General features: G+C 54.2%; 2 protein-coding genes across 2 annotated transcripts; one reads left to right on the top strand and one right to left on the bottom strand.

The window, feature by feature from the left end:
- The first annotated feature begins 21,355 nt into the window (after positions 1–21,355).
- On the top strand, positions 21,356–43,400 carry LOC140404098 (protein phosphatase 1 regulatory subunit 15B-like). The gene is made up of 3 exons (XM_072492500.1): positions 21,356–21,403; positions 40,996–41,855; positions 42,991–43,400. Exons 2-3 carry the CDS (start codon positions 41,016–41,018, stop codon positions 43,192–43,194), a joined length of 1,044 nt encoding a protein of 347 aa, XP_072348601.1. The 5' UTR covers positions 21,356–21,403; positions 40,996–41,015; the 3' UTR covers positions 43,195–43,400.
- Positions 43,401–43,549: 149 nt separating this feature from the next.
- On the bottom strand, positions 43,550–110,240 carry LOC140404155 (nucleobindin-1-like). Its single transcript, XM_072492571.1, has 12 exons — positions 110,219–110,240; positions 109,568–109,755; positions 108,837–108,969; positions 105,223–105,326; positions 102,571–102,756; positions 95,475–95,565; positions 93,284–93,342; positions 92,248–92,340; positions 90,584–90,673; positions 89,155–89,325; positions 45,978–46,080; positions 43,550–44,249 (listed from the first exon to the last, which is right to left on the bottom strand). Exons 1-12 carry the CDS (start codon positions 110,238–110,240, stop codon positions 44,098–44,100), a joined length of 1,392 nt encoding a protein of 463 aa, XP_072348672.1. The 3' UTR covers positions 43,550–44,097.
- Positions 110,241–126,886: the final 16,646 nt, after the last annotated feature.

Below are 126,886 nucleotides of genomic sequence, written 5' to 3' on the forward strand. Positions count from 1 at the left end.
AAGCCCCTCCACTCCAACCTCCCCCCTCCATTCCCTCCCCCCTCCCCTCCCCTCCCACCCCCTTCCCTCCCCTCCCACCCCCCTCCCCTCCCACCCCCTCCCCTCACGGGTAGGACAAACAGGGAACACTTAAGGAACTTGGAGGAAGTGCTCAGGCGTTTCGCAAAGGCAGGCGTACGGCTGAAAAGAGAAAAATGTGTTTTTCTGGCCCCACAAGTGACGTACCTGGGATATAAAGTAGACGGGCCGGGCTTACACCCATTGGAAGACCGAGTAAGGGCAATAAAAGAAGCCCCAGCTCCCACCACGGTCCAGGAGCTACGATCATTTCTAGGGTTGGTGACCTATTATGGCAAATTTATTGAAAATCGGGCGTCCATCCTAGAACCCCCTCCACCAGCTACTAAAAAAAGGGACAAGAATGGAAATGGTCCGCCCGCCAAAACCGAGCATTTAGGGACATTAAGGAACAGCTGTCATCAGAAAATGTCCTCGAGCATTATGACCCAAGGAAGGAGTTGGTGGTCACGTGTGACGCATCACCTTACGGGGTAGGAGCCGTCTTAGCCCATAGAGGAAGGAATGGGGAACGGCCAATAGCCTATGCTTCAAGGACCCTTGGCGATGGCTGAGAGAAAATACGCCCAAATCGAGAAGGAAGGACTGGCGGTGATATTTGCAGTAAAAAAATGTCACCAGTATCTGTACGGGCGGAAATTCACCATAGTGACGGACCGTAAGCCGTTATTCGGGTTATTAAAAGAAGACAAGTCAATACCCCCGATCCCAGCTAGAATCCAACGCTGGGCGTTGCTACTGGCGGCGTATAGATACGTTCTGGAGCACAGACCGGGAACGCGAGTAGCAAATGCAGATGCTTTGAGCAGACTTCCCCTCCCCGACACCCCACCGCTAATACCGAGAGTAGAGGAGACATTAATGACTCTAAATTTTTTGGGACACCCTACCAGTGGACGCACAGCATATTCGGTTGTGGACGCAAAAAGACCCAGTTTTAGCCAAGGTGAAGCATTTACTGCTAACAGGGGAACTGGAGAGACCAGTGTAGCCCCAGATGCACCCATACTGCAGCAGAAGGGACCAAATAACCGTAGAAGACGGGTATCCTATTATGGGGAGTCCGGGTAATAGTCCCAGCTCAGGGCCGTCGGGCAATCTGAACCGAGTTACATCACGGACACCCAGGGGTGTCTAAAATGAAGATGCTGGCTCGAAGCTACGTTTGGTGGCCAGGATTGGACACAGACATAGCAGCCTTGGTACGTCGGTGCCAGGAGTGCCAACGGGCAAAGAGTGCACCAGCTGTGCCATTGCACCCGTGGGAATGGCCAGGCAGACCGTGGACCCGCCTGCATATTGACCACGCCGGCCCTTTCATGGGCTCAATGTTTTGGGTGATAGTGGACGCCCACTCCAAATGGTTGGACGTCCACGGCAAGCACAGCATCGACAATTGAAAAGCTCAGGGCCTCTTTTGCAACACATGGACTTCCGGAGGTATTGGGGTCCGACAACGGAACGGCATTCACAAGTGGGGAATTTGGAAAATTCCTAAAGGGAAACGGAGTCCGCCACATCAAAACGGCCCCTTACCATCCCAGCGTCCAACGGCCCAGCAGAGAGAGCGGTCCAGACACTAAAAGTGGGACTCAAGAAGCAGCCGGCAGCGTCAATGGACACAAAGCTCTCCCGCTGGCTGTTTGATTACAGGACCACACCGCATTCCACAACGGGCATACCGCCAGCTGAACTCTTAATGGGAAGGCGGCTGCGAACGAGGCTGAGTCTCCTTTTCCCAAATTTAACGGGGAAAGTGGAGAAACAACAGGAGGTCCAACGCAGGGGGGCATGATAATAGTCGGCAGCAGAGACATTTCCAGGTGGGAGCACCGGTTTGGGTCAAGAATTATGGGAATGGACCAACGTGGTTCAAAGGTACGGTAGAGTCCCAAACAGGGCCCATATCATATAAAGTTTCGATAGGAGGTAAGGTGCTGAAGAAACACCGAGACCAAATAAGGGCAGCGGAACCACACCTGGAGGCAGTCGAAGCAGGACCGCCTCAAGCTGGGATGGCTCAGACGGGAAAGATCCCCACACCCCAGCCCCGAGCAATTTCTCCAGACCCCGTCATCCAGTCGTCAGAGTCGGAGATGGACACGTTCGACGAGGCCGCCGTGACACCTCACCCCGAGGAGGAGGAAGAACAACTTCCAAGGAGGTCGTCAAGGAAAAGACGGGCACCTATAAGGTACACCCCACCCACGTCGGAGAACGACCCGGCGCACGACACAGAGGTGACAGAGCCGGACAGGAGGAGCAGGAAGAAGCTCAGAGGAATGCCAGCTGGCAGGAATTCCTCGGACCGGGGGGGGGGGGGGGGGGGGGGGGGGTGTAATGACCTCCAATTAGCATTATTGGTTGGCCAATTGGAGTATGAGCTCCCTCAATGATAGCTCATTGAGGGCCCCATATCAGCACCTGTGTCGGCTTTGTGAGGCAGTCTTAAGTTGACTGGAATGCTAGCAGCACTGTTTGGAGCTTCTCTTGTATGTAAGTTATTGCAAATAAATACTGGAGTAGTGACGGTACCCCTGCCTCCTGTGGATTATTACACCAGGTTAAAGTCCAACAGGTTTATATCGAATCACAGTCAGCCCCGCCATCCCAGGAATCAGTCTGGTAAACCTTCGCGTCTCTCCCTCTAGAGCAAGAACATCCTTCCTCAGATAAGGAGACGAAAACTGCTCTCAATATTCCAGGTGTGGCCTCACCAAGGCCCTGTGTAATTGCAGCAAGACATCCCTGCTCCTGTACTCGAATCCTCTCGCGATGAAGGCCAACATACCATTAGCCTTCTTTATCGCCTGCTGCACCTGCGCGCTTACTTTCAGCGACTGGTGTACGAGGACATCGCACATTCGCCTCTCCCAATCTATAGCCATTCAGATAATAATCTGCCGTCTCGTTTTTGCTGCCAAAGTGGATAATCTCGCATTTCTCCAAATTATACTGCATCTGCCATTCATTTACTCACTCAACTTGTCCAAATCCTGCTGAAGGATCTCTGCATCCTCCTCACAGCTCACCCTCCCCACACAGCATTGTGTCATCTGCAAATTTGGAGATTGTGGTAGTATGTATTAGGGGTCATGTGGGACTGGAAGCCCTAATGTCATTGGCTGACAGATCCTGGTCCTGGTTGGCCGTTGACCTCTAGCTCCGCCCTGAAGGCGGAGTATAAGAAGCCGGAGTCCTCCCCCGCAGGCCATTCTACTATCGAACTGCGGGGGAACAGACACGCTTAATAAAGCCTCATCGACTTCACTCTATTCGTCTCACGGAGTCTTTGTGCGCTACAATTTATTAAGCGTGCCTAAAAAGGACCATGGAGCTCAGGATCATTCCGGAATGCCTGAGGATCAGCCCCCACGCAGTGAACACGGCAGCAGCCTTCAAGCACTGGCAGACTTGTTTCGAGGCCTACCTCAGAACGGCCACCGGCCGGGTCACAGAAGTCCAAAAACTACAGGTCCTGCACTCGAGGGTAAGCACGGAGATCTTCTCCCTCATCGAAGACTCGGAGGATTTCCAGACGGCGTTCGCAGCACTGAAAAGTCTCTATGTCCGCCCAGTTAACCAAATCTATGCTCGCTACCAGCTCGCGACGAGGCGGCAAGGTCCCGGAGAATCGATGGACGAATTCTACGCCGCGCTGCTGAGTTTGGGACGAGCCTGCAGCTGCCCTTCGGTGAACGCAAATGAACACACAGACATGTTAATGCGCGATGCTTTTGTGGCAGGTATGAATTCCTCCCAAATCCGCCAAAGACTTCTAGAAAGAGAGTCGCTAGGACTCTCAGAGGCCCGGGCCCTAGCAGCCTCCCTAGACGTGGCTGCGTGTAATACCCGCGCCTACGGCCCCGACCGCGCGGCCAGCCCATTGGGCTCCGTACGTACCCATCGCGACAAACCCCCCCCCCCCCCCCCCCGGACACCCCCACAGGCTTTGCGCGGTCCAAATTGCCAAGTCGCACCGGGGGCGCCCGCTGCTATTTCTGCGGCCAGGCGAAACACCCCCCGACAGCGCTGCCCGGCCCGCGCAGCGATCTGCAAGAGCCGGGGTGAAAAAGGGCCATTTCACGGTTGTGTGCCGGTCCCGCAAGGTCGCCGCTGTCCCGGGAGAACAGGGAGCCCTGCACGCCGTTTACGCTCCCCAACCCCCCCAGCGCCCCATGTACGACCCGCAGGCGCAGCCGCTCTGGGTCCCGATCACCGCGGTCCCGGGAGAACAGGGAGCCCTGTACGCTCGCTCAACGCTCCCCAACCCCCCCCCCCCCCCCCCCCCCCGCGCCCCACGTCTGACCCGCCGGCGCTACCAACTTGGGTCCCGACCACCGCTGTCCCCGGAGATGAGGGAGCCCCGCGCGGGTCCTAACGCTCCCCAACCCCCCCCAGCGCCCCATGTGCGACCTGCAGACGCCGCCATTTTGGGTCCCGGCCGCCATGAGGGGAGGAAGGGGGCCGCCATCTTGGACCACCCCAAACCTCTACGACGCGTGGGGGCGGCCATTTTGTCCAACCCCGCCGCCATCTTGTGACCCCCCAACCATGTGCGATGTATGGGGGCGGCCATTTTGTTCAACCCCGACGCCATCTTGAACGGCAACAACGGACCCCACTCCGCTACTACAACCACGTCTCGCTTCAATTACGCTCGATCAAGCTCGACCCCGGACACTCCAGACGACGACGACAACGGTGCTAATAAACGGCCACGAGACACCATGCCAAGTCGACTCCGGGAGCACGGAGAGCTTTATCCACCCCGACACAGTAAGACGCTGTTCCTTGACCACCTATCCCAGCGCACAAAAGATTTCCCTAGCTGCAGGATCCCACTCCGTACAGATCCAAGGATTCTGCATAGTTACCCTAACGGTGCAGGGGAGGGAGTTCAAAAACTACAAACTAAATGTCCTTCCCCAACTCTGCGCCCCCACCTTACTGGGATTAGATTTCCAATGCAATCTACAGAGCCTTACGTTCAAATTCGGCGGCCCAATACCCCCACTCAACTATCTGCGGCCTCGCAACCCTCAAGGTGCAACCCCCGTCCTTGTTTGCGAACCTCACCCCCGGATTGCAAACCCGTCGCCACTAGGAGCAGACGGTACAGCGCCCAGGACCGGACCTTCATTCGGTCCGAAGTCCAGCGGCTACTAAAGGAAGGCATAATCCAGGCCAGCAATAGTCCCTGGAGAGCGCAGGTGGTAGTAGTGAAGACAGGGGAGTAACAAACGATGGTCATAGACTATAGCCAGACCATCAACAGGTACACTCAACTAGACACGTACCCTCTCCCCCGCATATCCGACATGGTCAATCGGATTGCCCAATATAAAGTCTTCTCCACCGTGGACCTCAAGTCCGCCTACCATCAGCTCCCCATCCGCCCAAGTGACCGCAAGTACACAGCCTTCGAGGCAGACGGGCGATTATACCATTTCCTAAGGGTCCCATTTGGCGTCACAAACGGGGTCTCGGTCTTCCAACGGGAGATGGTCTGAATGGTTGATCAACATGGGTTGCGGGGCCACGTTCCCGTATCTCGACAATGTAACCATCTGCGGCCACGACCAGCAGGACCACGACGCCAACCTCCAAAATTCCTCCAGACCGCCAAAGCCTTGAACCTCACGTACAACGAGGACAAGTGCGTTTTTAGCACCAATCGGCTAGCCATTCTGGGCTACGTGGTGCGCAATGGGATAATAGGCCCCGACCCCCGAACGTATGCGCGCCCTCATGGAATTTCCCCTCCCCCACTGCTCCAAAGCCCTGAAACGCTGCCTGGGGTTTTTTTCATACTACGCCCAGTGGGTCCCCCATTACGCAGACAAGGCCCGCCCCCTAATACAGACCACGACCTTCCCTCTGTCGACAGAGGCTTGCCAGGCCTTCAGCCGCATCAAAGTGGATATCGCAAAGGCCACGATGCGCGCCATCGACGAGTCCCTCCCCTTCCAAATCGAGAGCGACGCCTCAGACGTAGCTCTAGCGGCCACCCTTAACCAAGCGGGAAGACCCGTGGCCTTTTTCTCACGGACCCTCCACGCCTCAGAAATCCGCCACTCCTCAGTGGAAAAGGAAGCCCAAGCCATAGTGGAAGCTGTGCGACATTGGAGGCATTACCTGGCCGGCAGGAGATTCACTCTCCTCACTGACCAACGGTCGGTAGCCTTCATGTTCGATAATGCACTGCGGGGCAAAATCAAAAACGACAAGATCTTAAGGTGGAGGATCGAGCTCTCCACCTTCAACTACGAGATTTTGTATCGTCCCGGAAAGCTGAACGAGCCGTCCGATGCCCTATCCCGCGGCACATGTGCCAACGCACAAATTAACCGCCTCCAAACCCTCCACGAGGACCTCTGCCACCCGGGGGTCACTCGGTTTTTCCACTTTATCAAGTCCCGCAACCTCCCATACTCTTTAGAGGAGGTCCGTACAGTCACAAGGGACTGCCACATCTGCGCGGAATGCAAACCGCATTTTTTCAGGCCGGATGGTGCGCACCTGATCAAGGCTTCCCGCCCCTTTGAACGCCTTAGTCTCGATTTCAAAGGGCCCCTCCCCTCCACCGACCGCAACACATACTTTCTTAATGTGGTGGACGAATACTCCCGCTTCCCATTCGCCATTCCCTGCTCTGACATGACCGCGGCCACAGTCATTAAAGCCCTGAACAGCATCTTCACACTGTTCGGTTACCCAGCATACGTCCACAGCGACGGGGGGTCCTCTTTCATGAGTGACGAGCTGCGCCAGTTCCTGCTCAGCAAGGGCATAGCCTCGAGCAGGACGACCAGCTACAACCCCCGGGGGAACGGGCAAGTAGAGAGGGAGAACGGCACGGTCTGGAAGACCGTCCTACTGGCCCTACGGTCCAGGGACCTCCCAGTTTCACGGTGGCAGGAGGTCCTCCCGGACGCTCTCCACTCCATCTGGTCGTTATTATGTACGAGCACTAATCAAACGCCTCATGAGCGTCTCCTTGTCTTCCCTAGGAGGTCCTCCTCTGGAACGTCGCTGCTGACCTGGCTGGCGGCCCCAGGACCCATCTTGCTCCGAAAGCATGTGCGGGCACATAAGGCAGACCCGTTGGTCGAAAGGGTTCACCTCCTCCACGCGAACCCCCAGTACGCCTACGTGGAGTACCCCGACGGCCGACAGGACACGGTCTCCCTGCGGGATCTGGCGCCCGCCAGCATCACACACACCCCCCCGACACCATTCACCCAATCCCCCCCCTTCCTGCCACCGCCGCACCCCGCGACCGCCCCCTTCCCAGGAGGATCGGTTCCCCTCCCCTCAGGCCCGACCAAGAATAAAGCCCAAGCGGAAACCGTAAGGCTCCCGGAGACGACAACACCGGTACAAGCACCACCACCACCACCACCGGGGCCGAGGCGATCGACACGGACGACCAGACCGCCCGACCGACTCGTGGCGTCGATCTAAATCAAAATATGGACTTTTCACAAGAACATTTTGCTTTTCTCCCGATACCTTCTGTAAATAGTTGAAACAGGACAAAATTGTACAATACTGTATTGCCATGTGAATGTTTTCCTCCCAGGACCAGCCCTGTAAACCCTTACCACCATACGAAGCATCACCCCGCCGGGTTCATTTTTGACAAGGGGTGAATGTGGTAGTATGTATTAGGGGTCATGTGGGACTGGAAGCCCTAATGTCATTGGCTGACAGATCCCGGGTCCTGGTTGGCCGTTGACCTCTAGCTCCGCCCTGAAGGCGGAGTATAAGAAGCCGGAGTCCTCCCCCGCAGGCCATTCTACTATCGAGCTGCGGGGGAACAGACACGCTTAATAAAGCCTCATCGACTTCACTCTATTCGTCTCACGGAGTCTTTGTGCGCTACAGAGATATTACATTTTGTTCCCTCATCTAAATCATTAATATATACTGTGAATAGCTGGGGTCCCAGCACCGATCCCTGCGGTACCCCACTAGCCACTGCCTGCCTATTCGGAAAAAGACCCATCAATTTCTACTCTTTGTTTCCAGTTTTCTGTCCACCTCAATACACTACCCCTAATCCCGTGTTCTTTAATTTTACATCCTAATCTATTATGCGGGACTTTGTCAAAAGCCTTCTGAAAGTCCAAATCAACCACATCCACTGGCTACCCCTCATCAACTCTCCTAGTTACATCCAAATAAACACTGCCCAAATAAACACTGCCCAAATAAACACTACCCAAATAAACACTGCCCAAATAAACACTGCCCAAATAAACACTACCCAAATAAACACTACCCAAATAAACACTGCCCAAATAAACACTGCCCAAATAAACACTGCCCAAATAAACACTACCCAAATAAACACTACCCAAATAAACGCTGACCAAATAAACACTGCCCAAATAAACACTGCCCAAATAAACACTACCCAAATAAACACTACCCAAATAAACACTGCCCAAATAAACACTGCCCAAATAAACGCTGCCCAAACAAACGCTACCCAAACAAACGCTACCCAAATAAACACTGCCCAAATAAACGCTGCCCAAATAAACACTGCCCAAATAAACACTACCCAAATAAACACTACCCAAATAAACACTGCCCAAATAAACACTGCCCAAACAAACGCTACCCAAATAAACACTGCCCAAATAAACACTGCCCAAATAAACACTGCCCAAATAAACACTGCCCAAACAAACGCTACCCAAATAAACACTGCCCAAATAAACACTGCCCAAATAAACACTGCCCAAATAAACACTGCCCAAATAAACACTACCCAAATAAACACTACCCAAATAAACGCTGACCAAATAAACACTGCCCAAATAAACACTGCCCAAATAAACACTACCCAAATAAACACTACCCAAATAAACACTGCCCAAATAAACACTGCCCAAATAAACGCTGCCCAAACAAACGCTACCCAAACAAACGCTGACCAAATAAACACTGCCCAAACAAACGCTGACCAAATAAACACTGCCCAAATAAATAACCTCCCGGAATAAACACCTGCCGGAATAAGCACCCTCCCAAATAAACACCCGCCCACATAAGCACTGTCCAAATAAACATGTCCTTTTAAACTATGATGCTATTCATGTGTGGGTTTGTATTCGGGACTGTGTTCAGGGTGGGTCTTGCTTCCCAAAACGTCTATCCTCGTCGTGCCCTTTGCCTCAGGACCTGAGTGTTACTGTCAGCAAGCTGGAATTCTGGAGATTCTCCGAGGCCTGTGCAACAATTCCAACTATCCATGTCCAATATCCGTGAGATTTCAGAACAGGTTCAAATTCCCAGGAGAATATCATCACCAGTCCAGCATTCCCAGACTGCCTGAAATTACTCAGCCTGATTCTCCCAACTGTGCAACAGATTCCCGAACATCTGCACAGGAACCGAGCATTTGTCTGTTCTTGTCTAAGGTGCTGTTGGACCGGACTGCACATCTGCTCCCTCTGGTACTGCCCCTCTATTCCTGGATTCCGCTCTCTCCTACACGGGTCAATAATTCATCACATCTCCTGCTTCATGTGACAGTGACTCCCACATTTTCCTTTCTCTGCTAGAAACCCCATGCACAGTTTGGATCTGGAATGTTAACAACTATTTCCTATGAATGTCCCTTTGTTCTGAACTCACCCCCCACAAGTGATGACCGTGAAACCATTGCGATTGGCATAAAAACCCGCCTGGTTCACGAGGGCCACACAGCAATCGGTTGACCAGTTCAAGGGCAGTTAGGGATGGGAAATAAACTCTGCCCCACCAGCGATGTTTACATCCCATGAATTAATTTGTCATAAACCCCCACGAGGAGCACGGGGAAACCGTCATTGATTTTCCTGTGGGTCTGGCAAAGGACGAACTTCCCAGGTAGGGGGGGGGAGGCCACCCGCCGGGGGCTCATTGTGAGGCAACATAAAAGCCGGCCCAAAGCAGGGCCGGGATAGTCAGTCCTGTCAGAGCCAGTGACCCCTGTCAGAGCCAGTGATTCCCTCTCAGAGCCAGTGACCCCTGTCAGAGCCAGTGATTCGCTGTCAGAGCCAGTGACTCCCTGTCAGTGCCAGTGACTCCCTGTCAGAGCCAGTGATTCGCTGTCAGAGCCAGTGACTCCCTGTCAGTGCCAGTGACTCCCTGTCAGAGCCAGTGACTCCTGTCAGAGCCAGTGATTCGCTGTCAGAGCCAGTGACCCCTGTCAGAGCCAGTGACTCCCTGTCAGAGCCAGTGATTCGCTGTCAGAGCCAGTGACTCCCTGTCAGTGCCAGTGACTCCCTGTCAGAGCCAGTGACTCCTGTCAGAGCCAGTGATTCGCTGTCAGAGCCAGTGACCCCTGTCAGAGCCAGTGACCCCTGTCAGAGCCAGTGATTCGCTGTCAGAGCCAGTGACCCCTGTCAGAGCCAGTGACTCCTGTCAGAGCCAGTGATTCGCTGTCAGAGCCAGTGACTCCTGTCAGAGCCAGTGATTCGCTGTCAGAGCCAGTGACCCCTGTCAGAGCCAGTGACTCCTGTCAGAGCCAGTGATTCGCTGTCAGAGCCAGTGACCCCTGTCAGAGCCAGTGACACCCTCCCAGAGCCAGTGATTCGCAGTCAGAGCCAGTGACCCCTCCCAGAGCCAATGACACCCTCTCAGAGCCAGTGATTCGCTGTCAGAGCCAGTGACCCCTGTCAGTGCCAGTGACCCCTGTCAGAGCCAGTGACCCCTATCAGAGCCAGTGACCCCTGTCAGAGCCAGTGGCCACTCTCAGAGCCAGTGACACCCTCCCAGAGCCAGTGATTCGCTGTCAGAGCCAGTGACAGCTGTCAGAGCCAGTGATTCGCTGTCAGAGCCAGTGACCCCTGTCAGAGCCAGTGATTCGCTGTCAGAGCCAGTGATTCGCTGTCAGAGCCAGTGACCCCTGTCAGAGCCAGTGACCCCTGTCAGAACCAGTGATTCCCTGGCCTTGTTAACAACAGTCGTCTTTTCCGCATTCCAGTGACAGCATTTCACCAGTGAAGGAAAGATTTTGCACACTGCAGAGTGTTTGAATATATAAACACAAACCGTACAAGGCACAGACAGAGTAGCTTCCTTGTTCTCATTCTGAGTCAGATTAGATACAGAGTAAAGCTCCCTCTACACTGTCCCCATCAAACACTCCCAGGACAGGTACAGCACGAGGTTAGATACAGAGTAAAGCTCCCTCTACACTGTCCCCATTAAACACTCCCAAGACAGGTACCGCACAGGGTTAGATACTAAGTAAAGCTCCCTCTACACAGTCCCCATCAAACACTCCCAGGACAGGTACAGCACGGGGTTAGATACAGAGTAAAGCTCCCCCTACACTGTCCACATCAAACACTCCCAGGACAGGTACAGCACGGGGTTAGATACAGAGTAAAGCTCCCGCTACACTGTCCCCATCAAACACTCCCAGGACAGGTACAGCACGGGGTTAGATACAGAGTAAAGCTCCCTCTATACTGTCCCCATCAAACACTCCCAGGACAGGTACAGCACGGGGTTAGATACAGAGTAAAGCTCCCTCTACACTGTCCCCATCAAACACTCCCAGGACAGGTACAAAGAACAAGAACAAAGAACAAAGAAATGTACAGCACAGGAACAGGCCCTTCGGCCCTCCAGGCCCGTGCTTACCATGCTGCCCGACTAAACTACAATCTTCTACATTTCCGGGGTCCATATCCCTCTATTCCCATCCTATTGATGTATTTGTCAAGATGCCCCTTAAATGTCCCTATCGTCCCTGCTTCCACCACCTCCTCCGGTAGCGATTTCCAGGCACCCACTACCCTCTGTGTAAAAAACATGCCTCGTACATCTTCTCTAAACCTTGCCCCTCTCACCTTAAACCTATGCCCCCTAGTAATTGACCCCTCTACCCTGGGGAAAGGCCTCTGACTATCCACTCTGTCTGTGCCCCTCAGAATTTTGTAGACCTCTATCAGGTCGCCCCTCAACCTCCGTCGTTCCAGTGAGAACAAACCAAGTTTATTCAACCGCTCCTCATAGCTAATGCCCTCCATACCAGGCAACATTCTGGTAAATCTCTTCTGCACCCTCTCTAAAGCCTCCACATCCTTCTGGTAGTGTGGCGACCAGAATTGAACACAATACTCCAAGTGTGGCCTAACTAAGGTTCAATACAGCTGCAACATGCCTTGCCAATTCTTATACTCAATGCCCCGACCAATGAAGGCAAGCATGCCGTATGCCTTCCTGACTACCTTCTCCACCTGTGTTGCCCCTTTCAGTGACCTGTGGACCTGTACACCTCGATCTCGCTGACTTTCAATACTTTTGAGGGTTCTACCATTCACTGTATATTCCCTACCTGCATTAGACCTTCCAAAATGCATTACCTCACATTTGTCCGGATTAAACTACATCTGCCATCTCTCCGCCCAAGTCTCCAAACAATCTAAATCCTGCTGTATCCTCTTGACAGTCCTCATCGCTATCCGTAATTCCACTAACCTTTGTGTCATCTGCAAACTTACTAATCAGACCAGTTACATTTTCCTCCAAATCATTTATATATACTACAAACAGCAAAGGTCCCAGCACTGATCCCTGCGGAACACCACTGGTCACAGCCCTCCAATTAGAAAAGCATCCTTCCATTGCTACTCTCTGCCTTCTATGACCTAGCCAGTTCTGTATCCACCTTGCCAGCTCACCCCTGATCCCGTGTGACGTCACCTTTTGTACTAGTCTACCATGAGGGACTTTGTCAAAGGCCTTACTGAAGTCCATATAGACAACATTCACTGCCCTACCTGCATCAATCATCTTTGTGACCTCCTCGAAAAACTCTATCAAGTTAGTGAGACACGACCTCCCCTTCACAAAACCATGCTGCCTCTCACTAATACGTCCATTTGCTTCCAAATGGGAGTCAAACCTGCCTCGAAGAATTCTCTCCAGTAATTTCCCTACCACTGAAGTAAGGCTCACCGGCCTTTAGTTCCCTGGATTATCCTTGCTACCCTTCTTAAACAGAGGAACAACATTGGCTATTCTCCAGTCCTCCGGGACATCACCTGAAGACAGTGAGGATCCAAAGATTTCTGTCAAGCCCTCAGCAATTTCCTCTCCAGCCTCCTTCAGTATTCTGGGGTAGATCCCATCAGGCCCTGGGGACTTATCTACCTTAATATTTTTTAAGACGCCCAACACCTCGTCTTTTTGGATCTCAATGTGACCCAGGCTATCTACACACCCTTCTCCAGACTCAACATCTACCAATTCCTTCTCTTTGGTGAATACTGATGCAAAGTATTCATTTAGTACCTCGCCCATTTCCTCTGGCTCCACACATAGATTCCCTTGCCTATCCTTCAGTGGGCCAACCCTTTCCCTGGCTACCCTCTTGCTTTTTATATACGTGTCCTTGAGGATTTTCCTTAAACCTATTTGCCAATGACTTTTCGTGACCCCTTCTAGCCCTCCTGACTCCTTGCTTAAGTTCCTTCCTACTTTCCTTATATTCCACACAGGCTTCGTCTGTTCCCAGCCTTTTAGCCCTGACAAATGCCTCATTTTTCTTTTTGACGAGGCCTACAATATCTCTCGTTATCCAAGGTTCCCGAAAATTGCCGTATTTATCCTTCTTCCTCACAGGAACATGCCGGTCCTGAATTCCTTTCAACTGACACTTGAAAGCCTCCCACATGTCAGATGTTGATTTGCCCTCAAACATCCACCCCCAATCTAGGTTCTTCAGTTCCCGCCTAATATTGTTATAATTAGCCTTCCTCCAATTTAGCACATTCACCCTAGGACCACTCTTATCCTTGTCCACCAGCAATTTAAAACTTACTGAATTGTGGTCAGTGTTCCCGAAATGCTCCCCTACTGAAACTTCTACCACCTGGCCGGGCTCATTCCCCAATACCAGGTCCAGTACCGCCCCTTCCCTAGTTGGATTGTCTACATATTGTTTTAAGAAGCCCTCTTGGATGCTCCTTACAAACTCTGCCCCGTCTAAGCCCCTGGCACTAAGTGAGTCCCAGTCAATATTGGGGAAGTTGAAGTCTCCCATCACCACAACCCTGTTGTTTTTACTCTTTTCCAAAATCTGTCTACCTATCTGCTCCTCTATTTCCCGCTGGCTGTTGGGAGGCCTCTAGTAAACCCACAACATTGTGACTGCACCCTTTTTATTCCTGATCTCTACCCATATAGCCTCACTGCCCCCTGAGGTGTCCTCCCGTAGTACAGCTGTGATATCCTCCCTAACCAGTAGCGCAACTCCGCCACCCCTTTTACATCCCCCTCTATCCCGCCTGAAACATCTAAATCCTGGAACGTTTAGCTGCCAATCCTGCCCTTCCCTCAACCAGGTCTCTGTAATGGCAACAACATCATAGTTCCAAGTACTAATCCAAGCTCTAAGTTCATCTGCCTTACCCGTAATACTTCTTGCATTAAAACATATGCACTTCAGGCCACCAGACCCGCTGTGTTCAGCAACTTCTCCCTGTCTGCTCTGCCTCAGAGCCACACTGTCCCTATTCCCTAGTTCTCCCTCAATGCTCTCACCTTCTGACCTATTGTTCCCGTGCCCACCCCCCGCCATACTAGTTTAAACCCACCCGTGTGACACTAGCAAACCTCGTGGCCAGGATATTTATGCCCCTCCAGTTTAGATGCAACCCATCCTTCTTATATAGGTCACACCTGCCCCGGAAGAGCTCCCAGTGGTCCAGATAACGGAAACCCTCCCTCCCACACCAGCTGTTTAGCCACGTGTTTAGCTGCTCTATCTTCCTATTTCTAGCCTCACTGGCACGTGGCACAGGGAGTAATCCCGAGATTACAACCCTCGAGGTCCTGTCTTTTAACTTTCTGCCTAGCTCCCTGAACTCCTGCTGCAGGACCTCATGACCCTTCCTGCCTATGTCGTCAGTACCAATATGTACAACGACCTCTGCCTGTTTGCCCTCCCCCTTCAGGATGCCCTCTACCCGTTCGGAGACATGCGTGACCCTGGCACCAGGGAGGCAACATACCATCCTGGAGTCTCTTTTACGTCCACAGAAGCGCCTATCTGTGCCCCTGACTATAGAGTCCCCTATTACTATTGCTCTTCTGCGCTTTGACCCTCCCTTCTGGACATCAGAGCCAGCCGTGGTGCCACTGCTCTGGCTGCTGCTGTTTTCCCTGATAGGCTATCCCCCCCGACAGTATCCAAAGGGGTATACCTGTTCGAGAGGGGGACAACCACAGGGGATTCCTGCACTGACTGCCTGCCCTTTCTGGTGGTCACCCATTTCTCTGCCTGCACCTTGGGTGTGACCACATTTATATAACTGCGATCTATGACGCTTTCCGCCACCTGCATGCTCCTAAGTGCATCCAACTGCTGCTCCAACTGAACCATGCGGTCTGTGAGGACCTCCAGTTGGGTGCACTTTCTGCAGATGAAGTCATCCGGGACGCTGGAAGCCTTCCGGACCTGCCACATCTCACAGTCAGAGCACAGCACCCCTCTAACTGACATTGCGTCAATTAATTAGTAAATTAAAGTTAAAAGTTAAAAAAAAAAATTTAAGTTACTGTTAACTATCTGTTTCCTAGCACTAGATTTCTACTATAAATGCGAAAGCTAAATATAGTACTCTCCGATCTCTGGCTTAGATACCCCTCTAAATTATAATTAAGTAATTATGTTTAATTAGTTACCAATGCTTACTTTTTTAAATTTAGTGTAGATTCCCAACCAGCCACTCAGGTCACAACTTTTCTGTGATGTCACTTCAGTTCCCCCCCCCCCCCCCCCACACACACAATTTGAAACGGTAATAAAAGTAAAAATGAGTAAAATTCATTTACTTACCTTCTGAGGGTCTCAGATGTCCTCAGGTTCTCTCCCTGCTGATTAAAAGTTACAGGCCAGAAGAAAGAGAGAGAACAAAACAGTAGGGAAAAAGCACCTTCTCCCACTCTTCACCGAATTACTTCACTGCACCAAATTACCACGTTTCAAATTCTCACTCTGTCTGTGTCTCCTCAACCAGCGCAACGCTTACTAAGTGCGCTTTCCGTCTGTCTTTTATACAGACTTTAGGATGACTCACACTACTTAAACTTCAAAGAGAAGAATACAATGTGTACCTTTGTGCCCCTAAACAGGCCTCAGGTGACTGCCAGATAACTGCCTCTCAGCAATTAGGGTGGGGGCAGCTTCAGCCAATCAGACACTAATCTACACTGCACTTTTAACTGAAAAACAACAGAATTAGATTTATCACTTACCTTTCCTGGTTACCTTTGATAAAATATTAAAACATGCTGCTGTGCAGAGAGACCTGGGTGTGCTAGTGCATGAGTCGCAAAAAGTTGGTTTTCAGGTGCAACAGGTGATTAAGAAGGCAAATGGAATTTTGTCCTTCATTGCTAGAGGGATGGAGTTTAAGACTAGGGAGGTTCTGCTGCAATTGTATAAGGTGTTAGTGAGGCCACACCTGGAGTATTGTGTTCAGTTTTGGTCTCCTTACTTGAGAAAGGACGTACTGGCACTGGAGGGTGTGCAGAGGAGATTCACTAGGTTAATCCCAGAGCTGAAGGGGTTGGATTACGAGGAGAGGTTGAGTAGACTGGGACTGTACTCGTTGGAATTTAGAAGGATGAGGGGGGATCTTATAGAAACATATAAGATTATGAAGGGAATAGATAGGATAGATGCGGGCAGGTTGTTTCCACCGGCGGGTGAAAGCAGAACTAGGGGGCATAGCCTCAAAATAAGGGGAAGTAGATTTAGGACTGAGTTTAGGAGGAACTTCTTCAACCAAAGGGTTGTGAATCTCTGGAATTCCTTGCCCAGTGAAGCAGTAGAGGCTCCTTCATTAAATGTTTTTAAGATCAAAATAGATAGTTTTTTGAAGAATAAAGGGATTAAGGGTTATGGTGTTCGGGCCGGAAAGTGGAGCTGAGTCCACAAAAGATCAGCCATGATCTCATTGAATGGTGGAGCAGGCTTGAGGGACCAGATGGCCTACTCCTGCTCCTAGTTCTTATGTTCTTATGTTACCTCACTGCACCAAATTACCAAGTTTCAAATTCTCACTCTGTCTGTGTCTCACTCACTCAGGCTGTGTCTCCTTGACCAGCGCAACGCACAGCACAGCACAGAACAGGCCCTTCAGCCCTCGATGTTGCGCCGAGCTTTGTCCGAAACCAAGATCAAGCTATCCCACTCCCTGTCATTCTGGTGTGCTCCATGTGCCTATCCAATAACCGCTTGAAAGTTCCTAAAGTGTCTGACTCCACTATCACAACAGGCAGTCCATTCCACACCCTAACCACTCTCTGAGTAAAGAATCTACCTCGGTCATCCCTCCTATATCTCCCACCCTGAATCTTATAGTTATGCTCCCTTGTTACAGCTACATCCACCCGAGGAAATAGTCTCTGAACGTCCACTCTATCTATCCCCCTCATTATCTTATAAACTTCTATTAAGTCGCCTCTCATCCTCCTCCGCTCCAAAGAGAAAAGCCCACCTCCCTCAACCTTGCCTCATAAGACCTATCCTGCAAACCAAGCAGCATCCTGGTAAATCTCCTTTGCACCCTTTCCAATGCTTCCACATCCTTCCTACAATGAGGTGACCAGAACTGCACACAATACTCCAAATGTGGTCTCACCAGGGTCATGTATAGTTGCAGCATAACCCCGCGGCTCTTAAACTCAAGCCCCCTGTTAATAAACGCTAACACACTATAAGCCTTCTTCACGGCTCTATCCACTTGAGCGGCAACCTTCAGAGATCTGTGGACATGAACCCCAAGATCTCTCTGTTCCTCCACATTCCTCAGAACCCTGCCGTTGACCCTGTAATCCGCATTCAAATTTTTTCTACCAAAATGAATCACCTCGCACTTATCAGGGTTAAACTCCATCTGCCATTTTTCGGCCCAGCTCTGCATCCTATCAATGTCTCTTTGCAGCCTACAACAGCCCTCCACCTCATCCACTGCTCCACCAATCTTGGTGTCATCAGCAAATGTACTGACCCACCCTTCAGCCTCCTCCTCCAAGTCATTGATAAAAATCACAAATAGCAGAGGACCCAGCACTGATCCCTGTGGTACACCGCTGGTAACTGGGCTCCAGTCTGAAAATTTTCCATCCACCACCACCCTCTGTCTTCTATGTGATAGCCAGTTACTTATCCAATTGGCCAAATTTCCCTCTAACCCACACCTCCTTACTTTCTTCATGAGCTGACCACGGGGAACCTTATCAAACGCCTTACTAAAATCCATGTATACGACATCAACTGCTCTACCTTCATCTACACACTTAGTTACCTCCTCAAAGAATTCAATCAAATTTGTGATGCAAGACCTACCCTTCACGAATCCGTGTTGACTATCCCAGATTAAGCTGCATCTTTCCAAATGGTCATAAATCCTATCCTTCAGGACCTTTTCCATTATCGTCCCGACCACCGAAGTAAGACTATCTGGCCTATAATTACCAGGGTCATTCCTATTCCCTTTCTTGAACAGAGGACAACATTCACCACTCTCCAGTCCTCTGGCATTATCCTCGTGGACAGCGAGGACCCAAAGATCAAAGCCAAAGGCTCTGCAATCTCACCCCTTGCCTCCCAAAGAATCCTTGGGTATATCCCATCTGGCCCAGGGGACTTATCGACCCTCGGGTTTTTCAAAATTGCTAATATATCCTTCCTCAGAACATCTACTTCCTCCAGCCTACCCGCCTCAATCACACTCTCATCCTCAAAAACATGGCCCCTCTCCTTTGTGAACACTGAAGAAAAGTATTCATTCAACGCCTCTCCTATTTCTTCTGACTCCATGCACAAGTTCCCACTACTGTCCTTCACCGGCCCTACCCTCACCCTGGTCATTCTTTTATTTCTCACATAAGAGTAAAAAGCCTTGGGGTTTTCTTTGACCCACCAAGGACTTCTCATGCCCCCTCCTAGCTCTCCTAAGCCCTTTTTTCAGCTCATTCCTTGCTACCTTGTAACCCTCAAGCGACCTGACTGAACCTTGTTTTCTCATCCTTACAAACGCTTCCTTTTTCCTCTTGACAAGACATTCAACCTCTTTTGTGAACCATGGTTCCCTCACACGGCCATTTCCTCCCTGCCTGACAGGGACATGCCTATCAAGGACACGCAGTATTTGTCCCTTGAACAAGCTCCACTTTTCATTTGTGCCTTTCCCTGACAGTTTCTGTTCCCATCTTATGCTCCCTAATTCTTGCCTAATCGCATCATAATTACCCCTCCCACAATTATAAACCTTGCCCTGCCGTATGGCCCTATCCCTCTCCATTGCAATAGTGAAAGACTCCAAAGTGCTCTCCCACAAACAAATCTAACACTTGGCCCGGTTCATTACCCAGTACCAAATCCAATGTGGCACCCCCCCCCCCTCTTGTCGGCCTATCCACATATTGTGTCAGGAAACCCTCCTGCACACACTGTACAAAAACTGCCCCATCCGAACTGTTCGACCTATAGAGGTTCCAATCAATATTTGGAAAGTTAAAGTCACTCATGACAAGTACCTGAGACCTCCACACCTATCCATAATCTGTTTTGCAATTCCTTCCTCCACATCTCTATTACTATTTGGGGGCCTATAGAAAACTCCTAACAATGTGACTGCTCCTTTCCTATTTCTAACTTCGGCCCATATTACCTCAGTAGGCAGATCCCCTTCAAACTGCCTTTCTGCAGCTGTTAAACTATCCTTGATTAACAATGCTACTCCTCCACCTCTTTTACCATCTTCCCTACTCTTATTGAAACACTATAGCCCAAAACTTCCAACAACCATTCCTGTCCCTGTTCTAACCATGTCTCCGTAATGGCCACAACATCGTAGTCCCAAGTACCAATCCACGCTCCAAGTTCACCTACCTTATTCCGGATGCTCCTTGCATTGAAGTAGACACACTTCAACCCACCTTTCTGTCTGCCGGTACACTCCTGCGACCTTGATACCTTCCTCAGTACCTCACTCCTCTCAACACTGGCTTCTGGACTACAGCTCGTTTTCCCAGCCCCCTGACAAATTAGTTTAACCACCTCCCCCCCCTCCCGAAGAGCCGTAGCAAATTTCCCTCCCAGGATATTGGTGCCCCTCTGGTTCAGGTGCAAACCGTCCTGTCTGTACAGGTCCCACCTTCCTCAGAATGGGCTCCAATTATCCACGTACCTGAAACCCTCCCTCCTACACCATCCCTGCAGCCACGTGTTTATCTGCACTCGCTCCCTGTTCCTCACCTCACTAGCACGTGGCACGGGTAACAAACCAGAGATGACAACATGGTTTGACCTGGCTCTCAGCTTCCACCCTAGCTCCCTAAATTCCTGTTTTAAATCCCCGTCCCTTCTCTTACCTATGTCGTTGGTACCGATGTGCACCACGACGTGTGACTGCTCCCCCTCCCTTTAAGGATTCTGAAAACATGGTCCGAGACGTCACGGACCCTGGCACCCGGGAGGCACCATATCATCCGTGAGTCTCTTTCGCTGCCACAGAACAGTCTGTCTGTCCCTCTAACTATCGAATCCCCAATAACTATTGCTCTCCTGCTCCCCCTCCTTCCCTTCTGAGCCACAGGGATGGACTCAGTGCTGGAGATCCGTTCACCGTGGCTTACCCCTGGTAGGCCGTCCCCCTCAACAGTATCCAAAACGGTATACTTGTTACTGAGGGGAACGACCACAGAGGATCCCTGCACTGACTGCTTCCTCCCAGCCCATCTCACCGTCACCCATCTACCTTGATTGTTCGGAGTAACTACAGGCCGAAGGGCCTGTTTCCATGCTGTAAACTTCTATGATTCTATGATTCTATCCCTGAAGCTACTATCTATGACTACCTCTGCCTCCCGAATGATCTGAAGTTCATCCAGCTCCAGTTCCCTAACGCGGTTTCTGAGGAGCTGGAGATGGGTGCACTTCCCACAGGTGAAATCAGCAGGGACACTGACGGCGTCCCTCACCTCAAACATTCTGCAGGAGGAACATTGAACTGCCTTCCCTGCCATCCCCTCTAGATAAAAAAGAAAGAAAGAGCTACCTGTTATTCACTTATGTTAAAGGAGGTGGAAGGGTGGGGGACACTACAGGTGTAGTGTCTACCGTTTAGAAACTGCCCAACTTAAATACAGGTAAAAATAAAACACTTAACCAGCAACCACTGCGCCCCACATGAGAACAGCAATCAGCTGCTATGGTCCTGCGCAAACAATTTAAATCTTTACTACTTACCCAGCAATCACTCTGTCCTCACTCCGATTCAGCTGGAAACTCCCAAGAGTAAGTTAAAAAATTTTTTTACTCCCCTTCTGAGCAGCACTGCGCCCCGCACGAGAACACCTCAGGGAAAGGGTACAGCTCAGTATTTATTGAGAGTGAAGCTTCCTCTGATGGATTGCCTGTATATTCAGACCAAGGTTGGTGTATTGACGCTCCCTCGCTCTGTAACTGCCTGTTTTTGGCTGGTGTAACTCTGCCAGGTGAATGGATTAGTGATGTTGGGGAATTAGTGATTTCAGTCTCAGCTGGTCCAGCAGCAGAAAACACTGACCCCTGCTGTTCAAATTGTGATCCTGCTTCCAACAGCCCAGTGAGCAGAGAGAGGCGAGAGGGGGGAGAGAGGGGAGGGAGGGGAGGGAGGGGGGGGGAGGGGAGGGGAGGGGGGGGAGGGGGGGAGGGGGGAGGGAGGGGAGGGGAGGGAGGGGGGGAGGGAGGGGAGGGGAGGGGAGGGGAGGGGAGGGGAGGGGGGGAAGGGGGGGAGGGGGGGAAGGGGGAGGGAGGGGAGGGGAGGGGGGGAGGGGGGGAAGGGGGAGGGAGGGGAGGGGAGGGGAGGGGGGGAGGAGAAGAGGAGAGGGGGAGGGGAGGGGAGGGGGGAGGGGAGGAGGGGGGAGGAGGAGGGGGAGAGGAGGGGGGAGGGGAGGAGGGGGGGAGGGGAGGAGGAGGGGAGGAGGGGGGAGGGGAGGAGGGGAGGAGGGGGGGAGGGGAGGAGGGGAGGAGGGGGGAGGGGGGAGGGGGAGGGGGGAGGGGGAGGGGGGAGGGGGGAGGGGGGAGGGGGAGGAGGGGGGAGGGGGGAGGGGGAGGAGGGGAGAGGGGGGAGGGGGGGGAGAGGGGGGAGGGGGAGGAGGGGGGAGAGGGAGGAGGGGGGAGAGGTAGGAGGGGGAGAGGGGGGAGGAGAGGGGAGAGGAGGGGGGAGGAGAGGGGAGAGGGGGAGGGGAGGGGAGAGGGGGAGGAGAGGGGAGGAGGGTAGAGGGGGAGGAGAGGGGAGGAGGGTAGAGGGGGAGGAGAGGGGAGGAGGGTAGAGGGGGAGGAGAGGGGAGGAGGGTAGAGGGGGAGGAGAGGGGGGAGGGGAGGGGAGGAGGAGAGGGGGAGGGGGGGGAGGGGGAGGAGAGGGGGAGGGGGAGGAGAGGGGGAGGGGGAGGAGAGGGGGAGGAGAGGGGGAGGAGAGGGGGAGGGGGAGGAGAGGGGGAGGAGAGGGGGAGGAGAGGGGGAGGGGGAGGAGAGGGGGAGGGGGAGGAGAGCGGGAGGGGGAGGGGGAGGAGAGGGGGAGGGGGAGGAGAGGGGGGGAGGGGGAGGAGGGGGGAGGGGGAGGAGAGGGGGGGAGGGGGAGGAGGGGGGAGGGGGAGGAGAGGGGGGAGGGAGGGGAGGGGGAGGAGAGGGGGAGGGAGGGGAGGGGAGGAGAGGGGGGAGGGAGGGGAAGGGGAGGAGAGGGGGGAGGGAGGGGAGGGGGAGGGGGAGGAGAGGGGGAGGAGAGGGGGAGGGGGGGAGGGGGGGAGGGGGGAGGAGAGGGGGAGGGGGGGAGGGGGGAGGGGCAGGAGAGGGGGGAGGGGGAGGAGAGGGGGAGGGGGGGAGGGGGGAGGGGCAGGAGAGGGGGGAGGGGGAGGAGAGGGGGAGGGGGAGGAGGGGGAGGCGAGGGGGGAGGGGGAGGCGAGGGGGGAGGGGGAGGGGAGGGAGGAGGAGAGGGAGGAGAGGGGGGAGGGAGGAGAGGGGGAGGAGAGGGGGAGGGGGGAGGGAGGGGGAGGGGGGGAGGGAGGGGGAGGGAGGAGGAGAGGGGGGAGGGAGGGGAGGAGAGGGGGGAGGGAGGGGAGGAGAGGGGGGAGGGAGGGGAGGAGAGGGGGAGGGAGGGGAGGAGGAGGAGAGGGGGAGGGAGGGGGGAGGGAGGAGGGGAGGGGAGGAGGAGGAGAGGGGGAGGGGAGGGGGAGGGGGAGGGGAGGGGGAGGGGGAGGGGAGGGGGAGGAGAGGGGGAGGGGGAGGGGAGGGGGAGGGGAGAGGGAGGGGGGAGGAGAGGGGGAGGGGGAGGAGAGGGGGAGGGGGAGAGGGAGGGGGAGGGGGGAAGGGGGAGGGGGGAAGGGGGAGGGTGGGGGGGAGGGTAAGGGGGAGGGTGGGGGAGGGGGAGGGAAGGAGAGGGGGAGGAGGGGGAGGGGAGGAGAGGGGGAGGGGAGGAGAGGGGGAGGGAGGGGAGGGGGAGGGTGAGGGGAAGGGGAGGGGGAGGGGAAGGGGAGGGGGAGGGGAGGGGGAGGGGAAGGGAGGGGGAGGAGAGGGAGAAGGGGAGGGAGGGGAGGGGGAGGAGAGGGGGAGGGAGGATAGGGGGAGGGGGAGGGGGAGGGGGAGGAGAGGGGAGGGAGGATAGGGGGTGGGGGAGGGGGAAGGGGAGGGGAGGGGGAGGGGAGGGGGAGGGGAGGGGGAGGGGGGAGGGGAGGGGGGAGGGGAGGGGGAGGGGGAGGGGGAGGAGACGGGGAGGGGGAGGAGAGTGAGAGGGGGAGGGGGAGGGGGGAGGGTAGGGGGGAGGTGGGGGAGGGAGGAGGTGGGGGGGAGGGTGGGGGAGGGGAGTGGGGGGAGGGTAGGGGGAGGTGGGGGAGGGAGGAGGTGGGGGGAGGGTGGGGGAGGGGAGTGGAGGGAGGGGAGGGGAGGAGAGGGGAGGGAGGAGAGGGGGAGGGAGGAGAGGGGGAGGGAGGAGAGGGGGAGGGAGGAGGGGGAGGGGGGGAGGGGGGAGGGGGAGGGGAGGGGGGGAGGGGGTGGGGGGAGGGGAGGGGGGGAGGGGGTGGGGGGAGGGGGTGGGGGGAGGGGGGAGGGGGTGGGGGGAGGGGGTGGGGGGAGGGGGAGGGGGTGGGGGGAGGGGGAGGGGGGAAGGGGAGGGGGGAGGGGGAGAGGGGGAGGGGAGAGGGGGGTGGGGGGAGGGGGAGGGGGAGAGGGGAGGGGGAGGGGGGAGGGGGAGGGGGAGGGGGGAGAGGGGAGGGGGAGGAGAGGGGAGGGGGGCAGGAGAGGGGGAGGAGAGGGGGAGGAGAGGGGAGGAGGGGGGGGAGGAGAGAGGGGAGGAGAGAGGGGAGGAGAGAGGGGGAGGGTGGGGCGGGGAGGAAAGAGGGGGAGGGTGGGGGGGGAGGAGCAAGGGGGGGATCCTGGGGTAGGGGAAGCGAGAGGTGGGATCCTGGGGTAGGGGAAGCAGGGGGAGGGTCCTGGGATGGGGGAAGGCAGGGTGGGGGGGTGATCCTGGGGTGGGGGTGGGGGGGTCATGAGGTTGGGGAGGCAGGGGGGGAGGGTCCTGGTGTGGGGAAGGCGGGGTGGGGGGAGGAGGAGGACCCGGGGTGGGGGAAGGCAGGGTGAGGGGAGTCCTGCGATGGGGGAGGCAGGGGGGAGGGTCCCGGTGTAGGGGAGTGGGGGGGGGCGGGTTGAGGCAGGGGGCCGGGGGTAGTCCCGGGGTGGGGGTCCCGGGGTGGGGGACGCAGGGTAACGGAATAATGTAACGGGAGTGACAATGTGTAACTGGAATTCAGCAACATTGAGAACTGAGGTTGAAATTATAAAACTGACTTTGCACCAATCCTGTGGTTTCGGTGTGAGTTGAAAATGAAAGTGAAACGAAACCACAGAGCCTGAAAGTAACAGAGAGCTGCATTATATCTCAGATATTTGTCAGAGGGATGGCCAGTGATACAGATGCACCATAGAAAGCATTCTTTCCGGTTGTATCACAGCTTGGTATGGAGCCTGCTCTGCCCAAGACCGCAGGAAACTACAAAAGGTGGTGAATGTAGCCCAGTCCATCATGCAAACCAGCCTCCCATCCATTGACTCTGTCTATAATTCCCGCTGCCTCAGAAAGGCAGCCAGCATAATTAAGGTCCCCACGCACCCCGGATATACTCTCTTCCACCTTCTTCCGTCAGGAAAAAGATACCAAAGTTTGAGGTCACGTACCAACCGACTCAAGAACAGCTTCTTCCCGACTGCCATCAGACTCTTGAATGGACCTACCTCGTATTCAGTTGATCTTTTCTCTACACCTTGCTATAACTGTAACATTATATTCTGCAGTCTCTCCTTCCTTCCCTATGTACGGTATGCATTGTCTGTACAGCATGCAAGAAACAATACTTTTAACTGTATACTAATACATGTGACAATAATAAATCAAATCAATATCAAAACAGGGAGAGAGCAGGAATGGACCCAGTAACTGCCCACAGCTCAGAGTGGGCAGGGGGAAGGTGGACAATCTCCATGAGGGTGGTCAAGCTGCAAACTGGGTACTAGTGTGTCGAGGCAATGAGAATCCGTGTCAGGCTGCAGGCTCTCAGTAAAATTCCAGTAAACACTTGACATTTCGTAGGAAACCCTTGATGGCTTCCCCTCAGTGACCCTGTGTGACCCCTGAACATTGTCCCAGTTGTGGTTTTGCTCTGGGTAAATTGAAATAAAAATACTGACAGGCAAATCTAAAATAGAGCGGGCCCAGGTGCAGTCAGGGTACATTTCCACAAGGCCTCAGGCAGGACAGCCACAGACAGCTCCCTGGGTGATGAAAGAGGTTGAGAGTACGATGAAGCAGGTAAAAGATGTGGATGAAAAATGTCAGCTTGATAATTGAGAAGCAGAGTGACACAGAAAGATCAGAGAGGGAGAAACAAACACCAAACAAAGGGGGAAAGGAGCTGTGCTCCGAAAGCTAGTGATTCGAAACAAACCTGTTGGACTTTAACCTGGTGTTCTAAGACTTCTTACTGCGACCAAAGAAAGTGTATGAGGGGAGACTGCCAGCTGACATAAAGGATGATCCAACAGTGTCTGAAACCAACAGAGAAAATGCTGGAAAATCTCAGCAGGTCTGGCAGCATCTGTAGGGAGAGAAAAGAGCGAATGACTCGAGTCCAGATGACCCTATGTCAAAGCTAAAAGACATAGAAAGTGGGAGATATTTATACTCCCACTTATAAATATATTTATAAATATATAAATATCTCCCACTTTCTATGTCTTTTAGCTTTGACATAGGGTCATCTGGACTCGAATCATTTGCTCTTTTCTGGAGTACTCCTGTACCCAAAGCCCCGGCTGATGAAGGTGAGCGTGCCATCTGCCTTCTTAACACCTTGGCCACCTGTGTTGCCACTTTTAGGGAACTGTGGACCTGCACGCCCAGATCCCTCTGTATGCCAATGTTCCCAGGGGTTCTGCCATTTACAATATAATTTAAACCTAGATTTGATCCTCCAAAATGCATCACCTCGCATTTGTCCGGATTAAACTCCATCTGCCATTTCTGTGCCCAAGTCTCCAATCTGTCGATATCCTGTTGTATCCTCTGACAATCCTTGGCACTCTCAGCAACTCCCGCCAATCTTCATGTCATCCATAAACTTACTGATCAGACCGCCCATATTTTCCTCCAGATCATTTATAAATACTATAAACAACAGCGGTCGCAGCACTGATCCCTGCGGAACACAACTAGCTACAGATCTCATTCAGAAAAACACTCTTCCACCGCTACTCTCTGTCTTCTATAACCGAGCCAGTTCTGTATCCATCCAGCCAGCCCACCCCGAATCCCGCGTGATTGTAGTTTTTGTACCAGTGCATATATGTGGATAAATCACTGAGGAGGGCAGGGCAGTTTGAGAAAGCCGTCAATAATGTATTTGGGATCCTGGGCTTTACAAATGGCGGGAGTGAGATCACAAGGGAGATATGATGACCCTTCATAAAACATTGGGTCGGTCTGAGCTGGGGTATTGCGACCAGTTCAGGGCACTATGCATTACCAAGGACATGAAGGCATCAGCGAGGATGCAGAAAAGATGGATGAGAATGATCACGGGATGTGGAACTTCAGCTATGTAGCTAGGTTGAAGAAGTGGTGACTGTATTCTTTGGAACAGGTTCCAAGGAGATTTGATGGAGATATTCACAATCGCCAGGGATCTGGACAGAGTATGTTGGGAAAAACTGTACCCATTGGTGCAAGGTCCGAGAATGAGAAGGCACAGATTGGAAGTAATTGGTAAAAGTGGTGATGGCGACAGGAGGAAAGATGTTTTTCACACAGGGAGTGTTTGGGATCCGGAATGTGCTGCTGGAGAATGTGGGCAGCACGGTAGCACAGTGGTTAGCACTGTGGCTTCACAGCACCAGGGTCCCAGGTTCGATTCCCCGCTGGGTCACTGTCTGTGCGGAGTCTGCACATTCTCCCCGTGTCACGTTTAGCGAGTTGGTCACATCGCAGGTGAAAGGTACTGATGGAGATAGAAAATGGGTGACCAAAAGACAGAGCAAGAGTAGGAAGGCAGTGCAGGTGTCCTCTGCGGTCATCTCCCTGCAAAACTGATATACCGCTTTGGATACTGTTGGGGGAGATGGCTCATCAGGGGAAGGCAGCAGCAGCCAGGTTCATGGCACCGTGGCTGGCTCTGCTGCGCAGCTGGGCAGGAAGAAGAATGGCAGGGCTATAGTGATAGGGGACTCAATTGTAAGGGGAATAGACAGGCGGTTCGGCGGACGCAATCAAGACTCCAGGATGGTATGTTGCCTCCCTGGAAGGGTCAAGGATGTCTCGGAGCGGTTGCAGGACATTCTGGGGGGGGAGGGTGAACAGCCAGCTGTCGTGGTGCACAAAGGCACCAACGATATAGGTAAAAAACGGGACGAGGTCCTACAAGCTGAATTTAGGGAGTTAGGAGTTAAACTAAAAAGTAGGACCTCAAAGGTAGTAACCTCAGTATTGCTACCTGTGCCACGAGCTAGTCAGAGTAGGACTGTCAGGATAGATAGGATGAATGCGTGGCTCGAGAGATGGTGCAAGAGGGAGGGATTCAAATTCCTGGGACATTGGAACCGGTTCTGGGGGAGGTGGGACCAGTACAAACCGGACGGTCTGCACCTGGGCAGGACTGGAACCGATGTCCTAGGGGGGGTGTTTGCTAGAGCTGTTGGGGAGAGTTTAAACTAATGTGGCAGGGGGATGGGAACCGATGCAGGAAGTTGGAAGGTAGTAAAACAGGGACAGAAACAAAAGGCAGTAAGGGGGAAAGTGTAAGGCAGAGAAGCCATAGTCAAAAATCAAAAAGGGCGACAGTACAAGGTACAGTGACTGAGGGGAGCTCAGTGAATAGGACCAGGAATACTAAAAGGAATAAAACGGGAAGTGAAAACATTAATGGTAAGCGACGCGGCAGGTTGTTACAGGAAGATATGGGTTCGACGACAAGGAAAATTAGGAGAAAGGTTAAGAGGAAATATAACTTAGGCGAAGTTACTGATCGAGGTGTTAAGGTTCAGAACAGAGGTAAAAAAGCCAACATAAGTGTACTTTACCTGAATAAGGTAAATGAGTTGATGGCGCAAATCATCGTGAATGACTATGATTTAGTGGCCATTACTGAAACATGGTTAAAGGATGGTCACGACTGGGAGTTAAATATCCGAGGGTATCAAACCTTTCGGAAGGACAGAGTGGATGGTAAGGGAGGTGGTGTAGCTCTGTTATTTAAGGAAGACATCCGGGCAACAGTAAGGGATGACATCGGTGCTATGGAGGATAAGGTTGAATCCATTTGGGTGGAAATCAGGAATAGTAAGGTGAAAAAGTCACCGATAGGAGTAGTCTATAGGCCACCAAATAGTAACATTATGGTGGGGCAGGCAATAAACAAAGAAATAACTGATGCATGTAGAAATGGTACAGCAGTTATCATGGGGGATTTTAATCTACATGTCGATTGGTTTAACCAGGTCGGTCAAGGCAGCCTTGAGGAGGAGTTTATAGAATGTATCCGCGATAGTTTCCTAGAACAGTATGTAATGGAACCTACGAGGGAACAAGCGGTCCTAGATCTGGTCCTGTGTAATGAGACAGGATTGATTCAGGATCTCATAGTTAGGGATCCTCTCGGAAGGAGCGATCACAATATGGTGGAATTTAAAATACAGATGGAGGGTGAGAAGGTAAAATCAAACACTAGTGTTTAGTGCTTAAACAAAGGAGATTACAATGGGATGAGAGAAGAACTAGCTAAGGTAGACTGGGAGCAAAGACTTTATGGTGAAACAGTTGAGGACCAGTGGAGAACCTTCCAAATGATTTTTCACAGTGCTCAGCAAAGGTTTATACCAACAAAAAGGAAGGACGGTCGAAAGAGGGAAAATCGACCGTGGATATCTGAGGAAATAAGGGAGAGTATCAAATTGAAGGAAAAAGCATACAAAGTGGCAAAGATCAGTGGGAGACTAGAGGACTGGGAAATCTTTAGGGGGCAACAGAAAGCTACTAAAAAGCAATAAAGAAGAGTAAGATAGATTATGAGAGTAAACTTGCTCAGAATATCAAAACAGATAGTAAATGTTTCTACAAATATATAAAACAAAAAAGAGTGGCTAAGGTAAATATTGGTCCTTTAGAGGATGAGAAGGGAGATTTAATAATGGGAGATGAGGAAATGGCTGAGGAACTGAACAGGTTTTTTGGGTCGGTCTTCACAGTGGAAGACACAAATAACATGCCAGTGACTGATGGAAATGAGGCTATGACAGGTGAGGACCTTGAGAGGATTGTTATCACCAAGGAAGTAGTGATGGGCAAGCTAATGGGGCTAAAGGTAGACAAGTCTCCTGGCCCTGATGGAATGCATCCCAGAGTGCTAAAAGAGATGGCTAGGGAAATTGCAAATGCACTAGTGATAATTTACCAAAATTCACTAGACTCTGGGGTGGTCCCGGTGGATTGGAAATTAGCAAACTTGACACCACTGTTTGAAACAGGAGGTAGGCAGAAAGCGGGTAATTATAGGCCAGTGAGCTTAACTTCGGTAGTAGGGAAGATGCTGTTGCCCGGATGTCTTCCTTAAATAGCAGAGCTACACCACCTCCCTTACCATCCACTCTGTCCTTCCGAAAGGTTTGATACCCTCGGATATTTAACTCCCAGTCGTGACCATCTGGATGGAAATTGTCCCATTGGGCAGACGCAGCATGGGTTCATAAAGGGCAGGTCGTGCCTAACTAATTTAGTGGAATTTTTTGAGGACATTAACAGTGCGGTAGATAACGGGGAGCCAATGGATGTGGTATATCTGGATTTCCAGAAAGCCTTTGACAAGGTGCCACACAAAAGGTTTTTCTGGTTGGCAATCAGTAGCTAGTGGTGTCCCTCAGGGATCAGTGTTGGGCCCACAATTGTTCACAATTTACATAGATGATTTGGAGTTACAAAGAACAAACAACAAAGAAATGTACAGCACAGGAACAGGCCCTTCGGCCCTCCAAGCCCGTGCCGACCATACTGCCCGACTAAACTACAATCTTCTACACTTCCTGGGTCCGTATCCTTCTATTCCCATCCTATTCATATATTTGTCAAGATGCCCCTTAAATGTCCCTATCGTCCCTGCTTCCACTACCTCCTCCGGTAGTGAGTTCCAGGCACCCACTACCCTCTGCGTAAAAAACTTGCCTCGTACATCTACTCTAAACTTTGCCCCTCTCACCTTAAACCTATGCCCCCTAGTAATTGACCCCTCTACCCTGGGGAAAAGCCTCTGACTATCCACTCTGTCTATGCCCCTCATAATTTTGTATACCTCTATCAGGTCGCCCCTCAACCTCCTTCGTTCCAGTGAGAACAAACCGAGTTTATTCAATCGCTCCTCATAGCTTATGCCCTCCATACCAGGCAACATTCTGGTAAATCTCTTCTGCACCCTCTCTAAAGCCTCCACATCCTTCTGGTAGTGTGGCGACCAGAATTGAACACTATACTCCAAGTGTGGCCTAACTAAGGTTCTATACAGCTGCAACATGACTTGCCAATTCTTATACTCAATGCCCCGGCCAATGAAGGCAAGCATGCCGTATGCCTTCTTGACTACCTTCTCCACCTGTGTAGCCCCTTTCAGTGATCTGTGGACCTGTACTCCTAGATCTCTTTGACTTTCAATACTCTTGAGGGTTCTACCATTCACTGTATAAGAGTTGGGGACCAAGGGCAATGTGTCCAAGTTTGCAGACGACACTAAGATAAGTGGTAAAGCAAAAAGTGCAGAGGATACCGGAAGTCTGCAGAGGGATTTGGATAGGTTAAGTGAATGGGCTAGGGTCTGGCAGATGGAATACAATGTTGACAAATGTGAGGTTATCCATCTTGGTATGAATAACAGCAAAAGGGATTATTTAAATGATAAAATATTAAAACATGATGCTGTGCAGAGAGACCTGGGTGTGCTAGTGCATGAGTCGCAAAAGGTTGGTTTACAGGTGCAACAGGTGATTAAGAAGGCAAATGGAATTTTGTCCTTCATTGCTAGAGGGATGGAGTTTAAGACGAGGGAGGTTATGCTGCAATTGTATAAGGTGTTAGTGAGGCCACACCTGGAGTATTGTGTTCAGTTTTGGTCTCCTTACTTGAGAAAGGACGTACTGGCACTGGAGGGTGTGCAGAGGAGATTCTCTTTGCAGGGGCAGGCCAGTCGATTTCGGCGGCGTGAGAGCAGCTGGTTAGTCAGTTTCAGCGGGAGCATTGCGGAAGGAGGGTGCTGGGAGGTAAGTCAACCTTTAAAAGCACTTCTCTTTGCAGGGGCAGGCCAGTCGATTTCGGCGGCGTGAGAGCAGCTGGTTAGTCAGTTTCAGCGGGAGCATTGCGGAAGGAGGGTGCTGGGAGGTAAGTCAACCTTTAAAAGCACTTCTCTTTGCAGGGGCAGGCCAGTCGATTTCGGCGGCGTGAGAGCAGCTGGTTAGTCAGTTTCAGCGGGAGCATTGCGGAAGGAGGTTGCTGGGAGGTAAGTCAACCTTTAAAAGCACTTCTCTTTGCAGGGGCAGGCCAGTCGATTTCGGCGGCGTGAGAGCAGCTGGTTAGTCAGTTTCAGCGGGAGCATTGCGGAAGGAGGGTGCTGGGAGGCAAGTCAACCTTTAAAAGCACTTCTCTTTGCAGGGGCAGGCCAGTCGACTTCGGCGGCGTGAGAGCAGCTGGTTAGTCAGTTTCAGCGGGAGCATTGCGGAAGGAGGGTGCTGGGAGGTAAGTCAACCTTTAAAAGCACTTCTCTTTGCAGGGGCAGGCCAGTCGATTTCGGCGGCGTGAGAGCAGCTGGTGAGTGGTGAGTCAGTTTCAGCAGGAGCTGAGACTTTTTCTCTTTTCTTTAAATTAGTTTTTTAGGCGGGATCAGGAAGTCGACCCGCGGACGTCTGGGAAGACCCTCACCAATAAATTCTGGTGGAGAGGAAACCCGAGACACTACACGTGTAGTGTCTCCCACCCGCCCTCCTCCTCTAACCTAATAATAAAACCCATTGGTCTGAGGTAAGTACCATATTTTTATTATATTATTATTATTTTTTATAAAAATTTAATTTAGTTGTTAGCTAGATCTTGGTAGAAAGTTAGAGGAATGGCAGGGAAGGGAGTACAATGTTCCTCCTGCAGGATGTTTGAGGTGAGGGATGCAGTTAGTGTCCCTGCTGATTTTACCTGCAGGAAGTGCTGCCATCTCCAGCTCCTCCAAGACCGAGTTAGGGAACTGGAGCTGGAGTTGGAAGAACTTCGGATCATTCGGGAGGCAGAAGGGGTCATAGATAGCAGCTTCAGGGAATTAGTTACACCAAAGATTGGAGATAGGTGGGTAACTGTAAGAGGGACTGGGAAAAAACAGTCAGTGCAGGGATCCCCTGCGGTCGTTCCCCTGAGAAACAAGTATACCGCTTTGGATACTTGTGGGGGGGGGGGCTTACCAGGGGTAAGCCATGGGGTACGGGCCTCTGGCACGGAGTCTGTCCCTGTTGCTCAGAAGGGAAGGGGGAGAGGAGCAGAGCATTAGTAATTGGGGACTCTATAGTCAGGGGCACAGATAGGAGATTTTGTGGGAGCGTGAGAGACTCACGTTTGGTATGTTGCCTCCCAGGTGCAAGGGTACGTGATGTCTCGGATCGTGTTTTCCGGGTCCTTAGGGGGGAGGGGGAGCAGCCCCAAGTCGTAGTCCACATTGGCACCAACGACATAGGTAGGAAAGGGGACAAGGATGTCAGGCAGGCTTTCAGGGAGCTAGGATGGAAGCTCAGAACTAGAACAAACAGAGTTGTTATCTCTGGGTTGTTGCCCGTGCCACGTGATAGTGAGATGAGGAATAGGGAGAGAGAGCATTTAAACACGTGGCTACAGGGATGGTGCGGGCGGGAGGGTTTCAGATTTTTGGATAACTGGGGCTCTTTCTGGGGAAGGTGGGACCTCTACAGACAGGATGGTCTACATCTGAACCTGAGGGGCACAAATATCCTGGGGGGGAGATTTGTTAGTGCTCTTTGGGGGGGTTTAAACTAATGCAGCAGGGGCATGGGAACCTGGATTGTAGTTTTAGGGTAAGGGAGAATGAGAGTATAGAGGTCAGGAGCACAGATTTGACGTCGCAGGAGGGGGCCAGCGTTCAGGTAGGTGGTTTGAAGTGTGTCTACTTCAATGCCAGGAGTATACGAAACAAGGTAGGGGAACTGGCAGCGTGGGTTGGTACCTGGGACTTCGATGTTGTGGCCATTTCGGAGACATGGATAGAGCAGGGACAGGAATGGATGTTGCAGGTTCCGGGGTTTAGGTGTTTTAGTAAGCTCAGAGAAGGAGGCAAAAGAGGGGGAGGTGTGGCGCTGCTAGTCAAGAGCAGTATTACGGTGGCGGAGAGGATGCTAGATGGGGACTCTTCTTCCGAGGTAGTATTGGCTGAAGTTAGAAACAGGAAAGAAGAGGTCACCCTGTTGGGAGTTTTTTATAGGCCTCCTAATAGTTCTAGGGATGTAGAGGAAAGGATGGCGAAGATGATTCTGGATATGAGCGAAAGTAACAGGGTAGTTATTATGGGAGACTTTAACTTTCCAAATATTGACTGGAAAAGATATAGTTCGAGTACAATAGATGGGTCGTTTTTTGTACAGTGTGTGCAGGAGGGTTTCCTGAAACAATATGTTGACAGGCCAACAAGAGGCGAGGCCACGTTGGATTTGGTTTTGGGTAATGAACCAGGCCAGGTGTTGGATTTGGAGGTAGGAGAGCACTTTGGGGACAGTGACCACAATTCGGTGACATTTACGTTAATGATGGAAAGGGATAAGTATACACCGCAGGGCAAGAGTTATAGCTGGGGGAAGGGCAATTATGATGCCATTAGACGTGACTTGGGGGGGATAAGGTGGAGAAGTAGGCTGCAAGTGTTGGGCACACTGGATAAGTGGGGCTTGTTCAAGGATCAGCTACTGCGTGTTCTTGATAAGTATGTACCGGTCAGACAGGGAGGAAGGCGTCGAGCGAGGGAACCGTGGTTTACCAGGGAAGTGGAATCTCTTGTTAAGAGGAAGAAGGAGGCCTATGTGAAGATGAAGTGTGAAGTTTCGGTTGGGGCGATGGATAGTTACAAGGTAGCGAGGAAGGATCTAAAGAGAGAGCTAAGACGAGCAAGGAGGGGACATGAGAAGTATTTGGCAGGAAGGATCAAGGAAAACCCAAAAGCTTTCTATAGGTATGTCAGGAATAAGCGAATGACTAGGGAAAGAGTAGGACCAGTCAAGGACAGGGATGGGAAATTGTGTGTGGAGTCTGAAGAGATAGGCGAGATACTAAATGAATATTTTTCGTCAGTATTCACTCAGGAAAAAGATAATGTTGTGGAGGAGAATGCTGAGCCCCAGGCTAATAGAATAGATGGCATTGAGGTACGTAGGGAAGAGGTGTTGGCAATTCTGGACAGGCTGAAAATAGATAAGTCCCCGGGACCTGATGGGATTTATCCTAGGATTCTATGGGAGGCCAGGGAAGAGATTGCTGGACCTTTGGCTTTGATTTTTATGTCATCATTGGCTACAGGAATAGTGCCAGAGGACTGGAGGACAGCAAATGTGGTCCCTTTGTTCAAAAAGGGGAGCAGAGACAACCCCGGCAACTATAGACCGGTGAGCCTCACGTCTGTAGTGGGTAAAGTCTTGGAGGGGATTATAAGGGACAAGATTTATAATCATCTAGATAGGAATGATATGATCAGGGATAGTCAGCATGGCTTTGTGAAGGGTAGGTCATGCCTCACAAACCTTATTGAGTTCTTTGAGAAGGTGACTGAACAGGTAGACGAGGGTAGAGCAGTTGATGTGGTGTATATGGATTTCAGCAAAGCGTTTGATAAGGTTCCCCACGGTAGGCTATTGCAAAAAATACGGAGGCTGGGGATTAAGGGTGATTTAGAGATGTGGATCAGAAATTGGCTAGCTGAAAGAAGACAGAGGGTGGTGGTTGATGGGAAATGTTCAGAATGGAGTACAGTCACAAGTGGAGTACCACAAGGATCTGTTCTGGGGCCGTTGCTGTTTGTCATTTTTATCAATGACCTAGAGGAAGGCACAGAAGGGTGGGTGAGTAAATTTGCAGATGATACTAAAGTCGGTGGTGTTGTCGATCGTGTGGAAGGATGTAGCAGGTTACAGAGGGATATAGATAAGCTGCAGAGCTGGGCTGAGAGGTGGCAAATGGAGTTTAATGTAGAGAAGTGTGAGGTGATTCACTTTGGAAGGAATAACAGGAATGCGGAATATTTGGCTAATGGTAAAGTTCTTGAAAGTGTGGCTGAGCAGAGGGATCTAGGTGTCCATGTACATAGATCCCTGAAAGTTGCCACCCAGGTTGATAGGGTTGTGAAGAAGGCCTATGGAGTGTTGGCCTTTATTGGTAGAGGGATTGAGTTCCGGAGTCGGGAGGTCATGTTGCAGCTGTACAGAACTCTGGTCCGGCCGCATTTGGAGTATTGCGTACAGTTCTGGTCACCGCATTATAGGAAGGACGTGGAGGCTTTGGAGCGGGTGCAGAGGAGATTTACCAGGATGTTGCCTGGTATGGAGGGAAAATCTTATGAGGAAAGGCTGACGGACTTGAGGTTGTTTTCGTTGGAGAGAAGAAGGTTAAGAGGAGACTTAATAGAGGCATACAAAATGATCAGGGGGTTGGATAGGGTGGACAGTGAGAGCCTTCTCCCGCGGATGGATATGGCTGGCACGAGGGGACATAACTTTAAACTGAGGGGTAATAGATATAGGACAGAGGTCAGAGGTAGGTTCTTTACGCAAAGAGTAGTGAGGCCGTGGAATGCCCTACCTGCTACAGTAGTGAACTCGCCAACATTGAGGGCATTTAAAAGTTTATTGGATAAACATATGGATGATAATGGCATAGTGTAGGTTAGATGGCTTTTGTTTCGGTGCAACATCGTGGGCCGAAGGGCCTGTACAGCGCTGTATTGTTCTATGTTCTATGTTCTATTCACTAGGTCAATCCCAGAGTTGAGGGGTTGGATTACGAGGAGAGGTTGAGTAGACTGGGACTGTACTCGTTGGAATTTGAAGGATGAGGGGGGATCTTTTAGAAACATATAAGATTATGAAGGGAATAGATAGGATAGATGCGGGCAGGTTGTTTCCACTGGCGGGTGAAAGCAGAACTAGGGGGCATAGCCTCAAAATAAGGGGAAGTAGATTTAGGACTGAGTTTAGGAGGAACTTCTTCACCCAAAGGGTTGTGAATCTATGGAATTCCTTGCCCAGTGAAGCAGTAGAGGCTCCTTCATTAAATGTTTTTAAGATAAAGATAGATAGTTTTTTGCAGAATAAAGGGATTAAGGGTTATGGTGTTCAGGCCGGAAAGTGGAGCTGAGTCCACAAAAGATCAGCCATGATCTCATTGAATGGTGGAGCAGGCTCGAGGGGACAGATGGCCGACTCCTGCTCCTAGTTCTTATGTTCTTATGTCGGCGTGGGTTTCCTCCCACACGTCCCGAAAGACGTGCTGTTAGGTGAATTGGACATTCTGAATTCTCCCTCTGTGTACCCGAACAGGCGCCGGAGTGTGGCGACTAGGGGCTTTTCACAGTAACTTCATTGCAGTGTTTGTAAGCCTACTTAACCGCAGATTGCACCACTTCACAGGCCCGAGACCTGACACTTTTGCGGCCTGGTGGAGACCGTGGAGCACAATTATGTTGTCTGTCCGAGGCTGCACTCCCTTTTTGATTTCTTGACAACGTTGTTGTTGAGGTTTTCGTTGCATTTCAGCCCCACGCTCCTGATCTACGGACATCCGGTGCGGAGGGGGGCGGGGAAGGTGGAGGACCTCCTTGTGAACTTGCTCCTGGGACTGGCCGAACTTGCCATTTCTAGGTCCAGGCAGCGGGCGACCGAGGGGGTCATCCAGTCTGACTGGCTGCCCATCTTCCGCAGCCTCGTTTGCTGCCGGGTGTCCCTGGAGCGGGAGCATCCACGGGCGCACTCGAGGCCTCCTGCGCTCGGTGGGCTTCTCGACCCCAATTCTCACGCTTTGATTTAACGGGTTTGGCTAAGTTTTTGTTTTCCTTCTTGTTCTTTTTGGGCCGTGCTCTGCTCGTTGTTTTGTAGCACCTCCCTTTTAAATTTTTTTCCATCAGTTACTTTTACTTAGTTTACACACCGAACATTACGCCAGCCAGTATAAGTGGTGGATGCCGGATTAACTCCTGCTGCATATAAATAAATGTAGCAGGTCTTCAACCAAAAACCAAAACACACATGAAAAAAACAAAGAACTCACAAAAACAGAAAAAACAAACTCTTTCTTTTTGCCTTTTCGGCCCTAAATTATAGTTTAGGATGAATGTGCTAAATTGGGGGAAGGCTAATTATAACAATATTAGGCGGGAACTGAAGAACCTAGATTGGGGGCGGATGTTTGAGGGCAAATCAACATCTGACATGTGGGAGGCTTTCAAGTGGCAGTTGAAAGGAATTCAGGACCGGCATGTTCCTGTGAGGAAGAAGGATAAATATGGCAATTTTCGGGAACCTTGGATGACGAGTGATATTGTAGGCCTCGTCAAAAAGAAAAAGGAAGCATTTGTCAGGGCTAAAAGGCTGGGAACAGACGAAGCCTGCGAGGAATATAAGGAAAGTGGGAAGAAACTTAAGCAAGGAGTCAGGAGGGCTAGAAGGGGTCACGAAAAGTCATTGGCAAATAGGTTTAAGGAAAATCCCAAGGCTTTTTACACGTACATAAAAAGCAAGAGGGTAGCCAGGGAAAGGGTTGGCCCACTGAAGGATAGGCAAGGGAATCTATGTGTGGAGCCAGAGGAAATGGGCGAGGTACTAAATGAATACTTTGCATCAGTATTCACCAAAGAGAAGGAATTGGTAGATGTTGAGTCTGGAGAAGGGGGTGTAGATAGCCTGGGTCACATTGTGATCCAAAAAGACGAGGTGTTGGGTGTCTTAAAAAATATTAAGGTAGATAAGTCCCCAGGGCCTGATGGGATCTACCCCAGAATACTGAAGGAGGCTGGAGAGGAAATTGCTGAGGCCTTGACAGAAATCTTTGGATCCTCGCTGTCTTCAGGGGATGTCCCGGAGGACTGGAGAATAGCCAATGTTGTTCCTCTGTTTAAGAAGGGTAGCAAGGATAATCCCGGGAACTACAGGCCGGTGAGCCTTACTTCAGTGGTAGGGAAATTACTGGAGAGAATTCTTCGAGACAGGATCTACTCCCATTTGGAAGCAAATGGACGTATTAGTGAGAGGCAGCACGGTTTTGTGAAAGGGAGGTCGTATCTCACTAACTTGATAGAGTTTTTCGAGGAGGTCACTAAGATGATTGATGCAGGTAGGGCAGTGGATGTTGTCTATATGGACTTCAGTAAGGCCTTTGACAAGGTCCCTCATGGTAGACTAGTACAAAAGGTGAAGTCACACGGGATCAGGGGTGAGCTGGCAAGGTGGATACAGAACTGGCTAGGCCATAGAAGGCAGAGAGTAGCAATGGAAGGATGCTTTTCTCATTGGAGGGCTGTGACCTGTGGTGTTCCACAGGGATCAGTGCTGGGACCTTTGCTCTTTGTAGTATATATAAATGATTTGGAGTAAAATGTAACTGGTCTGATTAGTAAGTTTGCAGACGACACAAAGGTTGGTGGAATTGCGGATATCGATGAGGAGTGTCGGAGGATACAGCAGGATTTAGATTGTTTGGAGACTTGGGCGGAGAGATGGCAGATGTAGTTTAATCCGGACAAATGTGAGGTAATGCATTTTGGAAGGTCTAATGCAGGTAGGGAATATACAGTGATTGGTAGAACCCTCAAGAGTATTGAAAGTCAAAGAGGTCTAGGAGTACAGGTCCACAGGTCATTGAAAGGGGCAACACAGGTGGAGAAGGTAGTCAAGAAGGCATACGGCATGCTTGACTTCATTGGCCGGGGCATTGAGTATAAGAATTGGCAAGTCATGTTGCAGCTGTATAGAACCTTAGTTAGGCCACACTTGGAGTATAGTGTTCAATTCTGGTCGCCACACTACCAGAAGGATGTGGAGGCTTTAGAGAGGGTGCAGAAGAGATTTATCAGAATGTTGCCTGGTATGGAGGGCATTAGCTATGAGGAGCGGTTGAATAAACTTGGTTTGTTCTCACTGGAATGAAGGAGGTTGAGGGGAGACCTGATAGAGGTCTGCAAAATTATGAGGGGCATAGACAGAGTGGATAGTCAGAGGCTTTTCCCCGGGGTAGAGGGGTCAATTACTAGGGGGCATAGGTTTAAGGTGAGAGGGACAAGGTTTAGAGTAGATGTACGAGGCAAGTTTTTTATGCAGAGGGTAGTGGGTGCCTGGAACTCGCTACCGGAGGAGGTGGTGGAAGCAGGGACGATAGGGACATTTAAGAGGCATCTTGACAAATACATGAATAGGATGGGAATAGAAGGATACGGACCCAGGAAGTGTAGAAGATTGTAGTTTAGTCGGGCAGCATGGTCGGCACGGGCTTGGAGGGCCGAAGGGCCTGTTCCTGTGCTGTACATTTCTTTGTTCTTTTGTATAGTAGTTAGACTTTGTTAATGTAAGCCTACTTGTGACAATAATAAAGATTACAGGTTAGGCAGGTTCAATCCAGGCTTTCCAAAGGGAATTGGATTATTATTGGAAAGGAGAATGCACAGAGTGGTGATTTACAGAAAGGGCCAGCAGGGTGACAATGGGCTGAATGGCCTCCTCCTGTACCCAATCAGAATGGAGGACATGCGGGACATTCCGGGCGGAATGCGGGCTGCTCTCCCGGAGATTCCCAGGTGTTGCCATTTCTTTTTCCGGTGACGTCGAGAAAGGGGCCGGTTCGTGATTGGCTGTCGGTGACGTCAGGGCCGGCTATAAAGGCGGGGCTCCGGGGCCGGAGCAGCATTTCACCGAGAGACACACCGAGAACACACCAGAGACAGAGACAGAGAGAGAGAGACAGACAGAGCCGCACCGAGAGCCCGAGAGCGGAGCCCGAGAGCGGAGAGAGAGCCCGAGAGCGGAGCCCGAGAGCGGAGCCCGAGAGCGGAGAGAGAGGCACCGAGAGCAGAGCCGCAGAGAGACGGAGATGCGCCGCACCCACACCTCCCACCCCGGCAGCACAACCTTCTGGAATTGGCTTCCACCGGCTGACAAGAAGCAGCAACAGGTACGCGGGGGAGGGGACCGCTCGTCTCTTCTAGCACAGGCTGGATGGGCCGAATGACCTCTTGCTGAGCTGTGATTCTGTCTGAAGATAGAGGGTCTGGGTTGATTGTTAAAAATAATCGATTTGCCTCTTTCTGCTCCAGATCAGTCTCGAGTTCCTGCCATGGCCCCAGGTGTGGCAGCAGTGATGGTGGGCAACCTGCTGGATCCTGACTGCCGTAAACCACACCTGGCACAGGTAGAGCAGAAGAGCGGCTTCAGCCACCATCCGTCTAGTCCGAGCAGCAATGGCATGGCAGCTGTGGGAAGCAGACAGACTAACGGTCACCTCCAGAAGGATCATCTTGACCCCTTGCCTGGGGGCGGAGGAGTTGCTCTCCTTAACCTGCTGATCCTACCTGGTGACTCCTGGACGGTGGGTGAAGGAGACCAGATGGAGTCTGACCATCAGAAAGACGTTCCATCCATTTGCACAAATCCATTCATTCTGTCCATCACCATGGAGCAGACGGGCTGGTCCCGAGACCGGTCATTGGATCAGGAAGATGAGCAGTCTCTTTCTGATTGGCTCAGTGACCCTGAGGAGAGTGATTGGTCTGTCCAAAGTGAAGATGATTCATCAGGTGATGAACAGGAGAATGATGAAAATGAAGCCAATGACCTTTGGGACTCTTTTTTTGACCATGATCCCTACAATCTTATGAACTTTTCCTCCTCCACTGGGCACCAGTCTATGGACCACAAGAAACCTGCTGTAGACTCTGAAAATGATAAACTGAGGGATTCATATTTTCAAAACACTGATCCTTGTAACCCACTGAATACCTCTGTCCACACTGTGACTAACGGAGCCACTGACAACAGAATAATGGATGGTGTCCAGAACACTGAGATGTTGGAGGAGGCGACAGCAGCCAGTCCCAGCCTCTGTGAAACCAAAGACTGCTCAACACCAACCGTGAAACAAGGAGCCTGTCCACTGCAGGAAAAAACTCTCAAAAAGGTGGGTTTCTGTGATCCGAGAGGCACTTAATTCGCCCTCATGAGTTACCATCCAGGCTTTAAAACTGATTGGGAGATGCTACAGCATCTGGCTGACTTGTTTCTATGCAAGTAATGATAACAATCTTTATTATTGTCACAAGTAGGCTTACATTAACACTGCAATGAAGTTACTGTGACAATCCCTGAGTTGCCACATTCTGGCACCTGTTCGGGTACACTTGAGGGAGAATTCAGAATGTCCAATTCACTTAACAGCACGTCTTTCGGGACTTGTGGGAGGAAACCCACGCAGACACGGGGAAAATGTGCAGACTCCACACAGACAGTGACCCAAGCCTGGTATCTAATCTGGGTCCCTGGAGCTGTGAAGTGGGAAAATTCTGTGGCAATTCATTAAAATGTATTCCTGTCCTGGCCAGCATGGTGGCACAGTGGTTAGCACTGCTGCCTCATGGCACTGAGGACCCGGGTTCGATCCCAGCCCCGGGTCATTGTGGAGTTTGCACATCCTCCCCGTGTCTCGGTGGGTCTCACCTTCAGAACCCAAAGATGTGCAGGGTAGGTGGATTGACCACGCTAAATTGCACCTTAATTGGAAAAAAATAATTGGGCACTCTAAATTATATATTTTTAAATGTATTGCTGTCCTATCACTGAGGAAGGAGCTGTGCTCCGAAAGCTAGTGATTCCAAACACACCTGTTGGACTTTAACCTGGTGTTGTAAGACTTCTATCAGCTGAGGACTGCCTGTGGAAAAGGCTATCCAGCCCTACCCCAAAGAACAGGGGCTGGTACAGAGGGAAATACTTGTAGTAATTTTTTGGCTGACTCAATGGTGTTGGAATGAGTGACTCGGCTGATGTAATGTTGTGGTAACGTAACCTGCTAGTGACTCAGACTGCATGACCTCATTCTGATTCTCACGTTGAACACTTCCTGCCTTGATAGAACCAGCATCAGAAGCAGGTCTCTTTCTCTTTTTTCCCCCCCCCCCCCGCCTGCCTTTCCAGCACAGCCTATGGTTGGGGTTTGGTCCTGGCTGGGCTAACATGCAAGCAGTCAAATCCTGTCTCATGCAGCCACTAGATTGAGAGATGATTCATATTAAAAAGTGACCATTTATCTCCTCCAGGTCCGATTCTCTCCTGTGGTCACTGTGCACCGGATGATAGTGTGGGGTTTTGCCTATCGAGCAGCACGGAAGGGTTCGTGGGAACAGTGTGCACGGGATCGAAGTAGGTTCCAGCGCCGCATCGTGGAGACTGAAGCGGTGATTGCCTCGTGTTTTGAACGTGACCATAGGGAAGCTGTGTGGAGAAAACTTTCTGCTGTTTAAACCATAAACCAAACTGGCCAGACCTGTGGATGTAGAAACCAGGGAGGAAGACCGTCGATGTAAAGGCTAATTAATTATCATGCTAAGGTGGCAAAAGTCTTCACAATGCAAACATTTTTGGTAATTGTGGTTTTATTTGATTGTTCAGTCCAGTTGTGTGGACAATATGAAGGTTTGAATAATTGTCAATAAATTCTTTGACTGATTTTGTTCTGGTCCTTGTCACGAGGGAATCTGTACCTGGGGTGGGAATGATGCCATAAGTAGTCTTCCAACAGCTCCAGGTAAGCTCCACTCATTTGCTGCTCAGGAGTGGATATTACAGTGTGGTGTGTTTGACTTATATAATCAGTAATAACCCAGTCTCTTTATTTTACAAATGTTCATTAATCAAAATACACAATTCTCTCAGCTTTGCAATAAAATGCTCAAAATAAGGTGATTTTCAGATTCTGCAGGGCCCGGTTGAGGAGAGCGAGACATTCAATCTCCTTCAGCAGAAACTTCTACATTTCCATAATTTATCTACAGGTTAAATTAATTTGTAAAATATTACAATATCCTAGTAGTGAGTAAAGCAGACAAGCCCAATCATTCCTGACCATCATGCTGAGTCAGAGCTGTTTACACTGATCACGCACCAACTCGGACAATCTTTACATGCAATATAAACAAGGACACCCAGGTACTTTAGCCGAGTTGGGTATCACAGCAGCCCCTTGCTCACATGAACATCATGGGTTTGAACCCAAGGATGGAGAACAATTGCACTGCTATCCATTCCCTATTTCATATATTCATAGGTAGTTTATAAAGCTAAACACTGAACTCAAAGGGTGTGAGGAGTTCTGGCTCTCAATCTGAATTAATCCTTTGGAAAGGATGATGACTCCAATCCTCTGATTATTGGGAGAGTCTGGCTGCATCTGGCTGCTTCTCTCCACGGTTTGGATCATGGCTGAGTGACTCTGTCTGGTCACCTTGGTGGGGTGCATGTTCCAGTGTCTCCACCTCTGGCTGCACCTGGGCTGGTTCATTCACCGGAGCTCGTACGTCTGGAAAAACAGAAAATTAACAATTTACCAAAGACTCAGAAAATCACTCCTCATTCCCACCAAAGAAATTAGACGCAGGAAACCTGGCCCAGCGGTGTCAACATTATCATCGTCCTCCAAGGCCATCCCTCACTATCAAGGAGGGGGGGGGGGGAGAAAGAGAGGAGAGAAAAGAGTCCGGTGGATGATGTGGGGGGGTGGGGCGGGGAAAGAGAGTCCGGTGGACGACTCTTCGGTTTCACTTCTGCACTTGCCCAATGAAGGCTCTCGATGAATTGGCTGCCTTCCCGAAATCAACCTTCTCTACTTTGGACAGACACAAGCCAGGGTCTCCCATGAATCTGTGGCATGTTCAATCTCTTCCGGGAAGCTTTGAGGACAACGTTTTTCCGTCGTCCTGGGAATTTGCAGTTCTGGAGTCTGGAGAATGTCGGCGGCCCAGCAGAGCTGGTTTTCAGCGAGTGGAACCTCAATGTCGGGTAAGTTAGCTTAGGAGAGGATGCTGCTCTCTGGCCTTCTTGCCACCGATGTTACTATAAAACCTCCAGAACTACCCCTCCTCTGATGCCAAGGCTAAACCAACCCACTATTAACCTAAACCACAATGGTTTCTCCGTTGTGGCAGTCTTACCCAGTAGAGAAGGAATCTGCAATCCTTTCCTGCCCTCCGTGACTGAGGGGCGAAAGGAATTGAAGAGGGTAGAGATGAAGAGGGGGGGGAAGAAGGGAGATGAAGAGGGGGGGGGGGGGGAGAGAGAGATGAAGAGGGGGGGGAGAGAGATGAAGAGGGGGGGGAGAGAGATGAAGAGCGGGGGGGAGAGAGATGAAGAGGGGGGGGAGAGATGAAGAGGGGGGGAGAGAGATGAAGAGGGGGGGAGAGAGATGAAGAGGGGGGGAGAGAGATGAAGAGGGGGGGAGAGAGATGAAGAGGGGGGGAGAGATGAAGAGGGGGGAAGAGAGATGAAGAGGGGGAAGAGAGATGAAGAGGGGGGAAGAGAGATGAAGAGGGGGGGAGAGAGATGAAGAGGGGGGGAGAGAGATGAAGAGGGGGAGAGATGAAGAGGGGGGAGAGATGAAGAGGGGGGGAGAGATGAAGAGGGGGGAGAGATGAAGAGGGGGGGGAGAGATGAAGAGGGGGGAGAGATGAAGAGGGAAGAGATGAAGAGGGGGGGAGAGATGAAGAGGGGGGGAGAGATGAAGAGGGGGGGAGAGATGAAGAGGGGGGAGAGAGATGAAGGGGGGAGAGAGATGAAGAGGGGGAGAGAGATGAAGAGGGGGGGAGAGAGATGAAGAGGGGGGAGAGAGATGAAGAGGGGGGAGAGAGATGAAGAGGGGGGAGAGAGATGAAGAGGGGGGGGAGAGAGATGAAGAGGGGGGGCAGAGAGATGAAGAGGGGGGGCAGAGAGATGAAGAGGGGGGGCAGAGAGATGAAGAGGGGGGGCAGAGAGATGAAGAGGGGGGGGGGAAGAGAGAGACGAAGAGGCAAATGGCTGATCAGTTTAGGTTTCGAATTCCACATTAAATCCCCACGCCCCCAATAGCCCTTGATTCCCCAGCCTAACAACTGACCCACATCCAGCTCCTCCTGTACGCACTGCCCTCACTCGCACCTTTTTCTTACATGTGCCCGGGATGCCCTCAGTCTCATCCCCATCCCCACCCTCCGCCTGACCCGGAGCCTTGCCCCCACCCTCAGCCTCACCCGCCGCCTCACTCACACAGCCGTACCTGCAGGTGCCTCTGGTGGTTGGAACTTCAGTTTGCCTCCAGGTCCCTCTGGGGGGGCTTCAACTTTCTGCTGGGATTTTTTCTGTTCCATCTGCAACAAGGCCTAGAGTCACAAACAGTGAGAACAACTCAGTAAACCCCGATCCCAACACCAACACCGCGCAGAGTAACTCAGTAAACCCCGATCCCAACACCGACACTGCGCAGAGTAACTCAGTAAACCCCGATCCCAACACCGACACGGCGCAGAGTAACTCAGTAAACCCAGATCCCAACACCACGCAGAGTAACTCAGTAAACCCCGATCCCAACACCAACACCGCGCAGAGTGACTCAGTAAACCCCGATCCCAACACCGACACCGCGCAGAGTAACTCAGTAAACCCCGATCCCAACACCGACACGGCGCAGAGTAACTCAGTAAACCCCGATCCCAACACCGACACTGCGCAGAGTAACTCAGTAAACCCCGATCCCAACACCGACACGGCGCAGAGTAACTCAGTAAACCCCGATCCCAACACCGACACCGCGCAGAGTAACTCAGTAAACCCAGATCCCAACACCGCGCAGAGTAACTCAGTAAACCCAGATCCCAACACCGACACCGCGCAGAGTAACTCAGTAAACCCCGATCCCAACACCAACACCGCGCACAGTAACTCAGTAAACCCCGATCCCAACACCGACACCGCGCAGAGTAACTCAGTAAACCCCGATCCCAACACCGACACCGCGCAGAGTAACTCAGTAAACCCAGATCCCAACACCGCGCAGAGTAACTCAGTAAACCCCGATCCCAACACCGCGCAGAGTAACTCAGTAAACCCAGATCCCAACACCGACACCGCGCAGAGTAACTCAGTAAACCCCGATCCCAACACCAACACCGCGCACAGTAACTCAGTAAACCCCGATCCCAACACCGACACCGCGCAGAGTAACTCAGTAAACCCCGATCCCAACACCAACACCGCGCACAGTAACTCAGTAAACCCCGATCCCAACACCGACACCGCGCAGAGTAACTCAGTAAACCCCGATCCCAACACCGACACGGCGCAGAGTAACTCAGTAAACCCCGATCCCAACACCGACACCGCGCAGAGTAACTCAGTAAACCCAGATCCCAACACCGACACCGCGCAGAGTAACTCAGTAAACCCCGATCCCAACACCAACACCGCGCACAGTAACTCAGTAAACCCCGATCCCAACACCGACACCGCGCAGAGTAACTCAGTAAACCCCGATCCCAACACCGACACCGCGCAGAGTAACTCAGTAAACCCAGATCCCAACACCGACACCGCGCAGAGTAACTCAGTAAACCCCGATCCCAACACCGACACGGCGCAGAGTAACTCAGTAAACCCCGATCCCAACACCGACACTGCGCAGAGTAACTCAGTAAACCCCGATCCCAACACCGACACGGCGCAGAGTAACTCAGTAAACCCCGATCCCAACACCGACACCGCGCAGAGTAACTCAGTAAACCCCGATCCCAACACCGACACCGCGCAGAGTAACTCAGTAAACCCAGATCCCAACACCACGCAGAGTAACTCAGTAAACCCCGATCCCAACACCGACACCGCGCAGAGTAACTCAGTAAACCCCGATCCCAACACCGACACCGCGCAGAGTAACTCAGTAAACCCCGATCCCAACACCGACACGGCGCAGAGTAACTCAGTAAACCCCGATCCCAACACCGACACCGCGCACAGTAACTCAGTAAACCCAGATCCCAACACCGACACCGCGCACAGTAACTCAGTAAACCCCGATCCCAACACCGACACCGCGCAGAGTAACTCAGTAAACCCCGATCCCAACACCAACACCGCGCAGAGTAACTCAGTAAACCCCGATCCCAACACCGACACCGCGCAGAGTAACTCAGTAAACCCAGATCCCAACACCGACACCGCGCAGAGTAACTCAGTAAACCCCGATCCCAACACCGACACGGCGCAGAGTAACTCAGTAAACCCCGATCCCAACACCGCGCAAAGTAACTCAGTAAACCCCGATCCCAACACCGACACCGCGCAGAGTAACTCAGTAAACCCCGATCCCAACACCGACACCGCGCAGAGTAACTCAGTAAACCCCGATCCCAACACCGACACCGCGCAGAGTAACTCAGTAAACCCCGATCCCGACACCGACACCGCGCAGAGTAACTCAGTAAACCCCGATCCCAACACCGACACGGCGCAGAGTAACTCAGTAAACCCCGATCCCAACACCGCGCAAAGTAACTCAGTAAACCCCGATCCCAACACCGACACCGCGCAGAGTAACTCAGTAAACCCCGATCCCAACACCGACACCGCGCAGAGTAACTCAGTAAACCCCGATCCCAACACCGACACGGCGCAGAGTAACTCAGTAAACCCCGATCCCAACACCGCGCAAAGTAACTCAGTAAACCCCGATCCCAACACCGACACCGCGCAGAGTAACTCAGTAAACCCCGATCCCAACACCGACACCGCGCAGAGTAACTCAGTAAACCCAGATCCCAACACCGACACGGCGCAGAGTAACTCAGTAAACCCCGATCCCAACACCGACACCGCGCAAAGTAACTCAGTAAACCCCGATCCCAACACCGACACCGCGCAGAGTAACTCAGTAAACCCCGATCCCAACACCGCGCAGAGTAACTCAGTAAACCCCGATCCCAACACCGACACCGCGCAAAGTAACTCAGTAAACCCCGATCCCAACACCGACACCGCGCAGAGTAACTCAGTAAACCCCGATCCCAACACCGCGCAGAGTAACTCAGTAAACCCCGATCCCAACACCGACACCGCGCAGAGTAACTCAGTAAACCCCGATCCCGACACCGCGCAGAGTAACTCAGTAAACCCCGATCCCAACACCGACACGGCGCAGAGTAACTCAGTAAACCCCGATCCCAACACCGACACGGCGCAGAGTAACTCAGTAAACCCCGATCCCAACACCGCGCAGAGTAACTCAGTAAACCCCGATCCCAACACCGACACTGCGCAGAGTAACTCAGTAAACCCCGATCCCAACACCGACACCGCGCAAAGTAACTCAGTAAACCCCGATCCCAACACCGACACCGCGCAGAGTAACTCAGTAAACCCCGATCCCAACACCGACACCGCGCAGAGTAACTCAGTAAACCCCGATCCCAACACCGACACCGCGCAGAGTGACTCAGTAAACCCAGATCCCAACACCGACACCGCGCAGAGTAACTCAGTAAACCCCGATCCCAACACCGACACTGCGCAGAGTAACTCAGTAAACCCCGATCCCAACACCGACACGGCGCAGAGTAACTCAGTAAACCCAGATCCCAACACCACGCAGAGTAACTCAGTAAACCCAGATCCCAACACCGACACTGCGCAGAGTAACTCAGTAAACCCCGATCCCAACACCAACACCGCGCAGAGTGACTCAGTAAACCCCGATCCCAACACCGACACCGCGCAGAGTAACTCAGTAAACCCCGATCCCAACACCGACACGGCGCAGAGTAACTCAGTAAACCCCGATCCCAACACCGACACTGCGCAGAGTAACTCAGTAAACCCCGATCCCAACACCGACACGGCGCAGAGTAACTCAGTAAACCCCGATCCCAACACCGACACCGCGCAGAGTAACTCAGTAAACCCAGATCCCAACACCGACACCGCGCAGAGTAACTCAGTAAACCCCGATCCCAACACCAACACCGCGCACAGTAACTCAGTAAACCCCGATCCCAACACCGACACCGCGCAGAGTAACTCAGTAAACCCCGATCCCAACACCAACACCGCGCACAGTAACTCAGTAAACCCCGATCCCAACACCGACACCGCGCAGAGTAACTCAGTAAACCCCGATCCCAACACCGACACGGCGCAGAGTAACTCAGTAAACCCCGATCCCAACACCGACACCGCGCAGAGTAACTCAGTAAACCCAGATCCCAACACCGACACCGCGCAGAGTAACTCAGTAAACCCCGATCCCAACACCAACACCGCGCACAGTAACTCAGTAAACCCCGATCCCAACACCGACACCGCGCAGAGTAACTCAGTAAACCCCGATCCCAACACCGACACCGCGCAGAGTAACTCAGTAAACCCAGATCCCAACACCGACACCGCGCAGAGTAACTCAGTAAACCCCGATCCCAACACCGACACGGCGCAGAGTAACTCAGTAAACCCCGATCCCAACACCGACACTGCGCAGAGTAACTCAGTAAACCCCGATCCCAACACCGACACGGCGCAGAGTAACTCAGTAAACCCCGATCCCAACACCGACACCGCGCAGAGTAACTCAGTAAACCCAGATCCCAACACCGACACCGCGCAGAGTAACTCAGTAAACCCCGATCCCAACACCAACACCGCGCACAGTAACTCAGTAAACCCCGATCCCAACACCGACACCGCGCAGAGTAACTCAGTAAACCCCGATCCCAACACCGACACCGCGCAGAGTAACTCAGTAAACCCAGATCCCAACACCGACACCGCGCAGAGTAACTCAGTAAACCCAGATCCCAACACCGACACCGCGCAGAGTAACTCAGTAAACCCAGATCCCAACACCGACACCGCGCAGAGTAACTCAGTAAACCCCGATCCCAACACCGACACCGCGCAGAGTAACTCAGTAAACCCCGATCCCAACACCACGCAGAGTAACTCAGTAAACCCCGATCCCAACACCGACACCGCGCAGAGTAACTCAGTAAACCCCGATCCCAACACCGACACCGCGCAGAGTAACTCAGTAAACCCCGATACCAACACCGACACCGCGCAGAGTAACTCAGTAAACCCCGATCCCAACACCGACACGGCGCAGAGTAACTCAGTAAACCCCGATCCCAACACCGCGCAGAGTAACTCAGTAAACCCCGATCCCAACACCGACACCGCGCAGAGTAACTCAGTAAACCCCGATCCCAACACCGCGCAGAGTAACTCAGTAAACCCCGATCCCAACACCGACACCGCGCAGAGTAACTCAGTAAACCCCGATCCCAACACCGACACCGCGCAGAGTAACTCAGTAAACCCCGATACCAACACCGACACTGCGCAGAGTAACTCAGTAAACCCCGATCCCAACACCACGCAGAGTAACTCAGTAAACCCTGATCCCAACACCGACACGGCGCAGAGTAACTCAGTAAACCCAGATCCCAACACCGACACTGCGCAGAGTAACTCAGTGAACCCCGATCCCAACACCACGCAGAGTAACTCAGTAAACCCCGATCCCAACACCGCGCAGAGTAACTCAGTAAACCCCGATACCAACACCGACACCGCGCAGAGTAACTCAGTAAACCCCGATCCCAACACCGACACCGCGCAGAGTAACTCAGTAAACCCAGATCCCAACACCGACACCGCGCAGAGTAACTCAGTAAACCCCGATCCCAACACCGACACTGCGCAGAGTAACTCAGTAAACCCAGATCCCAACACCGACACCGCGCAGAGTAACTCAGTAAACCCCGATCCCAACACCGACACGGCGCAGAGTAACTCAGTAAACCCCGATCCCAACACCGCGCAGAGTAACTCAGTAAACCCCGATCCCAACACCGACACCGCGCAGAGTAACTCAGTAAACCCCGATACCAACACCGACACCGCGCAGAGTAACTCAGTAAACCCCGATCCCAACACCGCGCAGAGTAACTCAGTAAACCCCGATCCCAACACCGACACCGCGCAGAGTAACTCAGTAAACCCCGATCCCAACACCGCGCAGAGTAACTCAGTAAACCCCGATCCCAACACCAACACCGCGCAGAGTAACTCAGTAAACCCCGATACCAACACCGACACTGCGCAGAGTAACTCAGTAAACCCCGATCCCAACACCGACACCGCGCACAGTAACTCAGTAAACCCCGATCCCAACACCGACACCGCGCAGAGTAACTCAGTAAACCCCGATCCCAACACCGACACTGCGCAGAGTAACTCAGTAAACCCCGATCCCAACACCGACACGGCGCAGAGTAACTCAGTAAACCCCGATCCCGACACCGCGCAGAGTAACTCAGTAAACCCCGATCCCAACACCGCGCAGAGTAACTCAGTAAACCCAGATCCCAACACCAACACCGCGCAGAGTAACTCAGTAAACCCCGATCCCAACACCGACACCGCGCAGAGTAACTCAGTAAACCCCGATCCCAACACCGCGCAGAGTAACTCAGTAAACCCCGATCCCAACACCGCGCAGAGTAACTCAGTAAACCCCGATCCCAACACCGACACCGCGCAGAGTAACTCAGTAAACCCCGATCCCAACACCGACACCGCGCAGAGTAACTCAGTAAACCCCGATCCCAACACCGACACCGCGCAGAGTAACTCAGTAAACCCCGATCCCAACACCAACACCGCGCAGAGTAACTCAGTAAACCCCGATCCCAACACCGCGCAGAGTAACTCAGTAAACCCAGATCCCAACACCGACACCGCGCAGAGTAACTCAGTAAACCCCGATCCCAACACCGACACCGCGCAGAGTAACTCAGTAAACCCCGATCCCAACACCGACACCGCGCAGAGTGACTCAGTAAACCCCGATCCCAACACCGCGCAGAGTAACTCAGTAAACCCCGATCCCAACACCAACACCGCGCAGAGTAACTCAGTAAACCCCGATACCAACACCGACACTGCGCAGAGTAACTCAGTAAACCCCGATCCCGACACCGCGCAGAGTAACTCAGTAAACCCAGATCCCAACACCAACACCGCGCAGAGTAACTCAGTAAACCCCGATCCCAACACCGACACCGCGCAGAGTAACTCAGTAAACCCCGATCCCAACACCGCGCAGAGTAACTCAGTAAACCCCGATCCCAACACCGCGCAGAGTAACTCAGTAAACCCCGATCCCAACACCGACACCGCGCAGAGTAACTCAGTAAACCCCGATCCCAACACCGACACCGCGCAGAGTGACTCAGTAAACCCCGATCCCAACACCAACACCGCGCAGAGTAACTCAGTAAACCCCGATCCCAACACCGACACCGCGCAGAGTAACTCAGTAAACCCCGATCCCAACACCGACACTGCGCAGAGTAACTCAGTAAACCCCGATCCCAACACCGACACCGCGCAGAGTAACTCAGTAAACCCAGATCCCAACACCGACACCGCGCAGAGTAACTCAGTAAACCCCGATCCCAACACCGACACCGCGCAGAGTAACTCAGTAAACCCCGATACCAACACCGACACCGCGCAGAGTAACTCAGTAAACCCCGATCCCAACACCGCGCAGAGTAACTCAGTAAACCCCGATCCCAACACCGACACCGCGCAGAGTAACTCAGTAAACCCCGATCCCAACACCAACACCGCGCAGAGTAACTCAGTAAACCCCGATCCCAACACCGACACCGCGCAGAGTAACTCAGTAAACCCAGATCCCAACACCGACACCGCGCAGAGTAACTCAGTAAACCCCGATCCCAACACCGACACCGCGCAGAGTAACTCAGTAAACCCCGATCCCAACACCGACACGGCGCAGAGTAACTCAGTAAACCCCGATCCCAACACCGCGCAGAGTAACTCAGTAAACCCCGATCCCAACACCAACACCGCGCAGAGTAACTCAGTAAACCCCGATACCAACACCGACACTGCGCAGAGTAACTCAGTAAACCCCGATCCCGACACCGCGCAGAGTAACTCAGTAAACCCAGATCCCAACACCAACACCGCGCAGAGTAACTCAGTAAACCCCGATCCCAACACCGACACCGCGCAGAGTAACTCAGTAAACCCCGATCCCAACACCGCGCAGAGTAACTCAGTAAACCCCGATCCCAACACCGCGCAGAGTAACTCAGTAAACCCCGATCCCAACACCGACACCGCGCAGAGTAACTCAGTAAACCCCGATCCCAACACCGACACCGCGCAGAGTGACTCAGTAAACCCCGATCCCAACACCAACACCGCGCAGAGTAACTCAGTAAACCCCGATCCCAACACCGACACCGCGCAGAGTAACTCAGTAAACCCCGATCCCAACACCGACACTGCGCAGAGTAACTCAGTAAACCCCGATCCCAACACCGACACCGCGCAGAGTAACTCAGTAAACCCAGATCCCAACACCGACACCGCGCAGAGTAACTCAGTAAACCCCGATCCCAACACCGACACCGCGCAGAGTAACTCAGTAAACCCCGATCCCAACACCGCGCAGAGTAACTCAGTAAACCCCGATCCCAACACCGACACCGCGCAGAGTAACTCAGTAAACCCAGATCCCAACACCGACACCGCGCAGAGTAACTCAGTAAACCCCGATCCCAACACCGACACCGCGCAGAGTAACTCAGTAAACCCCGATCCCAACACCAACACCGCGCAGAGTAACTCAGTAAACCCCGATCCCAACACCGACACCGCGCAGAGTAACTCAGTAAACCCCGATCCCAACACCGACACTGCGCAGAGTAACTCAGTAAACCCCGATCCCAACACCGACACCGCGCAGAGTAACTCAGTAAACCCCGATCCCAACACCGACACCGCGCAGAGTAACTCAGTAAACCCCGATCCCAACACCGACACGGCGCAGAGTAACTCAGTAAACCCCGATCCCAACACCGACACCGCGCAGAGTAACTCAGTAAACCCCGATCCCAACACTGACACCGCGCAGAGTAACTCAGTAAACCCCGATCCCAACATCGACACCGCGCAGAGTAACTCAGTAAACCCCGATCCCAACACCGACACCGCGCAGAGTAACTCAGTAAACCCCGATCCCAACACTGCGCAGAGTAACTCAGTAAACCCCGATCCCAACACCGACACGGCGCAGAGTAACTCAGTAAACCCCGATCCCAACACCGACACCGCGCAGAGTAACTCAGTAAACCCCGATCCCAACACCGACACCGCGCAGAGTAACTCAGTAAACCCCGATCCCAACACCGACACCGCGCAGAGTAACTCAGTAAACCCCGATCCCAACACCGACACGGCGCAGAGTAACTCAGTAAACCCCGATCCCAACACCGACACCGCGCAGAGTAACTCAGTAAACCCCGATCCCAACACCGACACCACGCAGAGTAACTCAGTAAACCCCGATCCCAACACCGACACTGCGCAGAGTAACTCAGTAAACCCCGATCCGAACACCAACACCGCGCAGAGTAACTCAGTAAACCCCGATCCCAACACCGACACCGCGCAGAGTAACTCAGTAAACCCCGATCCCAACACCGACACTGCGCAGAGTAACTCAGTAAACCCCGATCCCAACACCAACACCGCGCAGAGTAACTCAGTAAACCCCGATCCCAACACCGCGCAGAGTAACTCAGTAAACCCCGATCCCAACACCGACACCGCGCAGAGTAACTCAGTAAACCCCGATCCCAACACCAACACCGCGCAGAGTAACTCAGTAAACCCCGATCCCAACACCGACACCGCGCAGAGTAACTCAGTAAACCCCGATCCCAACACCGACACCGCGCAGAGTAACTCAGTAAACCCCGATCCCAACACCGACACCACGCAGAGTAACTCAGTAAACCCCGATCCCAACACCGACACTGCGCAGAGTAACTCAGTAAACCCCGATCCCAACACCAACACCGCGCAGAGTAACTCAGTAAACCCCGATCCCAACACCGACACCGCGCAGAGTAACTCAGTAAACCCCGATCCCAACACCGACACTGCGCAGAGTAACTCAGTAAACCCCGATCCCAACACCGACACCGCGCAGAGTAACTCAGTAAACCCCGATCCCAACACCGACACCGCGCAGAGTAACTCAGTAAACCCCGATCCCAACACCGCGCAGAGTAACTCAGTAAACCCCGATCCCAACACCGACACCGCGCAGAGTAACTCAGTAAACCCCGATCCCAACACCAACACCGCGCAGAGTAACTCAGTAAACCCAGATCCCAACCCCGACACCGCGCAGAGTAACTCAGTAAACCCCGATCCCAACACCGACACCGCGCAGAGTAACTCAGTAAACCCCGATCCCAACACCGACACCGCGCAGAGTAACTCAGTAAACCCCGATCCCAACACCAACACCGCGCACAGTAACTCAGTAAACCCCGATCCCAACACCAACACCGCGCAGAGTAACTCCGTAAACCCCGATCCCAACACCGACACCGCGCAGAGTAACTCAGTAAACCCCGATCCCAACACCGCGCAGAGTAACTCAGTAAACCCCGATCCCAACACCGACACCGCGCAGAGTAACTCAGTAAACCCCGATCCCAACACCGACACCGCGCAGAGTAACTCAGTAAACCCCGATCCCAACACCGCGCAGAGTAACTCAGTAAACCCCGATCCCAACACCGACACGGCGCAGAGTAACTCAGTAAACCCCGATCCCAACACCGACACCGCGCAGAGTAACTCAGTAAACCCCGATCCCAACACCGACACCGCGCAGAGTAACTCAGTAAACCCAGATCCCAACACCGACACCGCGCAGAGTAACTCAGTAAACCCCGATCCCAACACCGACACCGCGCAGAGTAACTCAGTAAACCCCGATCCCAACACCGACACCGCGCAGAGTGACTCAGTAAACCCCGATCCCAACACCGACACCGCGCAGAGTAACTCAGTAAACCCCGATCCCAACACCGCGCAGAGTAACTCAGTAAACCCCGATCCCAACACTGCGCAGAGTAACTCAGTAAACCCAGATCCCAACACCGACACTGCGCAGAGTGACTCAGTAAACCCCGATCCCAACACCGACACCGCGCAGAGTAACTCAGTAAACCCCGATCCCAACACCGACACTGCGCAGAGTAACTCAGTAAACCCCGATCCCAACACCGCGCAGAGTAACTCAGTAAACCCCGATCCCAACACCAACACCGCGCAGAGTAACTCAGTAAACCCCGATCCCAACACCGACACCGCGCAGAGTAACTCAGTAAACCCCGATCCCAACACCGACACCGCGCAGAGTAACTCAGTAAACCCCGATCCCAACACCGACACCGCGCAGAGTAACTCAGTAAACCGCGATCCCAACACCACGCAGAGTAACTCAGTAAACCCCGATCCCAACACCGACACCGCGCAGAGTAACTCAGTAAACCCCGATCCCAACACCGACACCGCGCAGAGTAACTCAGTAAACCCCGATCCCAACACCAACACCGCGCACAGTAACTCAGTAAACCCCGATCCCAACACCAACACCGCGCAGAGTAACTCAGTAAACCCCGATCCCAACACCGCGCAGAGTAACTCAGTAAACCCCGATCCCAACACCGACACCGCGCAGAGTAACTCAGTAAACCCCGATCCCAACACCGACACCGCGCAGAGTAACTCAGTAAACCCCGATCCCAACACCGACACCGCGCAGAGTAACTCAGTAAACCCCGATCCCAACACCGACACCGCGCAGAGTAACTCAGTAAACCCCGATCCCAACACCGACACCGCGCACAGTAACTCAGTAAACCCCGATCCCAACACCGACACCGCGCAGAGTAACTCAGTAAACCCCGATCCCAACACCGACACCGCGCAGAGTAACTCAGTAAACCCCGATCCCAACACCGACACCGCGCACAGTAACTCAGTAAACCCCGATCCCAACACCGACACCGCGCAGAGTAACTCAGTAAACCCCGATCCCAACACCGACACCGCGCAGAGTAACTCAGTAAACCCCGATCCCAACACTGACACCGCGCAGAGTAACTCAGTAAACCCCGATCCCAACACCGACACCGCGCACAGTAACTCAGTAAACCCCGATCCCAACACCGACACCGCGCAGAGTAACTCAGTAAACCCCGATCCCAACACCGACACCGCGCACAGTAACTCAGTAAACCCCGATCCCAACACCGACACCGCGCAGAGTAACTCAGTAAACCCCGATCCCAACACCGACACCGCGCAGAGTAACTCAGTAAACCCCGATCCCAACACCGACACCGCGCAGAGTAACTCAGTAAACCCCGATCCCAACACCACGCAGAGTAACTCAGTAAACCCCGATCCCAACACCGACACCGCGCAGAGTAACTCAGTAAACCCCGATCCCAACACCGACACCGCGCAGAGTAACTCAGTAAACCCCGATCCCAACACCGACACCGCGCAGAGTAACTCAGTAAACCCCGATCCCAACACCACGCAGAGTAACTCAGTAAACCCCGATCCCAACACCGACACCGCGCAGAGTAACTCAGTAAACCCCGATCCCAACACCGACACCGCGCAGAGTAACTCAGTAAACCCCGATCCCAACACCGCGCAGAGTAACTCAGTAAACCCCGATCCCAACACCGACACCGCGCAGAGTAACTCAGTAAACCCCGATCCCAACACCACGCAGAGTAACTCAGCAAACCCCGATCCCAACACCGACACCGCGCAGAGTAACTCAGTAAACCCCGATCCCAACACCGACACCGCGCAGAGTAACTCAGTAAACCCCGATCCCAACACCGACACCGCGCAGAGTAACTCAGTAAACCCCGATCCCAACACCGACACTGCGCAGAGTAACTCAGTAAACCCCGATCCCAACACCGACACCGCGCAGAGTAACTCAGTAAACCCCGATCCCAACACCGACACCGCGCAGAGTAACTCAGTAAACCCCGATCCCAACACCGACACCGCGCAGAGTAACTCAGTAAACCCCGATCCCAACACCGACACCGCGCAGAGTAACTCAGTAAACCCCGATCCCAACACCGACACCGCGCAGAGTAACTCAGTAAACCCCGATCACAACACCGACACCGCGCAGAGTAACTCAGTAAACCCAGATCCCGACACCGACACCGCGCAGAGTAACTCAGTAAACCCCGATCCCAACACCGCGCAGAGTAACTCAGTAAACCCCGATCCCAACACCGACACCGCGCAGAGTAACTCAGTAAACCCAGATCCCGACACCGACACCGCGCAGAGTAACTCAGTAAACCCAGATCCCAACACCGCGCAGAGTAACTCAGTAAACCCCGATCCCAACACCGCGCAGAGTAACTCAGTAAACCCCGATCCCAACACCGACACCGCGCAGAGTAACTCAGTAAACCCCGATCCCAACACCGACACCGCGCAGAGTAACTCAGTAAACCCAGATCCCGACACCGACACCGCGCAGAGTAACTCAGTAAACCCCGATCCCAACACCGCGCAGAGTAACTCAGTAAACCCCGATCCCAACACCGACACCGCGCAGAGTAACTCAGTAAACCCCGATCCCAACACCGACACCGCGCAGAGTAACTCAGTAAACCCCGATCCCAACACCGCGCAGAGTAACTCAGTAAACCCCGATCCCAACACCGCGCAGAGTAACTCAGTAAACCCCGATCCCGACACCGACACCGCGCAGAGTAACTCAGTAAACCCCGATCCCAACACCGCGCAGAGTAACTCAGTAAACCCCGATCCCAACACCGCGCAGAGTAACTCAGTAAACCCCGATCCCAACACCGACACCGCGCACAGTAACTCAGTAAACCCCGATCCCAACACCGACACCGCGCAGAGTAACTCAGTAAACCCCGATCCCAACACCGACACCGCGCACAGTAACTCAGTAAACCCCGATCCCAACACCGACACCGCGCAGAGTAACTCAGTAAACCCCGATCCCAACACCGACACCGCGCAGAGTAACTCAGTAAACCCCGATCCCAACACCGACACCGCGCACAGTAACTCAGTAAACCCCGATCCCAACACCGACACCGCGCAGAGTAACTCAGTAAACCCCGATCCCAACACCAACACCGCGCAGAGTAACTCAGTAAACCCCGATCCCAACACCACGCAGAGTAACTCAGTAAACCCCGATCCCAACACCGACACCGCGCAGAGTAACTCAGTAAACCCCGATCCCAACACCGACACCGCGCAGAGTAACTCAGTAAACCCCGATCCCGACACCGACACCGCGCAGAGTAACTCAGTAAACCCCGATCCCAACACCGACACCGCGCAGAGTAACTCAGTAAACCCCGATCCCAACACCGACACCGCGCAGAGTAACTCAGTAAACCCCGATCCCAACACCGACACCGCGCAGAGTAACTCAGTAAACCCCGATCCCAACACCGACACCGCGCAGAGTAACTCAGTAAACCCCGATCCCAACACCGCGCAGAGTAACTCAGTAAACCCCGATCCCAACACCGCGCAGAGTAACTCAGTAAACCCCGATCCCAACACCGACACCGCGCAGAGTAACTCAGTAAACCCCGATCCCAACACCGCGCAGAGTAACTCAGTAAACCCCGATCCCAACACCGCGCAGAGTAACTCAGTAAACCCCGATCCCAACACCGACACCGCGCACAGTAACTCAGTAAACCCCGATCCCAACACCGACACCGCGCACAGTAACTCAGTAAACCCCGATCCCAACACCGACACCGCGCACAGTAACTCAGTAAACCCCGATCCCAACACCGACACCGCGCAGAGTAACTCAGTAAACCCCGATCCCAACACCGACACCGCGCAGAGTAACTCAGTAAACCCCGATCCCAACACCGACACCGCGCACAGTAACTCAGTAAACCCCGATCCCAACACCGACACCGCGCAGAGTAACTCAGTAAACCCCGATCCCAACACCAACACCGCGCAGAGTAACTCAGTAAACCCCGATCCCAACACCACGCAGAGTAACTCAGTAAACCCCGATCCCAACACCGACACCGCGCAGAGTAACTCAGTAAACCCCGATCCCAACACCGACACCGCGCAGAGTAACTCAGTAAACCCCGATCCCGACACCGACACCGCGCAGAGTAACTCAGTAAACCCCGATCCCAACACCGACACCGCGCAGAGTAACTCAGTAAACCCCGATCCCAACACCGACACCGCGCAGAGTAACTCAGTAAACCCCGATCCCAACACCAACACCGCGCAGAGTAACTCAGTAAACCCCGATCCCAACACCGACACCGCGCAGAGTAACTCAGTAAACCCAGATCCCAACACCAACACCGCGCAGAGTAACTCAGTAAACCCCGATCCCAACACCGCGCAGAGTAACTCAGTAAACCCCGATCCCGACACCGACACCGCGCAGAGTAACTCAGTAAACCCCGATCCCAACACCAACACCGCGCAGAGTAACTCAGTAAACCCCGATCCCAACACCGACACCGCGCAGAGTAACTCAGTAAACCCAGATCCCAACACCGACACCGCGCAGAGTAACTCAGTAAACCCCGATCCCAACACCGACACCGCGCAGAGTAACTCAGTAAACCCAGATCCCAACACCGACACCGCGCAGAGTAACTCAGTAAACCCCGATCCCAACACCGACACCGCGCAGAGTAACTCAGTAAACCCCGATCCCAACACCGACACCGCGCAGAGTAACTCAGTAAACCCAGATCCCAACACCGACACTGCGCAGAGTAACTCAGTAAACCCAGATCCCAACACCGACACCGCGCAGAGTAACTCAGTAAACCCCGATCCCAACACCGCGCAGAGTAACTCAGTAAACCCCGATCCCAACACCGCGCAGAGTAACTCAGTAAACCCCGATCCCAACACCGCGCAGAGTGACTCAGTAAACCCCGATCCCAACACCGCGCAGAGTGACTCAGTAAACCCCGATCCCAACACCGACACTGCGCAGAGTAACTCAGTAAACCCCGATCCCAACACCAACACCGCGCAGAGTAACTCAGTAAACCCCGATCCCGACACCGCGCAGAGTAACTCAGTAAACCCCGATCCCAACACCGACACCGCGCAGAGTAACTCAGTAAACCCCGATCCCAACACCGACACTGCGCAGAGTAACTCAGTAAACCCCGATCCCAACACCGACACCGCGCAGAGTAACTCAGTAAACCCCGATCCCAACACCGACACCGCGCAGAGTAACTCAGTAAACCCCGATCCCAACACCGACACGGCGCAGAGTAACTCAGTAAACCCCGATCCCAACACCGACACCGCGCAGAGTAACTCAGTAAACCCCGATCCCAACACCGACACCGCGCAGAGTAACTCAGTAAACCCCGATCCCAACACCGACACTGCGCAGAGTAACTCAGTAAACCCCGATCCCGACACCGACACCGCGCAGAGTAACTCAGTAAACCCCGATCCCAACACCGACACCGCGCAGAGTAACTCAGTAAACCCCGATCCCAACACCGACACCGCGCAGAGTAACTCAGTAAACCCCGATCCCAACACCGACACGGCGCAGAGTAACTCAGTAAACCCCGATCCCAACACCAACACCGCGCAGAGTAACTCAGTAAACCCCGATCCCAACACCGACACTGCGCAGAGTAACTCAGTAAACCCCGATCCCAACACCGACACGGCGCAGAGTAACTCAGTAAACCCCGATCCCAACACCGCGCAGAGTAACTCAGTAAACCCCGATCCCAACACCGACACGGCGCAGAGTAACTCAGTAAACCCCGATCCCAACACCGACACCGCGCAGAGTAACTCAGTAAACCCCGATCCCAACACCGACACCGCGCACAGTAACTCAGTAAACCCCGATACCAACACCGACACTGCGCAGAGTAACTCAGTAAACCCCGATCCCAACACCGCGCAGAGTAACTCAGTAAACCCCGATCCCAACACCGACACCGCGCAGAGTAACTCAGTAAACCCCGATCCCAACACCGACACCGCGCAGAGTAACTCAGTAAACCCCGATCCCAACACCGACACTGCGCAGAGTAACTCAGTAAACCCCGATCCCAACACCGACACCGCGCAGAGTAACTCAGTAAACCCAGATCCCAACACCGACACCGCGCAGAGTAACTCAGTAAACCCAGATCCCAACACCGACACCGCGCAGAGTAACTCAGTAAACCCCGATCCCAACACCGACACCGCGCAGAGTAACTCAGTAAACCCCGATCCCAACACCGACACCGCGCAGAGTAACTCAGTAAACCCCGATCCCAACACCGACACTGCGCAGAGTAACTCAGTAAACCCCGATCCCAACACCGACACCGCGCAGAGTAACTCAGTAAACCCCGATCCCAACACCGACACCGCGCAGAGTAACTCAGTAAACCCCGATCCCAACACCGACACTGCGCAGAGTAACTCAGTAAACCCCGATCCCAACACCGACACCGCGCAGAGTAACTCAGTAAACCCCGATCCCAACACCGACACCGCGCAGAGTGACTCAGTAAACCCAGATCCCAACACCGACACCGCGCAGAGTAACTCAGTAAACCCCGATCCCAACACCGACACCGCGCAGAGTAACTCAGTAAACCCCGATCCCAACACCGCGCAGAGTAACTCAGTAAACCCCGATCCCAACACCGACACCGCGCAGAGTAACTCAGTAAACCCCGATCCCAACACCGACACTGCGCAGAGTAACTCAGTAAACCCCGATCCCAACACCGACACCGCGCAGAGTAACTCAGTAAACCCCGATCCCAACACCGACACCGCGCAGAGTGACTCAGTAAACCCCGATCCCAACACCGACACCGCGCAGAGTAACTCAGTAAACCCCGATCCCAACACCGACACCGCGCAGAGTAACTCAGTAAACCCCGATCCCAACACCGACACCGCGCAGAGTGACTCAGTAAACCCCGATCCCAACACCGACACCGCGCAGAGTAACTCAGTAAACCCCGATACCAACACCGACACCGCGCAGAGTAACTCAGTAAACCCCGATCCCAACACCGACACCGCGCAGAGTGACTCAGTAAACCCAGATCCCAACACCGACACCGCGCAGAGTAACTCAGTAAACCCCGATCCCAACACCGACACTGCGCAGAGTAACTCAGTAAACCCCGATCCCAACACCGACACCGCGCAGAGTAACTCAGTAAACCCCGATCCCAACACCGACACCGCGCAGAGTAACTCAGTAAACCCCGATCCCAACCCCGACACCGCGCAGAGTAACTCAGTAAACCCCGATCCCAACACCGACACTGCGCAGAGTAACTCAGTAAACCCCGATCCCAACATCGACACCGCGCAGAGTAACTCAGTAAACCCAGATCCCAACACCGACACCGCGCAGAGTAACTCAGTAAACCCGATCCCAACACCGACACCGCGCAGAGTAACTCAGTAAACCCCGATCCCAACACCGACACCGCGCAGAGTAACTCAGTAAACCCAGATCCCAACACCGACACCGCGCAGAGTAACTCAGTAAACCCCGATCCCAACACCGACACCGCGCAGAGTAACTCAGTAAACCCCGATCCCAACACCGACACCGCGCAGAGTAACTCAGTAAACCCCGATCCCAACACCGCGCAGAGTAACTCAGTAAACCCCGATCCCAACACCGCGCAGAGTAACTCAGTAAACCCCGATCCCAACACCAACACCGCGCAGAGTAACTCAGTAAACCCCGATCCCAACACCGCGCAGAGTAACTCAGTAAACCCCGATCCCAACACCGACACCGCGCAGAGTAACTCAGTAAACCCCGATCCCAACACCGCGCAGAGTAACTCAGTAAACCCCGATCCCAACACCAACACCGCGCAGAGTAACTCAGTAAACCCCGATCCCAACACCGACACGGCGCAGAGTAACTCAGTAAACCCCGATCCCAACACCGACACCGCGCAGAGTAACTCAGTAAACCCCGATCCCAACACCGACACCGCGCAGAGTAACTCAGTAAACCCCGATCCCAACACCGACACGGCGCAGAGTAACTCAGTAAACCCCGATCCCAACACCGACACCGCGCAGAGTAACTCAGTAAACCCCGATCCCAACACCGACACCGCGCAGAGTAACTCAGTAAACCCCGATCCCAACACCGACACCGCGCAGAGTAACTCAGTAAACCCCGATCCCAACACCGACACCGCGCAGAGTAACTCAGTAAACCCCGATCCCAACACCAACACCGCGCAGAGTAACTCAGTAAACCCCGATCCCAACACCGCGCAGAGTAACTCAGTAAACCCCGATCCCAACACCGACACCGCGCAGAGTAACTCAGTAAACCCCGATCCCAACACCAACACCGCGCAGAGTAACTCAGTAAACCCCGATCCCAACACCGCGCAGAGTAACTCAGTAAACCCCGATCCCAACACCAACACCGCGCAGAGTAACTCAGTAAACCCCGATCCCAACACCGCGCAGAGTAACTCAGTAAACCCCGATCCCAACACCGACACGGGGCAGAGTAACTCAGTAAACCCCGATCCCAACACCGACACCGCGCAGAGTAACTCAGTAAACCCCGATCCCAACACCGACACGGCGCAGAGTAACTCAGTAAACCCCGATCCCAACACCGACACCGCGCAGAGTAACTCAGTAAACCCCGATCCCAACACCGACACCGCGCAGAGTAACTCAGTAAACCCCGATCCCAACACCGCGCAGAGTAACTCAGTAAACCCCGATCCCAACACCGCGCAGAGTAACTCAGTAAACCCCGATCCCAACACCAACACCGCGCAGAGTAACTCAGTAAACCCCGATCCCAACACCGCGCAGAGTAACTCAGTAAACCCCGATCCCAACACCAACACCGCGCAGAGTAACTCAGTAAACCCCGATCCCAACACCGACACCGCGCAGAGTAACTCAGTAAACCCCGATCCCAACACCGCGCAGAGTAACTCAGTAAACCCCGATCCCAACACCGACACGGCGCAGAGTAACTCAGTAAACCCCGATCCCAACACCGACACCGCGCAGAGTAACTCAGTAAACCCCGATCCCAACACCGACACCGCGCAGAGTAACTCAGTAAACCCCGATCCCAACACCGACACGGCGCAGAGTAACTCAGTAAACCCCGATCCCAACACCGACACCGCGCAGAGTAACTCAGTAAACCCCGATCCCAACACCGACACCGCGCAGAGTAACTCAGTAAACCCCGATCCCAACACCGACACCGCGCAGAGTAACTCAGTAAACCCCGATCCCAACACCGACACCGCGCAGAGTAACTCAGTAAACCCCGATCCCAACACCGACACCGCGCAGAGTAACTCAGTAAACCCCGATCCCAACACCAACACCGCGCAGAGTAACTCAGTAAACCCCGATCCCAACACCGCGCAGAGTAACTCAGTAAACCCCGATCCCAACACCGACACCGCGCAGAGTAACTCAGTAAACCCCGATCCCAACACCAACACCGCGCAGAGTAACTCAGTAAACCCCGATCCCAACACCGCGCAGAGTAACTCAGTAAACCCCGATCCCAACACCAACACCGCGCAGAGTAACTCAGTAAACCCCGATCCCAACACCGCGCAGAGTAACTCAGTAAACCCCGATCCCAACACCGACACGGGGCAGAGTAACTCAGTAAACCCCGATCCCAACACCGACACCGCGCAGAGTAACTCAGTAAACCCCGATCCCAACACCGACACGGCGCAGAGTAACTCAGTAAACCCCGATCCCAACACCGACACGGCGCAGAGTAACTCAGTAAACCCCGATCCCAACACCGACACCGCGCAGAGTAACTCAGTAAACCCCGATCCCAACACCGACACCGCGCAGAGTAACTCAGTAAACCCCGATCCCAACACCGACACCGCGCAGAGTAACTCAGTAAACCCCGATCCCAACACCGACACCGCGCAGAGTAACTCAGTAAACCCCGATCCCAACACCGCGCAGAGTAACTCAGTAAACCCCGATCCCAACACCGACACCGCGCAGAGTGACTCAGTAAACCCCGATCCCAACACCGACACGGCGCAGAGTAACTCAGTAAACCCCGATCCCAACACCGACACGGCGCAGAGTAACTCAGTAAACCCCGATCCCAACACCGACACCGCGCAGAGTAACTCAGTAAACCCCGATCCCAACACCGACACGGCGCAGAGTAACTCAGTAAACCCCGATCCCAACACCGACACCGCGCAGAGTAACTCAGTAAACCCCGATCCCAACACCGACACCGCGCACAGTAACTCAGTAAACCCCGATCCCAACCCCGACACCGCGCAGAGTAACTCAGTAAACCCCGATCCCAACACCGACACCGCGCAGAGTAACTCAGTAAACCCCGATCCCAACACCGACACTGCGCAGAGTAACTCAGTAAACCCCGATCCCAACACCGACACCGCGCAGAGTGACTCAGTAAACCCCGATCCCAACCCCGACACCGCGCAGAGTAACTCAGTAAACCCCGATCCCAACACCGACACCGCGCAGAGTAACTCAGTAAACCCCGATCCCAACACCGACACCGCGCAGAGTAACTCAGTAAACCCCGATCCCAACACCGACACTGCGCAGAGTAACTCAGTAAACCCCGATCCCAACCCCGACACCGCGCAGAGTAACTCAGTAAACCCAGATCCCAACACCGACACCGCGCAGAGTAACTCAGTAAACCCAGATCCCAACACCGACACCGCGCAGAGTAACTCAGTAAACCCCGATCCCAACACCGACACGGCGCAGAGTAACTCAGTAAACCCCGATCCCAACACCGACACGGCGCAGAGTAACTCAGTAAACCCAGATCCCAACACCGACACCGCGCAGAGTAACTCAGTAAACCCCGATCCCAACACCGACACCGCGCAGAGTAACTCAGTAAACCCAGATCCCAACACCGCGCACAGTAACTCAGTAAACCCCGATCCCAACACCAACACCGCGCAGAGTAACTCAGTAAACCCAGATCCCGACACCGACACCGCGCAGAGTAACTCAGTAAACCCCGATCCCAACACCGACACCGCGCAGAGTAACTCAGTAAACCCCGATCCCAACACCGACACCGCGCAGAGTAACTCAGTAAACCCAGATCCCAACACCGCGCAGAGTAACTCAGTAAACCCCGATCCCAACACCGACACCGCGCAGAGTAACTCAGTAATCCCCGATCCCAACACCGACACCGCGCAGAGTAACTCAGTAAACCCAGATCCCAACACCGACACCGCGCAGAGTAACTCAGTAAACCCCGATCCCAACACCGACACCGCGCAGAGTAACTCAGTAAACCCCGATCCCAACACCGACACCGCGCAGAGTAACTCAGTAAACCCCGATCCCAACACCGACACCGCGCAGAGTAACTCAGTAAACCCCGATCCCAACACCGACACCGCGCAGAGTGACTCAGTAAACCCCGATCCCAACACCGACACCGCGCACAGTGACTCAGTAAACCCCGATCCCAACACCGCGCAGAGTAACTCAGTAAACCCCGATCCCAACACCGCGCACAGTAACTCAGTAAACCCCGATCCCAACACCGACACCGCGCAGAGTAACTCAGTAAACCCCGATCCCAACACCGCGCAGAGTAACTCAGTAAACCCCGATCCCAACACCGACACCGCGCAGAGTAACTCAGTAAACCCCGATCCCAACACCGACACCGCGCAGAGTAACTCAGTAAACCCCGATCCCAACACCGACACCGCGCAGAGTAACTCAGTAAACCCCGATCCCAACACCACGCAGAGTAACTCAGTAAACCCCGATCCCAACACCGACACCGCGCAGAGTAACTCAGTAAACCCCGATCCCAACACCGACACCGCGCAGAGTAACTCAGTAAACCCCGATACCAACACCGACACCGCGCAGAGTAACTCAGTAAACCCCGATCCCAACACCGACACCGCGCAGAGTAACTCAGTAAACCCCGATCCCAACACCGACACCGCGCAGAGTAACTCAGTAAACCCCGATCCCAACACCGACACTGCGCAGAGTAACTAGGTAAACCCCGATCCCAACACCGACACCGCGCAGAGTAACTCAGTAAACCCCGATCCCAACACCACGCAGAGTAACTCAGTAAACCGCGATCCCAACACCGACACCGCGCAGAGTAACTCAGTAAACCCCGATCCCAACACCGACACCGCGCAGAGTAACTCAGTAAACCCCGATCCCAACACCGACACCGCGCAGAGTAACTCAGTAAACCCAGATCCCAACACCGACACCGCGCAGAGTAACTCAGTAAACCCCGATCCCAACACCGACACCGCGCAGAGTAACTCAGTAAACCCCGATCCCAACACCGACACCGCGCAGAGTAACTCAGTAAACCCCGATCCCAACACCAACACCGCGCAGAGTAACTCAGTAAACCCCGATCCCAACACCGACACCGCGCAGAGTAACTCAGTAAACCCCGATCCCAACACCGACACCGCGCAGAGTAACTCAGTAAACCCTGATCCCAACACCGACACCGCGCAGAGTAACTCAGTAAACCCCGATCCCAACACCGACATCGCGCAGAGTAACTCAGTAAACCCAGATCCCAACACCACGCAGAGTAACTCAGTAAACCCCGATCCCGACACCGCGCAGAGTAACTCAGTAAACCCCGATCCCAACACCGACACCGCGCAGAGTAACTCAGTAAACCCAGATCCCAACACCGACACCGCGCAGAGTAACTCAGTAAACCCCGATCCCAACACCAACACCGCGCAGAGTAACTCAGTAAACCCCGATCCCAATACCGACACCGCGCAGAGTAACTCAGTAAACCCCGATCCCAACACCGACACTGCGCAGAGTAACTCAGTAAACCCAGATCCCAACACCGACACCGCGCAGAGTAACTCAGTAAACCCCGATCCCAACACCGCGCAGAGTGACTCAGTAAACCCCGATCCCAACACCGACACCGCGCAGAGTAACTCAGTAAACCCCGATCCCAACACCGACACTGCGCAGAGTAACTCAGTAAACCCAGATCCCAACACCGACACCGCGCAGAGTAACTCAGTAAACCCCGATCCCAACACCAACACCGCGCAGAGTAACTCAGTAAACCCCGATCCCAACACCGACACCGCGCAGAGTAACTCAGTAAACCCCGATCCCAACACCGACACGGCGCAGAGTAACTCAGTAAACCCCGATCCCAACACCGACACCGCGCAGAGTAACTCAGTAAACCCCGATCCCAACACCGACACCGCGCAGAGTAACTCAGTAAACCCCGATCCCAACACCGACACCGCGCAGAGTAACTCAGTAAACCCCGATCCCAACACCGACACCGCGCAGAGTAACTCAGTAAACCCCGATCCCAACACCGACACCGCGCAGAGTAACTCAGTAAACCCCGATCCCAACACCGACACTGCGCAGAGTAACTCAGTAAACCCCGATCCCAACACCGACACGGCGCAGAGTAACTCAGTAAACCCCGATCCCAACACTGCGCACAGTAACTCAGTAAACCCCGATCCCAACACCGACACTGCGCAGAGTAACTCAGTAAACCCCGATCCCAACACCGACACCGCGCAGAGTAACTCAGTAAACCCCGATCCCAACACCGACACCGCGCAGAGTAACTCAGTAAACCCCGATCCCAACACCGACACCGCGCAGAGTAACTCAGTAAACCCCGATCCCAACACCGACACCGCGCAGAGTAACTCAGTAAACCCCGATCCCAACACCGACACCGCGCAGAGTAACTCAGTAAACCCCGATCCCAACACCGACACCGCGCACAGTAACTCAGTAAACCCCGATCCCAACACCGACACCGCGCAGAGTAACTCAGTAAACCCCGATCCCAACACCGACACCGCGCAGAGTAACTCAGTAAACCCCGATCCCAACACCGACACCGCGCAGAGAAACTCAGTAAACCCCGATCCCAACACCGACACCGCGCAGAGTGACTCAGTAAACCCAGATCCCAACACCGACACCGCGCAGAGTAACTCAGTAAACCCCGATCCCAACACCGACACTGCGCAGAGTAACTCAGTAAACCCAGATCCCAACACCGACACCGCGCAGAGTAACTCAGTAAACCCCGATCCCAACACCGACACCGCGCAGAGAAACTCAGTAAACCCCGATCCCAACACCGCGCAGAGTAACTCAGTAAACCCCGATCCCAACACCGCGCAGAGTAACTCAGTAAACCCCGATCCCAACACCGACACCGCGCAGAGTAACTCAGTAAACCCCGATCCCAACACCGACACCGCGCAGAGTAACTCAGTAAACCCCGATCCCAACACCGCGCAGAGTAACTCAGTAAACCCCGATCCCAACACCGACACCGCGCAGAGTAACTCAGTAAACCCCGATCCCAACACCGACACCGCGCAGAGTAACTCAGTAAACCCCGATCCCAACACCGCGCAGAGTAACTCAGTAAACCCCGATCCCAACACCGACACCGCGCAGAGTAACTCAGTAAACCCCGATCCCAACACCGACATCGCGCAGAGTAACTCAGTAAACCCCGATCCCAACACCGACACCGCGCAGAGTAACTCAGTAAACCCCGATCCCAACACCGACACTGCGCAGAGTAACTCAGTAAACCCAGATCCCAACACCGACACCGCGCAGAGTAACTCAGTAAACCCCGATCCCAACACCGACACTGCGCAGAGTAACTCAGTAAACCCCGATCCCAACACCGACACCGCGCAGAGTAACTCAGTAAACCCAGATCCCAACACCGACACCGCGCAGAGTAACTCAGTAAACCCCGATCCCAACACCGACACCGCGCAGAGTAACTCAGTAAACCCCGATCCCAACACCGACACCGCGCAGAGTAACTCAGTAAACCCCGATCCCAACACCGACACCGCGCAGAGTAACTCAGTAAACCCCGATCCCGACACCGACACCACGCAGAGTAACTCAGTAAACCCCGATCCCAACACCGACACCGCGCAGAGTAACTCAGTAAACCCAGATCCCAACACCGACACCGCGCAGAGTAACTCAGTAAACCCCGATCCCAACACCGACACGGCGCAGAGTAACTCAGTAAACCCCGATCCCAACACCGACACGGCGCAGAGTAACTCAGTAAACCCCGATCCCAACACCGACACCGCGCAGAGTAACTCAGTAAACCCCGATCCCAACACCAACACCGCGCAGAGTAACTCAGTAAACCCCGATCCCAACACCAACACCGCGCACAGTAACTCAGTAAACCCCGATCCCAACACCGACACCGCGCAGAGTAACTCAGTAAACCCCGATCCCAACACCGACACGGCGCAGAGTAACTCAGTAAACCCCGATCCCAACACCGCGCAGAGTAACTCAGTAAACCCCGATCCCAACACCGACACCGCGCAGAGTAACTCAGTAAACCCCGATCCCAACACCGACACGGCGCAGAGTAACTCAGTAAACCCCGATCCCAACACCGACACGGCGCAGAGTAACTCAGTAAACCCCGATCCCAACACCGCGCAGAGTAACTCAGTAAACCCCGATCCCAACACCGACACCGCGCAGAGTAACTCAGTAAACCCCGATCCCAACACCGCGCAGAGTAACTCAGTAAACCCCGATCCCAACACCGACACCGCGCAGAGTAACTCAGTAAACCCCGATCCCAACACCGACACGGCGCAGAGTAATTCAGTAAACCCCGATCCCAACACCGACACCGCGCAGAGTAACTCAGTAAACCCCGATCCCAACACCGACACCACGCAGAGTAACTCAGTAAACCCCGATCCCAACACCGACACCGCGCAGAGTAACTCAGTAAACCCCGATCCCAACACCGACACCGCGCAGAGTAACTCAGTAAACCCCGATCCCAACACCGCGCAGAGTAACTCAGTAAACCCCGATCCCAACACCGCGCAGAGTAACTCAGTAAACCCCGATCCCAACACCGACACCGCGCAGAGTAACTCAGTAAACCCCGATCCCAACACCGACACCGCGCAGAGTAACTCAGTAAACCCCGATCCCAACACCGACACCGCGCAGAGTAACTCAGTAAACCCCGATCCCAACACCGACACTGCGCAGAGTAACTCAGTAAACCCAGATCCCAACACCGACACCGCGCAGAGTAACTCAGTAAACCCCGATCCCAACACCGACACTGCGCAGAGTAACTCAGTAAACCCCGATCCCAACACCGACACCGCGCAGAGTAACTCAGTAAACCCAGATCCCAACACCGCGCAGAGTAACTCAGTAAACCCCGATCCCAACACCGCGCAGAGTAACTCAGTAAACCCCGATCCCAACACCGACACCGCGCAGAGTAACTCAGTAAACCCCGATCCCAACACCGACACCGCGCAGAGTAACTCAGTAAACCCCGATCCCAACACCGACACCGCGCAGAGTAACTCAGTAAACCCCGATCCCAACACCGACACTGCGCAGAGTAACTCAGTAAACCCAGATCCCAACACCGACACCGCGCAGAGTAACTCAGTAAACCCCGATCCCAACACCGACACTGCGCAGAGTAACTCAGTAAACCCCGATCCCAACACCGACACCGCGCAGAGTAACTCAGTAAACCCAGATCCCAACACCGACACCGCGCAGAGTAACTCAGTAAACCCCGATCCCAACACCGACACCGCGCAGAGTAACTCAGTAAACCCCGATCCCAACACCGACACTGCGCAGAGTAACTCAGTAAACCCAGATCCCAACACCGACACCGCGCAGAGTAACTCAGTAAACCCCGATCCCAACACCGACACCGCGCAGAGTAACTCAGTAAACCCCGATCCCAACACCGACACCGCGCAGAGTAACTCAGTAAACCCCGATCCCAACACCGACACCGCGCAGAGTAACTCAGTAAACCCCGATCCCGACACCGCGCAGAGTAACTCAGTAAACCCCGATCCCAACACCGACACCACGCAGAGTAACTCAGTAAACCCCGATCCCAACACCGACACCGCGCAGAGTAACTCAGTAAACCCAGATCCCAACACCGACACCGCGCAGAGTAACTCAGTAAACCCCGATCCCAACACCGACACGGCGCAGAGTAACTCAGTAAACCCCGATCCCAACACCGACACCGCGCAGAGTAACTCAGTAAACCCCGATCCCAACACCAACACCGCGCAGAGTAACTCAGTAAACCCCGATCCCAACACCGACACCGCGCAGAGTAACTCAGTAAACCCCGATCCCAACACCGACACGGCGCAGAGTAACTCAGTAAACCCCGATCCCAACACCGACACGGCGCAGAGTAACTCAGTAAACCCCGATCCCAACACCGCGCAGAGTAACTCAGTAAACCCCGATCCCAACACCGACACCGCGCAGAGTAACTCAGTAAACCCCGATCCCAACACCGACACGGCGCAGAGTAACTCAGTAAACCCCGATCCCAACACCGACACGGCGCAGAGTAACTCAGTAAACCCCGATCCCAACACCGACACCGCGCAGAGTAACTCAGTAAACCCCGATCCCAACACCGCGCAGAGTAACTCAGTAAACCCCGATCCCAACACCGACACCGCGCAGAGTAACTCAGTAAACCCCGATCCCAACACCGCGCAGAGTAACTCAGTAAACCCCGATCCCAACACCGACACTGCGCAGAGTAACTCAGTAAACCCCGATCCCAACACCGACACGGCGCAGAGTAACTCAGTAAACCCCGATCCCAACACCGACACCGCGCAGAGTAACTCAGTAAACCCCGATCCCAACACCGACACCGCGCAGAGTAACTCAGTAAACCCCGATCCCAACACCGACACGGCGCAGAGTAATTCAGTAAACCCCGATCCCAACACCGACACCACGCAGAGTAACTCAGTAAACCCCGATCCCAACACCGACACCGCGCAGAGTAACTCAGTAAACCCCGATCCCAACACCGACACCGCGCAGAGTAACTCAGTAAACCCAGATCCCAACACCGCGCAGAGTAACTCAGTAAACCCCGATCCCAACACCGCGCAGAGTAACTCAGTAAACCCCGATCCCAACACCGACACCGCGCAGAGTAACTCAGTAAACCCCGATCCCAACACCGCGCAGAGTAACTCAGTAAACCCCGATCCCAACACCGACACCGCGCAGAGTAACTCAGTAAACCCCGATCCCAACACCGACACCGCGCAGAGTAACTCAGTAAACCCCGATCCCAACACCGACACCGCGCAGAGTAACTCAGTAAACCCCGATCCCAACACCAACACCGCGCAGAGTAACTCAGTAAACCCCGATCCCAACACCGACACCGCGCAGAGTAACTCAGTAAACCCCGATCCCAACACTGACACCGCGCAGAGTAACTCAGTAAACCCCGATCCCAACACCGACACCGCGCAGAGTAACTCAGTAAACCCCGATCCCAACACCGACACCGCGCAGAGTAACTCAGTAAACCCCGATCCCAACACCGACACCGCGCAGAGTAACTCAGTAAACCCCGATCCCAACACCACGCAGAGTAACTCAGTAAACCAAGATCCCAACACCGACACCGCGCAGAGTAACTCAGTAAACCCCGATCCCGACACCGACACGGCGCAGAGTAACTCAGTAAACCCCGATCCCAACACCGCGCAGAGTAACTCAGTAAACCCCGATCCCAACACCGACACCGCGCAGAGTAACTCAGTAAACCCCGATCCCAACACCGACACCGCGCAGAGTAACTCAGTAAACCCCGATCCCAACACCACGCAGAGTAACTCAGTAAACCCAGATCCCAACACCGACACCGCGCAGAGTAACTCAGTAAACCCCGATCCCAACACCGACACGGCGCAGAGTAACTCAGTAAACCCCGATCCCAACACCGACACGGCGCAGAGTAACTCAGTAAACCCCGATCCCAACACCGACACCGCGCAGAGTAACTCAGTAAACCCCGATCCCAACACCAACACCGCGCAGAGTAACTCAGTAAACCCCGATCCCAACACCGACACCGCGCAGAGTAACCCAGTAAACCCCGATCCCAACACCGCGCAGAGTAACTCAGTAAACCCCGATCCCAACACCGACACCGCGCAGAGTAACTCAGTAAACCCCGATCCCAACACCGACACGGCGCAGAGTAACTCAGTAAACCCCGATCCCAACACCGACACGGCGCAGAGTAACTCAGTAAACCCCGATCCCAACACCGCGCAGAGTAACTCAGTAAACCCCGATCCCAACACCGACACCGCGCAGAGTAACTCAGTAAACCCCGATCCCAACACCGCGCAGAGTAACTCAGTAAACCCCGATCCCAACACCGACACCGCGCAGAGTAACTCAGTAAACCCCGATCCCAACACCGACACGGCGCAGAGTAATTCAGTAAACCCCGATCCCAACACCGACACCGCGCAGAGTAACTCAGTAAACCCCGATCCCAACACCGACACCACGCAGAGTAACTCAGTAAACCCCGATCCCAACACCGACACCGCGCAGAGTAACTCAGTAAACCCCGATCCCAACACCGACACCGCGCAGAGTAACTCAGTAAACCCAGATCCCAACACCGCGCAGAGTAACTCAGTAAACCCCGATCCCAACACCGCGCAGAGTAACTCAGTAAACCCCGATCCCAACACCGCGCAGAGTAACTCAGTAAACCCCGATCCCAACACCGACACCGCGCAGAGTAACTCAGTAAACCCCGATCCCAACACCGACACCGCGCAGAGTAACTCAGTAAACCCCGATCCCAACACCGACACCGCGCAGAGTAACTCAGTAAACCCCGATCCCAACACCGACACTGCGCAGAGTAACTCAGTAAACCCCGATCCCAACACCGACACCGCGCAGAGTAACTCAGTAAACCCCGATCCCAACACCGACACCGCGCAGAGTAACTCAGTAAACCCCGATCCCAACACCGACACTGCGCAGAGTAACTCAGTAAACCCCGATCCCAACACCGACACCGCGCAGAGTAACTCAGTAAACCCAGATCCCAACACCGACACCGCGCAGAGTAACTCAGTAAACCCCGATCCCAACACCGACACCGCGCAGAGTAACTCAGTAAACCCCGATCCCAACACCGACACTGCGCAGAGTAACTCAGTAAACCCAGATCCCAACACCGACACCGCGCAGAGTAACTCAGTAAACCCCGATCCCAACACCGACACCGCGCAGAGTAACTCAGTAAACCCCGATCCCAACACCGACACCGCGCAGAGTAACTCAGTAAACCCCGATCCCAACACCGACACCGCGCAGAGTAACTCAGTAAACCCCGATCCCGACACCGCGCAGAGTAACTCAGTAAACCCCGATCCCAACACCGACACCACGCAGAGTAACTCAGTAAACCCCGATCCCAACACCGACACCGCGCAGAGTAACTCAGTAAACCCAGATCCCAACACCGACACCGCGCAGAGTAACTCAGTAAACCCCGATCCCAACACCGACACGGCGCAGAGTAACTCAGTAAACCCCGATCCCAACACCGACACCGCGCAGAGTAACTCAGTAAACCCCGATCCCAACACCAACACCGCGCAGAGTAACTCAGTAAACCCCGATCCCAACACCGACACCGCGCAGAGTAACTCAGTAAACCCCGATCCCAACACCGACACGGCGCAGAGTAACTCAGTAAACCCCGATCCCAACACCGACACGGCGCAGAGTAACTCAGTAAACCCCGATCCCAACACCGCGCAGAGTAACTCAGTAAACCCCGATCCCAACACCGACACCGCGCAGAGTAACTCAGTAAACCCCGATCCCAACACCGACACGGCGCAGAGTAACTCAGTAAACCCCGATCCCAACACCGACACGGCGCAGAGTAACTCAGTAAACCCCGATCCCAACACCGCGCAGAGTAACTCAGTAAACCCCGATCCCAACACCGACACCGCGCAGAGTAACTCAGTAAACCCCGATCCCAACACCGACACCGCGCAGAGTAACTCAGTAAACCCAGATCCCAACACCGCGCAGAGTAACTCAGTAAACCCCGATCCCAACACCGCGCAGAGTAACTCAGTAAACCCCGATCCCAACACCGACACCGCGCAGAGTAACTCAGTAAACCCCGATCCCAACACCGCGCAGAGTAACTCAGTAAACCCCGATCCCAACACCGACACCGCGCAGAGTAACTCAGTAAACCCCGATCCCAACACCGACACCGCGCAGAGTAACTCAGTAAACCCCGATCCCAACACCGACACCGCGCAGAGTAACTCAGTAAACCCCGATCCCAACACCGACACCGCGCAGAGTAACTCAGTAAACCCCGATCCCAACACCGACACCGCGCAGAGTAACTCAGTAAACCCCGATCCCAACACTGACACCGCGCAGAGTAACTCAGTAAACCCCGATCCCAACACCGACACCGCGCAGAGTAACTCAGTAAACCCCGATCCCAACACCGACACCGCGCAGAGTAACTCAGTAAACCCCGATCCCAACACCGACACCGCGCAGAGTAACTCAGTAAACCCCGATCCCAACACCACGCAGAGTAACTCAGTAAACCCCGATCCCAACACCGACACCGCGCAGAGTAACTCAGTAAACCCCGATCCCAACACCGCGCAGAGTAACTCAGTAAACCCCGATCCCAACACCAACACCGCGCAGAGTAACTCAGTAAACCCCGATCCCAACACCGACACGGCGCAGAGTAACTCAGTAAACCCCGATCCCAACACCGCGCAGAGTAACTCAGTAAACCCCGATCCCAACACCGACACCGCGCAGAGTAACTCAGTAAACCCAGATCCCAACACCACGCAGAGTAACTCAGTAAACCCCGATCCCAACACCACGCAGAGTAACTCAGTAAACCCAGATCCCAACACCGACACCGCGCAGAGTAACTCAGTAAACCCCGATCCCAACACCAACACCGCGCAGAGTAACTCAGTAAACCCCGATCCCAACACCGACACCGCGCAGAGTAACTCAGTAAACCCCGATCCCGACACCGACACCGCGCAGAGTAACTCAGTAAACCCCGATCCCAACACCGACACCGCGCAGAGTAACTCAGTAAACCCCGATCCCAACACCGACACCGCGCAGAGTAACTCAGTAAACCCCGATCCCAATACCGACACCGCGCAGAGTAACTCAGTAAACCCAGATCCCAACACCGACACTGCGCAGAGTAACTCAGTAAACCCAGATCCCAACACCGACACTGCGCAGAGTAACTCAGTAAACCCCGATCCCAACACCAACACCGCGCACAGTAACTCAGTAAACCCCGATCCCGACACCGACACCGCGCAGAGTAACTCAGTAAACCCCGATCCCAACACCGACACCGCGCAGAGTAACTCAGTAAACCCCGATCCCAATACCGACACCGCGCAGAGTAACTCAGTAAACCCCGATCCCAACACCGACACTGCGCAGAGTAACTCAGTAAACCCCGATCCCAACACCGCGCAGAGTAACTCAGTAAACCCAGATCCCAACACCGACACCGCGCAGAGTAACTCAGTAAACCCCGATCCCAACACCGACACCGCGCAGAGTAACTCAGTAAACCCCGATCCCAACACCGACACCGCGCAGAGTAACTCAGTAAACCCCGATCCCAACACCGACACCGCGCAGAGTGACTCAGTAAACCCCGATCCCAACACCGACACTGCGCAGAGTAACTCAGTAAACCCCGATCCCAACACCGACACCGCGCAGAGTAACTCAGTAAACCCCGATCCCAACACCGACACCGCGCAGAGTAACTCAGTAAACCCCGATCCCAACACCGCGCAGAGTAACTCAGTAAACCCCGATCCCAACACCGACACCGCGCAGAGTAACTCAGTAAACCCCGATCCCAACACCGACACCGCGCAGAGTAACTCAGTAAACCCCGATCCCAACACCGACACCGCGCAGAGTAACTCAGTAAACCCCGATCCCAACACCGACACCGCGCAGAGTAACTCAGTAAACCCCGATCCCAACACCGACACCGCGCAGAGTAACTCAGTAAACCCCGATCCCAACACCGACACCGCGCAGAGTAACTCAGTAAACCCAGATCCCAACACCGCGCAGAGTAACTCAGTAAACCCCGATCCCAACACCGACACCGCGCAGAGTAACTCAGTAAACCCCGATCCCAACACCGACACCGCGCAGAGTAACTCAGTAAACCCAGATCCCAACACCAACACCGCGCAGAGTAACTCAGTAAACCCCGATCCCAACACCGACACCGCGCAGAGTAACTCAGTAAACCCCGATCCCAACACCGACACCGCGCAGAGTAACTCAGTAAACCCCGATCCCAACACCGACACCGCGCAGAGTAACTCAGTAAACCCAGATCCCAACACCAACACCGCGCAGAGTAACTCAGTAAACCCCGATCCCAACACCGACACCGCGCAGAGTAACTCAGTAAACCCCGATCCCAACACCGACACCGCGCAGAGTAACTCAGTAAACCCAGATCCCAACACCGCGCAGAGTAACTCAGTAAACCCAGATCCCGACACCGCGCAGAGTAACTCAGTAAACCCAGATCCCAACACCGACACCGCGCAGAGTAACTCAGTAAACCCAGATCCCAACACCGACACCGCGCAGAGTAACTCAGTAAACCCCGATCCCAACACCGCGCAGAGTAACTCAGTAAACCCCGATCCCAACACCGACACCGCGCAGAGTAACTCAGTAAACCCAGATCCCAACACCGCGCAGAGTAACTCAGTAAACCCCGATCCCAACACCGACACCGCGCAGAGTGACTCAGTAAACCCCGATCCCAACACCGCGCAGAGTAACTCAGTAAACCCCGATCCCAACACCGACACCGCGCAGAGTAACTCAGTAAACCCCGATCCCAACACCGACACCGCGCAGAGTAACTCAGTAAACCCAGATCCCAACACCGCGCAGAGTAACTCAGTAAACCCCGATCCCAACACCGACACCGCGCAGAGTAACTCAGTAAACCCCGATCCCAACACCGACACCGCGCAGAGTAACTCAGTAAACCCCGATCCCAACACCGACACTGCGCACAGTAACTCAGTAAACCCAGATCCCAACACCAACACCGCGCAGAGTAACTCAGTAAACCCCGATCCCAACACCGACACCGCGCAGAGTAACTCAGTAAACCCAGATCCCAACACCAACACCGCGCAGAGTAACTCAGTAAACCCCGATCCCAACACCGACACCGCGCAGAGTAACTCAGTAAACCCCGATCCCAACACCGACACCGCGCAGAGTAACTCAGTAAACCCCGATCCCAACACCGACACCGCGCAGAGTAACTCAGTAAACCCAGATCCCAACACCGACACCGCGCAGAGTAACTCAGTAAACCCCGATCCCGACACCGACACCGCGCAGAGTAACTCAGTAAACCCAGATCCCAACACCGACACCGCGCAGAGTAACTCAGTAAACCCAGATCCCAACACCGACACTGCGCAGAGTAACTCAGTAAACCCCGATCCCAACACCGACACCGCGCAGAGTAACTCAGTAAACCCCGATCCCAACACCGACACCGCGCAGAGTAACTCAGTAAACCCCGATCCCAACACCGACACCGCGCAGAGTAACTCAGTAAACCCAGATCCCAACACCGACACTGCGCAGAGTAACTCAGTAAACCCCGATCCCAACACCGACACTGCGCAGAGTAACTCAGTAAACCCCGATCCCAACACCGACACCGCGCAGAGTAACTCAGTAAACCCCGATCCCGACACCGACACCGCGCAGAGTAACTCAGTAAACCCCGATCCCAACACCGACACCGCGCAGAGTAACTCAGTAAACCCCGATCCCAACACCGACACCGCGCAGAGTGACTCAGTAAACCCCGATCCCAACACCGCGCAGAGTAACTCAGTAAACCCCGATCCCAACGCCAACACCGCGCAGAGTAACTCAGTAAACCCCGATACCAACACCGACACCGCGCAGAGTAACTCAGTAAACCCCGATCCCAACACCGCGCAGAGTAACTCAGTAAACCCCGATCCCAACACCGCGCAGAGTAACTCAGTAAACCCCGATCCCAACACCAACACCGCGCAGAGTAACTCAGTAAACCCCGATCCCAACACCGACACCGCGCAGAGTAACTCAGTAAACCCCGATCCCAACACCGACACCGCGCAGAGTAACTCAGTAAACCCCGATCCCAACACCGACACCGCGCAGAGTAACTCAGTAAACCCCGATCCCAACACCGACACCAAAGAACAAAGAACAAAGAACAAAGAAATGTACAGCACAGGAACAGGCCCTTCGGCCCTCCAAGCCCGTGCCGACCATACTGCCCGACTAAACTACAATCTTCTACACTTCCTGGGTCCGTATCCTTCTATTCCCATCCTATTCATATATTTGTCAAGATGCCCCTTAAATGTCCCTATCGTCCCTGCCTCCACTACCACCTCCGGTAGTGAGTTCCAGGCACCCACTACCCTCTGCGTAAAAAACTTGCCTCGTACATCTACTCTAAACTTTGCCCCTCTCACCTTAAACCTATGCCCCCTAGTAATTGACCCCTCTACCCTGGGGAAAAGCCTCTGACTATCCACTCTGTCTATGCCCCTCATAATTTTGTATACCTCTATCAGGTCGCCCCTCAACCTCCTTCGTTCCAGTGAGAACAAACCGAGTTTATTCAATCGCTCCTCATAGCTTATGCCCTCCATACCAGGCAACATTCTGGTAAATCTCTTCTGCACCCTCTCTAAAGCCTCCACATCCTTCTGGTAGTGTGGCGACCAGAATTGAACACTATACTCCAAGTGTGGCCTAACTAAGGTTCTATACAGCTGCAACATGACTTGCCAATTCTTATACTCAATGCCCCGGCCAATGAAGGCAAGCATGCCGTATGCCTTCTTGACTACCTTCTCCACCTGTGTAGCCCCTTTCAGTGATCTGTGGACCTGTACTCCTAGATCTCTTTGACTTTCAATACTCGAGGGTTCTACCATTCACTGTATATTCCCTACCTGCATTAGCCCTTCCAAAATGCATTACCTCACATTTGTCCAGGTTAAACTCCATCTGCCATCTCTCCGCCCAAGTCTCCAGACAATCTAAATCCTGCTGTATCCTCAGACAGTCCTCATCGCTATCCGCAATTCCACCAACCTTTGTGTCGTCTGCAAACTTACTAATCAGACCAGTTACATTTTCCTCCAAATCATTTATATATACTACAAAGAGCAAAGGTCCCAGCACTGATCCCTGTGGAACACCACTGGTCACAGCCCTCCAATTAGAAAAGCATCCCTCCATTGCTACCCTCTGCCTTCTATGGCCTAGCCAGTTCTGTATCCACCTTGCCAGTTCACCCCTGATGCCGTGTGACTTCACCTTTTGTACTAGTCTACCATGAGGGACCTTGTCAAAGGCCTTACTGAAGTCCATATAGACAACATCTACTGCCCTACCTGCATCAATCATCTTAGTGACCTCCTCGAAAAACTCTATCAAGTTAGTGAGACACGACCTCCCCTTCACAAAACCGTGCTGCCTCTCACTAATACGTCCATTTGCTTCCAAATGGGAGTAGATCCTGTCTCGAAGAATTCTCTCCAGTAATTTCCCTACCACTGAAGTAAGGCTCACCGGCCTGTAGTTCCCGGGATTATCCCTGCCACCCTTCTTAAACAGAGGAACAACATTGGCTATTCTCCAGTCCTCCGGGACATCCCCTGAAGACAGCGAGGATCCAAAGATTTCTGTCAAGGCCTCAGCAATTTCCTCTCCAGCCTCCTTCAGTATTCTGGGGTAGATCCCATCCGGCCCTGGGGACTTATCTACCTTAATATTTTTTAAGACACCCAACACCTCGTCTTTTTGGATCACAATGTGACCCAGGCTATCTACACCCCCTTCTCCAGACTCAACATCTACCAATTCCTTCTCTTTGGTGAATACTGATGCAAAGTATTCATTTAGTACCTCGCCCATTTCCTCTGGCTCCACACATAGATTCCCTTGCCTATCCTTCAGTGGGCCAACCCTTTCCCTGGCTACCCTCTTACTTTTTATGTAAGTGTAAAAAGCCTTGGGATTTTCCTTAACCCTATTTGCCAATGCCTTTTCATGACCCCTTCTAGCCCTCCTGACTCCTTGCTTAAGTTCCTTCCTACTTTCCTTATATGCCACACAGGCTTCGTCTGTTCCCAGCCTTTTAGCCCTGACAAATGCCTCCTTTTTCTTTTTGACGAGGCCTACAATATCACTCGTCATCCAAGGTTCCCGAAAATTGCCGTATTTATCTTTCTTCCTCACAGGAACATGCCTGTCCTGTATTCCTTTCAACTGACACTTGAAAGCCTCCCACATGTCAGATGTTGATTTGCCCTCAAACATCCGCCCCCAATCTATGTTCTTCAGTTCCCGCCTAATATTGTTATAATTAGCCTTCCCCCAATTTAGCACATTCATCCTCGGACCACTCTTATCCTTGTCCACCAGTACTTTAAAACTTACTGAATTGTGGTCACTGTTACCGAAATGCTCCCCTACTGAAACATCTACCACCTGGCCGGGCTCATTCCCCAATACCAGGTCCAGTACCGCCCCTTCCCTAGTTGGACTGTTTACATATTGTTTTAAGAAGCCCTCCTGGATGCTCCTTACAAACTCTGCCCCGTCTAAGCCCCTGGCACTAAGTGAGTCCCAGTCAATATTGGGGAAGTTGAAGTCTCCCATCACCACAACCCTGTTGTTTTTACTCTTTTCCAAAATCTGTCTACCTATCTGCTCCTCTATCTCCCGCTGGCTGTTGGGAGGCCTGTAGTATACCCCCAACATTGTGACTGCACCCTTCTTATTCCTGATCTCTACCCATATAGCCTCACTGCCCTCTGAGGTGTCCTCTCGCTGTATAGCTGTGATACTCTCCTGAACAAGTAGCGCAACTCCGCCTCCCCTTTTACATCCCCCTCTATCCCGCCTGAAACATCTAAATCCTGGAACGTTTAGCTGCCAATCCTGCCCTTCCCTCAACCAGGTCTCTGTAATGGCAACAACATCATAGTTCCAAGTAGTAATCCAAGCTCTAAGTTCATCTGCCTTACCCGTAATGCTCCTTGCATTAAAACATATGCACTTCAGGCCACCAGACCCGCTGTGTTCAGCAACTTCTCCCCGTCTGCGCTGCCTCAGAGCCACACTGTCCCTATTCCCTAGTTCTCCCTCAATGCTCTCACCTTCTGACCTATTGCTCCCGTGCCCACCCCCCTGCCATACTAGTTTAAACCCTCCCGTGTGACACTAGCAAACCTCGCGGCCAGGATATTTATGCCTCTCCGGTTTAGATGCAACCCGTCCATCTTATACAGGTCACACCTGCCCCGGAAGAGCTCCCAGTGGTCCAGATAACAGAAACCCTCCCTCCTACACCAGCTGTTTAGCCACGTGTTTGTCTGCTCTATCTTCCTATTTCTAGCCTCACTGGCACGTGGCACAGGGAGTAATCCCGAGATTACAACCCTCGAGGTCCTGTCTTTTAACTTTCTGCCTAGCTCCCTGAACTCCTGCTGCAGGACCTCATGCCCCTTCCTGCCTATGTCGTTAGTACCAATATGTACAACGACCTCTGCCTGTTTGCCCTCCCCCTTCAGGATTCCCTCTACCCGTTCGGAGACATCCTGGACCCTGGCACCAGGGAGGCAACATACCATCCTGGAGTCTCTTTCACGTCCACAGAAGCGCCTATCTGTGCCCCTGACTATAGAGTCCCCTATAACTATTACTCTTCTGCGCTTTGACCCTCCCTTCTGAACATCAGAGCCAGCCGTGGTGCCACTGCTCTGGCTGCTGCTGTTTTCCCCTGATAGGCTATCCCCCCCGACAGTATCCAAAGGGGTATATCTGTTCGAGAGGGAGACAACCACAGGGGATTCCTGCACTGACTGCCTGCCCTTTCTGGTGGTCACCCATTTCTCTGCCTGCACCTTGGGTGTGACCACACTTACATAACTGCGATCTATGACGCTTTCCGCCACCTGCATGCTCCTAAGTGCATCCAATTGCTGCTCCAACCGAACCATGCGGTCTGTGAGGAGCTGCAGTTGGGTGCACTTTCTGCAGATGAAGCCATCCGGGACACTGGAAGCCTCCCGGACCTGCCACATCTCACAGTCAGAGCACAGCACCCCTCTAACTGACATTGCGTCAATTAATTAAAATTAAAATTTGTCTTTTTTTTTTTAATACTTTTTTTAAATTTCAAAGTTACTGTCAACTATCTGTTTCCTAGCACTAGATTTCTAATAGAAATGCGATAGCTAACTATAATATTCTCCGATCTCTGGCTTAGATATCCTCTAAATTATAATTAAGTTATTATGTTTAATTAGATCCCAAATACTCAAAAAAATTTAGGTTAGAATCCCAACCAGCCACTCAGGTCACAGCTTTTCTGTGATGTCACTTCAGTTTCCCCCCGACACACACAATTTGAAAAACAGGTATAAAAGTAAAAATCACTTGCTTACCTTCTGAGATGTTCTCAGGTTCCCTCGCTGACAGAGACTGCTCCTCCACCTCCAATCCTTGACCTGCACAATGCTAATAATATAATAATATAATATGGCACTTACCTTACACCAATGGGTCTTATTATTAGGTTAGAGGAGGAGGGCGGGTGGGAGACACTACACGTGTAGTGTCTCGGGTTTCCTCTCCACCAGAATTTATTGGGGGGGGGGGCACTTGCCAGAGGTCGAACTTCCGGTTCCCGCCGAAATCCAAAGGGCTGCTCCTGCAAAGGTAAGTGCTTTTAAACTAACTACTCACCTCCCAGAAGGCCCCTGCGCACCGCTGCCGCCGAAATCCAAAGGGCTGCTCCTGCAAAGGTAAGTGCTTTTAAACTAACTACTCACCTCCCAGAAGGCCCCTGCGCACCGCTGCCGCCGAAATCCAAAGGGCTGCTCCTGCAAAGGTAAGTGCTTTTAAATTCACTACTCACCTCCCAGAAGGCCCCTGCGCACCGCTGCCGCCGAAATCCAAAGGGCTGCTCCTGCAAAGGTAAGTGCTTTTAAATTCACTACTCACCTCCAAGAAGGCCCCTGCGCACCGCTGCCACCGCGCAGAGTAACTCAGTAAACCCCGATCCCAACACCGACACCGCGCAGAGTAACTCAGTAAACCCCGATCCCAACACCGCGCAGAGTAACTCAGTAAACCCCGATCCCAACACCGACACCGCGCAGAGTAACTCAGTAAACCCCGATCCCAACACCGACACCGCGCAGAGTAACTCAGTAAACCCCGATCCCAACACCGACACCGCGCAGAGTAACTCAGTAAACCCCGATCCCAACACCGACACGGCGCAGATTAACTCAGTAAACCCCGATCCCAACACTGACACCGCGCAGAGAAACTCAGTAAACCCCGATCCCAACACCGACACTGCGCAGAGTAACTCAGTAAACCCCGATCCCAACACCGACACCGCGCAGAGTAACTCAGTAAACCCCGATACCAACACCGACACCGCGCAGAGTAACTCAGTAAACCCCGATCCCAACACCGACACCGCGCAGAGTAACTCAGTAAACCCCGATCCCAACACCGACACTGCGCAGAGTAACTCAGTAAACCCCGATCCCAACACCGACACCGCGCAGAGTAACTCAGTAAACCCCGATCCCAACACCGACACCGCGCAGAGTAACTCAGTAAACCCCGATCCCAACATCGCGCAGAGTAACTCAGTAAACCCCGATACCAACACCAACACCGCGCAGAGTAACTCAGTAAACCCCGATCCCAACACCGACACCGCGCAGAGTAACTCAGTAAACCCCGATCCCAACACCGACACCGCGCAGAGTAACTCAGTAAACCCCGATCCCAACACCGCGCAGAGTAACTCAGTAAACCCCGATCCCAACACCGACACCGCGCAGAGTAACTCAGTAAACCCCGATCCCGACACCACGCAGAGTAACTCAGTAAACCCAGATCCCAACACCGCGCAGAGTAACTCAGTAAACCCCGATCCCAACACCACGCAGAGTAACTCAGTAAACCCCGATCCCAACACCGACACCGCGCAGAGTAACTCAGTAAACCCCGATCCCAACACCGCGCAGAGTAACTCAGTAAACCCAGATCCCAACACCGACACCGCGCAGAGTAACTCAGTAAACCCCGATCCCAACACCGCGCAGAGTAACTCAGTAAACCCAGATCCCAACACCGACACCGCGCAGAGTAACTCAGTAAACCCAGATCCCAACACCGACACCGCGCAGAGTAACTCAGTAAACCCCGATCCCAACACCGACACCGCGCAGAGTAACTCAGTAAACCCCGATCCCAACACTGACACCGCGCAGAGTAACTCAGTAAACCCCGATCCCAACACTGACACCGCGCAGAGTAACTCAGTAAACCCCGATCCCAACACCGACACCGCGCAGAGTAACTCAGTAAACCCCGATCCCAACACCGCGCAGAGTAACTCAGTAAACCCCGATCCCAACACCGACACCGCGCAGAGTAACTCAGTAAACCCCGATCCCAACACCGCGCAGAGTAACTCAGTAAACCCCGATCCCAACACCGACACCGCGCAGAGTAACTCAGTAAACCCCGATCCCAACACCGCGCAGAGTAACTCAGTAAACCCCGATACCAACACCGACACCGCGCAGAGTAACTCAGTAAACCCCGATCCCAACACCGACACCGCGCAGAGTAACTCAGTAAACCCCGATCCCAACACCGCGCAGAGTAACTCAGTAAACCCCGATCCCAACACCGACACTGCGCAGAGTAACTCAGTAAACCCCGATCCCAACACCGACACCGCGCAGAGTAACTCAGTAAACCCCGATCCCAACACCGACACCGCGCAGAGTAACTCAGTAAACCCCGATCCCAACACCGACACCGCGCAGAGTAACTCAGTAAACCCCGATCCCAACACCGCGCAGAGTAACTCAGTAAACCCCGATCCCAACACCGACATCGCGCAGAGTAACTCAGTAAACCCCGATCCCAACACCGACACCGCGCAGAGTAACTCAGTAAACCCCGATCCCAACACCGACACCGCGCAGAGTGACTCAGTAAACCCCGATCCCAACACCGACACTGCGCAGAGTAACTCAGTAAACCCCGATCCCAACACCGACACCGCGCACAGTAACTCAGTAAACCCCGATCCCAACACCGACACCGCGCAGAGTAACTCAGTAAACCCCGATCCCAACACCGACACCGCGCAGAGTGACTCAGTAAACCCCGATCCCAACACCGCGCAGAGTGACTCAGTAAACCCCGATCCCAACACCGACACCGCGCAGAGTAACTCAGTAAACCCAGATCACCCCAGCCCCTCCCTCGCCCCAGCCCCTAACTCGTCATTCCACCCGTACCTGTTGATATTCTTTCTTTTGTGCATCCAATTCGTTTTGCCTGCGCTGCAAATCTTCGTGTTCCCGCTTCAGCTGCTCGACTTTCTGGTTGAGTTGTGCCTCCTGCTCGGTCAGTTCGTGCTCGTACTGTCGCAGCTCCTCCTCGGTGTAAATCTGAGTCTCATCCAGTGTCTGCACCAGCACAGAACAGGAGGAGAATCACGGGACAGGCAGAGGATAAACTAAATTAATACTTTCCCTCAACCCAATGATGACAAACTCCCCAAACCCAGGCCAATCACTGACCCTTCCGACCAGCCGGACACTGACCTCCCCGTGCCTCCGACCAGCCGGACACTGACCTCCCCGTGTCTCCGGCCAGCCGGACACTGACCTCCCCGTGCCTCTGGCCAGCCGGACACTGACCTCCCCGTGCCTCCGGCCAGACGGACACTGACCTCCCCGTGCCTCTGACCAGCCGGACACTGACCTCCCCGTGCCTCTGACCAGCTGGACCCTGACCTCCCCGTGTCTCCGGCCAGCCGGACACTGACCTCCCCGTGCCTCTGGCCAGCCGGACACTGGCCTCCCCGTGCCTCCGGCCAGACGGACACGGACCTCCCCGTGCCTCTGACCAGCCGGACACTGACCTCCCCGTGCCTCTGACCAGCTGGACCCTGACCTCCCCGTGCCTCTGACCAGCTGGACCCTGACCTCCCCGGGTTTCCGGCCAGCCGGACACTGACCTCCCCGTGCCTCTGACCAGCCAGACAGTGACCTCCCTGTGCCTCTGACCAGCCGGACTCTGACCTCCCCGTGCCTCTGACCAGCCGGACAGTGACCTTCCCGTGCCTCTGACCAGCCGGACACTGACCTCCCCGTGCCTCTGACCAGCCAGACAGTGACCTCCCCGTGCCTCTGACCAGCCGGACACCGACCTCCCCGTGCCTCTGACCAGCCGGACTCTGACCTCCCCGTGCCTCTGACCAGCCGGACAGTGACCTTCCCGTGCCTCTGACCAGCCGGACACTGACCTCCCCGTGCCTCTGACCAGCCAGACAGTGACCTCCCCGTGCCTCTGACCAGCCGGACACTGACCTCCCCGTGCCTCTGACCAGCCGGACACTGACCTCCCTGTGCCTCTGACCAGCCAGACAGTGACCTCCCCGTGCTTCTGACCAGCCAGACAGTGACCTCCCCGTGCCTCTGACCAGCCGGACTCTGACCTCCCCGTGCCTCTGACCAGCCGGACAGTGACCTTCCCGTGCCTCTGACCAGCCGGACACTGACCTCCCCGTGCCTCGGACCAGCCAGACAGTGACCTCCCCGTGCCTCTGACCAGCCAGACAGTGACCTCCCCGTGCCTCTGACCAACCGGACAGTGACCTCCCCGTGCCTCTGGCCAGCCGGATACTGACCTCCCCGTGCCTCTGACCAGCCGGATACTGACCTCCCACTCCTCTGGCTCCAAGAATTCCTTCTTCTCTGTGGATTTCAGAAACTCTCCTAAGCTGACCAGCCGATCCTTGTTTGTATCAACCTATCAAACACCAAGAAGTGTTATCACATAATCTGAAAGAAAAGCAATTCTCGGCTTAATGGGAATCCCTGTGGCGCAGTGAGCAGTGGTCACTGTCTGTGCGGAGTCTGCACATCCTCCCCGTGTCTGCGTGGGTTTCCTCCGGGTGCTCCGGTTTCCTCCCAGTCCAAAGATGTGCGGGTTAAATTGCCCTTAGTGTCTCCTAAAAGGCCAAAAAGGTTAGGAGGGGTTATTGGGTTACAGGGATAGGGTGGCTTAAGTGGGTCGGTGCAGACTCGATGGGCTGAATGGCCTCCTTCTGCCCTGTATGTTCTATGTATCTATGTACTATGAATGGAGTTTCATAATGTGGTTCAAAGGACTGAAATCAGGTCAGGAATCCTTCCATTACTCCCCCACTATTCCCCAAAGGGAAAAACAGTACGCGTGTGAGGATTCGCTAAAAATAATTGTCTTGCTAATCTCCCTGTTGTCATCACAGGGCTGGCAAGGTAGCACAGTGGTTAGCACTGCTGCATCACAGCTCCAGGGTCCCAGGTTCGATTCCCGGCTTGGGTCACTGTCTGTGCGGAGTCTGCACGTTCTCCCCGTGTCTGCGTGGGTTTCCTCCGGGTGCTCCGGTTTCCTCCCACAGTCCAAAGATGTGCAGGTTAGATGAATTGGACATTCTGAATTTGCCCCTTAGTGTCCAAAAGGGTTAGGAGGGGTTATGGGGATAGGGTGGGTGTGTGGGCTTATCTAGGGTGCTCTTTCCAAGGGCCGGTACAGACTCGATGGGCCGAATGACCTCCTTCTGCACTGTAAATTCTATGATTGTGTTCCATGATCACAGTGTGATACACTGGAGCTCCCAGGATCACAACGTCTGGTTAACCCCAGTATTCTCCTCTGTCCGATTTAAGATATGGAATTTTCCATCAGGAAGTGTGCTGGAAGCAGCAACTGTGATTTCACAACAGACTGAAAAAGATTTTTTTATTGTGGAGGGAATAAAAAAAAAAAATCTTTATTGTCACAAGTAGGCTTACATTAACACCGCAATGAAGTTACTGTGAAAAGCCCCTAGTCGCCACATTCCGGCGCCTGTTCGGGTACACGGAGGGAGAATTCGGAATGTCCAATTCACCTAACAGCTCATCTTTCGGGACTTGTGGGAGGAAACCGGAGCACCCGGAGGAAACCCACGCAGACACGGGGGGAACGTGCAGACTCCGCACAGACAGTGACCCAAGCCGGGAATCGAACCTGGGACCCTGGAGCTGTGAAGCCACAGTGCTAACCACTGTGCTACCGTGCTGTAATAGTACGGAAAACTGGAACCAATGCCAAATCCACCAGGATACATAGAGGGATGGAGCAGTTAAATTCCAATCTATTAAACTCTGTCAGAGTAAGATTCTGCAACTGAATCTTTCCTGGAGTCAGCCGGCATTGGCATGGTAACTGCTACACATTACACCCGAAAGGGTTCAACACCTGCACTTTGGTAAAGTGACAGTCACGTTTTACACAACCTAATCTCCTTTCTAAATGTTCCGTTTGCAGAGCAACAGGATTTTCCATTTTCTCCTCACCTCACTCATCACGTGCTCCCTCATCCTCAGCCGCTCCTCCTCCATCTCCATCATATCATCTTCTTCATTTTTTGGATCATAAACTTTCTCCAGCTTGATAGGGGAGAGAGACATGGCCCAATTTATCAATGAACAAAACATTGTCCTTCATGTTCTGAGGGATACACATCTGAACGTGCAGCTCAGGATTAACTCTAGTTAATGAGTAAGCGGAGGGTATATTCTGTGCTCAGAAGCACTGGCTTCGGGAGTTCATGCTGTCACTGGGGCACCGACACTGTGTCTGACCGTCTGACACTAACTTACCAGTTGCAGTATCTTCCAGTCTGAGCGGTGATAAGGCGTGACCCATGGATTCGGGTGAGAAACTGTGTGAGAGTCGGAGGAAGGACTGATCCACTCCACTTCCCTGCACCCTCCCGAAGGCGTAATAGGAGGTGAAGTCTAATCGGACTGACACACGGTCACTGTCACACCTCAGCTCGGAGCCCAGGGAATGTGTTCGCTTGTTCAACAGGGGCAATAGAGCAGAGGGTAGGGAGTCTGCTCGGCTCCCCACAGACCCCCTACCCTCCGCTCCAGCAGCTCCCCACAGACCCCCTACCCTCCGCTCCAGCAGCTCCCCACAGAGCCCCTACCCTCTGCTCCAGCAGCTCCCCACAGACCCCCTACCCTCTGCTCCAGCAGCTCCCCACAGACCCCCTACCCTCCGCTCCAGCAGCTCCCCACAGACCCCCTACCCTCCGCTCCAGCAGCTCCCCACAGACCCCCTACCCTCCGCTCCAGCAGCTCCCCACAGAGCCCCTACCCTCCGCTCCAGCAGCTCCCCACAGACCCCCTACCCTCCTCTCCAGCAGCTCCCCACAGACCCCCTACCCTCCGCTCCAGCAGCTCCCCACAGACCCCCTACCCTCCGCTCCTGTTCCAGCCGCTCCCCAGGCTCTCGACCCTCCGTTCCTGCTCTCAGAGAATGATCAGACTCCACCAGGCTGACTCAGATCAAGACTGGATACTGTGGCTAAACTCAGTCACTCACCTCTTTGGTAAACAAAGCTTCCAGTTCTTGTTCATCTAACACACCATCATTGTTAGTATCTGCAAAAAGAACCCGGTTTCAATGAGGGGATCACGGAGATTCCGAATACAGTTTATAGTTAATACAGCAGCACGGCGACAGGGGTTACGGGCAGCACGGCGACAGGGGTTACGGGCAGCACGGCGACAGGGGTTACGGGCAGCACGGCGACAGGGGTTACGGGCAGCACAGGAAGGGCCCTTCGGCCCATTGCTTCTGCGCCAGTCAGAAACCACGACCTAACCATTCTCATCCTGTTTTCCAGCACTGCCCTGGGATCGCAAGCGAACATCTCAATACTTCTGAAATGTTCTGAGGGTCTCAGCCTCCACCCCCCTCTCCGGCAGCGAGTTACAGACTCCCACCCCCCTCTGGGGGAAAAGGTTTCTCCTCACATCCTCTCTAACCCTCCTGCCCCTTAACCTTAAATCTCTGCCCCCTGGCCATTGGCCCCTCCACCAAGGGTGAAAGTTTCCTCCTGTCTTCGCTATCATACCCCTCAATTTTATACATAATAATAATAATCACTTATGGTCACACGTAGGCTTCAATGAAGTTACTGTGAAAAGCCCCTAGTTGCCACATTCCGGCGCCTGTTCAGGGAGGCCAGTGCGGGAACGTCCCCCCTCAGTCTCCTCTGCTGCAAGGAAAACAATCCCAGTCTATCCAATCTCTCTTCATAGCTGAAACTCTCCAGCCCAGGCACCATCCTGGTAAATCTCCTCTGCCCCCTTCCCAGTGACTATCACATCCCTCCTGTAATGTGGATTCCAGAACTGCTCACAATACTCTAGCTGTGGCCTGACCAACGTTTTATACAGTTCCAGCATAACCTCCCTGCTCTGAAACTCTCCGCCTCGGCTAATGAAGGCAAGAATACCAATTGTCTTCTTAACCACTGTACCCACCTGCTCTGCTACCTTAAGGGACGGGTGTACATGCAGACCAAGGTCCCTCTGATCCTCGCTGCTTCCCAGGGTCCTGCCGTTTATCCTGTATTCCTTTGCCCTGTTTGTCCGGCCCAAGTGCCTCACCTCCCACTTACCCAGACTCAATTCCATTTGCCTCTGACCAGCCCCTCGGACCAGCCCGTCTGTATCCTCCTGTAATCGGAGGCTATCCTCCTCACTATTTACCACCCACCGATTTTCATATCATCCTCAAACTTACTGATCAACCCTCCTACATTCATGTCTAAATCATTTATATAAACCACAACAGCAAGGGCCCCTCACCGATCCCTGCGGGACCCCACTGGACACAGGCTTCCTGTCAGAAACACCCCTCGCCCATCACCCTCTGCTTCCTGCCTCTCAGCCAATTCTGGATCCAATTTGCCAAATTTCCTTGGATTCCGTGGGCTCTTACCTCCGCTGTCAGCCTCCCGTGTGGAACCTTATCAAAAGCCTTGCTGAAGCCCAAGCAGACTTCGTCAAATACGTTTCCCTCATCTACACTCCTGGTCACCTCTTTGGAAAATTCAATGAAGTTGGTCAGACATGACCTCCCCTTAACCAAACCACGCTGACTGTTCCTGATTAATCCCCGCCTCTCCAAATGCTGATTCATTCTGTCTCTCAGATTTGCTGCCAATAGATTCCCCACCGCTGAGGTTAGACTGACTGGTCTGCAGTTTCCTGCTTTATCCCTTCTCCCTGCTTGAATACCGGAACCACAGTGGTGATCCCCCAGTCCCCCAGCACCTCTCCTGTGGCCAGAGAGGAATTGCAAATTTATGTGGAGTCTGCACGTTCTCCCCGTGTCTGCGTGGGTTTCCTCCGGGTGCTCCGGTTTCCTCCCACAGTCCAAAGATGTGCATGTTCGGTGGATTGGCCGTGATAAACCTGCCTCATGGCGTTGAGGGATATACAGGTTAAGTGGAGTTAGAGGAAAGGGTGGGGGAAATGTGCCGAGGCAGGTTGCTCTTTCGGAGGGTCAGCACACACTCGAGGGGCCAAAATGCTGCCTTCTGCACTGTAGAGATTCTAATGTCACTGCATTCACACTCAGGGAAGTAGGGTCAGTCAGGGAGGATCTGTGGGGGAGACACAAGCTGGTTGGTGAGTGAATCCTTGCAATGCTAAGTGGGCGTGAGACATGCAGGTGGACACTGGTTACTGTGCTCCCAGGGGTGTTGAACTGAGCTCTTTACCATGTAATCTGAAGAAGGTTTTTGGATTGAACTCGTTAGGGTCCAGCCCATCGGTTTCCTCCCACACTTCCTTCAGCTGATCCCGGCTTCCCTGTCACAATCACAAACAAGCAGCAATCAGATTAATCCTCCCTACATTCCAATTGGTGCCCCAGGCTGTAACCCCAGGATCTCCACTCTCACCGACACGTTCACTGACCCCAGGAGCTCCACTCTCACCGACACGTTCACTAACCCCAGGAGCTCCACTCTCACCGACACGTTCACTAACCCCAGGAGCTCCACTCTCACCGACACGTTCACTAACCCCAGGAGCTCCGCTCTCACCAACACGTTCACTACCCCCAGGAGCTCCACTCTCACCGACACGTTCACTAACCCCAGGAGCTCCACTCACCGACACGTTCACTAACCCCAGGAGCTCCACTCACCGACACGTTCACTAATCCCAGGAGCTCCGCTCTCACCAACACGTTCACTACCCCCAGGAGCTCCACTCTCACCGACACGTTCACTAATCCCGGGAGCTCCACTCTCACCGACACGTTCACTAATCCCGGGAGCTCCGCTCTCACCAACACGTTCACTAATCCCAGGAGCTCCACTCACCGACACGTTCACTAATCCCAGGAGCTCCGCTCTCACCGACACGTTCACTAACCCCAGGAGCTCCACTCACCGACACGTTCACTAATCCCAGGAGCTCCGCTCTCACCAACACGTTCACTACCCCCAGGAGCTCCACTCTCACCAACACGTTCACTACCCCCAGGAGCTCCACTCTCACCAACACGTTCACTAACCCCAGGAGCTCCGCTCTCACCAACACGTTCACTAATCCCGGGAGCTCCGCTCTCACCGACACGTTCACTAACCCCAGGAGCTCCACTCTCACCGACACGTTCACTATCCCCAGGAGCTCCGCTCTCACCAACACGTTCACTATCCCCAGGAGCTCCGCTCTCACCGACACGTTCACTAACCCCAGGAGCTCCACTCTCACCAACACGTTCACTATCCCCAGGAGCTCCACTCTCACCGACACGTTCACTAATCCCGGGAGCTCCACTCTCACCGACACGTTCACTAATCCCGGGAGCTCCGCTCTCACCAACACGTTCACTAATCCCGGGAGCTCCGCTCTCACCGACACGTTCACTAATCCCGGGAGCTCCGCTCTCACCAACACGTTCACTAATCCCGGGAGCTCCACTCTCACCGACACGTTCACTATCCCCAGGAGCTCCGCTCTCACCGACACGTTCACTAACCCCAGGAGCTCCGCTCTCACCAACACGTTCACTAATCCCGGGAGCTCCACTCTCACCAACACGTTCACTATCCCCAGGAGCTCCGCTCTCACCGACACGTTCACTAACCCCAGGAGCTCCACTCTCACCAACACGTTCACTATCCCCAGGAGCTCCACTCTCACCGACACGTTCACTAATCCCGGGAGCTCCACTCTCACCGACACGTTCACTAATCCCGGGAGCTCCGCTCTCACCAACACGTTCACTAATCCCGGGAGCTCCACTCTCACCGACACGTTCACTAATCCCGGGAGCTCCGCTCTCACCAACACGTTCACTAATCCCGGGAGCTCCGCTCTCACCAACACGTTCACTAATCCCGGGAGCTCCACTCTCACCGACACGTTCACTAATCCCGGGAGCTCCACTCTCACCGACACGTTCACTAATCCCGGGAGCTCCACTCTCACCGACACGTTCACTATCCCCAGGAGCTCCGCTCTCACCAACACGTTCACTAACCCCAGGAGCTCCACTCACCGACACGTTCACTAACCCCAGGAGCTCCACTCACCGACACGTTCACTAATCCCAGGAGCTCCACTCTCACCGACACGTTCACTAATCCCGGGAGCTCCACTCTCACCGACACGTTCACTAACCCCAGGAGCTCCACTCTCACCGACACGTTCACTAATCCCAGGAGCTCCGCTCTCACCGACACGTTCACTAATCCCAGGAGCTCCACTCTCACCGACACGTTCACTAACCCCAGGAGCTCCGCTCTCACCAACACGTTCACTAACCCCAGGAGCTCCACTCTCACCGACACGTTCACTAACCCCAGGAGCTCCACTCACCGACACGTTCACTAATCCCAGGAGCTCCACTCTCACCGACACGTTCACTAATCCCGGGAGCTCCACTCTCACCGACACGTTCACTAACCCCAGGAGCTCCACTCTCACCGACACGTTCACTAATCCCAGGAGCTCCGCTCTCACCAACACGTTCACTAATCCCGGGAGCTCCGCTCTCACCAACACGTTCACTCATCCCGGGAGCTCCGCTCTCACCAACACGTTCACTAATCCCGGGAGCTCCGCTCTCACCGACACGTTCACTAATCCCAGGAGCTCCGCTCTCACCGACACGTTCACTAATCCCAGGAGCTCCACTCTCACCGACACGTTCACTAATCCCGGGAGCTCCGCTCTCACCGACACGTTCACTAACGCCACGAGCTCCACTCTCACCGACACGTTCACTAACCCCAGGAGCTCCGCTCTCACCGACACGTTCACTAATCCCAGGAGCTCCGCTCTCACCAACACGTTCACTAACCCCAGGAGCTCCACTCACCGACACGTTCACTAATCCCAGGAGCTCCACTCACCGACACGTTCACTAATCCCAGGAGCTCCACTCTCACCGACACGTTCACTAATCCCAGGAGCTCCGCTCTCACCGACACGTTCACTAATCCCAGGAGCTCCACTCTCACCGACACGTTCACTAATCCCGGGAGCTCCACTCTCACCGACACGTTCACTAATCCCGGGAGCTCCACTCTCACCGACACGTTCACTAATCCCAGGAGCTCCGCTCTCACCAACACGTTCACTAACCCCAGGAGCTCCGCTCTCACCGACACGTTCACTAACCCCAGGAGCTCCACTCACCGACACGTTCACTAATCCCAGGAGCTCCACTCTCACCGACACGTTCACTAATCCCAGGAGCTCCACTCTCACCAACACGTTCACTAATCCCGGGAGCTCCACTCTCACCGACACGTTCACTAATCCCCACGAGCTCCACTCTCACCAACACGTTCACTAACCCCAGGAGCTCCACTCTCACCAACACGTTCACTAATCCCAGGAGCTCCACTCACCGACACGTTCACTAATCCCAGGAGCTCCACTCTCACCAACACGTTCACTATCCCCAGGAGCTCCACTCTCACCGACACGTTCACTAACCCCAGGAGCTCCACTCTCACCAACACGTTCACTAATCCCAGGAGCTCCACTCTCACCAACACGTTCACTAATCCCAGGAGCTCCACTCTCACCGACACGTTCACTAATCCCAGGAGCTCCACTCACCGACACGTTCACTAATCCCAGGAGCTCCACTCTCACCAACACGTTCACTAATCCCAGGAGCTCCACTCTCACCAACACGTTCACTAATCCCGGGAGCTCCACTCTCACCGACACGTTCACTAACCCCAGGAGCTCCGCTCTCACCAACACGTTCACTAATCCCAGGAGCTCCACTCTCACCAACACGTTCACTAACGCCACGAGCTCCACTCTCACCGACACGTTCACTAATCCCAGGAGCTCCACTCACCGACACGTTCACTAATCCCAGGAGCTCCACTCTCACCGACACGTTCACTAATCCCAGGAGCTCCACTCTCACCGACACGTTCACTAATCCCGGGAGCTCCGCTCTCACCAACACGTTCACTAACGCCACGAGCTCCACTCTCACCGACACGTTCACTAATCCCAGGAGCTCCACTCACCGACACGTTCACTAATCCCAGGAGCTCCACTCTCACCAACACGTTCACTAATCCCAGGAGCTCCACTCTCACCAACACGTTCACTAATCCCAGGAGCTCCACTCTCACCAACACGTTCACTAATCCCACGAGCTCCACTCTCACCAACACGTTCACTAATCCCACGAGCTCCACTCTCACCGACACGTTCACTAACCCCAGGAGCTCCGCTCTCACCAACACGTTCACTAACGCCACGAGCTCCACTCTCACCGACACGTTCACTAACCCCAGGAGCTCCGCTCTCACCAACACGTTCACTAACGCCACGAGCTCCACTCTCACCGACACGTTCACTAATCCCAGGAGCTCCACTCACCGACACGTTCACTAATCCCAGGAGCTCCACTCTCACCGACACGTTCACTAATCCCAGGAGCTCCACTCTCACCAACACGTTCACTAATCCCGGGAGCTCCACTCTCACCGACACGTTCACTAACCCCAGGAGCTCCGCTCTCACCAACACGTTCAGTATCCCCAGGAGCTCCACTCTCACCGACACGTTCACTAATCCCAGGTGCTCCACTCTCACCGACACGTTCACTAATCCCAGGAGCTCCACTCTCACCAACACGTTCACTAATCCCAGGAGCTCCACTCTCACCAACACGTTCACTATCCCCAGGAGCTCCACTCTCACCAACACGTTCACTGACGCCAGGAGTTCCACTCTCACCAACACGTTCACTAACCCCAGGAGCTCCACTCTCACCAACACGTTCACTATCCCCAGGAGCTCCACTCTCACCAACACGTTCACTGACGCCAGGAGTTCCACTCTCACCAACACGTTCACTAATCCCAGGAGCTCCACTCTCACCAACACGTTCACTATCCCCAGGAGCTCCACTCTCACCAACACGTTCACTGACGCCAGGAGTTCCACTCTCACCAACACGTTCACTAACCCCAGGAGCTCCACTCTCACCGACACGTTCACTAATGCCAGGATCTCCGCTCTCACCAACACGTTCACTAATCCCAGGATCTCCGCTCTCACCAACACGTTCACTAATCCCAGGAGCTCCACTCTCACCGACACGTTCACTAACGCCAGGAGCTCCACTCACCGACACGTTCACTAATCCCAGGAGCTCCACTCTCACCGACACGTTCACTAATCCCAGGAGTTCCACTCTCACCAACACGTTCACTAATCCCAGGAGCTCCACTCTCACCGACACGTTCACTAATCCCGGGAGCTCCGCTCTCACCAACACGTTCACTAATCCCAGTAGCTCCGCTCTCACCAACACGTTCACTAATCCCAGGAGTTCCACTCTCACCAACACGTTCACTAACCCCAGGAGCTCCACTCTCACCGACACGTTCACTAACACCAGGAGCTCCACTCTCACCGACACGTTCACTAACCCCAGGAGCTCCACTCTCACCGACACGTTCACTAACCCCAGGAGCTCCACTCTCACCGACACGTTCACTAACACCAGGAGTTCCACTCTCACCAACACGTTCACTAACCCCAGGAGCTCCACTCTCACCGACACGTTCACTAACACCAGGAGCTCCACTCTCACCGACACGTTCACTAACACCAGGAGCTCCACTCTCACCGACACGTTCACTGACCCCAGGAGCTCCGCTCTCACCGACACGTTCACTAATCCCGGGAGCTCCACTCTCACCGACACGTTCACTAACCCCAGGAGCTCCGCTCTCACCGACACGTTCACTAATCCCAGGAGCTCCGCTCTCACCGACACGTTCACTAATCCCAGGAGCTCCGCTCTCACCAACACGTTCACTAACGCCAGGAGTTCCACTCTCACCGACACGTTCACTAATCCCAGGAGCTCCGCTCTCACCGACACGTTCACTAACCCCAGGAGCTCCGCTCTCACCAACACGTTCACTAATCCCACGAGCTCCACTCTCACCGACACATTCACTAACCCCAGGAGCTCCGCTCTCACCGACACGTTCACTAATCCCAGGAGCTCCACTCTCACCGACACGTTCACTAACGCCAGGAGCTCCACTCACCGACACGTTCACTAATCCCAGGAGCTCCACTCTCACCGACACGTTCACTAATCCCAGGAGTTCCACTCTCACCAACACGTTCACTAATCCCAGGAGCTCCACTCTCACCGACACGTTCACTAATCCCGGGAGCTCCACTCTCACCAACACGTTCACTAATCCCAGTAGCTCCGCTCTCACCAACACGTTCACTAATCCCAGGAGTTCCACTCTCACCAACACGTTCACTAACCCCAGGAGCTCCACTCTCACCGACACGTTCACTAACACCAGGAGCTCCACTCTCACCGACACGTTCACTAACCCCAGGAGCTCCACTCTCACCGACACGTTCACTAATCCCGGGAGCTCCACTCTCACCGACACGTTCACTAATCCCGGGAGCTCCACTCTCACCGACACGTTCACTAACCCCAGGAGCTCCGCTCTCACCAACACGTTCACTAACGCCAGGAGTTCCACTCTCACCAACACGTTCACTAATCCCAGGAGCTCCGCTCTCACCGACACGTTCACTAACCCCAGGAGCTCCGCTCTCACCGACACGTTCACTAATCCCACGAGCTCCACTCTCACCGACACGTTCACTAATCCCAGGAGCTCCACTCTCACCGACACGTTCACTAACGCCAGGAGTTCCACTCTCACCAACACGTTCACTAATCCCAGGAGCTCCGCTCTCACCGACACGTTCACTAATGCCAGGATCTCCGCTCTCACCAACACGTTCACTAATCCCAGGATCTCCGCTCTCACCAACACGTTCACTAATCCCAGGAGCTCCACTCTCACCAACACGTTCACTAACCCCAGGAGCTCCACTCTCACCGACACGTTCACTAACGCCAGGAGCTCCACTCACCGACACGTTCACTAATCCCAGGAGCTCCACTCTCACCGACACGTTCACTAATCCCAGGAGTTCCACTCTCACCAACACGTTCACTAATCCCAGGAGCTCCACTCTCACCGACACGTTCACTAATCCCGGGAGCTCCGCTCTCACCAACACGTTCACTAATCCCAGTAGCTCCGCTCTCACCAACACGTTCACTAATCCCAGGAGTTCCACTCTCACCAACACGTTCACTAACCCCAGGAGCTCCACTCTCACCGACACGTTCACTAATCCCAGGAGCTCCACTCTCACCGACACGTTCACTAACACCAGGAGCTCCACTCTCACCGACACGTTCACTAACCCCAGGAGCTCCACTCTCACCGACACGTTCACTAATCCCGGGAGCTCCGCTCTCACCGGCACGTTGACTTTGGGATGCTCCCGATGTTTTTGCTTCATCTGACTGAAACGAGCTTCTTCCATCTGTCGCTTCTCCTCATCCAGGGTTTTCAGATACTCCCTCCGCTCATGTTCCTTCAACATCTCATAACGTTTGAACTCCTCGTGATGGGCCTGGTCATAGTTCTCCAAATCCTTGGTAGCCTGGTGATCAAGAGCAGCAGAGTCTCATTCTTGGGCAGACAACACGTGGTCATTACAGCCCCAAACCCCACCCTGTAATGGAGTCTGACCCCAACCCAGACCCGCACAGCCGCCCTCGCCCTCCCCCCCTCCCTCCTCCCCCCCCCCACTCCCTCCCTCCCTCCTCCTCCCCCCCCACTCCCTCCCTCCCTCCTCCTCCTCCGCCTCCTCCCCCCACTCCCTCCCTCCCACCCCCCCCCACTCACTCCCTCCCTCCCTCCTCCCCCCCCACTCCCTCCCTCCCCCCCCACTCCCTCCCTCCCCACCCCCCACTCCCCCCCTCCCCACCCCCCACTCCCCCCCTCCCCACCCCCCACTCCCTCCCTCCTCCCCCCCCACTCCCTCCCTCCTCCCCCCCCTCCTCCCCCCTCCCTCCCTCCTCCCCCCCCCACTCCCTCCCTCCTCCCCCCCCCACTCCCTCCCTCCTTCCTCCCCCCTCCCTCCTTCCTCCCCACCCTCCCTCCTTCCTCCCCACCCTCCCTCCTCCCCCCCTCCTCCCCCCCTCACTCCCTCCCTCCTCCCCCCCACTCCCTCCTTCCTCCCCCCCTCCCTCCTTCCTCCCCCCCTCCCTCCTTCCTCCCCCCCACTCCCTCCCTCCTTCCTCCCCCCCACTCCCTCCCTCCCTCCTCCCCCCCACTCCCTCCCTCCCTCCTCCCCCCCACTCCCTCCCTCCCTCCTCCCCCCCACTCCCTCCCTCCCTCCTCCCCCCCCACTCCCTCCCTCCTCCCCCCCCACTCCCTCCCTCCTCCCCCCCTCACTCCCTCCTCCCCCCCTCACTCCCTCCTCCCCCCTCACTCCCTCCCTCCCTCCTTCCTCCCCCCCTCCCTCCTTCCCCCCCCACTCCCTCCCTCCCTCCTCCCCCCCCACTCCCTCCCTCCCTCCTCCCCCCCACTCCCTCCCTCCCTCCTCCCCCCCCACTCCCTCCCTCCCTCCTCCCCCCCCACTCCCTCCCTCCCTCCTCCCCCCCCACTCCCTCCCTCCCTCCTCCCCCCCCACTCCCTCCCTCCCTCCTCCCCCCCCACTCCCTCCCTCCCTCCTCCCCCCCACTCCCTCCCTCCCTCCTCCCCCCCACTCCCTCCCTCCTCCCCCCCCTCCCTCCCCCCTCCCTCCTCCCCCCCCTCCCTCCCTCCTCCCCCCCCCACTCCCTCCCTCCTCCCCCCCCCCCACTCCCTCCCCCCCTCCCTCCTCCTCCCCCCCCCACTCCCTCCCTCCCTCCTCTCCTCCCCCTCCCCCACCCACCTCCCCCTCCCCCACCCACCTCCCCCTCCCCCACCCACCTCCCCCTCCCCCACCCACCTCCCCCTCCCCCACCCACCTCCCCCCACCCTCCTCCCCCTCCCCCACCCTCCTCCCCCTCCCCCACCCTCCTCCCCCTCCCCCACCCCCCTCCCCCATCCTCCTCCCCCTCCCCCTCCCCCACCCTCCTCCCCCTCCCCCACCCTCCTCCCCCTCCCCCACCCCCTCCCCCACCCTCCTCCCCCTCCCCCACCCTCCTCCCCCTCCCCCACCCCCCTCCTCCTCCCCCCTCCCCCACCCTCCTCCCCCATCCTCCTCCCCCCTCCCCCTCCCCCACCCTCCTCCCCCTCCCCCACCCTCCTCCCCTCCCCCACCCTCCCCCCCCTCCCCCACCCTCCCCCCCCTCCCCCACCCCCCTCCCCCATCCTCCTCCCCCTCCCCCTCCCCCACCCTCCTCCCCCTCCCCCACCCTCCCCCTCCCCCACCCCCCTCCCCCACCCCCCTCCCCCTCCCCCACCCTCCCCCACCCCCCCCACCCTCCTCCCCCTCCCCCACCCCCCTCCCCCTCCCCCACCCTCCCCCACCCCCCCCACCCTCCTCCCCCTCCCCCACCCTCCTCCCCCTCCCCCACCCTCCCCCACCCTCCCCCACCCCCCTCCCCCTCCCCCACCCTCCCCCACCCCCCCCACCCTCCTCCCCCTCCCCCACCCTCCTCCCCCTCCCCCACCCTCCTCCCCCTCCCCCACCCTCCTCCCCCTCCCCCACCCTCCTCCCCCTCCCCCACCCTCCTCCCCCTCCCCCACCCTCCTCCCCCTCCCCCACCCCCCTCCCCCACCCTCCTCCCCCTCCCCCACCCTCCTCCCCCACCCTCCTCCCCCACCCTCCTCCCCCTCCTCCCCCTCCCCCACCCTCCTCCCCCTCCCCCACCCTCCTCCCCCCCCCTCCTCCTCCCCCTCCCCCACCCTCCTCCCCCCCCCCCCTCCCCCACCCTCCTCCCCCTCCCCCACCCTCCTCCCCCTCCCCCACCCCCACCCTCCTCCCCCTCCCCCACTAACCTATTTTAGTCCTCACCTCACTCATTTCCCTCCCCGCCCCCATGACCTCCCTCACACCCAAGCTATGATCTGAGAGAATTTGGGGATATTTTCTGAATAACAATGAAGAGATCCACACGGAATATTCCGGACTCACCGCTCGGATCAGCAGCTCCAGGTCTCGAGCCTCAAAGGTGTGGGAGTTCTTCGGGTCCAGATGTTCAATCTGCTTCAGCAGATTCAGGTGATCAATCTGCACATCTGGACAAGGGGAGGGGTCAAGAGAATTAGACTTGGAGCTTATTAAAACTCCGATGGTGAGAGATCGAGATATCCATGCTGAACGTTAACCTATGTAATGAGGCAGTGGGGAAGGGAACACTGACAAAGGAGAGTATTTGCAGGCACGGAGATGGGTTGAAGTGTGTATACTTCAACGCAAGCATCATCAGGAATAAGGTGGGTGAACTTAAGGCATGGATCGGTACTTGGGACTACGATGTGGTGGCCATCACGGAAACGTGGATAGAAGAGGGGCAGAAATGGTTGTTGGAGGTCCCAGGTTAAAGATGTTTCAATAAGATTAGGGAGGGTGGTAAAAGAGGTGGGGGGGTGGCATTATTAATTAGAGATAGTATAACAGCTGCAGAAAGGCAGTTCGAGGAGTATCACCCTATTGAGGTAGTATGGGTTGAAGTCAGAAATAGGGAAGGAGCAGTCACCTTGTTAGGAGTTTTCTATAGGCCCCCCAATAGTAGCAGAGATGTGGAGGAACAGATTGGGAAACAGATTTTGGAAAGGTGCAGAAGTCATAGGGTAGTAGTCATGGGCGACTTTAACTTCCCAAATATTGAGTGGAAACTCTTTAGATCAAATAGTTTGGATGGGGTGGTGTTTGTGCAGTGTGTCCAGGAAGCTTTTCTAACACAGTATGTAGATTGTCCGACCAGAGGAGGGGCAATATTGGATTTAGTACTGGGTAATGAACCAGGGCAAGTGATAGATTTGTTAGTGGGGGAGCATTTTGGAGATAGTGACCACAATTCTGTGACTTTCACTTTAGTAATGGAGAGGGATAGGTACGTGCAACAGGGCAAGGTTTACAATTGGGGGAAGGGTAAATACAATGTTGTCAGACAAGAATTGAAGTGCATAAGTTGGGAACATAGGCTGGCAGGGAAGGACACAAGTGAAATGTGGAACTTGTTCAAGGAACAGGTGCTACGTGTCCTTGATATGTATGTCCCTGTCAGGCAGGGAAGAGATGGTCGAGTGAGGGAACCATGGTTGACAAGAGAGGTTGAATGTCTTGTTAAGAGGAAAAAGGTGACTTATGTAAGGCTGAGGAAACAAGGTTCAGACAGGGCATTGGAGGGATACAAGATAGCCAGGAGGGAACTGAAGAAAGGGATTAGGAGAGCTAAGAGAGGGCATGAACAATCTTTGGCGGGTAGGATCAAGGAAAACCCCAAGGCCTTTTACACATATGTGAGAAATATGAGAATGACTAGAGCGAGGGTAGGTCCGATCAAGGACAGTAGCGGGAGATTGTGTATTGAGTCTGAAGAGATAGGAGAGGTCTTGAATGAGTATTTTTCTTCTGTATTTACAAATGAGAGGGGCGATATTGTTGGAGAGGACAGTGTGAAACAGATTGGTAAGCTCAAGGAAATACTTGTCAGGAAGGAAGATGTGTTGGGCATTTTGAAAAACTTGAGGATAGACAAGTCCCCCGGGCCTGACGGGATATATCCAAGGATTCTATGGGAAGCAAGAGATGAAATTGCAGAGCCGTTGGCAATGATCTTTTCGTCCTCACTGTCAACAGGGGTGGTACCAGGGGATTGGAGAGTGGCGAATGTCGTGCCCCTGTTCAAAAAAGGAACTAGGGATAACCCTGGGAATTACAGGCCAGTTAGTCTTACTTCGGTGGTAGGCAAAGTAATGGAAAGGGTATGAAGGATAGGATTTCTGAGCATCTGGAAAGACACTGCTTGATTAGGGATAGTCAGCACGGATTTGTGAGGGGTAGGTCTTGCCTTACAAATCTTATTGAATTCTTTGAGGAGGTGACCAAGCATGTGGATGAAGGTAAAGCAGTGGATGTAGTGTACATGGATTTTAGTAAGGCATTTGATAAAGTTCCCCATGGTAGGCTTATGCAGAAAGTAAGGAGGCATGGGATAGTGGGAAATTTGGCCAGTTGGATAACGAACTGGCTAACCGATAGAAGTCAGAGAGTGGTGGTGGATGGCAAATATTCAGCCTGGATCCCAGTTACCAGTGGCGTACCGCAGGGATCAGTTCTGGGTCCTCTGCTGTTTGTGATTTTCATTAATGACTTGGATGAGGGAGTTGAAGGGTGGGTCAGTAAATTTGCAGACGATACGAAGATTGGTGGAGTTGTGGATAGTAAGGAGAGCTGTTGTCGGCTGCAAAGAGACATAGATAGGATGCAGAGCTGGGCTGAGAAGTGGCAGATGGAGTTTAACCCTGAAAAGTGTGAGGTTGTCCATTTTGGAAGGACAAATATGAATGCGGAATATAGGGTTAACGGTAGAGTTCTTGGCAATGTGGAGGAGCAGAGAGATCTTGGGGTCTATGTTCATACATCTTTGAAAGTTGCCACTCAAGTGGATAGAGCTGTGAAGAAGGCCTATGGTGTGCTCGCGTTCATTAACAGAGGGATTGAATTTAAGAGCCGTGAGGTGATGATGCAGCTGTACAAAACTTTGGTAAGGCCACATTTGGAGTACTGTGTACAGTTCTGGTCGCCTCATTTTAGGAAGGATGTGGAAGCTCTGGAAAAGGTGCAAAGAAGATTTACCAGGATGTTGCCTGGAATGGAGAGTAGGTCTTACGAGGAAAGGTTGAGGGTGCTAGGCCTTTTCTCATTAGAGCGGAGAAGGATGAGGGGCGACTTGATAGAGGTTTATAAGATGATCAGGGGAATAGATAGAGTAGACAGTCAGAGACTTTTTCCCCGGGTGGAACACACCATTACAAGGGGACATAAATTTAAGGTGAAAGGTGGAAGATATAGGAGGGATATCAGAGGTAGGTTCTTTACCCAGAGAGTAGTGGGGGCATGGAATGCACTGCCTGTGGAAGTAGTTGAGTCGGAAACATTAGGGACCTTCAAGCAGCTATTGGATAGGTACATGGATGACGGTAAAATGATATAGTGTAGATTTATTTGTTCTTAAGGGCAGCACGGTAGCATTGTGGATAGCACAATTGCTTCACAGCTCCATGGTCCCAGGTTCGATTCCGGCTTGGGTCATTGTCTGTGCGGAGTCTGCACGTCCTCCCTGTGTCTGCGTGGGTTTCCTCCGGGTGCTCCGGTTTCCTCCCACAGTCCAAAGATGTGCGGGTTAGGTGAATTGGCCAATGATAAATTGCCCTTAATGTCCAAATTGCCCTTGGTGTTGGGTGGAGGTGTTGAGTTTGGGTAGGGGGCTCTTTCCAAGAGCCGGTGCAGACTCAAAGGGCCGAATGGCCTCCTTCTGCACTGTAAATTCAATGATAATCTATGATTAATCTAGGACAAAGGTTCGGCACAACATCGTGGGCTGAAGGGCCTGTTCTGTGCTGTATTTTCTATGTTCTATGTTCTATTGCTGCTTGAAGCAGGAAGCGAAAAACTGGAAAACTCAATCAATACATTTTCTTCCAACAACAGATGGTGTGTATCACTGTTCTGAACCCATCTCCCGCTCTCCGCGATTTCCCCACACACATTAACGGTTTATACAAAGAAACATCATTTACTCTCTCCTTGCTCAGCATCCATCTTGGCTTTGATGAGCATCCGTAACCTGGAGACCTCCTGTCGTTTCAGCTCGTCCAGCCGAGTGCGGATGTGGTGACTGACCAAATCCAGCTCACTGCTCAGCTTCCCACTCTGAAACAAAAATCACACCTTCAACACCATCGCTGCCTGGCATTCCCATTCCCACCCGCTGACCGCCCAAAATCACAACTCCCCTCTCCATCATTGGTCCAATCCATAAAATCAGGGCATTAACCAGCTGACCGTGCGCTGACCCCCACGCCGACTGACCCCACGCCAAACCTGCGCTGAACCCCACGCCAACTCGACCCCACGCCAAACCGACCCCACGCCAACTCGACCCCACGCCAAACCGACCCCACGCCAAACCGACCCCACGCCAACTCGACCCCACGCCAAACCGACCCCACGCCAAACCGACCCCACGCCAAACCGACCCCACGCCAAACCGACCCCACGCCAACTGACCCCACGCCAACTGACCCCACGCCAACTGACCCCACGCCAATACCTGCACTGACCCCCACGCCGACTGACCCCACGCCAAACCTGCGCTGACCCCACGCCGACTGACCCCACGCCAAACCTGCGCTGACCCAGCACTGGCCCCGCTGCCTGACCCCCATGTCAACCCTGCCGGCTGACCCCTCATTGGCCTCGTCAGCTGACCCCGCGCCGAGGGACCCCGCGCCCCGAGGGATACACTGACCTTAATATCTTCCACGTCCGCTGTCTGCAGTTTCTCCCGAAAGTGGGTGTCAGTCTCCAGGACATCGATCACTTCACGGAGATACCGATCATAATACAGACCAGTGTCCTGCACAACAACAGATGAGCCCAAGTTAGAGAGACGGCCAACGGCAGCAAGGACCGACTGCGGAGTGCCGCTTTCACTTTCTACAGGTTCATTTGGAGTAAAGTTGTGAAGAGGACATAAGGAGGTTATAACGGGAAAGAGAGAGTTAAATGTGTGGGCAAAGTGTGAAATTGTTCATTTTGACAGGAAGAATTAAAAGAGAAATTATCTAAATGTTGAGAGATTGCAGAGGTCGGTAACACAGAGGGACCTGGCAGTCCCAGTGTATCAATCACAAAAGGCTTGAAAGCAAGTACAGATAAAAATGAGGAAAGTTCATAAAATGCTATTGTTTATTGAGTGGAGAATTGATTATAAAAGTAGGGAGGTTATGCTTCAGTTATACAGGGAATTGGTGAGACCCCACATCTGGAACACTGGTACAGTATTGGTTGCTGTATTTAAGGAAAGGTGTAAACGCATTGGAAGCAGGTTTACTGGACTAATACCAGGAACGGGCAGATTGTCTTAGGAGAGAAGGCTGGAGAGGTATTCACTCTGTACCAAGCAGCAGGCCCACGGGCATGAGCGCTAAAGGGCAGAGGTCTAGCAGCTGGAGTTCGGGAACTAGGCATCTGAAAGCAGCCAGGATTGGAACTGGAGGCTTCCGGGTGCGGCGATGACCAGCTAGGTCGCAAGTTTCGGCAGCTCCCGGTGGAACGGACTTTTGGGCTCTTAATAAGAGCCCCAACGGCAATTTTAACGGCTAAAAGCACTGTGCGGTAAACCAGAAGGGAATCCCCCCTGGATACGGATGGAAAAAGGAGAGGAAAGTGGCCGGATTGCGGTGGATCCTTTAGAGCAGCGGCAAGGAAGGCAAGCAAAAACCAAGATGGCGTCGGAAGGTAGCAGTTTAATATGGGGCCCTGAACAACAAGAGTTTTTGAAACGCTGCGTGGAAGAGATCAAAAAGGAGATGAAGAAGGAGCTGTTGGCCCCGATATTACAGGCGATTGAAGGGCTAAAAGATGAGCAAAAGACCCAGGAGCGGGAGCTTCGGGTCGTGAAGGCAAAGGCTGCCGAGAATGAGGACGACATACAGGGCCTGGTGGTGAAGACGGAGATGCACGAGGCACACCATAAACGATGTGTGGAAAGGCTGGAGGTGCTGGACAATAATGCGAGGAGGAACAACCTAAGGATTCTTGGTCTTCCCGAAGGTGCAGAAGGGGCGGATGTCGGGGCATATGTGAGCACGATGCTGCACTCGTTAATGGGAGCAGAGGCCCCGACGGGTCCGCTGGAGGTGGAGGGAGCATACCGAGTGATGGCGCGAGGACCGAGAGCAGGAGAAGTTCCTAGAGCCATAGTGGTGAGATTCCTCCGTTTTAAGGACAGAGAGATGGTCCTCAGATGGGCAAAGAAAACTCGGAGCAGTAAGTGGGAGAACGCGGTGATCCGCGTATACCAAGACTGGAGTGCGGAGGTGGCGAGAAGGAGGGCGAGCTTTAATCGGGCCAAGGCGGTGCTTCATAAAAAGATTAAATTTGGAATGCTGCAGCCGGCAAGACTGTGGGTCACATATCAAGGGAAGCACCACTACTTTGAAACGGCGGATGAGGCGTGGACATTTATTGTTGAAGAGAAATTGGAATAAGCGGGTTATTAAAAAAGAAAGTTTGAGACAAAGTGGTGGGGCGAACATGGGGGGCGAAGAGGGGGAAAAAGGGGGGGGGGGGGGGGGAAGAGATGATTTTTATGTTGTTAATCCTGCGACCCGGTAACTTTTCTCTCTTCCACAGGTTGTGGGGGAGGGAGGAAGGGAGGTGGAGGAGCTGGGGGCGGGGCCAAAAGGGAAGCACGGGCTTTGTTCCCGCGCTATGATAATTATGGCGGGAATAGGGAAGCAGGAAGGAGGGGGCGTCGCACGGTGCGAGCAGAGGTCACGGGGGGAAGCCGAGGTTGGCCAGAGTTTGCTGACTTCTGGGAGCAACATGGGGGGTGTAACTACGCTAGTGGGGGATCTAGCGGGGGGGTGGGGGGGGGGGGGGTGGGGGGGGGGGGATTTACTGGGTTGCTGCTGCTGGGGAGAAGGGGGAGCTGGTATGGGGTGGGGTGGGCGGGAGGGCACGCCTGGGGGGACACAGCTGCGTGGGAACCGGGTGAGGAGCTGGATAAAAGGGGATGGCTAATCGACAAGGGGGGGGGGGGGGGGGGCTAAAGAGCCCCCCAACCCGGCTGATCACGTGGAATGTGAGAGGGCTGAACGGGCCGATAAAGAGGGCACGGGTACTCGCACACCTTAAGAAACTTAAGGCAGATGTGGTTATGTTACAGGAGACGCATTTGAAACTGATAGACCAGGTTAGACTACGCAAAGGATGGGTGGGGCAGGTGTTTAATTCGGGGCTAGATGCGAAAAACAGGGGGGTGGCTATACTAGTGGGGAAGCGGGTAATGTTTGAGGCAAAGACCATAGTGGCGGATAGTGGGGGCAGATACGTGATGGTGAGTGGCAAATTACAGGGGGAGGCGGTGGTCTTAGTGAACGTATATGCCCCGAACTGGGATGATGCCAACTTTATGAGGCGCATGTTAGGACGTATCCCAGACCTAGAGGTGGGGAAGTTGGTAATGGGTGGAGATTTTAACATGGTGCTGGAACCAGGGCTGGACAGATCGAGGTCCAGGACTGGAAGGAGGCCGGCAGCAGCCAAGGTGCTTAAAGACTTTATGGAGCAGATGGGAGGAGTAGACCCATGGAGATTTAGTAGACCTAGGAGTAAGGAGTTTTCGTTTTTCTCCTATGTCCACAAAGTTTATTCGCGAATAGACTTTTTTGTTTTGGGAAGGGCGTTGATCCCGAAGGTGAGGGGGACGGAGTATACGGCTATAGCTATTTCGGATCACGCTCCACACTGGGTGGACTTGGAGATAGGGGAGGAAAAAGAATGGCGTCCACCCTGGAGAATGGACATGGGACTAATGGCGGATGAGGGTGTGTGTCTAAGGGTGAGGGGGTGTATTGAAAAGTACTTGGAACTCAATGATAATGGGGAGGTCCAGGTGGGAGTGGTCTGGGAGGCGCTGAAGGCAGTGGTTAGAGGGGAGCTGATATCAATCAGGGCATATAAAGGAAAGCAGGAGAGTAGGGAACGGGAGCGGTTGCTGCAAGAACTTCTGAGGGTGGACAGGCAATATGCGGAGGCACCGGAGGAGGGACTGTACAGGGAAAGGCAAAGGCTACACGTAGAATTTGATTTGCTAACAACAGGTACTGCAGAGGCACAGTGGAGGAAGGCACAGGGTGTACAGTACGAATATGGGGAGAAGGCGAGCAGGTTGCTGGCCCACCAATTGAGGAAAAGGGGAGCAGCGAGGGAAATAGGGGGAGTGAGGGAGGAGGAGGGAGAGATGGAGCAGGGAGCAGAGAGAGTGAATGAAGTGTTCAAGGCATTCTATGAAAGATTATATTAAGCTCAGCCCCCGGATGGGAAGGAGAGAATGATGTGTTTTCTGGACCAGCTGGAATTTCCTAAGGTGGAGGAGCAGGAGAGGGTGGGACTGGGAGCACAGATCGAAATGGAGGAAGTAGTGAAAGGAATTAGGAGCATGCAGGCGGGGAAGGCCCCGGGAACGGATGGATTCCCAGTTGAATTTTACAGGAAATATATGTGGACTTGCTCGCCCCGCTACTGATGAGAACCTTTAACGAGGCGAGGGAAAGGGGACAGCTGCCCCCGACTATGTCAGAGGCAACGATATCGCTTCTCTTAAAGAAGGAAAAAGACCCGCTGCAATGCGGGTCCTATAGGCCTATTTCCCTCCTGAACGTAGACGCTAAGGTTCTGGCCAAGGTAATGGCAATGAGGATAGAGGATTGTGTCCCGGGGGTGGTCCATGAGGACCAAACTGGGTTTGTGAAGGGGAGACAGCTGAATACGAATATACGGAGGCTGCTAGGGGTAATGATGATGCCCCCACCAGAGGGGGAAGCGGAGATAGTGGTGGCGATGGATGCCGAGAAAGCATTTGATAGAGTGGAGTGGGATTATTTGTGGGAGGTGTTGAGGAGATTTGGCTTTGGAGATGAGTATGTTAGATGGGTACAGCTGCTGTATAGGGCCCCGATGGCGAGCGTGGTCACGAATGGACGGGGGTCTGCGTATTTTCGGCTCCATAGAGGGACGAGGCAGGGATGTCCTCTGTCCCCATTATTGTTTGCACTGGCGATTGAGCCCCTGGCAATAGCATTGAGGGGTTCCAGGAAGTGGAGGGGAGTACTCAGAGGAGGAGAAGAACACCGGGTATCTCTGTATGCGGACGATTTGTTGTTGTATGTGGCGGACCCGGCGGAGGGGATGCCAGAGATAATGCGGATACTTGGGGAGTTTGGAGAATTTTCAGGATATAAACTGAACATGGGGAAAAGTGAGTTTGTGGTGCATCCAGGAGAGCAGAGCAGAGAATTAGAGGACTTACCGCTGAGGAAGGTAACAAGGGACTTTCGTTACTTGGGGATCCAGATAGCCAAGAATTGGGGTACATTGCATAGGTTAAATTTAACGCGATTGGTGGAACAAATGGAGGAGGACGTCAAGAGATGGGACATGGTATCCCTGTCACTGGCAGGGAGGGTGCAGGCGGTTAAGATGGTGGTCCTCCCGAGATTCCTCTTTGTGTTTCAGTGCCTCCCGGTGGTGATCACGAAGGCTTCTTTCAAAAGGATTGAGAAGAGTATCATGAGTTTTGTGTGGGCCGGGAAGACCCCGAGAGTGAGGAAGGGATTTTTGCAGCGTAGTAGGGATAGGGGGGGGGCTGGCACTACCGAGCCTAAGTGAGTACTACTGGGCCGCCAATATCTCAATGGTATGTAAGTGGATGGGAGAAGAGGAGGGAGCGGCGTGGAAGAGATTGGAGAGGGCGTCCTGCAGGGGGACTAGCCTACAAGCTATGGTGACGGCGCCGTTGCCGTTCTCACCGAAGAAATACACCACAAGCCCGGTGGTGGTGGCTACTCTGAAAATTTGGGGGCAGTGGAGACGGCATAGGGGAAAGACGGGAGCCTCGGTGTGGTCCCCGATAAGAAATAACCATAGGTTTGCTCCGGGGAGAATGGATGGGGGATTTGGAACATGGCAAAGAGCAGGAGTAACACAATTGAGAGATCTGTTTGTAGATGGGACGTTTGCAAGTCTGGGAGCGCTGACCGAAAAATATGGGTTGCCCCAAGGGAATGCATTTCGGTATATGCAACTGAGGGCTTTTGCGAGGCAACAGGTGAGGGAATTCCCGCAGCTCCCAACGCAGGAGGTGCAGGACAGAGTGATCTCAAAGACATGGGTGGGGGACGGTAAGGTATCAGACATATATAGGGAAATGAGGGACGAGGGGGAGATTATGGTAGATGAGCTGAAAGGGAAATGGGAAGAAGAGCTGGGGGAGGAGATTGAGGAGGGGCTGTGGGCTGATGCCCTAAGTAGGGTAAACTCATCGTCCTCGTGTGCCAGGCTAAGCCTGATACAATTTAAGGTGTTACACAGGGCGCATATGACTGGAGCACGGCTCAGTAAATTTTTTGGAGTAGAGGATAGGTGTGTGAGATGCTCGAGAAGCCCAGCGAATCACACCCACATGTTCTGGTCATGTCCGGCACTACAGGGGTTCTGGGTGGGGGTGACAAAGGTGCTTTCGAAGGTGGTGGGGGTCCAGGTCGAACCAAGCTGGGGGTTGGCTATATTCGGGGTTGCAGAAGAGCCGGGAGTGCAGGAGGCGAAAGAGGCTGATGTTTTGGCCTTTGCGTCCCTAGTAGCCCGGCGCAGGATACTGTTGATGTGGAAGGAAGCCAAGCCCCCGGGGGTGGAGACCTGGATAAATGACATGGCAGGGTTTATAAAGCTGGAACGGATTAAGTTCGTCCTAAGGGGATCGGCTCAAGTGTTCACCAGGCGGTGGCAACCGTTCGTCGAATACCTCACAGAAAGATAGAGGGAATGGAAAAGAAGAAGACAGCAGCAGCAGCCCGGGGGGGGGGGGGGGGGGGGGGGGGGGGGGTTAGTGTATAAGGGATGTTAGTGTATAAGTATAATATGTATAGGTTGTTGTTATAGGTAATTGTATACGGGACTGCTGAATTGTATTTTTGGAGAGTATTTATTTGGGACAAGGCAGTTGCCATTTAGTTTTGTTTTTAATTTTGATGTTGTTTATATATTATTTATTTCTTGTTTAAAAAAACTGGCCATTGTTATTTATATTGTTATATTACTGTGTAAAGGATACACAATGTACTGTGATGGTTGGCCAAAAATTTTGAATAAAATATATTTAAAAAAAAAAAAGGATTGGAACTGGAAGCTGGGACAGTCCCGGCTGCATGGTTAAACCTTATAGATCATAGATCATAGAATTTACAGTGCAGAAGGAGGCCATTCGGCCCATCGAGTCTGCACCGGCTCTTGGAAAGAGCACCCTACCCAAGGTCAACACCTCCACCCTATCCCCTTAACCCAGTAGCCCCACCCAACACTAAGGGCAATTGTGGACACTAAGGGCAATTTATCGTGGCCAATCCACCTAACCTGCACATCTTTGGACTGTGGGAGGAAACCGGAGCACCCGGAGGAAACCCACGCACACACGGGGAGGATGTGCAGACTCCACACAGGCAGTGACCCAAGCCGGAATCGAACCTGGGACCCTGGAGCTGTGAAGCAATTGTGCTATCCACTATGCTACCGTGCTGCCCCGTGCTGTCCCACCTTCTTGGGACTCCTGTGGATATTATACTGGCGATGAAGATGGGAAATCTGGCCATTATTCCTCCAGTGCAGTTCGAGGAGTGGGCCACACCTGAAGTGGCAATTATAAATTGATGGTGAAACCCGGCCTGGCGGTTGGACGGGTACCCGATGCCACACATGGGAGGACCTTTATGCAAGATTGGCTGGGTGCATTCCTTCTCCAAATTAGACATGAGCTGCGCATACCTCCAGCTGGAGTTGGATTCAGCATTCAGGAAATATCTGACCATCAATATCCAGAGGTCTCACTTCCAGTGATGCACTGCTAAGCCGCACGTTTCGGCAGCTCCCGTTCTAACGGACTTTTGGGCTCTTTTTGGGAGCCCCAACGGAAACGTTTTCAGACCAAACCCAGTGTGGGGTGACAAAGTAAGGAGTCCCCCCGGTGTGTATGGAAAAGATCGGTGGTAGTGGCCAGATTGCGAAGGATCCTTTGGAGCAGCGGCAGAGAAGAGAAGGAAGAAGCAAGATGGCGACGGATGGACACGGGGCCCGGACCAGCAGGAATTCCTCCGACGGTGTGTGGAGGAATTAAAGGAGGAAGTGCTGGCGCCGATGTTGTTGGCAATCGAAGGCAAAAAGATACGCAAAAGAACGCAAAAGGCCAGCACGGTAGCCTTGTGGTTAGCACAATTGCTTCACAGCTCCAGGGTCCCAGGTTCGATTCCAGCTTGGGTCACTGTCTGTGCAGAGTCTGCACGTTCTCCCCGTGTCTGCGTGGGTTTCCTCCGGGTGCTCCGGTTTCCTCCCACAGTCCAAAGATGTGCAGGTTAGGTGGATTGGCCATGATAAATTGCCCTTAGTGTCCAAAATTGCCCTTAGTGTTGGGTTGGGTGGGGTTACTGGGTTATGGGGATAGGGTAGCGGTGTTGACCTTGGGTAGGGTGCTCTTTCCAAGAGCCGGTGCAGGACTCGATGGGCCGAATGGCCTCCTTCTGCACTGTAAATTCTATCTATCTATAAGGCCCAGGCGATAGAGCTCCGTGGGGTGAAGGCGAAGGCAGCTGAGAACGAGGATGAGATTCTGGGCCTAGCAGTAAAAATGGAGACTCACGAGGCGCTACACAAGAGGTGTATCGAAAGGCTCGAAGCCCTGGAGAACAGCTCGAGGCGAAAGAACCTCCGGATTCTGGGTCTCCCCGAGGGAGTGGAGGGAGCTGACGTTGGGGCTTATGTGAGCACGATGCTCCATTCGCTAATGGGAGCTGAGGCCCCCTTGGGGCCCTCTGGAGGTGGAAGGGCTCACCGGGTCCTTATGAGGAGACCAAAGGCTGGAGAAACACCAAGGGCGATAGTGGTGAGATTTCACCGCTTCACCAACAGAGGCGGTTTTGAGCTGGGCCAAGAAGGTACGGAGTATCAGGTGGGAGAATGCGGTGATACGAGTGTATCAGGACTGGAGCGCGGAGGTGGCGAGAAGGAGGGCGAGCTTTAAATCGGGCCAAGGCGGCGCTTCACAAGAAGAAAGGCAAGTTTGGGATGCTGCAGCCGGCGCGATTGTGGTTCACGTACCAAGATAGACACTACTATTTTGAAACGTCGGTCGAGGCATGGACCTTCATCCAAAAGAGAAATTGGACCAGAACTGAGGGACTGATGCTGTGGGTGAGACGACGATGTTGATGTATAGAAATGTAAATTGGGGAATGGGGTTCACAGTATCGGGACGGTAGATGGGTTTTTTTTTTTCTCTTCTTGACGGGGGGGACACGGAGAAATGTGGGCGCCGGTGGAAAAAGGGACAGAGGTGAGGGGATGGGGAACTGCGCCATAGGGGGCGGGGCTGATCTAGGAAAGCGCGGGTTTTTTCCTGCACGAGGGAGATCATGGCGGGAAGATAGGCGCAAGGAGGATGAGAGTTCCACACCCGGGGGGGGGGGGTCCAAGGAGAGAGCGGGGGAAGCCCGGGTCAGTTGGAGTCAGCTGACCTTCGGAAGCATTATGGGGGGGAGTAACCATGCTAGATGGGGATCTAGCGGGGGGGGGGGTCAACTGGGTTGCTGCTGCTGGAGCGAGGGGGAGCTGGCAAGGGAAGAGGTGGTCGGGACGGGAGTGCGCCGCCTGGGGGACTGGTGGGTGCACGGGACCCGGACGTGGGACTGGCCTAGAATAGGGGATGGCCAGTCGGCGCGGAGGGGTGCGGGTAGCCCCCCAATCCGGCTGATCATGTGGAATGTGAGAGGCCTAAATGGGCCGATCAAGAGGGCCCGAGTGTTCGCGCACTTAAAAGGACTGAAGGCAGACGTGGTCATGCTTCAGGAGACGCATCTGAAGGTGGCAGATCAGGTTAGGTTAAGGAAAAGGATGGGTGGGACAGGTGTTCCACTCAGGGCTGGACGCGAAAAATAGAGGGGTGGCGATATTGGTGGGGAAACGGGTGTCGTTCGAGGCTAGGAATATAGTGGTGGACAACGGGGGCCGATATATGATGGTGAGTGGTAAATTGCAGGGAAAGGAGGTCGTGCTGGTAAATGTATATGCCCCGAACTGGGACGACATGGGATTTATGAAGCGGATGCTGGGACGTATCCCGGACCTGGAGGTAGGAAGCCTGGTAATGGGGGGGGGGGGTGGATTTCAATACTGTGCTGGATCCAGGGCTAGATCGGTCTAGATCCAGGACCGGAAGAAGGCCGGCAGCGGCCAAGGTGCTCAGGGGGCTTATGGAACAAATGGGGGGAGTGGATCAGTGGAGATTTGCTAGGCCGCTGGCCAAAGAGTTTTCCTTTTCTCCCATGTTCATAAGGTATACTCCCGGATAGATTTCTTTGTTTTGAGCAGGGCACTGATTTCGAGGGTGGCAGGAACGGAGTATTCGGCCATAGCCGTTTCAGACCATGCCCCGCACTGGGTGGATCTGGAACTAGGAGAGGAGAGGGAGCAGCGCCCACTCTGGCGACTGGATGTGGGGCTATTGGCGGATGAGGGGGTCTGTGGAAGGGTGCGGGGATGTATTGAGAGCTCCCTGAAGACCAATGATGATGGTGAGGTCCAGGTGGGGGTAGTATGGGAAGCACTGAAGGCGGTGGTTAGGGGAGAGTGATCTCCATTAGGGCTTACAAGGAGAAAAAAAAGAGGCAAAGAAAGGAGAGATTAGTGGGGGAGATTTTGAGTGTGGATAAAAAATATGCGGAGGCCCCGGACGAAGGACTATATAGGGAGAGGCGAAGACTTCAGACGGAGTTTGACCTGCTGACCACAGGGAAGGCAGAGGCACAGTGGAGGAAGGCACAGGGGATGAGATACGAATATGGGGAAAAGGCGAGCCAGCTGCTGGCCCACCAGCTTCGTAAGAAGATAGCGGCGAGGGAAATAGGGGGAGTTAGGGATGGAACGGGAACGACAGTGCGGAGTGCAGGGAAGGTAAATGAGGTGTTTAAGACCTTTTATGAGAGGCTATATAGGTCCCAACCCCCGGAGGGAAAAGAGGGGATGCAACAGTTTCTGGACCAACTAAGGTTCCCAAGGGTGGAGGAGCAGGAGGTTGCAGGTCTGGAGGTGGCAGGTCTGGGGGTGCCAATCGGGGTGGACGAGGTGACTAAAGGGCAATGGAATATGCAAACAGGGACGGCCCCGGGACCGGACGGGTTCCCGGTGGAATTCTACAGGAAATATGTGGACCTGTTGGCCCCGCTGCTGGCGAGAACCTTTAACGAGGCCAGGGAAGGGGGTTACTACCCCCGACAATGTCGGAGGCGACGATATCATTAATCCTGAAGCGGGATAAAGATCCGCTGCAGTGCGGGTCTTATAGGCCTATCTCGCTCCTGAATGTAGACGCCAAGCTGCTGGCAAAAGTGCTGGCGACAAGGATTGAGGATTGTGTCCCGGGGGTGGTGCATGAAGACCAGACAGGGTTTGTAAAGGGGAGACAATTGAATGTCAATGTGCGACGGCTGTTGGGGGTGATAATGATGTCCCCAGCGGAGGGGGAGGCAGAGTTAGTGGTAGCGATGGATGCAGAGAAGGCATTTGATAGGGTAGAGTGGGAGTATTTATGGGAGGAGGTTTGGGTTCGGGGAGGGGTTTGTCAGTTGGGTCAAACTCCTCTCTGGGCCCCTGTGGCAAGTGTAGTCACAAATCGGCAGAGATCCGAGTATTTTCGGTTACATAGGGGAACAAGGCAGGGGTGCCCCCTGTCCCCATTACTGTTCGCGCTGGCAATTGAACCACTGCCATAGCATTGAGAGACTCTAGGAAATGGAGGTGGGTGGTTAGAGGGGGAGAGGAACACCGAGTGTCACTCTACGCAGATGACCTACTGCTATATGTGGTGGATCCTGTGGAGGGGATGACAGAGGTTATGCAGATATTGAGGGAGTTTGGAGATTTTTCAGGATATAGGCTTAATATGGGGAAGAGTGAGCTTTTCGTAGTACACCCCGGGGATCAGGGAAGAGGGATAGACGGCCTGCTGTTAAGAAGAGTGGAAAGGAGCTTCAGATATTTGGGGATTCAGGTAGCCAGGAGCTGGGGACCTCTACACACACTCAATCTGACGCGGCTGGTGGAGCAGATGGAGGAGGATTTCAAGAGGTGGGATATGCTGCCGCTCTCGCTGGCGGGCAGAGTGCAGGCGGTCAAGATGATGGTCCTCCCAAGGTTTCTTTTTGTGTTTCAATGTCTCCCCATTTTGATCACCAAGGCCTTTTTAAAGAAAATAGATAGGAGTGTTATGAGTTTCGTGTGGGCTGGGAAGACCCCGAGGGCAAGAAGGGGGTTCCTGCAGCGCAGCAGGGACAGAGGGGGACTGGCATTGCCGAATCTGGACGATTATTACTGGGCCGCCAATGTGGCGATGGTTCGCAAGTGGATGATCGAGGGAGATGGGGTGGCGTGGAAGAGGCTGGAGATGGCGTCCTGTAAAGGAACGAGCCTAAAGGCGCTGGTGACGGCGCCGCTACCGCTCTCCCCGAAAAGGTACACCACAAACCCAGTGGTGGTGGCAACCTTAAGGATCTGGGGGCAATGGAGGCGACAGAGGGGTGTGTTGGGAGCCTCGGTGTGGTCCCCGATCAGGAACAACCATAGGTTTGTCCCAGGAAGGATGGACAGAGGGTTCCAGAGCTGGCATCGGGCAGGGATTGAGAGATTTGTTTATTGACGGGACGTTCGCGAGCCTGGGAGCGCTGGAGGAAAAGTATGAGTTGCCTCCGGGAATATCTTTAGATACATGCAAGTGAGGGCATTTACGAGGCAACAGGTGAGGGAATTTCCACTGCTCCCGACGCAGGGGATCTAGGATAGAGTGATTTCGGGGGTATGGGTCGGAGAGGGCAAGGTGTCAGAAATATATCAGGAGATGAGAGACGCGGGGGAGGCGCTGGTAGAGGAGCTGAAAGGAAAATGGGAAGAAGGGCTGGGGGAGGAGATTGAGGAGGGGCTGTGGGCGGATGCCCTAAGTAGAGTAAATTCCTCGTCCTCGTGTGCCAGGCTTAGCCTGATACAATTCAAGGTTCTACACAGAGCACACATGACGGGAGCGAGGCTGAGCAGGTTCTTCGGGGTGGAGGACAGGTGCGGGAGGTGCTCGGGAAGCCCGGCGAACCACACACACATGTTCTGGTCGTGTCCGGCACTGGATGAGTACTGGAGGGGAGTGGCAAGAGTGATTTCAAAGGTGGTGAAGGTCCGGGTCACCCAGGCTGGGGGTTAGCGATATTTGGGGTAGCGGAAGAGCCGGGAGTGCAGGAGGCGAAAGAGGCCGATATTGTGGCCTTTGCATCCCTGGTAGCCCGGCGAAGGATCTTAGTGGAAGGAAGCGAAACCCCCCGGCGTGGAGGCCTGGACAAACGATATGGCAGGGTTCATAAAGCTGGAACGAATGAAGTTTGCGTTGAGAGGATCGGCTCAGGGGTTCTCCAGGCGGTGGCAACCGTTCCTTGACTATCTCGCGGAACGTTAAGGGAAAATAGATCGGCAGCAGCCCAGGGGGGGGGTATCTTTTATGTTGATTTGTAAAGTGGAAAAATTGTGTTTGAAAACTTCAATAAAATATATTAAAAAAAAAAAAATTATCCAGAGGTCTGTATGAATGCACGGATTCCACTCGGTGCATCATGACCTGTGCGATCTCCCAGCAAGTTATGGAGAGCATCCTTCAAGGACTCCCAAGGGTGGCAGTTTAACTGGTCAACGTCTTAATTACCAGAGCCACCAAGAAGGAACACCTGGATAACTCCGAGGGAGTCCTCTGTGCGGCATGCGTCTGCCTAAAAAGGGGTGGAAGAGGTCACATACTTGGGGTACCGGTTTGACAAGGAAGGTTTGAACCCAATGGAGAAGGTAGGAGCAGTCAAGCTGCCCTCCACGCCCGAGAATACAACAGAGTTATACTCATTCCTTGGACACGTAAAGTATTGCAGTAAATTCATTCCGAATTTGGCAAACATATTGGTACCGCTACACGCACTCCTCAAAAACTATCAGGAATGGGCAAGGAGACCGCCACACGAGGCGTTGGAGGATAAAGCCTACAGGCTGCTAACGCATTACCCCCCAGCTCCCCCCCCATTACCACCCCGCTCCCCCCCCCATTACCACCCCGCTCCCCTCCCATTACCACCCCGCTCCCCCCCCCATTACCACCCCGCTCCCCCCCCCCATTACCACCCCGCTCCCCCCCCCCATTACAACCCCGCTCCCCCCCCCATTACAACCCCGCTCCCCCCCCCCATTACCACCCCGCTCCCCCCCCCCATTACCACCCCGCTCCCCCCCCCCATTACCACCCCGCTCCCCCCCCCCATTACCACCCCGCTCCCCCCCCCATTACCACCCCGCTCCCCCCCCCCATTACCACCCCGCTCCCCCCCCCCATTACCACCCCGCTCCCCCCCCCCATTACCACCCCCGCTCCCCCCCATTACCCCCGGCTACCCCCCCATTACCCCCCGGCTACCCCCCCCATTACCACCCGTCTACCCCCCCATTACCCCCCGGCTACCCCCCCCATTACCCCCCGGCTACCCCCCCATTACCCCCGGCTACCCCCCCATTACCCCCCGGCTACCCCCCCCATTACCCCCCGGCTACCCTGCTACCCCCCATTACCCCCCGGCTACCCCCCCATTACCCCCCGGCTACCCCCCCATTACCCCCGGCTACCCCCCCATTACCACCCGGCTACCCCCCCATTACCATCCGGCTACCCCCCATTACCACCCGGCTACCCCCCCATTACCACCCGGCTACCCCCCCATTACCACCCGGCTACCCCCCATTACCACCCGGCTACCCCCCATTACCACCCGGCTACCCCCCCATTACCACCCGGCTACCCCCCCATTACCACCCGGCTACCCCCCCATTACCACCCGGCTACCCCTCCCATTACCACCCGGCTACCCCCCCCATTACCACCCGGCTACCCCCCCCATTACCACCCGGCTACCCCCCCATTACCACCCGGCTACCCCCCCCATTACCACCCGGCTACCCCCCCCATTACCACCCGGCTACCCCCCCCATTACCACCCGGCTACCCCCCCCATTACCACCCGGCTACCCCCCCCCATTACCACCCGGCTACCCCCCCCCATTACCACCCGGCTACCCCCCATTACCACCCGGCTACCCCCCCATTACCACCCGGCTACCCCCCATTACCACCCGGCTACCCCCCCATTACCACCCGGCTACCCCCCCATTACCACCCGGCTACCCCCTCATTACCACCCGGCTACCCCCCCATTACCACCCGGCTACCCCCCATTACCACCCGGCTACCCCCCATTACCACCCGGCTACCCCCCCATTACCACCCGGCTACCCCCCCATTACCACCCGGCTACCCCCCCATTACCACCCGGCTACCCCCCCATTACCACCCGGCTACCCCCCCATTACCACCCGGCTACCCCCCCATTACCACCCGGCTACCCCCCCATTACCACCCGGCTACCCCTCCATTACCACCCGGCTACCCCTCCATTACCACCCGGCTACCCCTCCATTACCACCCGGCTACCCCTCCATTACCACCCGGCTACCCCTCCATTACCACCCGGCTACCCCCCCATTACCACCCGGCTACCCCCCCATTACCACCCGGCTACCCCCCCATTACCACCCGGCTACCCCCCCATTACCACCCGGCTACCCCCCATTACCACCCGGCTACCCCCCCATTACCACCCGGCTACCCCCCCATTACCACCCGGCTACCCCCCCATTACCACCCGGCTACCCCCCATTACCACCCGGCTACCCCCCCATTACCACCCGGCTACCCCCCCATTACCACCCGGCTACCCCCCATTACCACCCGGCTACCCCCCATTACCACCCGGCTACCCCCCATTACCACCCGGCTACCCCCCATTACCACCCGGCTACCCCCATTACCACCCGGCTACCCCCCCCATTACCACCCGTCTACCCCCCCCATTACCCCCCGGCTACCCCCCCCATTACCCCCCCGGCTACCCCCCCATTACCCCCCGGCTACCCCCCATTACCCCCCCATTACCCCCCGGCTACCCTGCTACCCCCATTACCCCCCGGCTACCCCCCATTACCCCCCGGCTACCCCCCCATTACCCCCGGCTACCCCCCCATTACCACCCGGCTACCCCCCATTACCACCCGGCTACCCCCCCATTACCACCCGGCTACCCCCCCATTACCACCCGGCTACCCCCCCATTACCACCCGGCTACCCCCCCATTACCACCCGGCTACCCCCCATTACCACCCGGCTACCCCCCCATTACCACCCGGCTACCCCCCCATTACCACCCGGCTACCCCCCCATTACCACCCGGCTACCCCCCATTACCACCCGGCTACCCCCCCATTACCACCCGGCTACCCCCCCATTACCACCCGGCTACCCCCCCATTACCACCCGGCTACCCCCCCATTACCACCCGGCTACCCCCCCATTACCACCCGGCTACCCCCCCATTACCACCCGGCTACCCCCCCATTACCACCCGGCTACCCCCCCATTACCACCCGGCTACCCCCCCATTACCACCCGGCTACCCCCCATTACCACCCGGCTACCCCCCATTACCACCCGGCTACACCCCCATTACCACCGGCTACACCCCCATTACCACCCGGCTACACCCCCATTACCACCCGGCTACCCCCCCATTACCACCCGGCTACCCCCCATTACCACCCGGCTACCCCCATTACCACCCGGCTACCCCCATTACCACCCGGCTACCCCCCCATTACCACCCGGCTACCCCCCCATTACCACCCTGCTACCCCCCATTACCACCCTGCTACCCCCCATTACCACCCTGCTACACCACTCCAGATCATGTGTGATTTTAAAACTAAATTTAGAGTACCCAATTCTTTTTTTTTCCCAATTAAGGGGCAATTTAGCGTGGCCAATCCACCTACCCTGTACATCTTTGGGTTGTGGGGGTGAAACCCACGCAGACACTGGGAGAATGTGCAAACTCCACACGGACAGTGACCCAGAGCCGGGATTGAACCTGGGACCTCAGCGCCGTGAGGCAGCAGTGCTAACCACTGTGCCACTGTGCTGCTCTCAGCTCGGTAAGATGATGGAATTAATGCGAGGAGCTAAAGTAGCAGGTATATTGCAGGAAAGAAGTTTAGTTTAGTTGAGCTTTAGGTTGAGACGTGAGCAGAATTCAAGCATGTGCTCTGATGCAGTTCAGTTAAAGCTATGTCTGTAGACAGATTAGCAGTTTCTGTCCAAGCAGTTCAGATTGGTGTGGCTGGCAGGGCAGCTCCTGAAGGAATACAGCCGGAGTTTCTGGAGGAGTTCAGCCAGTGATCTTGGATTGTTAGAACATAGAACATACAGTGCAGAAGGAGGCCATTCGGCCCATCAAGTCTGCACCGACCCATTTAAGCCCTCACTTCCACTCTAGCCACTCCTAACCTTTTTGGACACTAAGGGCAATTTGCGTGTGGCCAATCCACCTAACGCGCACGTCTTTGGGCCGTGGGAGGAAACCGGAGCCCCCGATGAAACCCACGCAGACACGGGGAGAACGTGCAGACTCCGCACAGACAGTAACCCAGCGGGGAATCGAACCCAGGAACCTGGCGCTGTGAAGCCACAGTGCTAACCACTATGCTACCGTGCTCTCAGAGGGTCAGGTCTCTTTCATAACAGCAGTGTCAAAAGATCTATTTTCTCAAGGTAGAGTGTCCAGACATCTCTTTACAGTGGATATTCCGGAGTGCTAACTGTATTTGGCAGTGGATTGAGAGCCAAGATGGTTTTGTTGTTTGAGTGGGAATAAAGCGAGCAGTTGAGGGTTATCGTGTCACTGTATTGATCAGCACTGTTTACGGGCTAAATGTGAACTATTTTCTTGTGTGATGTTAAAGACACTGTGTTAGTAAGTTTGTTTTAATTTTCCACATCCCTTCGTGCAATCACCCCTGGAGTGAGGTATCCTTTCCTCAGTCAAATTGGCGTTTCTGCCCA

This window comes from Scyliorhinus torazame, chromosome 29, assembly GCF_047496885.1.
Source record: "Scyliorhinus torazame isolate Kashiwa2021f chromosome 29, sScyTor2.1, whole genome shotgun sequence".
In the NCBI taxonomy this organism is placed as follows: Eukaryota; Metazoa; Chordata; class Chondrichthyes; order Carcharhiniformes; family Scyliorhinidae; genus Scyliorhinus; species Scyliorhinus torazame.

Bases quoted from the DNA above. Each gene is read 5' to 3' on its own strand.
- LOC140404098 (XM_072492500.1), top strand. From the start codon at position 41,016: ATGGCCCCAGGTGTGGCAGCAGTGATGGTGGGCAACCTGCTGGATCCT. The intron at 41,856-42,990 runs GTGGGTTTCTGT...TATCTCCTCCAG, and splicing joins AGGAAAAAACTCTCAAAAAG to GTCCGATTCTCTCCTGTGGT.
- LOC140404155 (XM_072492571.1), bottom strand. From the start codon at position 110,240: ATGCCCGTGGGCCTGCTGCTTG. The intron at 102,757-105,222 runs GTGAGTCCGGAA...CTTGATCACCAG, and splicing joins TGGAGCTGCTGATCCGAGCG to GCTACCAAGGATTTGGAGAA. The intron at 46,081-89,154 runs GTACGGGTGGAA...TTGTGACTCTAG, and splicing joins AAAAGAAAGAATATCAACAG to GCCTTGTTGCAGATGGAACA.